This window comes from Oikopleura dioica, chromosome PAR, assembly GCF_907165135.1.
Source record: "Oikopleura dioica chromosome PAR, OKI2018_I68_1.0, whole genome shotgun sequence".
Lineage (NCBI taxonomy): Eukaryota > Metazoa > Chordata > Appendicularia > Copelata > Oikopleuridae > Oikopleura > Oikopleura dioica.
The window spans coordinates 4035463-4157358 of NC_137293.1; the positions used below are offsets into that span (position 1 = coordinate 4035463).

General features: G+C 40.3%; 30 protein-coding genes, 1 long non-coding RNA gene and 2 other non-coding genes across 35 annotated transcripts; 20 read left to right on the forward strand and 13 right to left on the reverse strand.

The window, feature by feature from the left end:
• Positions 1-11115: 11115 nt before the first annotated feature.
• Positions 11116-11704, reverse strand: LOC145704310 (uncharacterized). Its single transcript, XR_014134443.1, has 2 exons — positions 11485-11704; positions 11116-11434 (listed from the first exon to the last, which is right to left on the reverse strand). It is a non-coding gene; the product is annotated as an uncharacterized LOC145704310 (long non-coding RNA).
• A 119-nt stretch (positions 11705-11823) lies between these two features.
• On the reverse strand, positions 11824-41703 carry LOC145701320 (uncharacterized). The gene is made up of 9 exons (XM_081778541.1): positions 41665-41703; positions 41399-41558; positions 40575-41332; positions 40265-40535; positions 39933-40222; positions 39622-39893; positions 12217-12457; positions 12073-12175; positions 11824-12029 (listed from the first exon to the last, which is right to left on the reverse strand). The coding sequence occupies exons 1-9, from the start codon at positions 41701-41703 to the stop codon at positions 11941-11943; spliced, it is 2223 nt and encodes a 740-aa protein (XP_081634667.1). The 3' UTR covers positions 11824-11940.
• On the forward strand, positions 14865-16011 carry LOC145705003 (isoaspartyl peptidase/L-asparaginase-like). Its single transcript, XM_081782455.1, has 5 exons — positions 14865-15043; positions 15082-15208; positions 15251-15471; positions 15519-15797; positions 15839-16011. Exons 1-5 carry the CDS (start codon positions 14884-14886, stop codon positions 16009-16011), a joined length of 960 nt encoding a protein of 319 aa, XP_081638581.1. The 5' UTR covers positions 14865-14883.
• On the forward strand, positions 18754-19807 carry LOC145705013 (uncharacterized). Its single transcript, XM_081782464.1, has 6 exons — positions 18754-18835; positions 18895-19045; positions 19193-19308; positions 19356-19490; positions 19553-19652; positions 19693-19807. Exons 2-6 carry the CDS (start codon positions 18982-18984, stop codon positions 19779-19781), a joined length of 504 nt encoding a protein of 167 aa, XP_081638590.1. The 5' UTR covers positions 18754-18835; positions 18895-18981; the 3' UTR covers positions 19782-19807.
• Positions 20413-21380, forward strand: LOC145705007 (neuronal acetylcholine receptor subunit alpha-7-like). The gene is made up of 2 exons (XM_081782460.1): positions 20413-20842; positions 20887-21380. Exons 1-2 carry the CDS (start codon positions 20497-20499, stop codon positions 21378-21380), a joined length of 840 nt encoding a protein of 279 aa, XP_081638586.1. The 5' UTR covers positions 20413-20496.
• LOC145705008 (arylsulfatase I-like) lies at positions 21406-26696 on the forward strand. The gene is made up of 9 exons (XM_081782461.1): positions 21406-21602; positions 24744-24974; positions 25018-25061; positions 25108-25298; positions 25340-25690; positions 25756-26059; positions 26102-26426; positions 26469-26586; positions 26643-26696. The coding sequence occupies exons 1-9, from the start codon at positions 21406-21408 to the stop codon at positions 26694-26696; spliced, it is 1815 nt and encodes a 604-aa protein (XP_081638587.1).
• On the forward strand, positions 26935-28855 carry LOC145703129 (uncharacterized). The gene is made up of 6 exons (XM_081780443.1): positions 26935-27228; positions 27275-27488; positions 27530-27783; positions 27825-28164; positions 28211-28524; positions 28568-28855. The coding sequence occupies exons 1-6, from the start codon at positions 27148-27150 to the stop codon at positions 28847-28849; spliced, it is 1485 nt and encodes a 494-aa protein (XP_081636569.1). The 5' UTR covers positions 26935-27147; the 3' UTR covers positions 28850-28855.
• LOC145703639 (uncharacterized) lies at positions 31961-33734 on the reverse strand. 2 transcript variants are annotated; one of them, XM_081781024.1, is made up of 3 exons: positions 33672-33734; positions 32458-33468; positions 31961-32411 (listed from the first exon to the last, which is right to left on the reverse strand). In XM_081781024.1, exon 2 carries the CDS (start codon positions 33458-33460, stop codon positions 32471-32473), a length of 990 nt encoding a protein of 329 aa, XP_081637150.1. In that variant the 5' UTR covers positions 33461-33468; positions 33672-33734; the 3' UTR covers positions 31961-32411; positions 32458-32470. The 2 variants fall into 2 exon arrangements, with proteins under 2 accessions (XP_081637150.1, XP_081637151.1); XM_081781025.1 differs by having other exon boundaries at positions 32454-33468.
• LOC145702583 (E3 ubiquitin-protein ligase RFWD3-like) lies at positions 34260-37264 on the reverse strand. 2 transcript variants are annotated; one of them, XM_081779815.1, is made up of 10 exons: positions 37125-37264; positions 36429-37049; positions 36057-36306; positions 35547-36012; positions 35184-35502; positions 35121-35144; positions 34790-34974; positions 34629-34699; positions 34516-34588; positions 34260-34469 (listed from the first exon to the last, which is right to left on the reverse strand). In XM_081779815.1, exons 1-10 carry the CDS (start codon positions 37216-37218, stop codon positions 34392-34394), a joined length of 2181 nt encoding a protein of 726 aa, XP_081635941.1. In that variant the 5' UTR covers positions 37219-37264; the 3' UTR covers positions 34260-34391. The 2 variants fall into 2 exon arrangements, with proteins under 2 accessions (XP_081635941.1, XP_081635942.1); XM_081779816.1 differs by lacking the exon at positions 35121-35144.
• On the reverse strand, positions 37289-39162 carry LOC145705010 (serine/arginine-rich splicing factor 4-like). Its single transcript, XM_081782462.1, has 7 exons — positions 38980-39162; positions 38844-38907; positions 38667-38800; positions 38105-38231; positions 38053-38059; positions 37923-37981; positions 37289-37874 (listed from the first exon to the last, which is right to left on the reverse strand). The coding sequence occupies exons 1-7, from the start codon at positions 39135-39137 to the stop codon at positions 37620-37622; spliced, it is 804 nt and encodes a 267-aa protein (XP_081638588.1). The 5' UTR covers positions 39138-39162; the 3' UTR covers positions 37289-37619.
• A 6488-nt stretch (positions 41704-48191) lies between the features above and the next one.
• Positions 48192-60944, forward strand: LOC145704051 (uncharacterized). Its single transcript, XM_081781475.1, has 11 exons — positions 48192-48326; positions 56727-56906; positions 56950-57133; positions 58953-59165; positions 59216-59382; positions 59591-59901; positions 59974-60033; positions 60079-60221; positions 60511-60594; positions 60637-60752; positions 60815-60944. The coding sequence occupies exons 2-11, from the start codon at positions 56790-56792 to the stop codon at positions 60875-60877; spliced, it is 1458 nt and encodes a 485-aa protein (XP_081637601.1). The 5' UTR covers positions 48192-48326; positions 56727-56789; the 3' UTR covers positions 60878-60944.
• A 739-nt stretch (positions 60945-61683) lies between these two features.
• LOC145702642 (phospholipid-transporting ATPase ABCA3-like) lies at positions 61684-69262 on the forward strand. The gene is made up of 3 exons (XM_081779892.1): positions 61684-61725; positions 65144-65320; positions 65704-69262. Exon 3 carries the CDS (start codon positions 65805-65807, stop codon positions 69183-69185), a length of 3381 nt encoding a protein of 1126 aa, XP_081636018.1. The 5' UTR covers positions 61684-61725; positions 65144-65320; positions 65704-65804; the 3' UTR covers positions 69186-69262.
• On the forward strand, positions 69203-70965 carry LOC145701321 (phospholipid-transporting ATPase ABCA3-like). The gene is made up of 4 exons (XM_081778542.1): positions 69203-70207; positions 70252-70550; positions 70617-70764; positions 70807-70965. Exons 1-4 carry the CDS (start codon positions 69293-69295, stop codon positions 70963-70965), a joined length of 1521 nt encoding a protein of 506 aa, XP_081634668.1. The 5' UTR covers positions 69203-69292.
• Positions 70966-71085: 120 nt separating this feature from the next.
• Positions 71086-71158, reverse strand: TRNAF-GAA (transfer RNA phenylalanine (anticodon GAA)). The gene has a single exon. It is a non-coding gene; the product is annotated as a tRNA-Phe (tRNA).
• A 211-nt stretch (positions 71159-71369) lies between these two features.
• On the forward strand, positions 71370-72511 carry LOC145703902 (uncharacterized). Its single transcript, XM_081781300.1, has 6 exons — positions 71370-71580; positions 71624-71910; positions 71955-72076; positions 72124-72220; positions 72263-72362; positions 72406-72511. The coding sequence occupies exons 1-6, from the start codon at positions 71578-71580 to the stop codon at positions 72457-72459; spliced, it is 663 nt and encodes a 220-aa protein (XP_081637426.1). The 5' UTR covers positions 71370-71577; the 3' UTR covers positions 72460-72511.
• Positions 72512-72711: 200 nt separating this feature from the next.
• LOC145701322 (LIM domain-binding protein 1-like) lies at positions 72712-74288 on the forward strand. Its single transcript, XM_081778543.1, has 6 exons — positions 72712-73047; positions 73098-73195; positions 73578-73743; positions 73783-73952; positions 73994-74130; positions 74212-74288. Exons 1-6 carry the CDS (start codon positions 72742-72744, stop codon positions 74286-74288), a joined length of 954 nt encoding a protein of 317 aa, XP_081634669.1. The 5' UTR covers positions 72712-72741.
• Positions 74289-74590: 302 nt separating this feature from the next.
• On the forward strand, positions 74591-77374 carry LOC145702588 (dynein regulatory complex protein 9-like). The gene is made up of 8 exons (XM_081779821.1): positions 74591-74617; positions 75209-75229; positions 75612-76041; positions 76408-76532; positions 76576-76797; positions 76849-76980; positions 77025-77117; positions 77164-77374. Exons 1-8 carry the CDS (start codon positions 74606-74608, stop codon positions 77278-77280), a joined length of 1152 nt encoding a protein of 383 aa, XP_081635947.1. The 5' UTR covers positions 74591-74605; the 3' UTR covers positions 77281-77374.
• An 87-nt stretch (positions 77375-77461) lies between these two features.
• LOC145701323 (uncharacterized) lies at positions 77462-77876 on the forward strand. The gene is made up of 2 exons (XM_081778544.1): positions 77462-77663; positions 77713-77876. The coding sequence occupies exons 1-2, from the start codon at positions 77462-77464 to the stop codon at positions 77874-77876; spliced, it is 366 nt and encodes a 121-aa protein (XP_081634670.1).
• Positions 77877-78176: 300 nt separating this feature from the next.
• LOC145703210 (uncharacterized) lies at positions 78177-79711 on the forward strand. Its single transcript, XM_081780536.1, has 3 exons — positions 78177-78534; positions 78580-78929; positions 78976-79711. The coding sequence occupies exons 1-3, from the start codon at positions 78506-78508 to the stop codon at positions 79527-79529; spliced, it is 933 nt and encodes a 310-aa protein (XP_081636662.1). The 5' UTR covers positions 78177-78505; the 3' UTR covers positions 79530-79711.
• Positions 79712-79922: 211 nt separating this feature from the next.
• On the reverse strand, positions 79923-81489 carry LOC145701324 (uncharacterized). The gene is made up of 4 exons (XM_081778545.1): positions 81447-81489; positions 81121-81357; positions 80248-80970; positions 79923-80204 (listed from the first exon to the last, which is right to left on the reverse strand). Exons 1-3 carry the CDS (start codon positions 81487-81489, stop codon positions 80570-80572), a joined length of 681 nt encoding a protein of 226 aa, XP_081634671.1. The 3' UTR covers positions 79923-80204; positions 80248-80569.
• Positions 81490-81686: 197 nt separating this feature from the next.
• Positions 81687-84658, forward strand: LOC145703544 (PCI domain-containing protein 2-like). Its single transcript, XM_081780914.1, has 9 exons — positions 81687-81822; positions 82350-82499; positions 82732-82894; positions 82943-82997; positions 83443-83617; positions 83661-83936; positions 84097-84219; positions 84265-84347; positions 84391-84658. The coding sequence occupies exons 1-9, from the start codon at positions 81751-81753 to the stop codon at positions 84494-84496; spliced, it is 1203 nt and encodes a 400-aa protein (XP_081637040.1). The 5' UTR covers positions 81687-81750; the 3' UTR covers positions 84497-84658.
• Positions 84659-84827: 169 nt separating this feature from the next.
• Positions 84828-86983, forward strand: LOC145701326 (uncharacterized). Its single transcript, XM_081778546.1, has 8 exons — positions 84828-85011; positions 85052-85280; positions 85439-85578; positions 85629-85869; positions 85913-86113; positions 86158-86297; positions 86340-86591; positions 86639-86983. The coding sequence occupies exons 1-8, from the start codon at positions 84874-84876 to the stop codon at positions 86882-86884; spliced, it is 1587 nt and encodes a 528-aa protein (XP_081634672.1). The 5' UTR covers positions 84828-84873; the 3' UTR covers positions 86885-86983.
• A 35-nt stretch (positions 86984-87018) lies between these two features.
• Positions 87019-88883, forward strand: LOC145702585 (spliceosome-associated protein CWC27 homolog). The gene is made up of 6 exons (XM_081779818.1): positions 87019-87334; positions 87383-87650; positions 87726-88059; positions 88104-88183; positions 88304-88597; positions 88642-88883. The coding sequence occupies exons 1-6, from the start codon at positions 87065-87067 to the stop codon at positions 88818-88820; spliced, it is 1425 nt and encodes a 474-aa protein (XP_081635944.1). The 5' UTR covers positions 87019-87064; the 3' UTR covers positions 88821-88883.
• Positions 88884-88915: 32 nt separating this feature from the next.
• On the forward strand, positions 88916-90461 carry LOC145702587 (casein kinase I-like). The gene is made up of 5 exons (XM_081779820.1): positions 88916-89112; positions 89210-89558; positions 89606-89781; positions 89834-90160; positions 90209-90461. The coding sequence occupies exons 1-5, from the start codon at positions 88939-88941 to the stop codon at positions 90359-90361; spliced, it is 1179 nt and encodes a 392-aa protein (XP_081635946.1). The 5' UTR covers positions 88916-88938; the 3' UTR covers positions 90362-90461.
• A 1164-nt stretch (positions 90462-91625) lies between these two features.
• On the reverse strand, positions 91626-97071 carry LOC145701327 (uncharacterized). Its single transcript, XM_081778547.1, has 10 exons — positions 97045-97071; positions 94226-94427; positions 93657-93728; positions 93400-93557; positions 93216-93357; positions 93021-93166; positions 92530-92802; positions 92325-92451; positions 92224-92282; positions 91626-91937 (listed from the first exon to the last, which is right to left on the reverse strand). The coding sequence occupies exons 1-10, from the start codon at positions 97069-97071 to the stop codon at positions 91791-91793; spliced, it is 1353 nt and encodes a 450-aa protein (XP_081634673.1). The 3' UTR covers positions 91626-91790.
• Positions 97072-97359: 288 nt separating this feature from the next.
• On the forward strand, positions 97360-98412 carry LOC145704503 (uncharacterized). The gene is made up of 3 exons (XM_081781956.1): positions 97360-97438; positions 97479-97900; positions 97945-98412. The coding sequence occupies exons 2-3, from the start codon at positions 97628-97630 to the stop codon at positions 98020-98022; spliced, it is 351 nt and encodes a 116-aa protein (XP_081638082.1). The 5' UTR covers positions 97360-97438; positions 97479-97627; the 3' UTR covers positions 98023-98412.
• A 130-nt stretch (positions 98413-98542) lies between these two features.
• On the reverse strand, positions 98543-100470 carry LOC145704196 (tolloid-like protein 1). The gene is made up of 7 exons (XM_081781636.1): positions 100193-100470; positions 99854-100019; positions 99725-99806; positions 99451-99614; positions 99246-99400; positions 99025-99203; positions 98543-98695 (listed from the first exon to the last, which is right to left on the reverse strand). Exons 1-7 carry the CDS (start codon positions 100311-100313, stop codon positions 98591-98593), a joined length of 972 nt encoding a protein of 323 aa, XP_081637762.1. The 5' UTR covers positions 100314-100470; the 3' UTR covers positions 98543-98590.
• TRNAT-AGU (transfer RNA threonine (anticodon AGU)) lies at positions 100070-100143 on the reverse strand. The gene has a single exon. It is a non-coding gene; the product is annotated as a tRNA-Thr (tRNA).
• A 90-nt stretch (positions 100471-100560) lies between the features above and the next one.
• LOC145701328 (tryptase-2-like) lies at positions 100561-104989 on the reverse strand. The gene is made up of 8 exons (XM_081778548.1): positions 104835-104989; positions 104502-104581; positions 102852-103041; positions 102581-102644; positions 102431-102473; positions 102287-102378; positions 101094-101353; positions 100561-100887 (listed from the first exon to the last, which is right to left on the reverse strand). The coding sequence occupies exons 1-8, from the start codon at positions 104925-104927 to the stop codon at positions 100561-100563; spliced, it is 1149 nt and encodes a 382-aa protein (XP_081634674.1). The 5' UTR covers positions 104928-104989.
• A 5973-nt stretch (positions 104990-110962) lies between these two features.
• On the reverse strand, positions 110963-113374 carry LOC145702288 (sodium-independent sulfate anion transporter-like). The gene is made up of 7 exons (XM_081779507.1): positions 112869-113374; positions 112606-112716; positions 111911-112501; positions 111576-111819; positions 111383-111534; positions 111215-111339; positions 110963-111171 (listed from the first exon to the last, which is right to left on the reverse strand). Exons 1-7 carry the CDS (start codon positions 113023-113025, stop codon positions 110977-110979), a joined length of 1575 nt encoding a protein of 524 aa, XP_081635633.1. The 5' UTR covers positions 113026-113374; the 3' UTR covers positions 110963-110976.
• A 2673-nt stretch (positions 113375-116047) lies between these two features.
• LOC145704324 (putative ammonium transporter 1) lies at positions 116048-118338 on the forward strand. The gene is made up of 6 exons (XM_081781772.1): positions 116048-116226; positions 116272-116659; positions 116731-117135; positions 117177-117541; positions 117584-117848; positions 117890-118338. Exons 1-6 carry the CDS (start codon positions 116110-116112, stop codon positions 118258-118260), a joined length of 1911 nt encoding a protein of 636 aa, XP_081637898.1. The 5' UTR covers positions 116048-116109; the 3' UTR covers positions 118261-118338.
• A 576-nt stretch (positions 118339-118914) lies between these two features.
• Positions 118915-119895, reverse strand: LOC145704783 (uncharacterized). The gene is made up of 5 exons (XM_081782252.1): positions 119780-119895; positions 119627-119739; positions 119498-119580; positions 119172-119457; positions 118915-119135 (listed from the first exon to the last, which is right to left on the reverse strand). The coding sequence occupies exons 1-5, from the start codon at positions 119851-119853 to the stop codon at positions 119023-119025; spliced, it is 669 nt and encodes a 222-aa protein (XP_081638378.1). The 5' UTR covers positions 119854-119895; the 3' UTR covers positions 118915-119022.
• A 214-nt stretch (positions 119896-120109) lies between these two features.
• LOC145702591 (uncharacterized) lies at positions 120110-121051 on the forward strand. The gene is made up of 5 exons (XM_081779823.1): positions 120110-120284; positions 120345-120461; positions 120505-120698; positions 120781-120860; positions 120903-121051. The coding sequence occupies exons 1-5, from the start codon at positions 120188-120190 to the stop codon at positions 120982-120984; spliced, it is 570 nt and encodes a 189-aa protein (XP_081635949.1). The 5' UTR covers positions 120110-120187; the 3' UTR covers positions 120985-121051.
• Positions 121052-121896: the final 845 nt, after the last annotated feature.

Consider the following 121896-nt stretch of genomic DNA (forward strand, 5'->3'; position numbering starts at 1 on the left):
TGATACTGTTTTAACTGGTTGAAGAAAGTACTGGGCGATGAGAAAGAAAAGAGATGAGTGATCATGTGACTCTTTCTTTTAGAAAAAGAGAGGGAGAGGATTACTATGTTTTTGGCTTCAAGCTGTTTTTGAAGCTTTTCTGATGCTTATCAAAAAGAAGAAGACAAATTTGTCTGCTAGACGCGATCGCAGACCTTGAATGATGTTTTTTTCAATATTATTTTGATAATTTTTTTTATTCTTGGCATTTTATTTTTGAAAAATCATCGGCGAAGAGCCTTCCCCAGACTCCCGATTGGAAAAAACAGTGATAATTTTCGGACATCATGTCACGACTAGGATGCGATAAGACCAGTTGGAGATTTCCCATTTATTGCCAGATTTTTCTTGTAATGTGATTTCGAAACGGCTTTGTTGAGTCAAACCGTTCTTTAATGCTCATGGCCCATGGTTCATCCTCTGAAGGAGCCAAGGTAAGACCGTGACGAAGCAGCGTCATAATTACGAATTTCATCAAAACAAGGCTTCGCCTCGATTTCCCAACCTTGAAAACATGTTATCGTCGGTTGAGACGGTATTTTCGAGCATCGGAAAATCGCAACTCAGCTGAATACGAGACTTTCCAATCGATTCAAAAACGCCTCGTACCGTTTTCTTTCAACATTATTTTCAAGTCTCAATTTCCCAATTTTAAAAAACAAGTCAAAATGTTTTCGAAATAAAAATTTGAAATTGCATAATTGCTAACTTGCTATTTTATCTTGTGCTAGAGTACCGCTTAATAAATCGCTTGATCGTCAAAAAAAAATGGTGTATCTGGGCTGAGCAGCTTTGGATTTATTGCCGAAAAGCTTGATTTTGTACGGCTGACCTGGTTATTTTTTATTCTCACTTTACGATGTTGCCATACATCTTTTTTTCACTCATTAGCGTTTCTTTCAACATCTGACTTTTTCATTCCTAATTTGATTTGAATTAAAATCTTTGTTTTCAAAGTGACTGTAAAATTTTTTTTTACATTTTTATATTTTTGATTAATTTATAGCATCATTCAGTAAAAGGCGTGATAATTGAAAATTAAAAAAAAATCAATTAATTATTAATTTATTGAAAATTGTTGAGATCAATTTAAAGCAAATAATAAAGTCATTTATAATCAAATAAGAAAAAACAGGGAATTATAACATTTCCATTAAATAAACCCTAACCCTAAAATGACTCCGCTAGAAAGTTCATCTGACGTCACGGATCTAATTTGGCACCCGTCCGTGAAGTGGTCACATGACCTAACGAGGCTAAACTGAAACCGAAAAAAGTGCGCAAAAATCAGCGCGCGCGGGCCTCAAAAATATTTTCGAGGTGACTTGCCAAAAATCTATCACGTGGCCTGGCCGCTCTAGCTCTCCAGCGCCACCGCCATAGTGGATATTTTTTTTCAATAACGGAAAAGCGCGCAAAAATTTTTGCGGGAAAACGGACACACGTGGATCAACGAAAAAATTTTCTACGCTTGGCTGAAGTAAAAACTCGAACAGATCAAAAAAAATATTTAAGGTGATCGCGGTTAGAATTATAAACATATCATTTTCAAAATAATCTTCTGTTTTGTTGCTTTTTTCTTACCGAAAATTGTAAGAAGAATTTTTCTAAAAAAAAGCCATAAAAATAATTTATTAAAAAATTATTTATTTCAGTTATTTTTAAATTTTTTATTTTATATTTTCATTATTTTTTTATTTTATTAAAAAATTATTTTTTTTTATGGAAGTTTTTTTGATATTTATTGATTTTATAAAAAAAATGATTATTCGAGAAGAAAAATTTTCATAATTAGCAAAAAAATGTGAAAATAAATACTTTGAATCAAAGTTTTCAAGAAGCTCCAAAAAGCCCTTGTCAAGTGCAATCTCAACAAAGAAAAAACGACCACAATAGCACCGTTTATTGAAATTTTAGAAGTGTTAAGAGATTTTCAAGAGGTTAGTGTTCCATCTTCCCCTCTATTCATCTCCCACACATCTTCGCCATAGCAACAGGCGTTGGCTCTTTTTTCGATTGAACTTCTGAACTTCCGCTGTAAATAAAGTTCAAAGCATTCATTTTTAATGGCGTCGGGGAAGAATGCTTTTGTTACTAACAAGCAGTCATTTGGCTTTTTGACCGCGGGAAACGCGAGATTTATAGACCAAAAAAATCGAGCAATAAAAATGCTTCACTTTTCTAGCGACGTTAAGAGGAAAATTTCCTCAGGAAATTATGGCTGTTAAATATCTAGTCATACATTCATTTTCTGACCTTTTAATGCTCAAATTATCATATTTTGTTTGGTTTCTTTAGGTGATCTCGGAGATATTCGTGGTTGAAATTACGAGTTACATCTCCTAGACATCCTCAAAAGGTGCACTAGCTTGCTAACCCTTTCGTTGCCCTCGACCAACTCTCCAACTAAACGCACACGCAAAAATCTTACAACTATCTTAAGGGGATCAACTCGAAATCCATGTTTTCACCAGCCAGAGGTGCCCTTAAATTGAATTGAAGTGAGTTATTCTGGCCTGAATGTAGGAATCAAAAGTTCCTGTGAATGTTTTGACTCGTAACTTATGAGAAAGTCGTAATTACTTTATTTTTCTGGCGATGAATCTGCTTCACATTCATATTTTTACGATTTATGGAGGAAATCCGCCTCATCAGATCAATTACTATAAATGACTTATTTCTACATTCTCATCTTCCTACAGTAGCTGACAGCGTCTACACGGACTTTGCCTAATCGCTGCTAATTATTATCGGAAATCTGCCATTTACCTTCGATCATTCTTTTCATTTAAACTGAAAAGATCTATAATTAACAAGTCTGTTATTTCAAACAATTTTTAATAGAAAGCTTTTTGACAGTCAGTCTTAGAGATTAATGCCTCGTATCAATATGAATGTAGGTTGAATCTTTACCCGGACAAAACGCCTTCTTTTTTTGCTCCCAAGAGACTTATAAGAAGGATCCCCTTATTTGAAAGGGGCGAAAAGGGAACGTTTTTCATTTGCACTCGGCCGAAGATGGAATTTATTCGAGCAAACAGGAGCCAAAATTTACCCAGTCCTCCGCGCATATTTGACGTGGCGATACTACCGTATCTATTGACACAGTACGAGCAGCGTGACATTTTCCCACTGGCGATTGCTTTTTCTTTAGAAGAATTGCATACTTCATAAATGCGCCTTTTGTCAATCGCCTCAATAAAAAAGTGTAAAAAAGCCGCTTTTGGATCATTTTTTTCCCACGAAAAAGCGATTTTTTTTCATTCCAGAATTCGCCGGAAATATAAACTTTTGTCAGAAAAATGGTCTTTTTTCATGATGATTTTTTATGTCAATATTAAAATAAAATGAAAAAGCACCTTTAATTTTTATCAGTAAATGCATTTGCCCGCGGGAGGTTTCGGAGATTTGACATGAAATAGACCCGCTCAGCCGGATTAAATGATCCTTATCACGTGAATGGATAATGGCTGTGGATAATTCTGCGAGCTGGATTAACTTGTACTGCATTTTCTTTCTTTTTAAACATTCTTGGGGCCGAAAAAACGGTACGATTTCGTGGTATTTTGAAAAGTCTTTTTTAAAATTCCCGGATATGTCACGTGATTATGGAGGATATCGTAAAAAGGACGCCAAACAGGTTCGGTCAAAAATATTTTCGGATTTTCTTTTACAGTTTTTAGCATTTGAAATACGGAAATTGCGTAATTTTCTCAAACAAAGCTCTTGCCTAATTCTACATCAGCTGGAATCAAGCTGGAAGTAAATATTTTTTCTTCAACAACTTCTTGCCAAATTCGTCTTTTACAAAAGCCAAAAATCAACAGTGTTCATGATTGACGTCTTTTCGGTCTTTTGTTCGGTAAAGTTTGAATTCTATTCGAATTTCAAGAATCTTCTATTCTTTTCAAATTGTCTGTCTTCAAATTCGCTCAAATTATTTACTGTAGTTATATTTCTAGTGCAAGTGCGAAGATGATAAAGACTCTTCATTGAAGCGGATTTTCGATGGATATTCTTCCACTTGCATTTTTCGCCCTTTCACTACAAAATTGTCTAGCCGCCAAATTGTCGCGTAGACAGAGTCAAAGAATATATTTTCAAGAGCGAAGGAAGCATGTGGACATCAGTCTCAGCGGCAATTTGGAGCAAAGACATCATGCGAGAAATCATGCGGTAGAACTGGATGAGGAACAAAATCCTTCGAACAAAAAATTCCGAGAATTCTCAAGTTACGGGATCACCGTAAATTATGATAGATGAAAGAGTGCATGACTAGATAAATTCCAGCGCGAGAGGCGACTCACACGCTGGGCATGTTTGAAAAGCGCGATCTCGGGGACACGTGATCACGTCGCTAAATAAGGAGAGAGCTCCCATTCTTTTCGCCAAACAAAGGAGAAAACGGTCGTCCCGCGCGTTCAAACTTTCGAACTTTGGCCACATGGAAAGCTACCTGACATGAGCGACGATCAAATAGGAGTGTAGGAAAACTCTTGAAAGAAAAGAATGGAGCGCCCGCGCCAAATTTAAAAATTTGAAAGCATATTCCAACTTGACTTTATGAATTTAAAAATATCAAATCTACCCGAAAAGTATTCGAATTTATTAATTGGGGTTAGGGTTACCCTTATGATATTGGTCCCTTATCTTTACTAGAATATTTTTTTTGGTCAAATATCGATTAAAAAACTGGGTTTACGATGATCAAGAAACACATCGTTATTCAAAGAATGGGAGCAGCTGACCTGAAAACATCACGTTCTCAGGTAACGAACCTAATGGCCCGAATGGACCGAGATCACCCGGTTCTGAATTGCGAATTCCTTGTTCATCCCGCGTCGCGCCGTGATCACGCGACAACTCTCGGAACATCACTTTGACTTATCTACAAATCTTGAGATCTTTCTTCAATAAAAAAGGCTCTTTCCCGCAGATCATGAGGAAATAGAAAAGAGTATTTCAAAATTGAGAGAGCAGGCGCACCCTTTTTCAATAAAAAGGCGCTTTTCTATCAGTCAAGTCTGGTTCCGATACGCTTCTCATGATCGTCATCCACTTGTTCTCAGTTGACTTCACTGATTTGGAAATTGAATCAAAAAAAGAATATTTTCCAATCGAAAAAGAGAAGCTTCTATCCACCGAAATTTCCAACAAAGAGCGCAAATTTGAGCTTCGAAAATATTTTTGAGCCAAAATTATTAAAATGCCCGTTTCCATGATCGTTTTTAATAAAGCAATGATTCTGAATTGAAAAGCAGCGGCTTCGATTTGAATTATTATCATTCGAATTCAAAGTCAAATCGAAAATATTGATTCGTAATTTACGAACTTCGAACTTCGGAAAGAAAAAATCGCTTATTTAAATGTTTTAAAAGTTTGTTGGCAGGATCGCCCGCGCTATTTTTTGCGCACTTTTCGGTTGAGTCGCCCAGCGACCACGTGACTCCGCCGACTGAGTGGAGCGGGCTGACTGCGCGCCAGCTGCCAAGCCAGTGGATGCCCAACTCATGACTAAAAAATGAGGCACAATTAACCGATACTACGAGCCTTTTTTTACAAAAAAAAAATTTTAAAAGCTCGAAATTCTTACTAAATTTAAATAAAAGATTTTTTGGAATCTTGTTGAAAGAACCTTTTTGATAGAATTTATTCATTTTTACCGAAGAAAGATCGTCCATTCAGGCAATTCTTGAATCAATGGGATCTTACCACACTGCTTGCTTGGTGCGTCGATGCAGCTTCTCGCTGGTGGTGAATGGAATGCTGCTTGCAAGGATGGAGGAGAGGCTACTAGCCAAAGGCAGCGCGTAGGAGTGAAAGGAATCGAAGGGAAGATACTACACCGACGTGCTCAGCACAATCACGTGACTGATTCTCACAATTTTCGAAGAGTAATGCTTAGGAAACTTCAAGGAAGCGTGGCCTTACTCATGTAGATTCTAGGCCACGAGGCAACGAAATTTAAATGATGACGAAGCTGAGAATTAAGGAGACCACTGATAATCATTTCTCCTTTTTCGATGTTGAATTAAGGGTATCATCGTCTTAATTCTTGGTTTAATATAGCAGAAAAGTACAGTCTTTGGCATTAATCAATTCTTATTTTTATCTAAATCGACTTCCGAAATCAACAATGATATTAGCCCCTAATAATTAGGGCCTAATTAAGATAAACAGCTTTGCATTTCATTTTAAACCAGAGTTGCTCATCGATAAAATCTTGGCTGAAATGTTGAAGTTCAACAATTTTTCGTTCTTTGCCAAATATAGAAAGAACTTTTTCGCGCTCTCACGTGTTTATGGGTTGATAAATGTGCCAATAGTTGATGAGCAATCTTTAACTTTTGAAGCAGAAGATAAAACACCTTTTATGGCTGCGAAAGGTTACCGAGAACTCGACACACTTGCTAATTCATCTATCACATGAACATACCACTTTTTTCATCTCGTCAACTACTTTTTTTTTATTAGTCACGTACAATTGTGAATTGTATCCAACAATTTTGAGCGAACTTTGAGAAAAGAAAAAGGTGGATTAGGTCGGTGCAAAGTTTCCTCGCTAGACTTTTGCTTGAAACACCGGCCGTTAAGGTTTCAGGGGATTATGGAAAGACAACTTAAATCTTCCTTTTTGGAAATTTTTCAAGAAAGTTTTGGGTCACTAACGACTGGTATCAACATCAATGCTCAAGTTTCTTTCAAGCTAAAAAACTGTGAAGCCGTGGAGAATTCAGATCGAACTATTGAAGAACTATCAGAATCTCACCAAAACCTGAAAGAGCGTTGAACGTCGATAGACACCTTCTTATCGTCAGTCTGAGCTTAGCTGGATCACCAACGAGCCTGTGAACGAAATTGTTGGCCCTGAGAGAATCTAAAAGCAAAATGACGTGGCCAAATCAAACTCTGACTTTGAAAAAAAAGCAGCCAAAAAATACCAAAAAAAATTGAAAATTCTGAAAACTAGTAAATGGGGGGGGGGTATCCTTCGAGCTCCCCCCTCAGGCCTAAAAGGGGGGGGCCCTTTTCTTTTATCACAAAGATACCATTACACTTGTAAATATGATAAATTTACATCCTGAATATATTTGCTTATTTGAGCGGAAACTTCTTCAAAACAAAAAGAGGTTGAAGAAATAGACTCAACCCTCCTCACCCTGTATCGTAATTTATGATCACATTATTGCATAACAAATCGAATTCTCGACGCGTTTTTTTATCCAAAGAAAGACGGATTAATTCCGAACTGGAGCTGTTTTTGCAAACTTTGGGCCTTCTTGATTTTGTTTATGTTTATTTTGTTAATTTGTTGATGACAAATTCAGCGAGCGGTTGAATGCGGTAACCTTTTCTGGCCGCGTTAGTTTGTCCGACGGGCTGGAATCTCTAAATCAGAAATTGAACGAGAAAAACGAACTGGGCGACGCAGGTTCGTCAAAAGTTCAGCTCGCGCCACAACCGCCGTTAAATTGCATTTATGCGCCTAGGATTATTCCACCACCATAGCGCAAGAATCGGCAGGGAACGGGGCAAGGAACCAGGCGCAGAAGTTCAGATGATTTCAAAAAACTTTTTGTCGGGCCGGAAATCGTAAAAAATCTGTAAGTGCAGTTTTCTTCAGCTCGTCGAGACGAGTCGAATGATGGGTCTAACTCCTGATAACTATCAGGATTTACCGGTTTACCGGAAAATACGTTGTCACCGGCCGTTTTTGTTCTAGAAGTGGTAAACAGATGATCGACCCAGGTAATTGCTCCTTATAGTCGGTTCTACTCTAGGCTCAAAGATGAGGCTCGTATCAATACTCTGAAGAGAGTTATCACTAAAACAGTACATTTTACATGCATTTTGTTGTTGCTGCACGTTCCTGATTTTTGTCCCATTTCTGCCATAAATAGTATTTTAGTGATAACTCTCTTCAGAGTATTGATACGAGCCTCATCTTTGAGCCTAGAGTAGAACCGATTATAAGGAGCAATTACCTGGGTCGATCATCTGTTTACCACTTCTAGAACAAAAACGGCCGGTGACAACGTATTTTCCGGTAACCAGCCGGTAAACCGGTAAATCCTGATAGTTATCAGGAGTTAGACCCATCATTCGACTCGTCTCGACGAGCTGAAGAAAACTGCACTTACAGATTTTTACGATTTCCGGCCCCACAAAAAGTTTTTTGAAATCATCTTCATCGTTACGAGTTTTTCTAGAGCTACTTAAAGAACAAATACTTAGTTGACTTTCGAGTCGTCCTAACAAATGATTTTCTTGAAACAGCAAGACCAGGGGACTCTGGCCAAAAAAATTCTGAATGTCATCATTTAAAATTTTCAAGAGTCTTGATTCTAGAATCTTGACTCAAGAAAAAGCAATGAGAAACCATAATCTGACATTTTCGGTATTCAATATGAGTTTTTTATGTTTGCGATAATTGAAATCCTTTACACTAGCACCCCTTTAGTTGCAGTTCGCAGGTCAGCGACTACGCGGCTTGAAATAAAGACTTTAAAATCATCAATCTTCTACTTCTACTCATCTTGGTGCCGACTGCATTTATTGACTGACGAATTAAGAAGTGCTAGATGACAACCTAACATTTCACCTCTAGCGACTAGCAGACAAACGAAGAGTCTGTGCCCCATCTCTCATACAAATTGATATCGCTGATATTGATCATGGATTCATGGCAGGTACAGCAAGACATAATGTTTTAAATCAAAGGTTTAAATTAGCTTGTCAAACCAAGCTGTCGAGCTCCGATCATTCTCATTTACTCGCGGATTCGATACAACAAAATATCTTACCTTTTTGCTTTTTCGCCAAATCTGCTAATTCTTTAATAATTTACGAAAAAATGAGCAAAGATTGTACTTCGATGAAGAGAAAATCAACAGGGACGGGTTTTGCGAGAACCATTTTGCAAGAAGAGAGCATTTTGGTAGCAAATGAGAAGGGTGAGAAAGAAGATTGCCAAGAAGTATGAAATACTACCGGTTTTGCCGGCGGATAATGAGTCGCAAAACTCGGGCAAAGTTGAGACTTTAATGGAGGTTCTAGCGGAAGTCAATATTTCAGAAGGTATAAAATGTCGACAAATTTTGAGTGGGCGGCTACTCGGCTGCTGATTGGCTGGTCGGCCGAATCAAGGCTTCTGATTGGTCGAAAATTTCCACGCAAAATTTGTCCCGACCCTAACCCTAACCCAAATTGAAACGCTATAAAAGGGATAATATAGGTAGGGGAAACCTAACCCTAGCCATCTGCCCTTGGATAATCCTCAATCCCTAACCCTAAACTCATGCCCAAATTCAACGGTTGCTGGAAGGCTCGAAAGGAAAAATATTGCTTAGAGTAACTTCCCTTTTCCTCTCTTGACGTCAAAAATCTTGCTGTCTAAATTTCCCCACTCTCACATGATTTATTAGCTATTATTTAAAATAGACTAGTCCTACTTTAATAACCTGGCTTCAAGTCACGTCTATTTTTTAATTCCCCATAAATACGCGTTTTTACAACTCATTTGTATCAAAAACATCTGCTTCGATTTAATGACAAAAATCATTAAGCGAAATATTTGCGGTTTGGAACAATCTGGAGGGAAATTGCAGCGCGTGATAAATTGGCTTCGTGTAGGAAAGTTGATCAGGATAGGTTTCTTGGACTTTCGAAAACACAATCATTAAATTGGATCACAATTAAAATTAAACGACTCAGTGGTTTCAACATGAGAGCATCCCGTAAAAGATAAGTTGATTCTTTAAGAATTACATGTTGAATCTGAAGATATTTCAAAAGTTGGCTGAAAATCGTTGTTGACACCCTTAAAGAAGCTTTTTATTGAAAACCTGAATCAGTTCATTTTCTACTCGGATTTATATGATTTCGTCATCAGACTTGATCGCTCGTGGAAGGTATATAAAATTTATATTGACTGGAAATTCGTTCAATTCAATGATGATTCAGATGGGCGAGACGAAAATTGAAGACGTCTATAACTGGGATTTTCCAGTGATGGGACTGACCACGGGACTCAAAGTTCACAGAATGGACTTTACGCTCGCCTGTATTAGGGAAACTGGTTCGATCGAATTTACGACACAGGAGGATATAGCGATTCGGGAGGGGTAGGAAGAATGGGATGCAGATGATTTTATGGAAAAGAATTGACGAAAAAATAACCTTTTCCGTGAGCCTTTTTCATCATCATTTTTCGCGTAAAAGCATGAACGTGATGCAGATCTCATGGGAAGACCTGTATTTGCCCTGAGTAAGCAGTGAGAATGCACCACCTTGATCAAAGTGCGACTTGTCTATTCGAAAATGCTACTATAGTATGGGCAGGTCACCATCTCGCAAGAAAATAAACAAAGACATCATCAGATTCTTTCTCAAAGTTCGACCTTGTATCACGAGTGCACTTCGAAACCGCCTCAAAAAAGGACGTTCACCTTTAGTCCAAGTGCATGTTTTCGTGTTTTACAAGTACAAAATGAGTGTCAATTCGTATCAGGGCAGAAGAGTTCATTTTTTGAGTTCATATTTATTGAATTTGAGTTCATGAATCTCGAATCGTTATCAGTCATTTACTCCAGAAATCGACAGATCTTGGCGATCAAAGCAGAAGAAACTACATCAAACGAGTTCAGGATAGTAATTTAAACATTTTCAAATACTTATTTTATTGAAAATAATCTACATTGCCGGCTAAATACTAAATTTGATTGATTTGAAAATTGCTGAAAGAAACATCTTTTCGACCGTTTTCCGACTCGAGCTTGTATGGAATGCTACATTGTTGGGTAAGTTGACCATCACATGCTTATTTGAACGCGCGGATAAATTTTACAGTGCGAAGTTTATATGCATGTGACAAGTTTGAAGAGTTCAGAGATGAGTTGAAATGTGACAACTTCTATTTTTAGCTCATCTCGTGAGTTTAACAATCAATCCGAGCGTGGAAACTATGCCAAGCTCCTGGAGCTTCCAGAAGTTTGACTACTGAAATCAACGAAGAGAACATTTCATAATTTCTTATTCTATCATAAATGTTATGAAAAACATATGAATAAATGCACATATACGACACAGGTTTATTATTGAATATATCACAGATCTTGAATTTCAGAAAGAAAAAATAATGTTAATTAATTAGTGCAACTAGCAATAGAATTTAGCAGGGGTAGATTTCTGCAAATCGGCAAGCAACTCGCAATTTATGTTTGCATCTGCGTTCTATCCAGCCAGTCTTATTCAAAGAAATGCAACTGTAGGGGTGTTTTCGCGAGAAATTTTTCGAATTTATGCGTGGAAATCTTCGATTCGGAAATCGTCCTTTTACGCGGACTCCAAGCCAGACATCGTGTTGTAACGATGGCATAAACTGATCGTAATCTTCCTAGGATAAGAGGTTTTTAAAATAACTGTTCAAATGCTTTATACACTTACCGTGTTTGTAAAAAACGGAAGAGTTCCGCCCATTAGTTCGCAGATTTTGCGAGCAGATCGCCAATCCGTTCGAACATAATCATCCAATTTCATGTACCAGTACTCCGAACAAGACCCTGAAGCTACGATGACAGGTACAAAAACGAAAATCATCAAAGAAAGCTTCATTTTCTGCCGTGGAATAGTTCTCTTTGCCGGGTTCGAGTGGAAAAATGGGGGAAGATCGGGGGGAATGAAATTTTTTATCAGATCTCCAACGGAATCGCATTTTTATCCCGGATTGTATCGCAAAGTTTGTGCTATAAAACGACATTCTATGTAATAAATTTATTAGTTGATATTCAGTAGAACGCAGTCATAAAATGCTGAGACAAATAAAACACCACAACTAGGATTCAAAATAAGTCAATCACGGAAAGTCCAATTTCTTCATCAAACGGAAGAAGAATCGGTTTTTTATGCAGTCAAGTCCTTGGCAGCAGCAAATTTGAGCAAGTCAACGACTCGTTGAGAGTAGCCCCACTCGTTATCGTACCAGATAACCACTAAAATGAGAGCTTGAAGTCATTTTCAAGAGCTTTTTCTTACATTTGTAAAAGGTAGAATTGAGCTCAATTCCAGCTGCAGCATCTACGGATGAGCTGAAAGGAGTTGTGTTGAAGTCAGAGCTGACCAAAGGCTCCTCGGTCACCTTAAACCTTGATGAGTCATTGTCGAAGAGGTTTGGCCTACCTGAATGACTTTGGCGAGGTCGCCTTGAGCAGCAGCCTTGATGCTGTCCATAATCTCCTGGTAGCTAGTTTCTTTTTGAACTTTGACAGTCAAATCAACAACGGAGACATTTGGAGTTGGAACTCGGAATGCCATGCCGGTTATTTTACCCTTCAGCTCGGGAATGACCTTTGTGCAAGCTTTTGCAGCGCCGGTAGAGGCAGGAATGATGTTGACAGCGCCACCTCTTGCATCTCGCCAGCTCTAGAAAAGAAGAGGAGAAAGGGAGAAACAGAGAAGGGTCCTACCTTTTTGCCCTTGGAAGAGCCATCGACAAGCATTTGACTGGCGGTATAAGAGTGGATAGTTGTCATGAGAGCTTCTTGAATTCCAAATTTGTCGTGGAGGATTTTGACGACGGGCGCAAGGCAGTTTGTGGTGCAGGAAGCGTTAGAGATGATCTTCATGTCTAGAAGGAGATGAAATAAAATTGTGAGATAATGAGAGTTTCTACCTGGTGAATATTGCTCATGATTGACGCCATAGACAAACATAGGAGCATCTGGAGAGGGAGCCGTGATGATGACTTTTTTCGCGCCGTTGTCGATGTGAGGTTGACACTTGTCGAGATTATTGAAGATTCCGGTAGAATCGATGACGTAGTCGACTCCAACAGACTTCCAGTCGAGTTCATTTACGTCTCTAGAAATATCATTAAATTTATTGAAAAAATAATCGATTGAATGGTTACCTGGTTGAGAAAATATGGACCTTGTTCCCATTTAGCATCAAATTCCCATCTTCAGCCGGAGTGGCGGTCCCTTTGAACGTTCCATGGGTCGAATCATATTTCAACTTGTAGCACATGTATTCAATCGCGCCACAGTGATTGATCGCAACGAGCTCGACATTCTCCTCTTCAGCCAGAATTCTCGTCACGCAGCGGCCGATTCTTCCGAATCCGTTCAGTCCGACCTTGATTTTTGTCATTTTTGGTGGTGAGGTTTACTTTCTCTGAGAAACAAAGAATAGGCGGTGTCTTCTGAGCGTAATGATAAGAACGCGGCCCTCGGGCGGTATCAATATCTCAGACGTTTCCTAGAGGCATACAATTGTCGACAGAGGGAAAGCTTTAGCAAGTTGGTAATATAAGAAAGGCATGTTTTCATACAGTATGAACTTAGTCTTAGTTCAGGTCTATTCGACCTTGAATACAGTTAATTTTGGCAATTCCAAATTGGCATAGTTGACCACTTTCACCTAAAATTTAGCCAATTTTTTGTTGAACAATTTAAAAACTGTTCTAGCAGATTAAAGATCTAAGATAAATCTACTAAGAAAGCCCATGGGCCATATGATTTCCCCTATCATTAACAATTTCCGAGTTATTCAATGGTCAAGTTGCAGAAGTCGATGTTAGTACCCCTAAAAATAAGAACAATTTGCCGGCACTAAATATTAAAATAATATATATATAACTGATTTTTTTGCAAGTAAAATGGTTTTTGCTTATTATAAAATACTAGAAATACTAGATAATAGATAAGATGATTAAGGGCCTAAATTTATGGATAAAAATCTTTACTAAATACCCTTAAAATGATTGACAAGCTCAGTTCTACGAAGAAAATAGCAGAACAAGAGAACTTGTTAATCTTTATCCACGATGTCTTTCCCAAAAAAGGTCTAAAAATCAATTTAATCCAGCAATAAGATTGTTATAGCTGCACGCAAGCGTCTGTCCTTCAAAAAAGGATGAGATGTGCACGTATATAAGGATCAATGTTGACATCATTGATACGCAGAATTAAAAATTAAACGGTTTTTGCTCAAATGTAGCCAAATTATCACCAAAGAATGCTTTTGCACATTGGCCGTCGATTTACTGAGCAGAAATGATGAAAAGAAAAGATTTCCGAAAGAGACTTTTGAGAAAAGACACGCCAAGGCGACTTTTTCAGGACGAAACAGGTGAGCCTTTTTTTCCTTTTTGAAATTCTAGAGAAAAAAAACGATTTAGGGACAAGAACATTCCAACGATCATCAATATTTGTTATGAGTTATTAATAGATAAGGAAGGCTAGAAGACTAGGCGCTGTCCATTCAATATGAATTTGATTTGACAAAAATACAGTAGCCCGTTAATTTATAATAAAGATCTCTAACAATCAAAGACCCGACAAAAAAGGAGGAAAAACAGATGATGAAGGAAGTCCACCGAGCTTCGATCAAAAAGAAACGGTTGGAAAAAGACTGTAATCATCTGTCTTATTTTTTCATTTTCTAGAGGCCGTGCTAGAGATTCGAATGTCACGGAAGAAAGCAACACATCAACTGCTAGTTTTTGTTACCTCGGCCATATTCAAGGAAAATGACAGAGACGATGCTACTTGGTATTTTAGATCAAAAGAGTAGAAAAAATCATCATCGAAAAAGAAACGAATGAATATTTTATCGGCGTACCAATCTACTGGCTGCTTGCGATCTATAGCTTCTTGGTGTTTCTGGTATTGCCGCTACTTGTGCAGACGTTTCTTGTCCCATTTTTTGTTCAAAGCAAATAAATTATTTTAACGCTGATATTGTCATTTCAATGAGTCATAAAACCAACGGAGACCGCACCATTTTTGAAATAGTTTTCTTCTTGATCAAACCGTTCCACGCCCAGATTTTGAGTTCACTGAAAAGATGGTGAAGCTGAAAATAATTTGCCACGGCGGAGCTTGGAGTATCCCAGACGATGCAAAAGAGAAATCACTCGAAGGAATTCAACGAGCCGCTAGAGCTGGAATCGAAGCTCTCAAAAAAGGAGACAAGTCGGAAGACGCTGTTGTTTCAGCCGTTACAGGTATGATAAAATGATTAAGACGGAGAGTGAATTTTAAGTGATGGAGAACGATCCGATTTTCAACGCTGGACATGGCGGTTCTTTGACCAGGGATGGGACTGTCGAGCTTGATGCTATGGTCATGCGCGGGAGGGACTCTTCTATTGGTGCTGTTGCGGCTCTCAGGTAAGAGAGATCAAGAAATCAAAAAAAAAGATAGATCTTCAGAAATGTTAAAAATGCTTGCCAAGTCGCTCGAAAAGTAATGGATTCTGAGCACACCCTGATTGTTGGCCCTGGAGCCACTGAATTCGCCAAAGAAAAGGGATTCGAAATCATTGATGATTCAACTCTGGTCACTCCCTATGAAAAAGCTGCGTTGGAGAAGATTCGTCATTACGGAACTGGAGTAGAGTCGATTTTCAAAGCTGGTGAAGCTCATGATACAGGTAAAGAAAACAATCTTGGTTGTATCTTACTATATTTTTTTCTGTAGTTGGCGCTGTCGGTTTTGACGGAGAAGGGTTCTCCTGTTGCACAAGTACTGGTGGCGTCACATTTAAACGACCCGGACGAGTCGGCGACTCTCCACTCGCCGGAAGCGGTGGCTGGGCTGACGGAGGAGCTGCTTGTTCAACCACTGGCCACGGGGAAGGAATAACCAAGGCACTTCTTGCTCATCGCGTCGTCTGGGGCTGCGGTGCTGATCAAAGTAGAGCTTCGGCTGCAGTCGACGATGCACTTGATTTTATGAAGACGCAGATTGGATCACAAGGTAAAGAGAAGCATACCAGCTCATAGGAAGAGTATTTTTAGGCGGTGCAATTTGCCTGACTCGAGCTAGTTTTGGCGTCGGATTTAATACGAAAAGAATGCCCTGGTGCTACATCAGCTTTGATACAGAAACTCGAGAAGAAGAATGCATCTTTGGAATCGAACCTGCGAGTCTTGATCAACGAGAAATGCCTGAAATTATAGTTTGCCAATAATAATACCAAACATGACCGTTTTTTGTCCTATGGGTGGGGTTGCGCCAGTGGGAAAATGGACTTTTTTTGCACTTAACCTGGAGGGATGAAATTTTGTGGATATATTTCTGAGGTCCTAATCAAGAAAAAAATCAAAAAAAATTTTCGAAAAATTAAGGGTATAGGGGTTGAAAAATCGATTTTTTCATTTTTGCAAAATTAAGCCTGAGAAAACCTAGACTATCATTTAAAAAGCTCAAAAATGATTTTTTCGAGTCGAAAAAAAGTCGAAGCGAGATAATAAATCCGCAAATAAAGAAATTTAAATTATAAAAAATTTGGATAGAAACCATAAAAAAAGGAAAAACTTGAATAATTTGTATTTTCACCTCGAATGGGTGTGGGTGGGGTTGGGGACATAACTGAGATTGATCACCTCAGAGTCCAACGCCGATCTAAAGCCCCTAAAATTTAAAAATCAAGGAACGGGGCTGAGACGGCCCGAAGGGCCGTCAAGCCCTTAAATTTAAAAATCAAGGAACGGAGCTGAGACGGCCCGAAGGGCCGTCAAGCCCTTAAATTTAAAAATCAAGGAACGGAGCTGAGACGGCCCGAAGGGCCGTCAAGCCCCTTAAATTTAAAAATCAAGGAACGGGGCTGAGACGGCCCGAAGGGCCGTCAAGCCCCTTAAATTTAAAAATCAAGGAACGGGGCTGAGACGGCCCGAAGGGCCGTCAAGCCCTTAAATTTAAAAATCAAGGAACGGGGCTGAGACGGACCGAAGGGCCGTCAAGCCCTTAAATTTAAAAATCAAGGAACGGGGCTGAGACGGCCCGAAGGGCCGTCAAGCCCCTTAAATTTAAAAATCAAGGAACGGGGCTGAGACGGCCCGAAGGGCCGTCAAGCCCTTTAAATTTAAAAATCAAGGAACGGGGCTGAGACGGCCCGAAGGGCCGTCAAGCCCCTTAAATTTAAAAATCAAGGAACGGGGCTGAGACGGCCCCTTCTATTCATTTTTAACATTATTTATTATATTTTTCAAAATTTTCGGCCAAAACGGAAATTTTCAAATCGCCCGCATTTTCGTTGCCGGGCGTTGCCGGACGAGATTTGACTTGATATGTAGACAGCATCGTCTGAGCTTTCTTTTGGTGGTGTCAGTTTGGTTGGCCAAGCTTGGCCACGTGAGAAAATCGGCAAAACGTGCGAAAAACCCGGTATTTTTTGAAAAAAATCCCAATTGACCGTCAAAAATTCAAAAATTTATAATTTTTACCATTTTTTATGAAATTTTCGCCAATTTTCACACATAGTCCCGTAGTTTCAGCCATTTTGAAAAACAAACCGTTTTCGGCCGAAATCCCACCAGCGCAACCCCACCTATGGGCCATAGGCTATGGCTTTCCTAAGTTCAAAAAATATATGCTCAAATCGGGGAAAGCCGAAGGCTCATCAAAAGAAAGACAAAAAGATGGGGGAATTGGATTTGTCAGCTGATCGGACACGTCCGTCACTACGTGCAAATGTAGTTTGTCTTTTGCCATGAATAATTTATCGGAGAAACGATTCCGTGCCGTTTGCGAAAGTCAAATTAGCCTGATGTTGACCTGTTTGACCATGAAATGAGAAAAGAGACGAGAATAGAAGAAAAAAAAATGCTTCAAGACAAAAATATCAAGTCTTAGTTGATTTTCATAAAAAATTGTTTTGGTTTTTTTTTTGCTGTTTTAGGCGAATCACAAATTTCCTCCAAATTTGATATTAAAGCTTCCTGTATTAAGGATATACCCCATAAAATTGAACTTTTATAGCGCCGAAATGCGACGTAATCTCGAGTAAATAAAAATTTAAGTTATTTCTTCGCTGATAAGAACTAGTTTTAGGGTGCTAGAATCATTTGTTTGTGACTAGCAATATCTTTCCATATCACTGTAGCGGATAGCAAATGAGGTCTATTGAGCAAGATCAAAAACTAATTTTCGAAAATTTTCGTTTTTTTTCTTGCTTTTTAGAAAATTTTTCGCTTCGCTTTCGCTTCGCTTTCGCTTCGCTTTTGCTCTAAATTTTTGAAAAATTTTCGCTTTCGCTTTTCATTTTTGGCCAATATCGAGACCCCTGGAGCCGTTGAAAGTCGACACTTTGGATTTCACTTGTTAAAAGTACTTCTGATCGTACATTGTTGACCGAAGAACTAATTCGATAAATTTAAATTGATAATAAACGTCTTTGTGAAGCTGAATAATTAGCGTTAGTCGGGAGAAAATGTTTTTCCTTCTGGTCTCTCGAAGGTGACGTCCATCCTGCATCGAATGAATTTTTCAGCGCTTTGGATCGAAGTGGATAAATCTTTTAATGGATTTTAGATTGCGCACTATGGAAAGATATGATCGACTTTTCCCGAAGCTGAAACTTTGAGATTTCTTTTTTACGAAGAATTTTTCTGCCGAGAAAGAATGATTTTTAAGAAGTTCGCTTTGAAAGAATATTTCGAGCTTTTTTGCCAATTTTTTGTATTTTATCGATAACTCAATAATTTTCGATGTAAAATTTTCTGAACGAAAATTCATTTGACACCCTTATCGCTTGAAAAAAGTAGCTTTTAATATGATTTTTCTATTAAAAAGAAGTTTTAATCAAAATCAATTTAGCATTGTCAGTCCCCTTAAATTTGACCCTGCCTCGGCATCATTTTTGAGCATATCTGTCAGGACTATCTAATTCAGCGAATATCTGTAGTGCGAACTAATTTATTCATTCCCAACCAAGGGCGAGAACAAATCCAGACTTCCAAAAGTAGGAGAATTATCGGAGAAAAGAAGGGAATAGACAAACTAATTGGTTTCAGGTAATTCTCTGAATTTATGGCCTCTAAATTGGCCCGCACGCCTCCAAAATGCTTTTCAGAGGTCAAAACTGGTCCGTTTTCATCTCAGAAGGTTCACCATTTTTCAACGAAGAGAGAGATAGAATTTAAGATTGAGAGAGAAGAGTATGAACAAGTCAATGAATCTTCCGGGCAATAATGTTAGTACGTCCGAAAGTCTTCAATTCAAAGGTAAAACCATAAGAGGCCTGTTTTTCCGTTCAATAAGCCATATTTTATTGATGAAAAGATGAAATTTAAAGAATAAGTACAACATCATCGTGCTTGAAATTAATCAAAAACCGAGGTTATGATAATTTGGAATCTGATAATTTTTAGTTCTTGTGAAAAAACGAAGCCAAAAACCAAGGCGAAAAATTTATGTTATAATGACGATTGGCTCAATTTTAATGACCATTGGGTTGGTGCTTACTGTAATGCATTTCACTAAGGAGGTAGGCCCAGGGCTCGTCTTTACTGATTAGCATAATTTGGTCGGCAGGATATTTTGGGACTAGAAGAAGCGAAAAGACTGTTCAATTCTATGCCTACTGAGCCGCCGATTACATACAAGTCGGAATCGATTAATATTTCTGAAATTATGGACAATCCAGAAGAATTGACAAAATACACAGCAGTAAGTGCTCTCCCCTTAATTGAAGGGGGAAAATAATGAAATCTTTTATATGAAATTTTTAGCTGAAAGTTGAAGAAAGCAAAATCGCAGCCTACCCAGCTGAACTGCCGACAAAAACGATCAATCCATTGTCGCTGCCGTTCTTTATGGCTTCGACTATTAGTAAGATTTCATTTCTTCAACCCTTTCTTGACAACTTTAGTTGTTTCATTTGGAATCGTCTTCATTCTCGTCGGAACAACTTGGTGGAAAATCGTCGTCGACAAAGAAAATGCAAAGAACAAAGGCTAGTTTTCTTCTGTTATGTAAATTTGCTCGAATAAAAATTTTGAATAAACTGTACGATTCATCAACAAAACGGGCAAAATCAAATTCGCGCCCGTCTGATCCGTAGAAGATTAAAAGCGGACGCGCTAATAAAGTTTTGTCCAAAAAAGATTGAATTTTAATTTGCATCTGGTCGACCCTCGATCAATACGCACCCTTCTTTCCAACCTTTTTTTCCATAAATCAAGCAAAAAATGCGCTTTTGGTACGTTTTTCCCTTTTTAACATTTGGGTTTTATGAAGAAAATGTGCTGATTGAGAGGCTTTTTAATGGATACAGGCTGGATATAAAGAACAACAGTTACTGTCAGAGAAAATATCAAGGAGTCGAGGTTGAAGATGTTCCTGATTCTTGCGTTGAATACGTCAAGAAATGAGTTTCGCAGAAATTTTCTTTTTTGTCAGTTAAATCAAAAGAATCTCTCGTCTTTTCCAAGGAAAAACTCGTCAAAAGGACAAAATCGCGGCATACAACAAGTTTTCCCGGCCAGTTTTCAACATCAAGGACTCCGTCAATGTCACCATGTCCGTAACCCTCCTTCAACTTGTCGAATTGAACGAAAGAAAGCAATTTTTAACAACGTCCGTCATGTTTAACATTCGTTGGAAAGACCAGTATCTTTCCTGGCGTCCAAGTTTGAACTCGAATATTACCTCGATAGTCGTCCCGGCGGGGAAGATGTGGAAGCCGGACATTTTGCTCTATCAGAGCATCAAGGAGCAATTTGACCAAAAACAGGACCAAGAGGGGAGCGACTACGACAACATCGTCGTCCACCATTCCGGAAACTGCACATGGCTCCCTCCTGATAAATTGAAGAGTTCCTGCTCTCTCGACATGAAATACTTTCCATACGACACGCAGGTCTGCGAGATGAAATTCGGATCGTGGAGCTACAGGAAGCACCTGCTCAGGTTGAACATGGAAACGACTACAAGCAAACACACAGGGGAAGTCATGGCGATTCATATTGATGAGAATCAATTCATCAACTCGACCGCCTGGGAGATTTTAAAGACAGAAGGTGACGAAGATGACACTTGAGCTGATTTTAAAGAAATATTTTAGGGACTCTGAATGATACCTCCTATGACTGCTGCGAAGGAATCTATCAAGACATCACGTACAAAATCTATCTCAAGAGATTCACTTACTTTCCATCAATGACCCTAGGTACTTATGATCCCATCCTTCTTCGAGCAATTTTAGTCCTCCCCTGTATTCTCTGCGCCCTGCTCATCCTCTGCACTTTCTTTCTCCCAGCTCAAAGCGGTGAAAAAATCGTCCTCTCGATAACGATTCTCCTCGCGATGGTATTTTTCATGGCTCAATTGAGTTCTAAGACTCCTCGAATGCCAAATACGCTTCCAGTGATTGGCCAATTCTTCGTCTCTTCCTGCTGTCTGATCAGTATATCGATGGCGTTTACTGTTATTAGTCTGAAATTCTACCACAATAAGGGACGAAGAGGAATGGGGAGGATTTTCCGGTTCATTTTTCTTCAGGAAATTGGTCAAAAACACCAATTTTTTGCCCAAAAAGCTCAAATTACAACCAAATAATGAGTTTCTGCCGGCATGTTACAACATGGAACCCTTGCCAAAGGCTGACGAAGTTGTTTTCCCATCCGTTCGTGATTCTGACCCCCTTCCTATTGGAATGAAAAACGGGCCGGCAGCCCATCTTTACCGAGAAATCCGTTTCATCGCCAATAAAATCAGAAAACGAGACATGGCGCTCAAGTACGAGAGCGAATGGAAATATGCATCCGCCGTTATGGACCGGTAACAGCCAAGAAAAGAATCTCAAGAATTTCTATTTAGCCTTTCCGCGACTGTTATTGCTTCTGGACTTGTCCTTGCCTTCTTCTTAACTATCTTTTCTGCTTCTCAAAGATCAGATTATTGATGAAAAAAATATACGGTATATCGGGCTTTATTTGATCGAATACTTTTATAAAAACTTATGTACAGAAAAATTCGTCAACAGGAAAAACTATCGGCCGCTCAAATTTTCCAAATATATGAGTAATGTTGATAACTTTTGCTGATGATATTTTTTCTCCATCCCATTCAAGTTTCTCCACATTATAACTAAGTTCAATAATTAAGGCATATTTTTGAGAAAACATACCCGCTGACAAGAAAGATCGTATTTCCGATTCGCTTTGGGGAAGAGTATTTATGCTTACATTTAATTGAATGATGGCTGTATAAGGAAAATTCTTACATATTCATTAAGCTGCCCAACGACGGTCCATTCTGAGTCGCGAAACAGATATATATCCTTTGAAGCGGCATTTTCGTTGCCACCTCCCATCACCATTAACCCATCATAAATTCCGATGCAGGAATGGACGTAAATTTTTCTACAAATCATCAAATTAAAAAATATGAAAATCGATAAACTTCGGAAAATCAGACAGTTCTGTCCAAAAAGCGCCGTCAAATTTCTCCACTTTTTTGTAGCCATCAGAAAGTGCGGAGCCGACAGCAATTTTTTCGTCCTTGTAGAGCGCCAAACATGAGGCTTGGTGTGAGTATTTTGTCGCCGGTTTTATTGAAACAGAATAGCCATCAAATTCTTCGCATTATTTGTATTCTTCGGCGGGAAAGCAAATCAATGCTGAAAAGAAGAAACATGCAAGATAAAAGCGACTTTATTATTTCTTCTTATTCTACTTATTCTATTATTATTCTACTTGTCCTTTACCTGATTGTTGATCCGCAGCCGTTACTGCAGCAGAGTTGAAGAAATAATCATTCCTGAGTTTCACATTTAATTCCTGGATTTCACAGTCGTTTATCATCGCAATCTATTTTCACAAGAAATAAAATTATTTGTAAGCTCTGTTTTACACGAAATTCATATTCTTCGTATCCACCAAAAATGTATACTTTTCCGCGAATCAAAGCAGAAATCGAAGCGTAAAGGTAGTGACCTTCATGATTTGAAGGAGGCATTTCGATTTTGCGAGAATTCTCGCTTCCGTCTGGTTTGAGAACGTAGCTCAGGAACTCAGTTTGAGAGTTGTAACCAGAAATAACCATCAAGGAATTTTTTTCGCGTCCGAAACAGTTTTCGTTTTCGACTTGCAGCTCTTCGATCTCTGTTTTATAAACTGACAATTTTCCTTCGAGTATTACTTTTTCACTTTCTTCTTGCTGGAGATCATTTTTCAAGTCCTAGCGATTTTTATTTATAATATGCTTTAATTTTCAATGAAACCGTTGTAGCTCTTTGGCATCGCGCCGTCTCTTCCTTGATTTCATTCCTTAAATTTTCCATGTCACTTTTGCATTGGTCGATTTCGCTTTGAAGATCAGAATTTCTTAATAAACAAATCAAATCAAGCCAAATCAAAAAACGACTATTTACCTGATTCTTTCGATATCCAAATTTTCCTGAATCGAGCTTTTCTCCCTTTTTGCTATTTCTAAATCTCCTTTCATTTCCGTCAAAGCAGCCTGTTCTTCATCTGTTTTCGATCTTATGAGCTCCTCGTTCTCAGCGATCAAGTCGGCATTCTCAGTTTTCAGCCTAACAATTTCCGCCTCTAATTTTTTATGACTTTTTTATGATTTTTCTCCAAAGAACCTTTTTCAGTTTGACCTTGAAGCCTTTTCCATATACTGTAATTTCTCGATTTGAGTCTGAATCAACAATTTGTCGTTGAAATTTGAATGAACTCTGTCTTACCGCATTTTCTCGTTGGAAAGCTTTTCATTCTCATTTTTCAAACTCGCCAAATTTTCAGAGAGACTCTTCGATTTTCGATGAAGATCTTCAATTTCAGCTTTCAAATGCTGGTTTTCGCGTTTATAACCATTTGCGTGCTCCTTAAGATCCTCAACCATTATTCTTTTATCGAGTTCCGAAAGCAAATAATATAAACAAAACATCTGTTTTGGAACCTTCCCGATATTGCTCAAGATCGAGGACCGTTGTTTTTGTGCAACCGCTTTTGGATTCTTCGTTCTGCCAGCAAGGACATGTTTCTAGCTCACGCCGAAGCTCATACTGGCACTCCTCCATGCATTCATAAAAATGGCAATCTCGTGAGCAGCGCTCGAATTCCTCCTCAGCCGCTTTCTTGCATTTTGCGGCCCTGTTTCTGGCAATTTTGCTGTGCCTTTGCTGCTTTTGCAAAAGGCTGGGCAAGAAAAATCAAGGCTGCAGATCTTTTTCAAGGTTTATGACTCAACGCATAAAATATTATGTCATATGATGTTTAAAACAGAAAATTTTAACCTGTTCATTTGTTGCTGAAATCAGCTCCACAAAAAGAAGAAGAAATACAATCATTTCTCTCTTGAAAAAAATCTGAGGCTGGTTGCTAAGGCTATTAACGCAGTGAGTCATCTTCTGAGTACAGGTTCGCTTTAACCCACTGAGAATTTGTTGCTGCTTGATTTCAGACAGCATCGTGGACGAATTTGGAAGAAGAGGTTTTGAGGACTTCTTTGAGCTCTTTTTGCATTTGCTCTTTTTTATGAAGTCTTTCAAGTCTTCTGACTTCTTAGTATCATGTTCGTATAATTGGTAGTGCCGTGAAGGTCAGTTTTAATGGTGCATTTCTTTTATTGTCGCAATTTTTGGATGGTGTCACAAGCGAGAACGAGAGAATGATATTACGGAGCCTCCTGCTTATAAAATGTATTCAAGTTGAAGCGCAGGTACCAGAGAACCAACCGAATATTATCTTTGTGATCACGGATGATTTGGGATGGTCCGACGTGAGTTGGAACAATAAGCAGCTGAAATCGACACCTTTTATGGCGGATTTGATTGAAACGGGCCGAGCATCGTCGTTAAGGAACTCTTATGTAACGCACAGGATCGGCTCAAATATTTCTATCACCAGAAATGGGCCATTACTAATGGCCGGTTCTTCCAGTATGAGTTCCAGTACAAGCCTCAGAAAGATGCAGTCCGTCGCGGGCTCAATTTTTAACAGGCCGGTATGCCTTTCGATACGGACTTGGATCTGACCCGATTTCTCCTGTTAATCCGATCGGTCTAAGTACAAACGAAAAGATTCTGCCTGAGTTTTTAAAGGAAATTGGATACAGTACTCATGCTGTTGGAAAGTGGCATCTTGGATATTGCAATGATTCCTATGTGCCCCATAATCGAGGATTCGACTCTTTTCTTGGGTTCGTAGTTCAATTACTTCACTCAAAAAATTTCGTATTTTAGCCATTACCGAGGAGGTGTCGATTATTTCACCCACTCTAATGAAGGTGAAATTTCCATATTTTTTTTGCTTCCTTCGAATAAAAATTTAAGCACCAGGAACATACCTCAATCACTTTCTCAACGGAGAGCCACACATCCCTGAAGGAGGTTTCGACTATGCCACCTATGCCTGGAGCAATAGAACAAACAAGATCTTGAGAGAAAGCTTGGGTCAGCCGAATTTTGTCTATTTGGCGTTCAATGCTCCTCATGAACAAGTTGCTGCTCCCCAAAATTTAGTGGTAAGAAGCAGAAAGAAAGCTTATTGGATGAATTAAAATAGGATGAGATGAATGCTCTGTATCCCGACATGCCAGCTACTCGGCAAGTCCACCTTGCTGCCGTTAAATCCATTGATATCGCGATGCAAAGCGTCATTGAAGAAGCATCCAAACTCGATCGCGAAACCATCATTATCTTCCATTCTGACAACGGCGGCTCTATCCAAGCGTATGGGGGCGACGCTGAAGGTCCTCGAGCTTGTAACTTTCCGTACAAGGGTTACAAGAGCGTCTTGACTGAGGGAGGAACTTTGAGTCCGACTTGGGTCTACTCGACAAAAAGGGAGTTTCACTCGCGATACATTGATGGAATGATCCATATCATGGATTTTTTCCCGACAATTCTCCATTGGGCAGGAAAAGGGCTTCAATCACTATCTGATTTTTTTCTCAAATTTTCGATAAAAGTGTAAAAAAGCCAAGAAAAGGCTTCGACAAGCAGATGCCAAGAAATCTCGATGGAATTGATCAATATGATCTATTCGAAAATGCTTCAGTCACCAAAATTCGAGATCGATTCATTTACGGACTCCTCCACAATTGGGATAATAATAATCTTCAATGGAAAACGAGCTATGCCGTCCGATACGGAGATTACAAGTTTATGAATTATCAAACTGAGCTGATCGGAAACACTCAGTGTCCAGAAGGCTGGTCTAATAATCGACATGAGAAGTATCTTTTTCCGTATAAGAAAAAAAGAACCACAATGATGAACAAAGGTCAGTTTTCTCATCAAAATCATGTTGGTCATTTAATTTTAGTTTGGGAAATTTCTGATGCTGAGCCAAACAAGGAAACTGGCGAGATCAAACCCGATCCTGGCTTCTCCTTATACAACCTCAAAAACGACCCTTTTGAGACGAGAAATTTGGGCACAGGAGAAGATAGCAAAAAATACAAAAAGATCTACATGGATCTCATGAACGATATCCAATCATATGTCGTCGAAGAAATTCAAAAAGGGGTTGAATATCCAGTCACTGGAAAGATGAACGGAAACCTCCTCTCAAAAATTTTCAAGAAAATACCTGTTGACGAGAGATCGGAGCATTATTTCGAGACCGGTCGAATTATTCCTTTTGACAGGTAAAGATGAAGAAGCCAATTTTTCTTCATATTTAATGCTAGCGCAACCCAAGAGTCGACTGGCCTTGATGGTTATCTTGGAACCAACTGGTGCCTGAACAACCTTGATGATGCTCTATTAACTCAAATGTACCATGATGCTGTTTTGAACGATCAAGAGGTAGTCGGCGACTACTAGTCGCTAAGAATTTTATGTCTATATTTTTTATTTTCTAGAGACTCGCTGACATGATCAACTTATATTTATGGGATGGTTACGGTCCAGAATGAGCTACTCGATTTTCTATGCAAGAAACAACCTTATGAAATAAATTAATAAAATTTTTTTCTCTTGATATTCGCTCATTCTCAAATTTAATTTTTGAATGACAAGGGTAAGTCTCTGCCCTTTTCGTCTATTCATTTGAAATGCTGCTGATGCTCGTAAAAAGCTCGAGCGGTCCCAATTAGTCGATTGGTAGCTGGGATCAATCTTCCATGAAATGGGCCTGTTCATGGCCGCCAGCTCATTACCTTATTCATAAACAAGCTACCAACTAGTTTCTCCAAAACTTGAGAGAAAACCTAAATCCTTGAAAGCAGGAAAACCGCCGGAGTCATCGGATTTGCCCCTGGGCTGAGAGACCTGCTTATTTGAAGATGATTGATTGAACAGAGCCGAGGATAAGATAACACAAATATCTTCTCAGCCAGTGCAATTTGAATAAGATTAAGAGAAAAAATGGATCCAGCAGGGTTTATTTCAGCATTGGGAGATGAAAGCTCGAAGAATCAACATACAGTTGTTGTTGAATTTACAGAGGTAAGATGATTGACTGTTGAAGTTTACAATTGTATATAATTTTAAGGATACAGTGATACATTTTGTCGGCTGTTACGGCTTCCTTCTTATTGGCTTGATTCTTCAATTATCAGGAAGCATTACAGAACAGATCAACTGTATAAACTCCCAGAGTCCAGTCGACAATGGCCTTTCTCGCGAAACAGTTGCTTACGTAAATAATTTTTGCTGGATGGCGGAAAACGAAAATGGACAGAACTTTGTCGAGTTTGAAAACCCAGGTCAGTGATTGAAAAATGAGGCTCAAGTCAAGTTTTTCTAGAGCTCGATGCGCGATGGTATGTCGACCACCTATCAAAAATCTTCTTCTTGATTTCCATTTGCTTCCACATTCCGAAAATTGCCTGGAGCTTGAGCGTCGGGGGCATCCTTAATTCGTACATGGGATACACCAGGTTGTTACTGGATATCGTCAAGCAGAAGCTGGAGTCAATTCCAAAAGATGGTATTTGGGGCGGAACTCAAAAATATCACCCCGGACGGGCTTTTGATCCTGATTCCAAGCTTTTTAGCCAGGTAAAATTTTATTTTCAATTCTTGTTTACAATTTTTTCTAGCGCCAAAAATATGAGCCTTTGAGAATGTCAAGTTTTCTTCAAAATGTTGGGGAAGGAGCAGCATCCTTAGAAGATATGCTCGAAGGATCAGACACAAGCTCCGTCAAAGAAACTCAAACGAGCTGTTTATGCAGCAGTTCGAAAAAGAAGACTGCAAAGAGTGACGTAGAAGACCCTCTCATGGATCAATCCGAGTCATTTTGCTGCCTGGGAAATAGATGCAAAAACGTCTGCAAGATGAACGATCGCGCGCTTGTTGGGAAACTCATGTATCGAAACTTCAGTCACATGAATGTCGTCCCGCTTATTGTCTCCATTCACAAAGTTACATACATACAAGGTACTCAATTCTTCTTCCGGCAAAAAAGTCTCAATTCTTCTTTCAGACGCAGCAACATCCCATCATCAAGTCCTCTACGACGGTAAAAACGACCCTCATCCGAACATCAATCCCTATCGCCACGGAGTTCTCTGGTGCATTTTAAAAATGTGGGCTTGCCAAGGAAATTTCAACGGGAGCGTCTTGTACAAAAAATATCTCATTCGAACACTTTCAAATTTCGTCCTGAGTGTTGGTCTATTAGTGCCAGCAATTATTTGCGGAAAACCATTTATACTGGGATGGAATGATATTCCGGAAGAAATGGATTGCATTATCCCGACAAAGGGGCAGCAGATTCAAGCGACTTGTATTTTACCCGTTTGTTTCACCATCCATTTTACCGCTAAATAAACATTTTCAGACGGTTGGCGATGTCTACATCCCTCTCATCATCGCAATTCTCTTCCTTGCTATCAATACCGCTATCTCCTTTTGGGTCATTGTCACTGTTTTTATTCGCCCAAACACTTCATCAATTGGTTACAACTTTTTATCGTACATTTTCGACGATGCTCTTGGCTACTCGCTTCTTTGGCAACGGCCAAATAAAAACCCGCTGCAGAAAGAAATGATGAAGGCGTCAGTTGATCAGAGCCTTCCTGTTACTATTGAGTGTCTGTTGAAAGACAAAAAAGATAAATAAAGCCTAAATATGATTGCTTACAGTTTTATTTCTTTTTGTTTGACGAGCAAGTAAATGAGTTTTTCACATTTTTTTTCGGCAGTTATATATCCGTTCCATGGAGTTACCTTAGTGCTCTTTGAGTAAAGATCTGAACATCGTTTAAATGATTAGAGGACAAAGTAAGCTAACAATCAACACACTCTTCAAAGATCATGTTCAGGTCAAACATAGACAAGGCCTGGGTCGAAGCGAAGATAATGAAGAAAAAATTCATCGCTTTTCTTTTTTTAATCTCTTCTGTATGCTTTCTTATCGCGGGTCTTTTATAAGCTACACTTTATCTAAATTTTTAACAAGTAATTATCAACGATGCTGCAACTGAGAATAATTAAATCTAGCCCACTGACAATATGGCATCATGGAAATGTTCTCATATTAGCGGACTAATGTGGCACTGAATTGAGAAAAATCGATATCGGACTCTTTTTTATGTCATTTGTAGAACAAGAATGTTCAACTGATCACTTTCATTCGAAAGGTTTTTTATATAGGCGAATTTGTTTTTAATTATAAACAAGCAATAATTGTCAAGGGTGCGGAAACAAAAACGAGAATTATTTAATTTGAGCATTGGCAATCAGACATCATCCTTTAGGATCATCTACTTGGTCGAGACTGTCAGCCAAGCCTTATTCAATGCATATTGTATGATTTTCGTATGAATGATCATTTTTATTACCAAATAAGAATAGTCGACTAACAAGGAAGCAGGTTTGCAGTGAAAACATGATGGCATAATGAGCTCTAAAAGTGTGTTACACACTGATTTTCTTGAAGCTAACAAGTAGGTTGATCATCTCATCACATTTTTCTTCAGCAGATTCGTACCCATTCCAAGGGGTTTCCTCGGAACCTTTTGTATACATGCCTGAAATCATCAATTTAATTGAAATCAAACACTTATAACTGGCTCTTTACGTTCAAATAGGGAGTAGAAATTTACCTTCAAGGCATTCCCTGTAGATTTTATTCAAATCATACATCGACAAAGCTTGGCTAAAAGCAAAAAGGAAACAGAAAAAATTCATTATTTTGTTTTAGCTCTTATTCGAATCTAGATGATGATGTCGAGTAAGATCTGTGCGATGACTTTTATAGAAAGATTGGCTTTAAATTATCCACGAACAATTATCGAGGAAGGAGCAACTATTGACCAGCAGGTACCGATAGATATCCACCGTGAAATAATTAATCTGATACTGTACTTGATACGTGTCAATGAGACTCAATCATTCATCAGCAATCGTCCGAATCTGCACTCTTTGGAACGACGGTTTTTATTCAACACACAGTGGTATAAAAGCTTTTTGAAAATATCATCAGGCGGATATTTTTGATTTATCGATGTACATTTGCAGGAGGTTTTCGCATTCGCGGTCGACGTCTTGTAGGAATCGGAAGTAATTGTCTCCATTTTCGCTCAAGTATTTTGCATACATTCCTAAAATAAATTTAAAAAAAAAATCCGAAAAAATCAAGTGTTATTCTCTTACCATCGATACAATCTTCATAAATCGAATTCAATTCATAAAACGACATTGCCTTGGAACCAAGAACAAATAAAATTGCACAGCTTGTGACTTTCATTTCTACCTTGAAACGTTTCTTGTCAAGAGACACTTATAAGACGCACTCTTGAATAAGAGACGAATGATTGTCCGCAAATCGGTGCAAATTTAATTGATCTGAATCAGGTTCCTGGTACTCTGACAATTCAAAATTTATCTGGTTTTCTTATTGTCACCGCTTGGACCGGGAAATTGTTGTAATTTAATTTGACATTGTTATCAAGATCATAAAATTTAAGTTCAAGAGCTGAAGGTCGTTCTGGAATAAAGAAAAAGTAGACAACGAAAGACGAAATCTAAAAATGTTTACAATCCAGGGCAACAGAATTGGGTCAAGATTGTCAGAAAAAATAGACAGGGACAAAGAGCGACAAGAATGATAGTCAGTATACTCAGACCAATTTTACTTCAGAGAGTCGTCTTTTTTCTTGTTTAGCAAATCAAAAAAGGTGAGTATCACCTTCGTTTTAATTTTTGTTTGAAATGGGATTAATTACATAATAACTTCCGTTTTTGTCTAACTTTTTCTGGTCTCGTTTGACGTAACAGCTTTTTAATAATTTTCATTTTTTCCTTCTTTTTTACTTAATTTTTGAAAGAATAGAAGCAAATGAACCTACAGGAACCCTTGCGAAAAGAAAACATATTTCGGACACCTCAAGTGCCAAGAAGAATCATCCCGAGTCAATTAAAGTTTCGGCCATATTTTATGGATCAAGGTGAATTCCGCTGAAATCAAGGAAGAAAGCCATTGTGAAATATTCAGATTGGACCAGATCCAGTTCAAAAGGAAAAACAACAGAAAGAGTGCCCGAGAAAAATACGCAGCTTCCATCAACCATTACAATTCATGAGATCCAGACTCAGTCCATCAGGTAAGATTTCCACAAAAAGTCAATAATGACGACCTCAAATCAGCTCTTTTTTTAGACAGTTGCTCTAGTTTTTTTTTGGCTAAATAGAAAGAAATTCTGGGGTAAACCAAAATAAGTAAGTCTTAAGCTAGGACGTGACAGCGAAGGAGCGAACAAGAAAGTATCATACACAAAAGGATCAAATAAGAAAGTATCATACACGAAAGGATCAAATAAGAAAGTATCATACACCAAAGGATCAAATTATAATGTAAGATCCAAGCCAGTAACGTGCAAGATTGGATCGGGCATACATTTGAAAATGATTGAGGATGGGTTTCTTATAGGCCGGTAGGCCTTATACGGCAATCTTATTGGTTCCAAAAAAATTTGATCCTTTAATGCTTGATCCTATTTAATTTGGTACTTTCATGTATGATACTTTCTTATTTGATCGTTTCGTGTATGATACTTTCTTATTTGATACTTTAATGTATGATACTTTTTTATTTGATCCTTTCGTGTATGATACTTTCTTGTTCGCTCCTTCGCTGTCACGTCCTATCTTATTACTTCCTTATTTTAGTTTGTGCCGAAATTCTTCATTAACCCAAATACTACCAGTCTTGAAGAAATTCACAATAGAATATTTTTTTCAAACACTTTATTTCGTGCAACTCAAGAATCAATTCAAAAACAGTTGAGGCGGGAGTGAGACAGAATGCAGTTAATGATTCGTTAACTGTTTCAAATTTCATCGTTGAGCATTATGCTTTCCATGTGTGTTGGCTTTAACTACCTTGTCTGACAAATAAGAAGTATACAGAGGGAGAGCCTTCTCTTTTGAAAATAATCTGGGCGAGAAAAAGGTGGATTAGGCTTAATCCGCTCCAGCTGATTTCGAGGAAGGCATCAAGTTTGTTCCAAAGATGGTTTAGGAACTCGAATTCAGCGGCGAGATGGTGAAGGGGTTTCTTGTTGTGTTGATAAAAGTAGCACAAGTAGTGGGAGAGTAGAAGTGTATGATTTGGTGGTGGTGAAAAGTGAATGACTTCTGGTGTGTTTGTTGTTGTAGCTTGTGTTTGAATGGAAAGAGATCTAAAATTAAGATAAGATAATTTATGTTTGGGAGACTGTTACTTACGGTAATGTTCCATTTATTTGCCGCCGGCTCGGACATCGAAGTGATCAAGAGTCTCTTTGGAGAGGAGATCGGCTTGCTCCAAGAGAGCTGTGCTGTCATCGTCCTTGAGTCGGAGTCGTTTCTGTTCGGTGACAGAGTTTCGACCTTCGACGGGCATTGGGTATTTGGCGACGGCAGCGCCAGAAGAATCGAGACCATTGAGCGCCGTCTTCATGAAAGCGGCGAGCGTCTGGTACTGGTACTTTGCTTTGGCGAGTGTCTGAAGGGAACCGGCTGGTTCCAGACCAGCGCAAGCGTCAGCAGCAGCTGATGGATTTGCTCCACCGTTTGAGCATCCGAAAGACAATGGAGTCCCTGCTGCTCGGTTACAGAGATCAGTACCAGTAGTACTGATGCCAGCAACGCAACATGTTCGGCAGACGGATTCCCACTGAGAACGGTGGGTCTCGAATTTTTGCTGATCGAGCGCTGAGTTAATTCGGCACTCATCATCGATGTATTGTGGCGTTGTGCTGCTGTCGGTGTGCTTGCCAAAGAGCATGAATGGAAGAGTGTATCGCTCGTTGCGTCTCCAGTTTGCGACGCAGGCATCGGGAGATTTGCAACCGGTGTGGACAGCGTAAATTCGGTCGTATCGGGCACGAGTCTCGGTGAAGCAAACTCGCTCTTCACCTTTGCAATCCTGGACGACTCCATTGGCCAAGCAATCAAAGAAGACGTTCTTGCCAGCTGTTTTGCCAATGTCTACGTCAGCGGAGATACGAGCGTCACATTTCCAGCAGTGGAGACCATTTTTGTAGTCATTAAGGTCTGAGTCCAGATAGGTCTTTCCGTCGTAGCCGTACCCGCTTGGAGCAGCGTACTGGTACTGGTTCTTGTTCTTGTTCTTCTTGTTGCCGTACTGATCGTATTCGTACGCGCTGTACTGGGCGTACCCGTATGCTCCGTAGTCAGCGTATTGCCCGAAGGCTGTGCCGAGCAAAACACTGCAGAGAAGCTTCATCCTTCTACCTAAAGCAATGAATTGATTACATGTATCTTAACATCTACATGTAGTGAGCGAAAACTAATGCCAAAAAATTGGACCATGATTGTCGATTCTTGGACTAATAAGTAAAATTGAGGTCACAATTCAACCCATAAAATCGACAATCTTGGACCCACAAATCAAAATTATATCGAAAATCTTGTAAAATAAAGTCTCTTGTACTTACTCTGCACTACTCGCCTAACGATCCCGATTCCACTTTCGCTTTTATCAAAACTCCAGTGCTTCAAATCAGTTATGATTTGTTTCCAAACAACTCGCCAAGCACGTTGAAACGAGCACGCGTATGAGTTTATAAAAGATTTATTTGCGATTTAGAAATATTTACGGCTTTGAAAAAAAATGAGCCATCAGCGATTCATCAATAAACGTTCTGCTTTTAGCGGGCGAGTGACGAAAAGAAGGGTCGCGTTTTCAAGACGATTTAAGAGAAAGGACTTGGATCCAAATTTTGTGAATTCGAAGTTCTTCGAAGCAATTCGAGCGTCAAGACAAATGACAGATGGAGAAAACGTACTTACTCCGATTCCCAACAAGCCATTAGTAAGTCAATCGTAAGAGAACAGTTACTGTCAACATCTAGGATCCCTGCGTGTACGACAACTCAATACAGTACCCCGAAAGCTCAAGTCAAAATCCTGAAACTTCCTGTACAAAGCCCAGCGTTCAAACTGACCTCCTAACGTGCCATAAAACAAATCCAACCCAGGACGACAGAAAAAATATACAGTAGAAACAGATCTTTCTTTTATATTTCATTTTATTTGTGATTTGCTAAGTGGCAGTAGTGGAGAAAAAATAGTTAAAATGATTATTTTCATATCCGTGTCTGTACATGGGTAGCCTGGCATTTTCTGGAGTCGTGGTAGTTTTTTTTATTGCTTTTTTACATTTTCTGTTGCTCGTGGAATCGGACTGCTCGACCGTCAAGCTCAGCGATGTAGTTTGTTGTACCAAGTCGATACTGAAAAAAAATGATTGCAGAGGATGACCTTTGAAAAAGGGATTACCTGGACACAGTCGAGAATGGTATTCTGAGCGCGCTCAAATCGCTGAAGAAGGTCACCGGAATGCGCATCATGGCTTAAAAAGGGTTATTTTGGGGTCGGAAAAGCTAACTCACAGTTGCAAACTTCCGGTCTGTTGATTGGTACAAGCAGCCACAAGATGGTCGTCCAAGTTTAAAAGCTTATCCTGAAAGAAATCATCAACAAAATGCCTGAAATTCAAAATAACGTAGACGGGAAAAGGCAATTGAGCTAATCTCCATGAGCTTGAACTTACCCTGAGCATTTTATCATGCTGATGCGAGACACTAAACGTATTCACAACATCATTGGTAAGTCTTCTAGCGCCCTCCTGAGAATTCTGCGAAGTAAAACTGAGCTTTGATAATTTAGTTTGAGGTGGCTTGTTGCGGAATGTAGCGAGTAAGTTGTCCCCTAGCACGTGGAAAGGCATCCCATTTCCTGAATAAATGATTAATAATCTCCCAAAACTTGACTCTGGAACGAAAATCGTGTGGAAAAAGCATGCGAAAAAGAACATAAAAGCGAGGCAAAGCTAATATTGTGCGAAATGGATTTCAAATAGCCACCTAGAAGCAGTTTCTTACCAGGCATAAAGCTTGATGGACTTTCTTAAAAGTGGATAAAATGGGAGAAAAGCATTTACATACCTTCTTCTTGAGAAAGAACAGACACGGAATTCGTATTTTCGAGTCCAATCCATTGATACATCTTGTACTGGCCGCAAAGAAGCCCGTTGTTCTTGAAGTAAAGCGAATGGACTTGTTGGTAGTCGCCCCCGGGGACTTTGATGGTTCTGGTGGGCTTGCTGGTCTTGACCCGGACGTCGAACTCGAGGACGGATGCTTTGATGCCGCCGTAGACCAGTTGCTTTCCCCGGTTCCATGTTACAGACCAGACTGGAACCTGAGTTTCGAAACTGCGGGTGATTCTTGAAGCTTCGAGGTCGATGACTTTCATCGACTTATCCTGAAAGAAATCGTTTTTGGGGTTCGAAAATCTATTTTGCTTACCAAGCTTCCAGTGAGCAAGTAGCCACTGTTGAACTCAATGTCCTTTATCGATTGCTTATGCGTGGCCACATATTTCTTCCTGGCCATCGTTTGAATATCCAACACGCAGATTCCATGCGAAAAGTTTGAAAACGTCGTCGTATTCTGATTCGAAATTGAAGTCGCGCAGAGCACAGTGGACCGAAAAGGATCGTCAACAGCAAGTAATCTACATGCTTCTTTCTGCCCAGGCTGGTTGGTTTCTTTGATAAGTTTTTCTTCCTTTCGAAGAATGAATTTCGGGAAATGCCTTGGCCGTCTTTCGTCCTTGCTCTGATCATTACTCGTGCGGCGGTTCATTCGCAAATGGTGGATGATGGCTTCGTTTGCTTTCAAACTTTCTTTGGTGATTTTCAGCTCCGTCTCTGAGACGTTAAGTTTGTCCCGCAGAGTTTTGTTTGCTGCTGACATTTCTTCAACTTGTTTTCTGAACGAAGACAAGGTGAAAATCAAGCAAGAGAATAAACATACCTGAGTCCTTCGATTTCGCTGGTATCTTCTGCCACAAGCGGCATCGAGCTCGGATAGATCTTCTTTATCTGCCCCTTGGTCGTCTTTTTCTTACAGTTCGGGCATTCCTTCTTCATTTTCACCCATTTCGTTATACATTCTCGGCCGAAAAGATGGCCGCAAGAACTCAACGCGCATATTTCATGCGCTCCGTCCGTTTTCATATTCTCGAAGCAAATGTGGCACTGGGCAATTTCGTTGTCGACACTTTCTGAAAACAAGTTCAGAAAAGAAAAACAGGTTTTTATACTGACGCAAATTGGTGGAGCGTTTTTGAATACCTTCCTCTTAGCTACATTGTGCAAGTTACAAGAGATAGAGGAAGAGGCTTACCGTTGAGGGAAGGAGGTGCTTTGACGGGTGACTTTTTCTTGGGAGAAGGTTTTGGTTGAAGCGGCAGATTTTGAACTGGCTCTGGTGCCGCTGGTTCATCTTCGATAAGAATAACGCTATCATCTGCGATGATTGTTGGATTCTCAACGACGGGCTGAGTCGGATCTGGCACGTCCGAATCCTCGCGATCGTCTTGGGTTCCATTTTCATCGTCTACGTCATCTTCGTCCCCAAGTCCCAGATCGTATGGTGTATCTGGACGGATTCCCGGCGGTAGGCCTTCATCCATGCCTGGTTGTAACATAAAGTCGTCAAGGTTCAGTTCCGCGTCTGTCGCATCACTATCCGCCTCTGCATCTGTTTCGTCACTATCGGGGACGATTACTCCTCCATTTTCCGTGACTTGTGACGGTAGATATTCAGCATCGCCCTCGACGTCAGTTTCATCCGAGTCGGGGCCGAAAAGAGCGGAGTCTCCTGGATCTTCTTCGGAATCGCTGGCAAGAGCTTCATTGTCTTGCTCTCTATTTTCAGCAGCATCGCTCCTACTACTGGTGCTGCTGCTGGCGACGCTTCGGCTTCGTGCGGCCCAGTGGATAGTTGGTTGGATGTCTTGCAAACCTGAAAATAGGTTAATTAAAGGTCTTTGGGACAAAAAATGACGACAACGAGGAACCACTCTGAGTTGAAATTAACCTGTTTCACGATTTGAGTTGTGCCGCCTAGCAGGAGAATATGGCTGGGATCGATCCCTGTGGGTTAAAACCCGACTTCGAGTGGCTCTTGGCATAAATGATGCTTCTGTTATTTACATTCTGAAGAAGATGCGCTCGCTGATTGTCAAATAAGCAATGAAAAGCTCTAGCTGGAATATTTTATTTCATTTCCTAGCACAAGAAAAGGGGCAATTGCAAGATTGCAAATTTTTGATTTTTACCAATGTTGGATGTGGACGCAAATTTTTCCTAGGGGCGGCTCTAAGCCAGTAAACGATGATGACGATGAGAAAACAAGTTGGATTGTTGCGAACAAGTGGCAACCTGAGAAATAAGTGTGGCAGAGATTGAAAGTGGAGGGAAAACAACGGTGGAAGATAGATTACTTTTCATATTTTTGGAGCAATTTGTATTTGACTAAAATTTGCATGATTTTTTCCAAGAGAGGTTTGCAAAAATTCCAGAGTTTTCTTTCTTATCGAGATCTGGAGCGGGATCGCGATCGAGAGCCACCTCGTCGGCCAGTGTCTCTACCTCTATCGCGAGAGTCTGAGCGGGATCGTCGTCGCGCCGCGGGTGATCGCGATCGGGAGCGCTTGGCGCTGCGGGAACGCGATCTTCGTCCACGAGATCGGGAGCGCGATCGTTTGGGAGCACTTCGTGATCGCGATCTACGTCCTCGAGAGCGAGAGCGCGATCGAGAGCGGGATCGGCTCTGGGAGCCATCTTCCTAAAGCGAGGAGGTCAGAGCGGAATTGGCGAGGATAAAAATACTTACAGTGATCTTCAAGCGAAGTCGTCGACCGTTGACATCTTCGCCGTCGAATTTTTTGAAAGCTTTTTAGAAGTTTTAAACTGTGAGCAAAATTAAACATGAAAAAGACCAAAAAGATACGACGAAAAGAAACTCGAAGGCTTTTAATCTACTTTTATCTAGTATCAGTTGGGATGATGTAAAACCGTTCCTGCGTGAAGATCATCAGATGTAGCGAAGCAGACTTCTCCTCTGTTCTTACCCATTCTCTGATGGGCGTCGGTGTAGGTGACCTCGCCGGCCTTGCGCATCATGTCCTTGAGATCGGCCCAACTAAATTCCAAAAGGTGTGACCAGAGAGTTCAGAATCAGTAGTGAGAAGAAGAGTCCGAAATCACGGATAGGTTTTTAATCACGGATTGGGGGCAACCAAGAATCGGCACAAGCGACTTTGAACCAACGGACAAAACTGGATAGTTCCATAGTTTTGGGATTTGGATTTTCAAAAAGGGAACGAAACGGGCCACTGGCACCACGGGTGAATGTGTCCAACGGGGAAAACAAACACAACGGACCCAGAGGAGCAGACTCAGTCGCGACCAAAGCGCAAAAGAACGGAACACGGATTATCCACCCTGATTGAGAAATTAACATTTGAAGCGAAATTTAGGTAGTCAAACCCGTCACAAGGCGTTAGAATTTTATAGCTGAATGGATGAAATTTTGGTGAAGAAGCTAGCTAGTTTCCTAAGCTAATATGGTGGGTACCTGATTCGGCTGGACAAGTTCTCGACTTCGAGAGTGTATCGAGTTCGGTGGGGGCGATTGGAGCCCCGTCGATCGTCACGGCCACCTCGGTAGCCGCCTCGGTCACGTGAGCCAGATCGTCGAGATCGAGAGCGCTAGAAGTTTTGATAGAACAGGGAGAGGAATAAGCGGACTTACGTTGGCAAGCTCAAGTCGAACTCGCTCGCCACAGAGGGAGCTTCCATCAAGATCCTTGATTGCGTCCTTTTTTATGGTTCTTTCTATGTTTTAGAAACGAAATTGTGCAAGCGATTTTCGATATATTTAGAACCGTTCCTCGGCGTCTCGTCGATCATCAAAATCAACGAATCCGTATCGATCCCGGAGACGGATCTGCGTGACCTTTCCGTACTTGTAGAAGAAGTCTTCAATGTCTCGATCACGTGCTCGGTCGCTCAGACCTCCGATGAACACTGTTGTTCCGTCACTCATTCTCTAAACACTTGTTTTTCGCCTTTTAAAAACGGTTTTCCATATGTTGAATGTCGAGTGTGAAGGTATTTGAAGAGAGACAGTGATCAAGTGTGCGTTTTTTTGAGTTGCTTGAACTTGAGGATAATTAAATAGATAAAATAATGATTAAATTCTAGTAGCTTCGGCCAGGCGCCATTCCGATGAACGCGCCGTAGTTATCTTCGGCAGTGCGCATTCCCGTGACCTGATGCTGTGGGACGGACATGGGGTTGTTCAACGCTCGGTCTAGCGTTTCCAGGTTGTCTGGGTGGGTCATTTCTGCTCGTCCTCGGAGGATTGAAGGACCAAGAAGCTTTGATAAAGAGGCTAGGCACTCTTCCGCAGCGGCTAAAAATTTTTTTAAGAAGAAGAAAGTGTGAAATTCAAACCTTTCGTTAATAAAACCGGCGAGTTCGCAGCGTAGAAGAGAATGTCGAAAGATCCAACGAGGCAGTTTTTAAACGTCTTTTTGCCAACAGCTTCTGCAAACAAACTGATTTGCTTGGAAAACGTCTCGTGGAGCTGCTGATGCGCGTCAAAGTGCCTGTTCGAGCGGATCTGATCGCAGCCGAGGGCAAATAATCGACAAATTTCGTCGGCTTGGTTTGGTTTCGAGACCTTTGCGCATTCGACGAGGAGGATGAGGGAGCCATCAGCGCGTTCCCACGGCTCTTCTTTGCGAGTAAAGCTTGTGCAGGAAGAGCAGCCGCCACCAGTGGGCTGTTTTGCTTTCATCTAAAGAATGGTAGCTTTTTTCATCGTCGTTTTCAATACCTTTGGAGCCAAAGACCCGCAAGAATACATCGTGCCGTTCTCCTGCTTATCCTCATCTTGCTGAATTCTTCGAACAACTCCGAACTGGCCGGGTCCCGGCTCAAGTCGACCAAACTTCGAGTTATTTTCCGACTGATCTTTCAAGCCCTTGAAGCTTTCTTCTAGAAACGCGACGACTTTTGGAAAGACTTCGCCGTTGACTGACAGTAGTTTCGCGACAGCTACCGCACCTCCTTGACGGACTGATGCGATCGGGTCGATGACGTTCTCCATGAATTTCTCGTAAAGAACTAAAAGAAGTTTTAATGCATTTGAAATCAATAACGACTAACCTTGATGCTTGGAAAAGGTCTGTTCGGGCAGAGCAGAGACAAAGTTCCCCGCAGCAATGCAACATGCATCTCTAACAGGCCAGGAGTCGTCGCCAAATGTCTTGATCAAACTGTCAAGCAAGACTTCCCATTGACCCTCCAAGGATGCTGGCGAGCATTTTGAAGCAAGTTCAGCAATACAAGCACAAGCTGCTTCCCTCACAGCGTGGTTGTCAGCTGCGATTTGAGCGCTGTAGAAAGATGTGAAGGAAGCGATGTTGGATTCAACAACCTGAATAAATGAATGATGGATATTTGACCCAGAGTCTACCTGAACACCCTTTTCCGGAAAGAGAAGGCGCCATGTTTCTTGATTATGAATTCTAACTCCAGCGGCAATGTAATATCGATTGATACAAATTGGCGGGAGAAGCAAAGAGTAATATTTTGCTCGTTCTTCTTCGTTGAGCGCTTTAAGAAAAGCTCTTGCGGCTGTAGAAGAGGCCATTCGAACTTGTGACCAGTTGTCCGAGATTCCTTTGTGGATCAACGAAGCGAAAGAGGGAACGAGATCGGAGTTTTCAAGCGTCACGGAGAGGATCGCAGAGGCGATGTAGAACGCGCTCTCGCGGATGAAACGGTTCGAGTGGCAGGTGCATTCGTTGAGCAAGTCGAAGAGCTCCTGCGAAACGACTTTTGAAGGATCGTTCTTTTCGAAGAGCAACTTCATTCCGTTCATCGACGTTTCCAAATGTCTCCATCCCGCGGACTCGTGAAAGATCTCCTGCGACGAGAGACCACGTGACTTTTGACCTTCCAAAATCTTTTGCCGGACGACTTCATTTTGCGGCAAATCGGCGGCTCCGGGATCTCGCGCTAAATCACGACGGATCAGTTCCAAAATTCGACCAAAAGCGACGAAGAACTGGGCTTCGCCGAGTTTTTTGACCAAATCCGCGAGAAGAGCCGCGGATGATGATCGGACGCGGCTTTCTTTGTGATCAATGTGGTCGAGAGTCAAGACGAAGACTTTTTTCAACTCGGCATCGGAGAAAACTGACAGGAGGTTGGAACACGCGGAGAGAAGCCCTTAAGATTCATAAATACAAAAACAGTTAATATTCCTGCAAATTCAATTGAATTAAAGTTTATTACCTGCAACTGCTTCCCAAGAAATTTCCTCTTGGGCAAATTTTTCAAAAATCAATTTTTTGAATTCATCTTTGTTCTCCAACTTCTTCACTTGCAAAATGGCCCTTTCTCGTTGTAATCTCTGGCTGCTACATAGACGAGTCACGCTAACTTCCCCAAGACGCTAACTTCCCCAGACGCTGACTTCCCCAGACGCTAACTTGCACAACCTTGGGGAAGTTAGCGTTTTGGGGAAGTTAGCGTCTTGGGCAAGTTAGCGTCTTAAATGCGTGGGCGATCCGTTGAGCGTTGAATGGCTCTTTCAGCATGTCTTAGTCTGGTAGACAGTCAGTCGTCTCTTAGAATCTAACCTCAACCTCTCCTCGTGAATAGCGGTCATATTTTCAATTTCTTTTGAGCAAATTTAATTTAACGTTTTGAAATAAAATTTTGTACTCCGGGAGTACACTTATTTTGACAGTCAATGTCAAAATTTCTGAGCTCTTATTATATAAAATAAGATAACTTTGATTATTTCGAAGCGTTATTATTAGAACATTAATCCCAAAAAATGCCTGAATTCTCAAAGCTCTGTCTAAATGACTTAGAAATAATCGCTCCTACTATTACTTTCTGAATACTGTATTCAGTGTTCCGAAAATTGAGGCTTCAAAAAATTTCGAGAAAAAAATATTAATAATATAAATTAGAAGAAAATAATTTTCTCTAACAGGAAACTTTGACGCTAACTTGCCCAAGACACTAACTTCCCCAGACGCTAATTTGCACAACCTTGGGGAAGTTAGCGTTTTGGGGAAGTTAGCGTCTGGGGAAGTTAGCGTCTTGGGCAAGTTAGCGTGACTCTACATAGACCGGTGATTATCTCAGCCGCCATTTCTCCCCTCGATTTGGAAAAAAAGTGAAATTGCGAATTTGAAGAAAAGAAATCGAAGTGGCGCGGCCAATCGGAACAAGCGAGAGCTCTTTAGTGAGTCATTCTCGAAACTCGGAATTTCAATTTCTCGATGAAATCGATTTTACGCTCGAATGAATTAGCAAACAACTTTATATTTTGCAAAGCGTAGAAATGATTTTTGCATTAAAATTATCATAAAATGATTAAGACGAAATCTCAATCGAAAAAACATCGGTCGCGCTTCGTTCTTCAGATCTTGTTACTGTAAGAATTACTGTAAGCTACAGAATAAGAATGATCAGATCCGAAACTTGATGAATATCTGTCATCCTTTATCTTTTATTTTTGGTGTTTTATCTAATTAATTATCTTTAATCTCGTGCGAAAAGATTCAGTGACAGGCTGTCACTGACAGCTTGAAAATGCTTCAGCCTCAAGCCTTTAGGGTCCTTGATGCTTACAGTATTTCATACAACGACAATGTCCAAGATCGACGTTTTTGTTAACATCATTTGAGTAGATTTTCAAAGGAAATATCACTTTGAAAATACAAAAATTAGTGTCACTTTCATTTCCACTTTGAAAATTTCAAAGGGGTCATTTCAAATTTCAAGCATTGGCGAGCCCTGTCGCCTGCTGACAGTTTTGTGGATTCGGAACCTATTTAGACTTTGGGAGTCAAATCCGGTTCTCTTTTCATCTTGCCGCACTCTTCGTCGATTTTTCCCACGTAGTAAAGGATCATAAAAGGGTTTTTTATGTATTGGAAATCAACAAAGAAAAGAACTCATTTTTCTTCTGTTTATTGGTGTTCTCATAAGTTGCAGTATCTGCATATTTTCCTTTCCATTAACCTTTCCCAACAGCATCCTGAATCTGCCGAGTCTGACAATATGTCTCCTGTCTGTTAGACAACTGGGAGCCCCCTGTCCCTGCTCCGGAACAGTGCTACTTCCAGCTGCAGATTCTCCTCGCTCCTCAAGCTGCACAAGTTTTGTATTTTTGTTTTCCATAGCAACTTCGTGAGATTCAGACTGAGATATTGTTTGACTTGGAAATGGAAAAAATTTCGATATCGTCAGTTGAGAGGGCACTATCGTTGCGTGAAGAGGACGCAAGCTTGAAAGCAAGGAGGAAATACAAAAGTGGAAAGAGAAACGCTTTCTAGGGACTTTCTCAGGAACCAAAAGAGGAAATATTTCGGACAAAAAGCTCGTTTGTTATTTTATAAAAAAAGATTTTCCAAAAGATTCGTCGCTTTTTTAGGCTTCAGAATCGAATATACCAAAGTTTTCTTCGAATTTTTTGTTCTGTAAACATTTATTCTTGTATAAAGAAAAAACTTATCAATCAGTATATCTGACAGTATGAAATCGAAATTACCCAAAAGGTTCAATTTTTATGACATCGCCCTAATTTCCTTCCCCCAAAGCGTAACAGGTCCCCAATTTGTCGCAAGCAATAATTTGCATCTCGAAAACCTGCAGCAAATGATTGGATCGGTACGCGGTTCAACCGGTTTTCTGCTCGACCTGAGTTGGATAAACACAGGCCCGTGACCTGAAATGGCTTAGAGGTCCTAAAATACAAATTGTAGAGCTTGAGAAGTGGGATGGAGCGGGAGGATCAGAGGGATCCGTGGGAGAGCGCGTGGAAACTGATCTGAAGGAGTTTCATTTCCACAAATTTCATGCTCTTTAGTTGAAGAAAAATACACTCAGTTCGGGATCAAAAAGGAAGAATTTCAATCAACGGGAATTGATTATTGATGAGAGTCTCATCTTGTATCTTTACAATTTTAGGATGTTCGCCGACAATCCTCATCCTTCCTCTCATATTTCTCAGGGTCTTCTGCTTACCACGAAATCTTCTTGAAATATACACAGTCAGCACTATCGTCCTTTTAGAATCCTTCAATAAATATTTCATTATGAAGAATCTCCTATTTTTGTAAGGCAATGAATATTTAAAATGTACAAACAAAATTAAAACCTCAAAGGCCGGAAATATTAAGCTCAATTTTCGCTCCCCTCAATTTGGAGAGAATTTTATTAGAGCAAGGAAGTGAAAATGACAAATTGAGGCGCAATTGGCGTCAAGGGTTTCCTAGTCGACGGAAGTTGACGATTTTCATTTTTGAAACAGATTGATTTGGCCCTATTTGGCGTTTATTTTCGCGCTATGAAGTGGCCTTGTACAGTAGCGATGGCTGTAAAAAGGGATGAAAAGGAGTATTTACGCTTCTTAGTTCCGAAATTTGCATTGTTTTCTGGCTTTTGCACTTCCGAGTGAGTATCTCCTTAGATCGCCCGCACTTCCTTTTGGCGGGCTATTTAAATTTCTCAATAATGCGCAAATTTCAAAAACATTCGAAAGCGCAAACAATAAGGCTCTAAGGTTGTACCTGCATGAATTTTTCTATTTGATGATTTAAATGCTACTTCCTCTGGCTCAAAAGAGGTCACGTGCATTTCCTTGAATGAGAAATTTTCAAAAAAGAACAAAGTTATTTGAACAAAAGAGCGAAAATGTTAACCGGAAAGGAAAATTTCCGAAATTTGGCGGTGAATTCGCAAGCTTTACAAATTTCAACAAATGCTAATGGTCAGGAAATGGGGCATCTTATGGGGGTCACGTGATCGATAAATAAATTTTCCTTGATAAAAAAGTCTTTCTCTTTTGCTTCATTTCGTTGCCATAATCCCGAAATGACCCGGATGCACTTACTCTAAAGAGCGAAAACTCGGAAAAACTCCTTCGAGAAAAACTGATTACCAGTGGTGCCGATGTCCATCATGCTCTATAATTTGGTCTCGGTTACCGACCGCTTTTGGTTTCTCACGGTCACGTGCTCCTTCCGGAACCGCCAGAGCCGGAAATTCGCTTCCGCCTTTCGATTTTCAGCCCGTCGTCTTTTTGGCTCTAGAAAATTGTGTTTTTGACCGCTTAGATAGGCAGATAAGATGATCGGATAAATTTCACAGAAAAAAAAAGAAGATTTCAAAAACCATATTTATATTTTTTGAGTTAGCCATTCGGTTTTTCAAAGATTTCAGTAAGATGATAAAAATATTTTAGAAATATAAATATTTCCATTGATGAATTTATGGGCATAAAATAACTAAGAATCAATTATATCTAAAAAAGCCAAGTTAGCTGATTCAGGTTCAGTGGGTTAAGTTAGGTGCTTGTCAACATTAGTTGAAGTGTACTTTTGAAAGAGGCTTTCTTTCCCAGGGCTGCTCAGGTGATCGGACCGTGTATCGAGCGAGAAGGGTACTCAGTCTTACGCCTCGAGTTCAAGTATCAGCCGATTGTTTCGAGCACCTCTTGTCCGTTTCCGCTTTCCAACACTCTTTTGCTTTCCCGCGTTTTTTTTTCCGAACAATTAACATGTGTCTTTCACCATCAGCTTGATCATTTTGTGTCTCAATGTTTTTTAATTCTGTTTTTTATTTTATCATTTTTTTAATCGTCTTAAAAAAATTTTTTTTAAGAAGAAAAAAGACGTTTCGGAAAAGGTTTGTTGTTTGATTTTGATAATTTGGGGCAATTTCCGCTTCAGAAATATTTCCAAATTATCCAAAAGTGTGCTTCGCTGTGTGGTGCCGCGTCATTTTCAAATACCCCACGTGATCATCAATCAAACTTCCTAGATTTTTGTCGACGAGAAAAAGAAGGTCGGTATCGATCTACTTTCATACCAACTTTGTTCAAATTTTTGACTGGCAATCAACAATCTTCGGTTCATTTTCCGATGTTTTCTGGACAATCTTGGTCACGTGAGAAGATTTCTAGCCGACAATCTGAGCAAAACCGTCGTCTGAGAAGCAGGAAGAGTTCGGAAATGCTTACAAATCCATTAACAGTTATAAAAAGTGCTATCACTGGCGAGAAAGTCAAACCCAGGCGTCTTCTTGACGCCGCCAAGACTGGTTGATAAAGAAAAAACTAGCTGAAAACAATGCTCTACAAAAGCTATTTATAATTTAACACCGGCTGAGTTTTCCCCCTCGGATTTGTATTTTTTTACCTTTAGCAATTTGCGTCACGCGTTCCGGCTCTGCCCTGTCGAGTATGAAAAATTGTAGCGGAAATTGATAACTTTATATTTTTTCTTACTTTTGGGAGAATCACTTTAATAACTAATAGTTATATCCGGCTGCGGAGCGGAAAATTAACGCCAAGAAGAATTTCAGTTTCAAAATACAGAAAATTGAATTTGAGATTGTCTATCTCAGATCGTGCATCTGACCACTGACTAAGGGTATCCAAGGGTTACCCTTAGGCGGCCTAAGATTGGCCTTTTTGTAAAGGGTTACCCTTAAGTTCGAGTTAAGAATCGGATTTGCAGCTTGTTTTTTATTGATTTTGACCCTGACTCAGGCTTTCTACACAGGTTTCTACACAGGTAGTTTGTATATGGAAAAGTATTAAGCCAAGAACAACAAATCAACTTAATGGGCGTACGCTTAATCGTCCATAAAATAAAGCAAATAATTAATAAGGGCGGTGAGTGTCGGAAATTACGAGCTGCTCAATATTTTGAGCAAACTGGTGCAAGTGCCATAAGAGGCGCGGAAATCAAGCGCGCATTATTTTTTTAAAAACGCCCTTTATAGGACCGCTAAATGAGTATGTATCTTACTTATCGTCTTTTTCTTGGCAAGAATGAGGATAGAATTATGGAGCAAAATATATTTACACTGCGTTTTCGGAACTTCCGAGTGGCCGCGCTTTGAAGCAGGAGAAAATAAGGGTACTCTCTCACGTTCCTTTACTTTCTTTAGCAGGATTTGCATTTTCCAAAATTCCTGAAAATTTACCGTTTTGTTAGTTTATTTTTCCTGCGATCATTTTGTTGAGAATTACCGGACTCGGACGCCCTTCAATTAGAATGAGTTTGGACGCATCCGCTTGCGCTTCCGATGAATTGATCAATCAACTTGACGAGTGAAAATTTATACAAATTTCGAGCAACCAATCTCCGCTTTAAATTTGCTTGATTTAGGGGGCGTCGCTTATTCAGTAGCCTTTATATTGCTATTCTCTCGTTGATTGTCATTGAGAATATTCGAGATTATATCATGGTCTATTTTCGGATAATTACCAATGTCTCCATTTCTTGAAAATAACATTCTTTTTAAGATAAATTATTTAGATAAATGTGGCGTGATAAATTTAGTAAAACAAATTCTCATCTTCTTTTCAATGAAGTAGACAATTTGATAGAAATCGGTAAGGCGGGTTCTTTTTCCGTCAAAACTACAAAATTGCCGCTTTTTGTCGCTCGAATAATCACCAGAATGGTCTTCTCGGTCCTTAACTCGAAAGAAATCAGTGTACTAAACCTGTGTCAGGGTTCTGAAAATGATTTGATAAAAGCCGCTCTTTCCTTCGTTCAAATCCATTCCAGTATCCTGAATCAGGTTTTCTACAAAGGCACCTGCCGAGCTCAGGTCCTGAGTAAGGATTCCTGAGTCAGGATTCCCGACTGTATTTGTTACCTCTCAATAATTCGGGGTTTTTGATTAAAAAAAACCAAAATAAAATTAAAAAATAAATCATGAATCGAAATTCCCTTTGAGAAATATAATTGGCAATTATTAATTGCTCTTCATCCTCCTAATCCTTCCTCACGCTCAGAACAAGCCGTTAATTCTGTTTCTATCCCAAAGTCAAAAACGACGCAGAAGAGACGCGCGCGAGGAAGTAATGCCGTTCAGGTGCGTTTCTTTCCGCTTTGTATTCAAAAACTTCCGGCGTCGCATCCGGCTTCGAGCGAGCGCGCGCGCTCATTGGCTCCTGCGCTCGGGGTGCGGCGCGCCATCGTGCGGCGGCGCTGAAGGGAGACTCGACGGCCGCCGCGGCCAACGGGAAGAATGAATTGAAAAAATAAAGGCTACAAAACCAAAATCTACAGAGTTTTTTTAATAACATTAAAAACGAACAAAAAGAAAAGTTTTCCATAGAAAAGCGAGTTTTTCAGAGAGTACCCCCTTCAGCAAATTGACCAGAACAAGCGTCAAGATAAAGGTAAGCCAATAAAGTAATCAAATAATTTACGATCAGGGCCATATAATCGTAATATAGGATATCCGGTTTGAAAAATTTGCTATCATTTTATTACTCGAGGAATCGTTCTTGATAATTATGAGTCAGATTTTTGGGAAATATTTGGCAAGCTGCGGGAAAGATTGTGTTAAAAAGAGCGTTATCGGGAGATTATAAATTTGTGAATGGGGTGATTTGTGATTGGGAAAAGATGAATAAGGAAAAAGATGAGTGAAGACAACATTCCTTAGATTCGAATCTGTGTAGTAATGAGAATTTTTGCTGACGGCGTTGAAAAATGAGTGTTCTTTTATCACTGCTGATGAAAATAAGTTTTTTCTTTTGAGGAATGAATTTTTCATCTGATTTGATAAGGGTGTCTCAATAATAAATTCTTAGAGAAAAAAGCCTGAAAAACGGCTCTTCTCCTTAAAAAATCTCAAAATAAAAAGTAAATTGAAGAAAAAAACTTTAAATGGAGCCCCTCAGGGCCTCAAAATCGAATAGGAGGATCAGCTTATCATTATAAACTTGTTTGATTATTTCCCTCGACCCCGGGCGCTGATCTATTCCGGAACTTTCACTTGTCCCCTGGGAGGCTTAGCTTGTCTTTTTTTAAAGATCCAAAGTTAATGTAAAAGTTTATTCAATGAGCTTATTCTGTATTCAGCATTAAAAAGAGCCCGCCAATCTGTCGAGGTCAATTTTCCGCAAAATCATTCGGCTGAGGCGAAATTTCTCGGTCTTTTGCTCCAAAATGGGGGCACCAAATTTGTCAATCTGAAATTAGAACATACGAGTTTTGTAAACAGTTGACATGAAGGAAGGGCGGTAGATATTTTCTAGAGCGCAAAATCGGGTTTTGCCTGTTGTCCAGGGCTCGGCACACTGAGTCAGGGTCCTGAGACAGGGTCTCGAAATAATTTGATGAAAAGCCGCGTGGCGGCTTTTTTATGAATAAAGCCGCAAAGCGGCTTGGCAGGTTTTGAAAAAAATATATGAATAAAATTTCTTTTTGAATATTCAAATATAATCTCGCTTATAAGCCCAAATTCTAGCGTGAAAGCATTCGGAAATACCAGTTTAGAAAACAAAAAGCACAAATTCCCAAATGTGTATGTCTAGACAAACTTATCCGCATTCCATTCTACCCCAAGAACGAAAATACACACACTCATGCGTGTGTATAAAAAACAAGCACGTGATAACCATCGGCGCGCGTACAGTGACCCCCAAACCGGAAGCGAATCCCTTAATCGCTCCTGAAATCGCAAATCCCCTTTCGAAAGAACTCCACTAGATTTTTGGGCGGTGAGAGAATTGGATAATTGCCCACAATAAATGTTAAACTACGTGTACCCTTAATCCGAGCTTGGTTAAAAATTGTGTACTCGCAGCTTTCCGCTGGGCCCACGAGAGCCGGAAGTAGAAGAGCCCCAAGGCGCGTGCCAGCCGAAGGCTAGACATGCCAAATGTGTCTGCGGGATTAAAAGATCATTCTATACGTACGTAAATGAATCTTCGAAAAGATCACCTCGGTAAAAAGTGCAAATAATGTTGCACCCTTAGAGTAACATGAAAATTTCATAAAATTTCCAAAGATCAACTGAAATTCTTGAATTTTTTTACGATGAAACTTGAGAAACTGCTTGCGGCTTCGAGCTGAATTGAAAAAAAAGCCGCGGGAGGCGCGGCTATTTTTATAATCTTAATCGAAATCATTTGTTTTTAAAAAATGATACCCTTATTTTTTTAAGGAGTTTTCTTAGATAAAATACTTTTCTCTGAATAATAATTCTCTAAAAATGATTTTGTGATGTTTCTTTTACTAACAAAAAAGCGTGAAAACAGCAAAGACGTGATTTGCCTTTGCTTTTTCAAAATCAAACAGGCCACTTCCGGCACGTCCATGCTATTAAGTGGCCAGAAAGGCCAGCGATAGCGCCAAGGCCACCGGAAGTCGTCATTATTCGTAAAATTTTTGATTTGACTCATTCACTCGCCAAAAATTTCATTTTACTTGCATACAAAATTTTGATTTTTATAATTTCAAAAAGAGAAAATAAGAAAAGAGAGTCAGAAAATCGAGAAATCTTTGAAGAAATATATTTAAGATGAATGAATAAAGTAAGTTTATATTTAAAGGGGTACACCTCTCTATTATCAAAAACTTATTTACTGTTTATCTGCCCTAAATGTTAATCTTATATCAATACAGTTGTAAAACTTTTAATCCCCCGTGTGTTTCGTGCCCAATCTCACCGGCAAAATCGTCAGGTCCCTTCACCCCCCGCGGGGCAAGCCGACCTCGATTTGATCACCCCCTGCGGCTATTATGGCGACTTGTATACCCTTACCCGGAAACACTGCCCCAGGGTGCCCGCGTAAACAATCCCTCAACCCCTCTTCTGTCCCACATACTGAGACACACAGCTTCAATGTACTGTATGAGTACGACCGTCAATCGCCCCAGGGTGAGTTTTTAATTAATGAAAACAGGTCGAGTTGATGAATGGTGATTTTTCTTGACGTTCTGACAAATTTGACTCGGCAGGGGGCGGAAGCGATTTACATTATATTATTGTTAACCCGTCGACGCACTGAATGTCAAATCTGACACATTCATCAAGGGTACACTTCCCCCTGAAGAAAATAAGCGGCGATTTCTGAGCTAGGCGTAGTCAAAGATGCGTAAAAATAGAAAGGATAGAAAAGGATGCATTCTATTTTGAAGTTGTTTCGAGTATTCTTCTCTGAGAAAGTGCACCTGAAAATGAGGAGTACCGTTGCTGCGCAAAGTCAATCGAGCATGTCGGATCGATGAGACAGTTCCATCGTTCTGCTCCGCGAACGAAACTGACATCGACATTTGTCAAAATTTATTTATCTCCGCAAATAGTAGTTCACTTATTTTGGCGGTAAAATAACTTTCGCACCTTGTAACGAAATTTCAGAAAAAAAGGACAGTAAACTTGCCAATAAACAAAACTTCCTTTTTTTATTGCCTCTGGTCCTCGATTGAAGTTCGAAGGGACACTCCTTCTCGCGCGCATCTTTTTTTTTGATCATCAAAGGTACCTTCCGATCAATATTGAACATTCTCCCAGACACGGAAAAGTGAAAGAGCCCTCAGCGCAATTTCTTCCGTAAATAGCCGGGAAGATGTCTACAATGACTAGTAGTCGGGTCCATCGATCACAAGTAGTAATGCCCTTGTCCGACGCATTTATGAGCACATATGGCAGTCGGGGGTTAATTTCCGTGCTCGTTTCCTGATATAAAATTCAAAATCCGCAGTAAATTCTACTCAACTAGGTTTTAAAATAAATTCGTCACTCAAATTTCGTGATTCAATCTTATCAGAAAGATTGATCAGTTTTCTTATCACCGTCTTTTCATTGAGTTATAGCGTCTTTTTTTCTTGAAAAAGCAAATAAAGATTTTCGCCTTCTTCAAGGAGCGAAAATTTGATCCCTTCGATCATGTACCGGTTGATTATTTCTTCTATTTTTTCACGCATGATTTCGCGAACAAAAGAGCCCGACTTTAGGTGGCTCTGGGGTTGCATAAATTTGCGAACCTGTTTGGGAATTTTTGGAAAAATAATCCGACCTGCGTGGCCGCTGAACCGGTCCCAGAATTTCGTCACGTGAGCTCGACTTTCACTCGGCACTTGAGCAAGAAACCATACAGGCCATAAAAGAGGGTGTCCGCATTCTTGGCTTGGGGATAAATTTCGGAAATATGCCGAGAAAGCCGCCATCTTGTGGGGGATTATGATTGTGTAATTTAAATATTTGCGCCTTTTATAATAATAGCTGGGTTGGTCCGACCCACCGGGTGGACGCCCTTAAACTTTGGACAAAGAAAAAATAGATAGATATTATTTGATTATTTGTGGATTATTTAGCCAGGTGGGGGCGTGAAGGTTACATTCGATAGGAGAATTCGCGATCTGGTTGGGCAAAGATGACAGGAAAACGAATCATTTTCTTGTTTATAAAACATAATTAATACTCGTGTGTACATGAATTAAGGGCTGGTCTTAGCTAAAATAAAACTGGCATGAAGAAATTGCACTTGTCAATGTTCCGGACATGGCCCTCGCCATCGGACATGAAGTGGACAAATGAGTGCCCGTGAGGTACTCAATGTCAGTTTCAATAAATAAACTCGAATTAACTCCACTCGAGCCAATAACAAAATCCTGAAGGCACTTGAATGGGCTTCCAGGGGATTAAGCCACGCGAGTCACGTGTTCTAAAAAGTGAAGGATTGTTTCTTCGATTCCTAATCTCTTCCGACGAGAAAAGATGGAATCATGACCGTGATTTTGTTTTTATTCAAGGGATAAGCGCCCTTTTGGAAAATCAATGGATCTTGTCTACCAGACATTTTGTCTGCAAGACAGTTTTGCCAGAATTGTCAAAAAGAAATCGTCTCTATTTGCCAATAATTGTCGATCAAACTCCGAAAATGGAGCCCAACATAGTCGACTCGATGATTTTCGAGTCGAAAATACCGATACTCTATTATCAAAGTTTAATCGACAAGCTTTGGGCCACCAAAGACGATTTCTAGTCAGCAATCTTGGAAAAACCACTAATACTAGAAATGAGTAGACGAACTTCCTCTCAATAATGCTCTTCTCGCCCCGAAAACGAGCCCATAAAGTCTGCCGCTCGCGTTGACGATTTTCTTGAAAGCCGTTTTTTGACATTTGAAATGGTTTCAATCAGATAGTATTTCCTTTCAAATGTCAGAGATAGGAAGTCCTTCGCGGTGTGGTTCCGCCGCCCGTTTTACGGCCTTTTCCTTCCTCTTTAAAAATTAGCCATATCTTCGTTCTTACGATTTTCGGCCCACGTCAGAGCCAGTGATCATAACTTTCTCGAGACAAAAATATTATTTTATGAATGTAAATGCTTCCTGCAGGAAACGTAAAAGGGACAAAAATAAACTTGGACAGAAGAAAAATTGGCAAAATGCTAACTTTTTGGTACGATAAAAAACTTTTGGCCAGGTTGAATTAAGGGTATCTCCATGATAAAAATAAGGGATCCCCTTCTTTTTCGAGTGATGATAAATTGGAAGGGTAAAAAGTAGATTTACATATTTTTTGGTTGAATTTCGAACCGGAAGAACGCGCAAAAATTCATCGAGCGTTGCTGGGGCAGAAATGTTTTGCCGAGCGCGGCTTCCGGAAAAATAATTTCCTTTTTGCGGTTTCCCTGCGTGTTCCTCCTTTTGATTTTCTCAAACAATATTTCGGAAAACAGTACTAGTAAAACAAGAAAGGGACCACCAGTGAACCTGTGCTTCGAAATTCCTTACTTTTTTTTTGAAAGAGGAAAATATGGGAAGTGCAAATTTGGCTTCAAATTTTCGAGGCGGGAAAGTGATCTTGTAAAACTTTTTGATCAAAAATGTCTAGCAGACATTGTCTGACAGACAATATTCATTTCCCGGGTGTCGAAAAATCTTACTTCTGTTTTTTTCAAAAATTAACCTCTTTGGTCAAGAAAGGTCATTTTATGACCCGCTCTAGAATAAAATTGATGGAACTAGAATTTCCATCAATTTTCTGGGAATCCATTTCTCCTATCTCGATTTCCCCCTTCCAAAACATCACCGACCTGCATCCGAAATTTATCACTTCCGCTCATCATCACTTGACCCTGAAATTTCCAATGATTATCGTTTTCTTGATCGGAAATTCTTGAGATTTTCCTTTCCAAAATCTTTTCGGCTATCATAGGTTAAACTTCTTTCTGATTATTTGGGGGTAGGAGAATGGCGTTCCTAAAATTAGGAACGGTTCCTAAATTAAGGAACGGTTCCTAAAATTAGGAACGCCATTCTCCGAAAATTTCTTTATCTCATAAATGAAAAAAAGCTGAAAATTAGGAACCGTTCCTAAAAAAATTTTCTAGAGCCACAATTTTCTTGTCCATTTTTCATATTTTTTTGCCTCAGAAATCAGCAAAAAACGATTTGGGTTGTCGAAAAGTCAAAAATCTGTGTTTCTCTAACCCTTTTTTCACAAAAATCATATTAACACTGCTTTGAGAATCATAAAACTATTAAACTCTAACATTTCTTAAAGAGAATTCAAGTTTCTTTAAGGTTTTTTTGCATAGAGTCAATTTGCTTGCCGCCAAAGACAAAATAAGCTCTTCGCGCCCGTCTTTTAGCAAATTCAAGAAATAATTTGCTTGTTTTATGAGAAAAAAAGAGACAATTGCTTCCCCCAACCCTAACCTAAATCCTAACCCCAGCCCAAATTTTAGGAACGGTTCCTAATTTTAGGAACGCCATTCTCCACTTTTTTGTTTAAGATTTTCAGCAACGGTTCTTAAAAAATTAGGAACGGTTCCTAAAATTTAGGAACGGTTCCTAAAAAAAAATTTTAGGAATGCCATTCTCTCATCCCCGATTATTTCCACCTGTGTAAATACATTTCCCTGCGGCTTGAAATCGGAAATGACTCAAGTTAAGGGCTTGCAAGTTGAGTATTTGAGTTGTGCACGGATCTCATAATTCACGATCTCGCGCGCTCAAAGGAAACAGGAAACCATGTTTTATGCAGCGTTCGATATAACCGGAAACAGTCATATTTGCCCTGTGCTATTTGCTCCCGCGTTTAAATAAATTCCAACTCGGGAATTTATTTTTTTTTTTTCACCAAAAATACGAAATTTAAAGATATTTTCAAATTTAGTCAAAAATTTTGGTCAAAACTACACACTGGTCAAAACGCACAATTCCGGAACTTTTTTTTCAGCGAAAATGGCAAAATCTCCGGAATTGTGCGGATTTTCGATAAAAAAATTTTTTCCTCTCAAACAAAAAAAATCTGTTTTTATGGGGTCAAGCTCAAAATGGCCTTTTTCGACGAGCTCTAAAAATTTTAGACTAATATCGACGAATTATAACAATTACGAATGTTAATAATTAATGAAGACTCCTTTATTTTTTTTTTGTCGAAATTCTCCGGAATCCGATTCAAAATTTTTTCGGCTCACCCCGAAATCTCCGGAATTGTGCGTTCCGGAATTGTGCGTTTTGACTGTATATTCATTTTTGGCTAAAAAATGAGCTTTCCAACCTCGATCAAGCCATCTCCTGTGCCAAAAAAGCGCGAACAAAAAAAAACTCGCAATCTAAACCAAAAATTCGCAGGTCTACTATTCTTCCCGGGCGTCAATTCCTCCCGAGGTCATAAAGTCCTCCAGTTAGGGTCTCAACATTTTAGGGGAGGAAGTCGCAGAGCGGGGCGATCAAAGACAGACCAATAAAGCTTTACTTTCAATTCCAGTTTGAATATTTCTCGCGAGATGGCGCATCGTGTCGCGGCGCTGTCTACCCGACGCGGGAGCAAGAAGAAGCAGCTCCCGCTGAGGGTCGCCACTAGGGGCTAACCCTCTTTGAACCCAATTTCCGAATTACTCGATCGAGAAATACACTTACTTTTAAAAAGAAAAATTCGTACAGACATCTGACTGTAAGGATTAGCACCAAGAGCCAAAACGGAAGCAGTCAGCAGGCCACTTCCGATAACATACTTTTTCATCCTCCCGAGAGGATTAGTCGACTCAAAAAGAGATTAAAGCTTTTAAAAATAAAGAAGAATTTGTGACTCAGAGAAATATCACCAAGGTAAAATAAGGAGTTCGCCATTTTATCCATGAAATCAGCCTAAGTCCCTTTCACAATTAAAAAATCAATTTTTACCCAAATTTTTGAGTTTGACCAAAAATAGTAATATGACATTTCAATTCCTAAAGTTTACCCTAACAGTACGTACCTTTCTTTTTTTAACCTAACCCTACCCCTAACCGAGGGCTTTGGGAGTTTACTGAGCCATTTTTGAACTCTGATTTGTTTTCAAATTTTTGGTCAAATTTTACTTTTCTGGCCAAAAACGGGTGGACTAAAATTTATCATTTTTTCACAAGAAAATAAGAGGATTTATTGAGCGACAGGTGCAAGCGTGGTTGATTCAATCGCCACGTGTATTCATTGTATTTTACAACTTTCGGAAATGGTCATAAATCCACCTACTTTAACCCGTCCATGTAAAACTACCTGAGGAGAGGGAATAAACAAAACAGGCTATAAGTTACTTCCTCTTCTTTGTGGAGGAGATATTTTTACCCTTTTTATTGGGCTTTGTTTGAACGAGGGCTATTTCCGACTCTGAAAAGCTCAAGAATAAATTTATTTATTCCTTTTTTATCCAAAATTAGCATTTAACATCAATGAAACGAGCTTTTCTTAGCTTTAAATTGAAAAAAAAAATTTTTTCAAACCGGATATTTAAAAAGTTTCTTTCTTTTCACTTATTCACTTGAAATTGCATATTCTAACATTCAGTTCTAGCGCGAATCGGAATCCGACGAGCTCGAGCGGATCCAGCTTCACGGGAGCGAGACGGACGCGCCAATGTTGGCTGACCACCAAGTCGTCCCTGGATCCGAATCGCGACTCTCTGACCTGCTCGTTGGCCTGCCCGGGCAAGCAGTTCCCCTTGATCTTGGCAAAAGGCGTTCAAGGTACCTCCTTGTCTTTAATTCTCCTATCTCATTGCGATATTTAGAGCGACAAACTGGATAAATTACCGCGCGGCGTGGCTGGCGAAGGTGCCGCAACGGCCAAAGCCAAAGAACATGTCGAATTCAGCACGCTAGCCGAATCCTTTCCATGGAACGATTTTGGGATGGGCGCCTATGCTACTGGAAACAAATCGAATGATGATAATGAACAGTCTGTTCCAGAAGTCGACCCAGGTAAAAATTTGACTTTCAGGGCCGTTTTCGTGTGTTTTTGTCAGTTTTTTCTTTTACATTTTTGAAGAATTAATCTTTGGAACTTTCATTTTCGAGTCAGATTGCTCATTTTCCGAGCGAAAATGTCAACCGCCCGTAGAATCATTTTAACAGTCTGATAACTGGTTACCAAGTTATTGCCATTGCGGTTTTTCCACACCCCGACTCGGTGCCATATGAAACTTTTGCTAACACGCTTTATCGGCAGCCGCGGCAGCCGCCGGGGTGGCACTCGTTGAATGAGCTTCGAATCCATAAATTGGGCTTGTAAAAATTCCGAGACATTGAGGGGATATTGATATGCTTATCAGAGAAGAGGGCGACATCCTCTTTTCTTCTCTTCAAATTCGTCTGACAGGATATTGCCTGGACATATCAGAAGGTGATACAAGCAGACGAGGGAAGCAGGTGTATTTGATTTTTTCACAAGACGAAATAGAGATAGAGACGCGAGTAAACAACGAAACATGTATAAGCTGGAAAAGATTGTCTCGAATAGGGATGGGTTTTCAAGCGACGTTCCCTTAATTTTCGAGGTTTTTTTTTCGAAGGTAGTCTTCGTTGATTTCTGTGTTGAAAATCGCTGAATTTTCGGGTAATAAATTCCTCGAAAGTTCAGAAAATCCCGTTCTCTAGTCATATCCGCTTTCGAAAGTGGAAACCCATCACAAAGTCTTTCTTTGCTTGAAGCTCGCCGTAAGTCGCTTCCCATGGGCCGCGCTATGTTGCCCGGAAAAAAAGGTCACATGTCGCCTGTGACATGAAGAGGAAGGAAATCATAAAAAGCGCCATTTCCGGCCGCCGCGCAGTATTTTTCGTACCTTGTTAAAGAGTAAAAAGATCGAAAGAGGGGCATCGCGGTGAAATCTCTGATCTTTAGGGTTATAAAAGCCGCGCTATGGGGCAAGATAATTGAATTATTATCTGAGAAAAATTTTTATTCTCAGATCTTTTCTACAAAACTAATGATTTTTAAATTTTAATCCATTGGTTTTCGCAATGTACTGTTTTGCCAATACAATGATCTTGAAGACATCTATTTCTTGAACCACAATATTCTGAAATCTCTGATATTTCGGTAGCTATTCTGACTCGGCTTTTCAAGATAACTTAGACCTAACCCTAACCTAAAGCTGAACCCTTCTTGATGAAAATAAGAAGATATTTTTAATAATGGAAAGAATACCATTCATATTTCTTGAAGTCATAAAAAACTCCTTGAAAGTAGCTTTCGGGAAGTCATAAAATAGTTCCCCACTTCCGCCGCGGCACACGCACTTTGATCCATCTTCTTCCGCAATTATCGCGTCTTCTTTCTCAAATTACCGTTTTTGATTCTTATGATTTTATTGGACCCTGATTTCTTGTAATAAATCCGGTTATTCTTCCCCTAATACGAGGAGTGAGAATTTCCTCCCTACTGCGCCATAAAGATTTTTCTGTAAAAACAATGATTTAAAAAACGACTAGGAAAGCTTCATTCTTTTAAAATACGGCGCTCTTGAAGCTCTTTTCTATCTCAAATTGTCCATGGAAGTAGTAACCCGGATCGGAAGTCTCGGAGAATTGTGCTCCGCAGTGTTTCCTTTCGCCAATAGTGCTCAATTTTTTTATCTCTTCTCATAGCATTCTTCTGAGGGCCTCGTGGCAGGCGCGGGTTAAAATTTTATAAATCACGTAGCACCACTAGTCTGCTAACAAACTGACATTGACACACGGGGAACAACGGCACTTGAACATTTTTGCGGCGAGAGACAACAGCGACAAAACGATTTTTCAGGAATTCTCGAAGGACAGAGCGCCTCAGTAACCGACCTGTACAAGAGCGGAAGCACACCTGCCCTTAATTTAGCGAAAGCAGATGCCGATCAAGGGTCAGTCGCAAAGACGGAATCAAGCAAAGCACGGCCACCAAGTATCCCGCCATACATGAGCAACCCACTGGGAAATATGCCCTACGGGGCGTTGTCTGGAAACTTATGGAATGCTTATGGTAAGTCCGGAACCAAGCGAATATTCAATTTTTTAAAATCCTTTTTACAGGTCAAAAACAGCGGAAAACCTCTGAACGCTTCGAGCCGTACTCGCCCAAGCCCCGCGACATTCAGAACCTGGACACGCCACTCCACGCCCTTAGCCAACTCACCAACAACCTCAACCGCACTGCCGGCTCCCTGCGCAAATCCGAGCCCAATTCCGAAGTCAAGACCGTAAGTCCCCTTCTTTCTCTTCCTATCTTCACTTTGGACATCATCACTTTTTTCCTCGTTGTCTTATTATTTGCCAACAGCGCCACCACTTCAACGCGCGCTCGACCAATCACAGCGCTCAATTTCGGTCTCATAATTGTTCCAGATGTTGAAGATACCGTAGCTCAAGCTCAAGTTTAAGTTTCAAAGTCATAATAGATAAATTAAGGAGCCAATGCCCTTGGACTTGACAGACGCTTCAAAAGACCGGTCCAAAACGCCAGGCACAAGCGGCCAATCCGGACCTTCCGCAAGCGCGGCACCGAGAAATGCATCGACGGGTTCAGCCCCGCGATCTGGCGAGGGCAATGAAGAGAAAAAAGACGATCCAGTTCCGGCGCACAAAAGAGGAGGAGTCCAACTCTGGCAGTTTTTGAGACAACTTCTCGACAATCCGGAAAAGCGGAATATCATCACTTGGACGAGACAGGGACACGATGGGGAATTTAAACTTCTTGACCCAGAAGAAGTTGCAAGACTGTAAGTACCAGAGAACTCCATTTTCAAATGCTTGAAATACAGGAAGGCAGAGATTTCAACTTTAAATTTTAGCTGGGGTTGTGAGAAAAAACGTCCAGCGATGAACTACGACAAATTGAGCCGGTCTATTCGGTAAGCAAAGTTCGCCATATCCAATTTTTTAACATAACTCTTCAGTTATTATTACGAAAAAGGGATCATGTCAAAAGTCCCCGGCGAGCGCTACGTCTACAAATTCCTCCCCGAAGCCATGAGCAGTCCAAATCCCCTCGTCGGATTCAACCACCCTGGTTTCCCCGATCCCAGCGGTCTTAACCCAAGTACGTCTCACTTCCCTCCTCTGACCTTGGGAGAATTAACGATCAAAAAACCTGCCCGGCCCGGCGGCCCCTAATCCGGCTGATAAAAAAATAGAGTCAGGCAGTTTTTAAGCCGGAGGAGGCCACTTCCTATTTCAATATTTGCGCGGAAAGAGAAAGTCCGCATCCCATCACTTATAGTTTCCACATGCCGACTCATTATTCACAATTCTAATCCGCCACTTCCTATTTTTTTACGATTACGTCACCACTAATTTACAACAAGACGATTTAGTGTATCTCTTTCTAGTGTGGCCCCTACCTCATCCAGCAGCAGCTGCTTCAGGCTTCAATCCAGGCTACGGCTTCCTCAACCCAACAGACTCTTTTTACGGTAAGGAGAAGCCCTCTATGCCTTTGTTCATCAAAGTTCTAGCCCAACAAATGAACCAGTACACGCACCTAGCGATGCAAAATCCTGACCACTTCAACCAAGCACTTCAACAAGTCCAGCAAATGGCCGGTTTTCCTCCCTCAAGCGCCCTCCAACAGGTAAAAACTCGGAAAATCAGACCTTCTCCGCCGAAATTTCTTTTACTAAATTTCATTTCTAGCTGCCGACATCGACCTACATGCCAAACTACAACCCCTCAGGGCACCCACCCTTCGACGGATAATTCAATATCGTAAAACCCTTATTGCGACGTAGTACGAGAAGAATTCTAGTACGAAATCAACGAAAAACAAACATCCAAAGAAAAAATCTGCACAAAACAAAAACTATTTTTCCGAAATTTCGTTTTCTTGTCAATATTATTAATAACTTATTCTTGTGAATTATAAAATATGAAATTGTCAAAAACTTGTATAAAACGTAGAAAACCCGTTTTTCGCGCTGCAAAAAGTTCAAATATTTTTAATTTCTAATATCAGCAGAAGGTCTCGTTCCGTTAAAAACAAATTATCTTTATCGAATTCTTTCTACTGCTTATTTCTCTCTCTTTTCTCGCCGATTAAAAACAACGAGGAGAAGTCTTCAAATTTGGCGAGATCCAAAAAAGTGCAAAATTTACTTTTGTGTGAGAAACTACCTCCTAATAAATTATGACAATAAATTTAATATTAAATTCTTGCTATATTCTTGATCAATTTTGAGCAGAAATCACTGCATCCATTCACTAATTCATTGAGCATAAATTATGTTGCATAATTACGAAATATCGTAACAAATTCTAGAATATGTTTTTGTATAAATTATACAGTATAATACAAAATCGTAAAAATAAATATAAGTTTCAATTTCGATAATCGAAGGTTAGTCGACAAAAATTAAAAGTTCTTCTGGATTTGGTGGTTTGGAGTTTCGCCAGGCTTTTCCCAACGATCTAGAGAATCTTTTCGAATGGCAAACTAAACCTAACTCTCTAGATTCCTCATAACGCCGGCCTTTTTCTCACTTTCGAAACGTCGTTTTTTCCCGAGAGAAATCCTTGCCGTTTTAGATTTGATTTTTCGGCGATCCACTGTAAGTAACTGAATAAATTTTTTAATCATCGGGATTGAACTCAAAAATATTTCCCGAAACTGCCTTGATATGCAAAGATCGAAAGTAATCGACTTATAGGTAGGCTCCACGCTTAAAAAACGCTCCATTTTTTAACACATGATATTCAGGGTTTTAACCTTGTAGACTGGTTAAATATGCTCCAAGGAACAAAAATTGTATTATGACAAAATTGTCAGGTCAGGTGATGACCAAGAAAAATCGCCCCAAAGTGTCGAAAATCGGCCAGTTTAAGTTTTTGGTCACATGACCCCTCCACACCCCACTTTTTCCAGGTTATTATATTTTCTGAAAGAGCTTTAAATGCTCTTTCAATTGATATTGGTCTCGACCCTGCCAATTGATATCTTAACCCTTTTTCCAAGGGTTGAAAGTATTAAAACACTGTTTTTTGTGAATTTCTTTTGAAAAAAAGTAAAATTTATCATAATAACATAAAACCCGGTTAAACATTCAATAATGCCCGGTTATGGTCGGATTCGGCCGGAGGACCCTTGGAGGACCCATGTGGTTGAAAACAAATTGGTGGAAGACTAATTTTTATAACCGAAGGGCCGTCTCAGCCCCGTCCCTTGATTTTTGAATTTAAGGGGCTTGACGGCCCTTCGGGCCGTCTCAGCCCCGTCCCTTGATTTTTGAATTTAAGGGGCTTGACGGCCCTTCGGGCCGTCTCAGCCCCGTCCCTTGATTTTTGAATTTAAGGGGCTTGACGGCCCTTCGGGCCGTCTCAGCCCCGTCCCTTGATTTTTGAATTTAAGGGGCTTGACGGCCCTTCGGGCCGTCTCAGCCCCGTCCCTTGATTTTTGAATTTAAGGAGCTTGACGGCCCTTCGGGCCGTCTCAGCCCCGTCCCTTGATTTTGAATTTAAGGGGCTTGACGGCCCTTCGGGCCGTCTCAGCCCCGTCCCTTGATTTTTGAATTTAAGGGGCTTGACGGCCCTTCGGGCCGTCTCAGCCCCGTCCCTTGATTTTTGAATTTAAGGGGCTTGACGGCCCTTCGGGCCGTCTCAGCCCCGTCCCTTGATTTTTGAATTTAAGGGGCTTGACGGCCCTTCGGGCCGTCTCAGCCCCGTCCCTTGATTTTTGAATTTAAGGGGCTTGACGGCCCTTCGGGCCGTCTCAGCCCCGTCCCTTGATTTTTGAATTTAAGGGCTTGACGGCCCTTCGGGCCGTCTCAGCCCCGTCCCTTGATTTTTGAATTTAAGGGGCTTGACGGCCCTTCGGGCCGTCTCAGCCCCGTCCCTTGATTTTTGAATTTAAGGGGCTTGACGGCCCTTCGGGCCGTCTCAGCCCCGTCCCTTGATTTTTGAATTTAAGGGGCTTGACGGCCCTTCGGGCCGTCTCAGCCCCGTCCCTTGATTTTTGAATTTAAGGGGCTTGACGGCCCTTCGGGCCGTCTCAGCCCCGTCCCTTGATTTTTGAATTTAAGGGGCTTGACGGCCCTTCGGGCCGTCTCAGCCCCGTCCCTTGATTTTTGAATTTAAGGGGCTTGACGGCCCTTCGGGCCGTCTCAGCCCCGTCCCTTGATTTTTGAATTTAAGGGGCTTGACGGCCCTTCGGGCCGTCTCAGCCCCGTCCCTTGATTTTTGAATTTAAGGGGCTTGACGGCCCTTCGGGCCGTCTCAGCCCCGTCCCTTGATTTTGAATTTAAGGGGCTTGACGGCCCTTCGGGCCGTCTCAGCCCCGTCCCTTGATTTTTGAATTTAAGGGCTTGACGGCCCTTCGGGCCGTCTCAGCCCCGTCCCTTGATTTTTGAATTTAAGGGGCTTGACGGCCCTTCGGGCCGTCTCAGCCCCGTCCCTTGATTTTTGAATTTAAGGGGCTTGACGGCCCTTCGGGCCGTCTCAGCCCCGTCCCTTGATTTTTGAATTTAAGGGGCTTGACGGCCCTTCGGGCCGTCTCAGCCCCGTCCCTTGATTTTTGAATTTAAGGGGCTTGACGGCCCTTCGGGCCGTCTCAGCCCCGTCCCTTGATTTTTGAATTTAAGGGGCTTGACGGCCCTTCGGGCCGTCTCAGCCCCGTCCCTTGATTTTTGAATTTAAGGGGCTTGACGGCCCTTCGGGCCGTCTCAGCCCCGTCCCTTGATTTTTGAATTTAAGGGGCTTGACGGCCCTTCGGGCCGTCTCAGCCCCGTCCCTTGATTTTTGAATTTAAGGGGCTTGACGGCCCTTCGGGCCGTCTCAGCCCCGTCCCTTGATTTTTGAATTTAAGGGGCTTGACGGCCCTTCGGGCCGTCTCAGCCCCGTCCCTTGATTTTGAATTTAAGGGGCTTGACGGCCCTTCGGGCCGTCTCAGCCCCGTCCCTTGATTTTTGAATTTAAGGGGCTTGACGGCCCTTCGGGCCGTCTCAGCCCCGTCCCTTGATTTTTGAATTTAAGGGGCTTGACGGCCCTTCGGGCCGTCTCAGCCCCGTCCCTTGATTTTTGAATTTAAGGGGCTTGACGGCCCTTCGGGCCGTCTCAGCCCCGTCCCTTGATTTTTGAATTTAAGGGGCTTGACGGCCCTTCGGGCCGTCTCAGCCCCGTCCCTTGATTTTTGAATTTAAGGGGCTTGACGAAGGCTAGGAAAAGCCTGAGTTGATCATTCTCAGTTGCGTCCCCAACCCCACCCACCTCCATCTGATGTTAAAATTTATATTGTCCCTATTCTGAGTTTTTTTATGGTTTTTATTTTATTTTTTTAAGTTTAGTTTACAGTCGTCAAATTATCTCAGGGCCCTGACGAAAGCTTCTTCTTAGGTCAAGACCCATAAAAATTAATTTTTTTCTGTTTTTTAATATCATTTTTATAACTTCAGAAAGCTTTTTAAAGAAAATGAAAATTTTCGATTTTCTTCTTCCAGCAGATTGTCTTCCATCAATGAGGTCCTCCAAGGGGTCCTCCAAGAGGTCCTCCGGCCATAACCGACCAAAAGTGGTTTATTTACAAAAAATATTCATAATTTTATGAAAATAGCCCCAATATTGTCCTTCATTAAAATTGTCACCAAAAACGCTGTTTTAAAACTTTCAACCCTTCAAAAAGGGTTGAGATATCAATTGGCAGGGTCGCGACCAATATCAATCGAAAGAACATTAAAAGCGCTTTCAGAAAATATTATAACCTGGAAAAAGTGGGGTGTGGAGGGGGTCATGTGACCAAAAACTAAAAATAGCCGATTTTTGACACTTTAGGGCCAATTTTCACCCAATTCCCATCGAGATGAGATGTTCACGTAATGGAACTAAATGTTCCTTATAGTCATATAATTAATAATTTAGGGTCAAAACACGTGATATCACGTGTTTTTCGACCCGATTTTTTAGCGTGGAGCCTACTTATAGGACTCATAGCTTTTTGCGAATTAAAAGAGGACGTTCTTTTAATAAGGTTATTATTAGGCGACTCATCTCAGGTCCATCTGATCTTGGCCAAGTTCTAGAGAAGAACGGCCAAATCATGGGGAGGATAAGGAGAAAAACCAAGCAGATTTCGGCACTTGGCGATTCTGTTGAAGAAATCATTGCTGGTTCAAGTTAGACATCCATGGGCTTTATTCTTCGAGATATTCTTACCAGGTTAGATATTTAAATACCCGCTGAGTCTAAAATCCGTGATTAAGGACCCCCCCGTCAGCTTTTTCTTCGAAAAATGGAAATTTTTAAAAACTCCATATTTTTGGTTCTTAATGCGTCCTTAGGTTAAACTTGCTTCAAAAAACATGATAAGAGAAATATTTGACCAAGAAAAATCAATTTTTATGCCAAAATTGAGGCAAATTCGTCAATTTTCGACGAAAAGTCCAATTTATAAATGCGATTTTGAAGGTGTTAGAGTCGAGATAGACCCCCAAAAAATGAAGCCTCAAAATCGTTTTTTGACCCGTAGAATCAATTTCCGGGGTCAAATTTTTAAAATTCCGAAATTTGATTTTTCGAAAAAGCTGACGGGGGTCCTTAAGTATTCTTCGGCTCTCTTTTTATTCTTGGTCGATATTTTGGCGAGGCCGAAGTTAAGGCGCCTACAACCTGGGAAACCTTTGCTCCTCGTCAGCTTAATCCTATGAATATGATGAATCTCTGTCGATACCATGACTATGGACTCCTCAACGAGGAACCAATGGAACTCGCCTACTCACCAGACTCACTGGCCGCAAAACAGGTCATGGATGAGGTCTTCAACGATCTTATATATACCAACTGGAATTTCAGTAATCCGGCAACGTTCCTTAACCCCATTGTTACTCCGTTAATTTTGTGCCCTCCAACCGACATCTTTTTCAATTTCACAAATAAGACAGAACAGCAGATTAGTGATTACACATCAACTTTCGTCGAAGTATCATGGTCTCTTCGGCCCTTCCTAAGTGAAGACGACCTAACGGAATTCATCAAAACCTCCGAATCGGCAGATCAAATCTTCATGGCAGTTTCTTTTAATGAATCAACTTGGAATACCGATACTATTCCTGATTCTCTTGACTACAAAATCCGGCCACAAGCAGTTCCACGCAGCGAGTTGGCGCAAGAAGGGATCAAAGCTGCTCTAGGCTGGAGAACACATACTCTTTATCCGATCATGAAAGAATTCGCTGGACCAAGAGATGGATCTGATCCTTCCGGTGGATCGCCTTATTACCACGCTGAAGGGTTTATCTACTTACAGTACTTGGTCAACAACGCATTCAGCCGAGAGAAGACCTCTTCAGATTTCGGCCCAGTTGAAATGAAGCGATTCCCTTATCACGAATACACTCAAGATCCGCTGGCAAATGGCCTCCAGAATGACATCTCATTCATTGTTCTCATCACAACATTGTACCTGGCTTCTGGGACGGCAAAAACACTCGTCGTTGAAAAAGAAACTCGACTCAAGGAATACATGCTGATGATGGGATTGAGCCGGAACACACTCTGGCTTTCGACATGGATCTTTTCATTGGCGAAATTCGTCATTACGGCCAGCACTTACACAGTTATTATGTTCTATCCTTTTACCGATAATGGCGCAGTCTATTTGATTTCGAATTGGTATGTCTTCTTCGTCTTTCTTCTTTCATATGGAACAGCTCTCATCTCCTTTGGATTCTTCATGGCTTCTTTGTTCAGCAGCTCAACTTCTGCATCCATGGCCGCTGGTGGAATAACTTACTTGATGATGATCCCGAAAGATTTTTTGAAAATTCAACAGGCGGGGTACACTGCAAAGGTTCTTTTCTCAATCTTTCCACCTATCGCCATGTCCCTTGGTCTGGAAGCCGTGGCAAATTGGGAGATCGCAGGCGAAGGAGCATCTTTCTCGAATTTCTTCACTCCACTTTCAACCACGAACGAAATCAATGTCGGTACTCAAATGCTTATTCTTCTTTTTGACAGCGTCCTCTACTTCTTGCTGGGTCTCTACTTCGATACTATTCGCCCTGGACAGTGGGGAATTCCAAAACCTTGGAACTTTTTCTGCCTCCCTTCATACTGGAGTCCACCGAAGAAAAATCAAATAAATGCTGACCAAGCCGAAACCACTAATCCCCTGGTCCAAAAACTACCTGCTGGAGAAATAAAAGAATCAGGATTCAGGCTACGAAATCTCGTCAAAGAATTTGAAGATAAAGGAAAGCCAGAACCGTTCAGAGCTGTTGACAATCTATCAATCGACGCGTACCAGAATGAAGTCACTGTCTTACTCGGACCAAATGGCGCAGGAAAATCAACGACAATTAATATGATGTCGGGAATGCTCGTTGCTGATTCTGGTTCATGCGAAGTTGGAGGATACAATATCAAAACGAATCCTTGGGCCGCCAGATCTAGTCTTGGTCTTTGTCCTCAGCATGACATCCTTATCGCTGAGCTTACTATTCGTGAGCATCTTATTTTCTTCGCTGAAATCAAAGGCTTCACGAATGCGCAAGCAAAGCTCGAAGCAAGTTCGCTAGTGCATGACATTCAGCTTGGCTTAAAGCAAGATGTTTATTCGACAAAGCTCTCCGGTGGTATGAAACGAAAGCTCTCAATCGGTATCGCCCTCTGTGGTGGGTCCAAACATTTGATTCTCGACGAACCAAGCTCTGGAATCGACGTACGAGCGAGAAGAGAGCTCTGGAAGATCCTTGACAAATATCGACGAACGCATACAATGCTCTTATCAACTCATTACATGGACGAAGCAGAACAATTGGCTGATCGAATTATCATTATGGCTAGAGGAAGCGTTCAATGCTCAGGAACCGTTCTTTTCCTAAAGCAGAAACTCGGCTCGGGGTATCATCTTACGATGAGTATGTCAGAATCTACCGATTTCCCTTCTTTGGAAAGCACAATCCGAAATGTTTGCTCCGGTGCGTATGTCGAGAAAGTCTACGGGCAAGAATGCGACTTTATTTTGCCCTTCGAAGATGCAGAAAAATTTCCAGAGTTGTTTGAAATCCTCGAAAAGTCACGCGAAAGTCTTGGAGTCTCCAGTTTTGGCGTCTCTGTAACAACAATGAACGAAATTTTCCTGAAAATGACGAAGACCAAGGCAGATCTTGAAGCAAAGAGATCTGTTACATCTGCCATTGAAAACGACGAAATTCTTCAACAAATGACTGAAAAGATTGAGCTTCTGACTGGTCCCGCTCTTCGTTTCCAACAATTCAGAGGTTCTTTCATCAAGTGCATGTATCATTCTCTTCGAAATATCAAGACTATGCTTACTTCTCTCTTCTTCCCTGCTTTGTTCGTTTCTTTGGCGGTCTTCACCATTGGCTTTATTCCTGTCATTGGCGAGCAGGACCCGATGGATCTTTCGCTGACTCCTTACGAGGGTTCCATCAAAACTGATAATGGCCTATCAAACATTCTGATTGACAATGCTGGCTTCCAAGATGGAATTGACCGTACTTTTGGCAACGTAGACAAGATCGCCAATGTAATTGATATCAATCTTCATGATGAATACGGAAACTTCTCCGAATGGGATGACCACATTTTGCAACTTCAAGACGAAGAGAAATCTAAATTCAACAACGAGTACATAATGTCCTTCCAGCTCAACAGTACTGGCGAAAAACTCGCCCTCTTCAACAATGAAGCTTTCCACACTCCAGCTACGGCGATGCATTACATGAGTCTCATTCTTCTCAAGCAGCAGGACGAGAACTTGAACATCAATGCTCAAAACCACCCGCTTCCGCCTGATTCTGGAACCTCTGTTTCCAGCAACGTCAGTACCGCTATTCAAGGAATCATTGTCACCTTCGATCTTATTATTGGAATGATGCTCATGTACGCGCAGTTCTCGCTGCTTCCTGTTAAAGAGCGAGAACAGGGTGTTAAAATAATGCAAAAATGCTCTGGTGCACCTCTTTGGATTACCTGGTTAGCAAATTATTGCTGGGATGTTCTGAATGCTCTTCTACCAAACATCTTAGGAATGGTTCAAAATAATATTTTTTCTTCTTGAACCTATATCGCTGAACCAAAAAAGTCATCGTCATTCTTCTCATTGGTGCCCAAAACTACGAAAGCCTCGAAATCTTTGGCGAAGAAGCTTTCGCAGTCTCCCTTGCCATGTTTGTCACGTCATTGGCCATCATCCCTTGCGTCTACTGCTTCAGCTTCTTATTCAAAAATCCCGCCAACGCGTCCAACTACATCGGATTCCTCAACTTCGCACTTGGTCTTATTTTATTCATTGTCAACATGATCATCTTTGCGTTGGACATTGAAGAGGATACAAAAGATTTGTATGACAAGATATTCTCTTTCGCTCCTCAATTTTGCTTCGCGCAAATGATCTTCATCACCTTCTACAATGGTAACATCCGAAAGTCTTGCGAAAAGAACGAGATCACGAAAGCAACTTGCGAGCAAATGGAGTTTAACTATGTTGATAATATTCTAACGACAGAGGATGGCGGAATCGGAAAATATCTCTTGTTTTCAGTTTACATGATTTTCTTTTATTTCGCGATTCTTTCATTGATTGAATGGGAAAGCGGCACTGGAGTTATCAGAGCGTTCTTCGGCTGTAAAGGAGGAAGTAACAAACCTAAAGATCCAGAGGCAGAAATTGAATTCGAAGACGATAGTGACGTCATCGCGATGGCTAAAAAAGTCAATGCAGGTGCCAAAGACTTGACAAAGAACCACTCTCTCGTCGTCGACAATTTGGAGAAGAACTACGATGGTTTCCGCGCAGTAAAGGGTGTCAGTTTCACTGTCAAGCCAAACAGCTGCTTCGGTCTCCTTGGTCCAAATGGCGCCGGAAAAACTTCGACTTTTAAGATGCTCACTGGTGAAGAGTCTGTCTCAAGAGGATTCGCGTATATCAATGGCCTGGAAATACAGAAAGATCGATTCGGAAGTCTGAGAGAATTCGGCTACTGCCCGCAATTTGACGCTCTTCTTCAGCAACTGACTGGTCGAGAGACTCTTTATTTGTATGCGAGATTACGAGGCGTTCCAGAGAAGATTCTTCCTAAGGTAAAAATTTTTCAAAAAACACCAAAAATCAAAATTTTCTACAGATGGTTCAAAATCTAATCGAACTCGTTGGAATCAAGCAATACGCCGAGCGTCCATCTTCAACGTACTCTGGTGGTAACAAGCGAAAACTCTCCGTCGCCATCGCCCTCACTGGTTATCCCCGGGTAACAATCATGGACGAGCCTTCTTGCGGCTTAGATCCTGGCGCTAGACGACAGCTGTGGAGTGTCATTTTGAGCGTCATGAAAACAGGTGCTTCTGTTCTCCTTACTTCGCATTCTATGGAAGAAACCGCCGCTTTATGCGATGAACTGGCAATAATGGTCAATGGGCGACTCAGGTAAGCTTGAATGAAACAGTATTATTCATCAAAAATGCCTTTTCGGGAGAATTAATTGATTTTCAGGTGCATCGGTGGGCAACAACATCTCAAATCAAAGTTCGGAAAAGGCGTAGAAATCGAGGTTCAACTTCCAGAAGGCGGAAGATCCTCTGACGTAACCAGCGAAATCATCAGAAGAATGCCCTTCCTTCAAGTAAAGGAAGTCAATCAGGTAAGATTCGAAAATCTCGCCTTTTTATGAGGAACATTTTAGTCGTTTGTTTCCTTCCACGCTGAAACTGGAGCACAGCTTTCAACTTTATTCAAAGAACTTCAAGCTACGAAGAATTCTGGTGTAATCGCTGGCTACACCGTCGATCAGCCGACATTGGAACAAATCTTCATCGATTTAACGGGAATCGAACAGAAGTAGATTTGCTGAATTCTCTCAAGTTCAAGATCTATTAATAAATAAACAATGCTTTATAAAAAATTTCAATCTTGTTGTCGATTCGTCTTCATCCCCTTTCCAACACCCAAAGGAAAAAAGGTGTGCCTTGACTGTGGATCGAACACAGGACCTTCAGATCTTCAGTCTGACGCTCTCCCAACTGAGCTATCAAGGCAGCTGGAGGGTGTTCCATATTTGAGTGTGTGTACTTTGAGCTCCTCAAAACGTAAAATATTGCTGTCAGAAAATGTAAATGACAGGAGCAATGCGAGATCAAATATTGTGACGGTGATTCTTCAAAGTTCTTTCTTCGGCATTTTTAGTTAGAATTTGTGTGTTTCTGAAATCAAGGAAGAGAATTTACAGATCCCAATTTGAAATAATACGACTATGGTTACATAAGATCCTCTATTCAGAATAGTGCCAGTCCCGTTCTTTGTACCTGATTGAAGAAAGAGAACGAATTTTAAAATGGCATAAAGCTTTGTGGCCAAATACGCACTGCTAACATCGAAACTTTGACTCGCTTTACTTGACAATACTTTCTCGATCTTTTTTTTTGAGATTTCGAAAGAAGCTCAAGAGATCGAAGTAATGGTAAGAGGATTTTAATGAATTGAATTTTTGATAGAAGATTAAGACAAAAGAAAATAAAACGATGGATAAGGGAGCAATTGGATTTGCTATTGCGGGACTTCTTTTAGTCATTGCGGGAATGGCATCACCAAATTGGCTGCGATACACCGGCCTTGTTGAGAATGGGTTTATCAAGGATCAAGCTTTTGTTGGCCTGTGGAAAGCAGAATTTATTCAGCCGGGCCCGCCTAATGAACTTTTTGATTACTTCACTGAACTTAAATTTTCCGATGGAAAGGCTGAGGACCCCAATTACGATTGGTATTTTGGTTCTTGGATGAACGCTTGCAGGTAAGAAAAGTAATAAAAGTCTGCTTGCTATACCGATTCGATAGAGCACTGGCGATTCTGACGATCTTATGGGGAGCTGGAACTATTGCCCTTCATTTTTGGAAAAGCTTCAAAACTCAGAATTACTTCTGGTCAAAAATTGTCTTTTTCAACTACATAATTACCTGTTAGTAAATCATTAGTATTCGGATGATACTTACCCGTATTTTTAAGCTCTTTTTGGAACATGCGCTGCCGGAACATGGGTAGGATCAATCGCTGCGCAGGAGCTTGTTCAAAATGCTGATGGAGTCGAGGAATACATCTGGAGGTAAAGAATGAAATAAAAGAATCGTCGAGGACGTTTTTTCAGGGGCGATTACGGAGCAGGGCTTTGGATTTTTTGGATTGGAACTGGTTTTTTTCTTCCCGCAGCAGCTCTTGCTTTTGAAGGGGGCTTTGTTAATCACAAGGTAACGGTTTTAGAAAATGACACCCTTATTTAACCCTTTTCAGAGCGAACAATACAAAAAACTCGAAGAAGAATTCAACAAGAAGATTCAGCAATAAACCATTTTTAATTATAAGCTCTCCGAATGAATAAAATTTTCTTTGAAAAAAAGCTACTGACTTTCGTGATCCAAAAGCATGACCTTTTGAATACAATGAAAAGTCTACGCAGCGCAAATGGAGTAAAAAAAGGTCCATTTGTGAATCGATTCTTCCAGCCAATTTGTCAACCCGTCGATAGAAATCGCGAAAAGTTCGATTTTCTGAAGCCCACGCGCCGCTCCTTCTTCTTTTTTTTTACTAAGATTTTCTTTGTACATTTTTCAATCGAGTCAGAAAAATATGAGAATTCAAGAGCTAAACAAGCGGTTAATGAACAGACCCCAAGAAGCGGATAATTTATGGTGGGAAAGTTTTGCCACGGAGTTTTTTGACGACGACGCGAGATTGACCATCACGGCTTATTTTGACGAAGGCTTGAAGAGCTTCTCTATCGGGAGACGGCTCATCCCGAGATACTTCAGAACCTGGTTCGAAGATGGAGTCACCGACTGTTACATGGTCCCGAGAATGGCGAAAGAGACGTTTATGGGAAATGTGATCATGATAGAATGCGATATGGCCAGCCAAATTGCGACGCATACGAAGGTTTTTAATCGAATATTGTATGTGGAAATATTGATATTGAAATTTATTAGCCGACATATTGTGTGATACAGTCAGATGGCAGATTGACGGTCGAGTTTAACTTGGAAGACAATATGAGGATCAAAAGCTGGAACTTTTACATTCGAGCGTAAGTGTCTTTCGAAAAAGAAATGAAAATAATAAACTTTCGGATTTCATCATTTTATTACATAGGATATGCCTTTGACGAGAAATAAAAAAGATAATGATTCATTTAAATAGATATTTTTCATTACATTAACATTTGTCGCGCTATACTTATTTGGCTGTCTTAGTGCTTCATTTTCAAGTGATAATGTAAAAGCGCAAATCAGCTGATTAAATTCACGAGCTCTTCCGAAAGAGGGCGTCAAGGAGTCGTTTTTCTCAGCAGGATACCACTCCAGTAAGATCAGATTTCGAGGACGGCGTTAGTTAGATTTCTTGGATCGACCCAGTTTTGCCAGTTTTTCTCTCTTCATTCGTATTATGCAATGAAAACTTTCCTGTAGTGCTCACGAACTGGTTCCAAAAGGATACAACCCGATGGATGGTCAGCAGCAAATGCAAGAATTTGGTCGACCCGTATCTCGTGGCGGAATTTCTTCGGCGACCTTAAATTTTCTCAAACTCTGTTCGATCATGGAGCCAATGCAGGAACTCTTCTCCTTCCACAAGGTACCCAAGAAATAAGACCTTTGCTAAACCAGAATCAAGACATTTCGAATGGAGCCAAGAGAGTGTCTGAAAAACTGCCTCTTTCAAAAGTGGTCGCGGATCATGCAGCCGACAGATGGAGGACCTCGAGAAGGAGCAAGACCAAGGGGTAAAAAACGATCGAGAAAACCGGGTGCAAACAGTCGCAGCAAGCCAAGAACTCCAGCAAGGTTTTCTTTATCATCATAAGATCTTTTCAAGCGCTTTCTAGTGAGATTCTGGTGGCTGGGGAACCAACGATAATGGGCGGAGAAACTCAGGAAGATGAAAGACCGATTACGAGGATAGAAAATGGAGAGTCTGACCAAATTGATTCAAAAGGAATGGCTCGAAAAATATCTACAGAGGGTACTCTAGATAACGAATCGGCTTGGCTCCACAACCTGTGCGAAAAACTCAGTAGAAAGTTTATTTTGAGCCAAAACTTAGTCGAAATACCGCCAGTTTCTGACGGAATGGACCTCAATCTTCAAATTGGAACAATAAAATCCGAAATAGAAAACTGAAAATTTCAACTTTTTCTTTCTCAAAAATGCCCGAGACCTGTCTATAATATCTGTTTTTTATTCTTTCTTCCAAAGAAGCTTGAGAACTTTTCTTTCAATAAACTTCAACTTCAAAAACCTTGATTTTGAATCATTCAAATTTCCGCCAATTGGCGCCGCGAGCAACTTTTGAAGGGAGAAAAATAAGAATTCGGAAAATAAGAAAATTCAGAGAAAAATGGTTTCTATGGCGACTCAGTGTCGAATTCGCCATTTTCGGAAGGAGAGAAATTCTCTAGAATACGCAAAAGAGAAACTTGTTTTTCAGAAGAAAGAAAATGGAGGAATCAGTTTGATACTTGAAAATGACTTTTGCGGAGCAAAATTCTAGCCCCTATATTTCTTATGCTCATTCGAAAGAACAACACCTGAGGATTCGAATGGTATAGTTTTGAGGGTCTGAGTCATCACATATGACGTCATAAAGGCCTCCCTTTTATAAATGGTCATGAAGCCCTGTATCTCCGAAAATTTTCAGAATTATATGGAGATTTTGATATCGTTGAAAAGCTTAGCTCAAACTGGTTATGGGCACCCACTGCGCAAGAGAAAATTCCAAGTGAAAAAATATTTTTTGAGACAAATAATTTTCACTCAAAATTTTTTTTCAGAATTATTTCCTGCGCACCAGGTGCCCATACACAGTTTCAGCTGGGCTTTCGAATGATACCCATATATCCATACTTTTTTCGAAAATTTGTGGAGATACAGGGCTTCATGACCTGTCATTTTCAGGTACTTTAGGCGCTAGAATTTGACATTCTTCGTGGCTTGGACACATAAAAATTGTACCATTCGACTCCTTAGATTCTGCGCTACAAACTAAGCACTAAAAATATTGAGGTCAGGATTTTGCTCCGCAGAAGTCATTTTCATCTATCGTTTTGAAGGAAAATTCGACGGTAAAAGACCAAAAATCTTTATTTTCTACTAAAGTATTTGGTCGCTTTTACTGATAATAGACTCTGTTTTATCATGGAAATTAAATAGTTTCAAATATAACATTAAATTACTTAAGATTGGGAAAGAAATTACTCAATTTTTCTTCCGTAGCGGCTTTTTTTCGCCGTAGCCGCAAAGCGGCTTTACAAAATACACATTCAAATCTATTTTTAAAGTTTGAAGAAGCCGCTCCGCGGCTTTGGTTTTCAAATAGCCGCTACGCGGCTTTTCATTTAATATTTTTGGACCCTAACTCAGGTCTTCTTCACAGGTTGAGGAGCTAATCAATCATAGTCTATGATTCATAGAACACTCAAAATTTCAATCATTTTTGTATTTCAGGAAATGGCAAAATTGCCGGAGAACTGGGCGGTTTGCGTCGGAACCGTCTTCGAAGACGCACTCAACCAGTTGCAGATTCTCGGCTGTATTCTTCCCGTGCAAAAGAACAAGACCTCTGTCGCCTACCAAAACATCGCCGATGAAATAATCGAGTCTCTTTCCGAAAAACGCGACCTAGAAGCAGAAATCGACGGCTTCGACGACACACAAAGAATGATCAAGCAGCTGACGCAAGAAATCGTCTCTCAGAAGTCGGGCGTTTCTGCGAGAGGCCTGGATGGACAAGACAACTTGATGAAAATTAACCGCGATCGGCAGTTTGCTTACGAAGCGCTCAAGCCGTGTCTTGATGAAATTGTTGCCAGTGGCAGTTTTAACTCTCTCTCCAAATCGGTAGAAGAGGAGAGTGTTCGCAAATGCAGATTCAGAGGTAAGAGAAAACAAGGAAGCAGAATTTTGATTACTTTATTGCAGTAGTAAGAGTAGCGAACACTTGCTAATCATAATTTCCCCGGACCCCTCATCTTTTCTCTTTTTATTTTGTCTTCATTTTAGTCGCTCAGCTTTAAAATTGACAAGGTTGGGTTAGGCAAGAAATCTGTCCGTTTCATTTTTCGCCCTCAAGTTGAGGGAGATGATAAAGCAAGCGTTAAATGATAACGACGATGTCTGTTTTTTGCTCTTCCTACATCATCTACTCTAGCTACTGTAGCTATCGACTCTTCGCCATATTCAATTTCCACATCATTTAATCAAGCCTATTTCGGTAGGGAAAACTATTAACATTCGATTTTAGTTGCGCAGGAAAAAGAAACAAACGCAAAACGCGAGCTAAAAGATCGAAACCGGCGACTCGCTGCGACGAAAAAAGAAACGGAAACTGAAGTCCACGAGTTGACCGAAATGATCGCCCATATCAAGGTACTCTTTCTCCCTCTCTCTCATTCTCACTCCCTTTTTTCAGGATCAAATTCAAGAGCTCAAGTCACAAACCGCGATCGAAGGTCGTTACGTCAAAAAATCCGCCGAAACTGGCATCGAAATGAATCAATCTTTCCGGGCGCAGGAAGAAGGCGAATTACAGGAGGTCCTGGACACGCTAAAACGAGATATCGAAAGCGAAAATAGAGCGCATACTGATGTCAAGAATTTCCTGCTCAAGAAACGACGCCAGCTCGAAGATAAAGTAAGCTAAAGCCTCATGGAGGAATTTTCCATTATAACAACTGATTATTAGATTGAATACTGGATGGAAAAGTACGAAAACGACACGGAATCACGCACAAACGAGCTTGCAAATCTCAAATCCGACAAAGACAAAGATCTTCGAACGCTCCAAGAGCTTGCTCGAACATACGACGATTATGAGGTACCCACCCTTAAGATTATCCCCCTTCTCTACTCTTTTTCTAGCGCGTTGTTACAGAAGACCGAGCAGAAAAGAAACGAATCAAGGAGAAAAAGGAGCGGGACGAGCTCGAACGCGTCACTTCCATCAAAATCCAGGTAAAAAACACAAAAAGAGAACTAGAATAAATCGTGTATTCTTCAGGCTTGGTGGAGAGGTACTATGGTCCGAAAAGGCCTCGGCGAGTTCAAAAAAGACAAAGGCAAGAAAGGCAAAAAGGGCAAAAAAGGCGGCAAGAAGGGCAAGGGCAAGAAGAAGTAAGCTTATTGAGCGCCAATTCTGTACATTTCCGATCTCGATTCTTCTATTATCTAATCTTGTTTTGTAAAAGAGAATAAATGCATCTATTTTTGTACACTTGTGTCCTTTCTCGCTAATTTTCTAGAGTTATTTTGCACAAAGAAAGCATGCAGCTTGCTCAAAAGCTCAATATTGCTTAAAAATGTTCAAAAAAGATAGAAAAATAGATCTTGAAAAGCAGCAAAAATCGCTGCCGGTAGAGATCTCAAAGGAGGATTTGGTTCAGTGGGAGAAAGAAGACCGGCAATGCCGGATTATCTGGCTCTCTGTCGCGTTGATTTATACGATTTGGATGTGCTACAGTTTAGGACCTCAATCCGTCCCCGAGAAGTGCATTTCTATCAGTAAGTTCTATTCTTGTTTTTCCTTTCTTTCCTCTCAATGATCCTTCAGATGGACAACAAAGCATCGAAATCGACTTCCCAAGAACCGATTATATCACTTCGAATATGTACTGCCGCCAGAGCTGCCGATACGACTGGAAAGCCAACTGTTTGAGCGGCAGGACCGTTACTGAAGATCAATTTGAACAGTACAGAAATCAGGAAAGCTTTTAACCTTTAAAAAAGCGCTCAAGAATCTACGAATTCCGTGTTAAAAGCTTTGAAAGACCATCGAAATCATGGTCAACTTCCCTAACTACCAAAACTATTGGCTCTTCGCGAACGGGACTCATATTCGCGTCCTTGAAGTGTAAGAAACCTTGCACATCGACACTAATTTGGCTGGAAATTTTAAGGACCTGGCCGAAGACTGTCAATAATACTGTACAAACGAAGATCAGAAGTGGCGATCCAAACGAGGAACGGTTTCGTTTTTAAAGACCTTCTTAGAGAATACTCTCTCATCTTTCCTTTTTTTCTGAAACTAATGATAGTCGCACTCGACAATCTGCATTTACAACACGACCTGTGGCGCAGACTACTTTTGGCGTATTCCATCCCCTTTCAATTCCAACGCGTAATCATCCATGCCAAACTAAACAGCCAAAAACTACATCATTTATTTGTCAATCTCACTCGTACACTTGCCAAATCCACACATGTATTTCCACACAATAAAAGAATAGGCTGGATAATTTCCAAGCAAACAAACTTCATCACATAAAAACTATTCAAGATCTTTCATTTCAGAAATACAACTCTTCAACTATTGAAATCGGTCTTCGGAGAGAGAAGATTCCGTCATGAGTGGACGAAGTCTCAAAGCCAAGAGGTAAGATTTTGACCCTTTGAATTGAATGATAATCATTCTTTTCAGGAGATCGTTGACGCAAGACCAAGATATTCAAGATCTCCAACGAGCAGTAGACGAGTATGTCGCGAAGAACCCAACGCATCGCTGCTCCGTTGAAATCAAGCTCGAAGGCCGCATCATAAAGCGAATAAATTCGGAAGGAAAGAGATTTAAGGGCACCCTGAAGGAACAGGCGGCGAAGAAAAATCAACCAGACATGCGGACAGTGCTCAAACAAGTGCAAGAAAATGGTCACATTGTGCGGCCAAAACCAAAGAAGAGAGCAAAACGAGAGTTTGTCGAGCCCATTGATTACATCACGATAAAGAGCTCGCAAAGCCCGTCTACTGATTCTATGGGAAGTCAATCGCCAGGTGATTAGCTAATACACAAGGCAAGACTTTATAAAGCGTTTTTTAGATATAAAACGAGAACGGGAACTCCGTGGACCGTCCCCAGGAATCATCGATCTTTCGAGCGACGAAGATCAACCGGGTTTCGATTTTTCAGAAGGTCTCACTCAGCCTGGCGATGATCTTCCTTTGACCACCATTATCTCCGGAAACTTACCAAAAAACTCTGACAAAGATCTTTCGGACGAAAACTCGAGCTCACAAGACATGTTCGATCCTGACAAACCAAGTACCTCAACTCAGATCACCAAGAAATTGAATCGGTCGAAATCGTCCAAGTCTCTTAGACGTCAAGAATCAGTGACACGGATCTTCGATTCTGATGATTCTTCTTCCGAAGATGAGGCGAATACAACGATCAAAAATGAGCCTGAAGAAGGATCGTATTCTCCCCTTTCTCAAGAACTCTGTAAAAACGAAAATGACTCATCGGAAGAACCAGACGAACCTGAAGAAGAAGACGATTTGGATCGAACTCGGGCACACTCGCAGAATCTCTTCGAAACTTCAGATATTTGGTCTCATTTCAACGACGAGAATTACCCAACGAGATACCACTGACGATGGTGCTGAAGCTTTTTTATTCAAAAAATTATAGAAACCATTCTCTATCTCCTTTTTATTCACTCATTTTCCTGTACATCTCTTTGTACTCAGTTAAACAGTTTCAAACTTAGAACGTTCCTGAAAATAAGGCTGAAGTCAGCTGATCACATTCTCTTTTTTTAACGGATAAAGCCAATAAACACACGAAAATCAACTTATGCTCTTTTTCTACTTGCTTGACGATCAGGGATGGTTTTAATAAAACTTAATTCAGAAAGAGAATGAATATTCGAGTCGGGCTCTTTATGATTTGAAAAATATTGTCGTAACCTTTGATTTACATGATAAAATGCCTGCATATGAATTATCTACATCGTAATAAGGAAAATGTGATAGTAAAATTTTGTAAATGACATTTTTCTTTATTGCATAAATTCTCGATAAAATTAAATAAATATATGTATAATCAAACAGTTGGGAACGAATAAATTCCATTAAATAGCACATAATCGAGTTCATAAATTTCCTTTAGCTTTTGAATTTGATCCTCACGAAGTTCGGCCAAAAACTCGCTGTCGCTTTTTGACTTGCTCGTGAAATGACTATTTGAAAGGCCGCTTTTTTCGAACTTTATTTCTTCCAAATCGAGGGATTCTAGCACTGGGTCCAGATCCTCGGGGAATTTTTCAACTAAAAATTGTGAATTTTTGTTTTGAAAAGGGTTGGTTTTCACCTTGAGCTATTGCTCCAAATTTATTTTGGCAAAAAGGAACAGTATCCGTTTGCGGACACCAGTGACCATCACAATCGCCAGGTCTGAGCTCGAAAAAGCTCGGTAGTTTTCCCAACTTCCAATCAATCACGAAATCCACGAATTCGCCAAAGGTCGGAATCAGTCCTTGTGTTTTTGCTGTTCGTTCATTTGGCGTCACGGGTCTGTGCGTCCGATAATGGCGCGTGATGTGCCTACTGTATATATTCCAGAAGTACTGGCGACTTTGGTCGCTTAGTTTTGTCCTTCCTTATTTAGAGCTCTGAGAATATTTTGATAACGGTCATGATTTCGGGCGGATTCCGTTGAAAAAGGGAACGCTTTTCTTATACATTTGATAGATTCTAGAGCTCTTTCCTATTTTATCTTTGTAAGCCGAGATAAGCCGATTAATCGGGTCTCTTATCCCGGTATACATGAGCAACTCACTCTTATCACCCTCGAATTCATCCACTTTTTTGAGTCCATGTTTCGCAAATTGCACCGGCCAGATTGTATCCGGGTCTGTTTTCGAGATTTCGGGAAACTTCGAGGGCACGATGAAGCCAGAATCGGCCATTTCGATCAGTCGGAGACTCGTGGAGCCACATTTTGGCGGTAGGGCGAAGGCGATGTTGTTTTTTGGATTGTACCAAGAAGTTTTGTAGAGCCGCTGTTCGGAGTATTGAGGGTTTTGTTGAAGCTCTGCAACATGATTTAGGTGATATACCGCGGCTTCAAAAGGAAGAAAAGCGTAAAGCCGCTCGCGGCTTCTAATAGAGAAAAATACCGCGTCGGGCGCGGCTATAATGCTGGCTACTCTAAGCCGCAAGGGTAAGGGTTAACGTGACTTACTTTTGCAATTTTCTGTTATGATGTCGATAATATTTTGAGAAATAATCTCGGGAGTTGAAGTCGTTGATGTTTGCTTTTCAGTACTAGTTTCCTTCAGGATTTCTTCAGGATTTGGGGAATTTTCTAGTGTATTTCCTCTCGATACGGAGCTCACATTTATTTCTGTTTTTGACAGGCCGCGTTCTATCAAATGAACGGAGGTTGAATGAGCAGCGCCAGTTAAAACTTGAACGTAGACTGTTATCGTTTTTTTATTAATTCAATACTGCTTGTAATTCAAAATTTATGAAATTAAAACGTCCCTAATGTTCCTCCAAAAACGACGCCAAAGCTAAAAGCCAATGCCACCTTCATATCTTCTTTTTTCATTTTCGTGGTTCCTCTAAAAATTTTATTGCACTGAAAGTTTCTCCTCCTAATTCATAGCCTAACAGTGGGTTTTTACGAGCTCTTGAATTCTCCCCACCTTGCCCAAGGCAGAGGCAGGAGGGGTTGTTGTGCTTTTTAATCTCTAGGGCTCAAGTTTAGCAAGGATAGTTAATATCTTTGTCTTATTGCCGAGAATTTTCCTTTGTTATCATATATTAGTAGATTTTGGTGGATGATTTTTAAAAAACTTCGAATTTTAGAATGGCATCATCGGGTCTGAATGATTATGTGAACGAAGTCTGCAAAGCTCTCGATTATCGGGAGGGTATAAAGGTTTGCAAAAATGATGCTTTGGAATTTTTATTTCATTTACTTAAAATTGGACAAGAGTTTCTTGCGAACGTTTTCGGCTTACCTCTTGGAGTTTTTTGGAGAACTGAAGCTTAAACTTTAACCAGAAAACGTCATCCCTGGATCTAGAAAATTACCCAACCCTTAAATAAAAACAATCATTTTTGAGGCCCCTTCGTAGGAAAATTACTTATTAACTATAATTATCAATTATCGATATCGACTTGAAGGTTGGACCATGAATTTTCGTATATCTTCAATAACTTTAGCTAAGACTTCCCTCCCAATAGAGTCTCTGGCCAAAAATGTTTATGAGTAGTATAGTTTTAGGTCTTTGTTTATCTTGACCATCAATCAAAGGATGACATTGTTGACAGTAGAACTCGATACTATACTTTAGTAGAAGGAACTTTTGGCACATGTCACGTCCCATAGATTCAGTTCGACTTCGATTATCGAAGTATCGAGTTTTTTTATTAAAAAAGTCACTATTAACCGTCTTTATTCAGGCGTCAGAGTTGCTTAGTTTCTCGCACTCGCATATCGCCAATGCTCGACTACGAGTCGAAGCTCCAGAAGCAATTTGCTCAAGAATTCTCGCTCAACCGTTCGACGAAATGGTCGCTGCTCATATCAAGACTATTTGGTCCTCTTCAAAGGTAAAAACAAGAGCGCTCCTTCTCTGATTATGAAGGAGGCTTGGGGCGATCAGAGTTTGTTTTTCAGGTGCTTATCTTGAATTTAAAATTTCCTTGAGAAAACTGCTCTAATTTTAAGCTGTTTTAAAGTCATTTCTGGTTGATTTTGGTCTTCAAATGTCTGAAAATGGCTTTACTCAATTCTTAATTGAATTTATTAAGAAGCGTTATATTTTATTGATAAATTTTTAAGGGAAATCACGATGAAGCCTGGCAATACCAAAACATCACCGTTCAAGCCTTCATAAAAGGCTTCCAAGCGATGAAAGAAGAAAATTGGGCTTTACCTCTTATGCAGACGCTTATTCTCGACCTCAGAAATTTCGCCCGACGTGGGGACAAACGAGCGATAGGGGGTAACTCTAGCTTCGCCCATTCAAGCGTTACTAACATCATTAATTAAGGAAAGCCGGGCGAGCGCCAGGAAAAGGCCGCGGAAACAATTATGAGTGCATTCAGGTAGAATTTTCTATCTTATTTCATACCCTTACCGTTTTTTTTCTTTTGGTCTTCTCTTCAATTTGAATCTTAAAAATATCAGCTCGTTAAGGACATTTGACTTAAATAAATTTAAATCCCAGCGGTTATAAAGTTTCAGACGTAAAGATAAGATTAACTTTTGTTAGAAAAGATTCGCGGTTTCATGAATGAACACTTTCTTTACTTTTCTCCCATTTTTATATTGATTAAATTTGCTCATGAAGATTGAATTCTTCGTCTATTTGCCCCGATTCTCAGTCAAAGTACCTTCAGTCCGTAGCTTCCGGACACGTTTGTTGAATTTGTTACCCTTCTTCCGAATCTCTTGCGATTTCTAAGGGAAATGGCTTGGGAAAGAGTGAACATGTCAATTATATGCTAAATAAATATTTTCAATAGACATTTCAAAATAATTTTTTGTAAGGGCTTGCACCAGCGACACGCGAACGCGATTAGACGATTCCAAGCGATGGGGAATGCTTTTCGTAGTGAACCAGCTATTCAAGACTTATTTCGCTGTCGGAAAACTCCATCTTTTGAAGCCGTTGATTCGAGCAATTGATGCATGCGATATTCGGGATGAATTCTCACTCTCTCAGGTAATATTGAGATAGAAGATTTTCGATAAAAAGCGAATTCTAGCGCGTCACCTATCAATACTACGTCGGTCGAAAAGCGCTACTGGACTCAAACTTCTCCCTCGCCGACGAATACCTTTCCTTCGCGTACCGAAACTGCCACCCGAGCTCCTTCAGAAATCGAAAGCTCATTCTCGTAAATCTGATCGCTGTGAAAATGTTGATGGGACAGGTGCCCAAGCAAGAGCTTTTGCTCCAAAACGGATTGAGAGAGTACCGAGCGGTAGTTCACGCGATGAAGACTGGAAACATTGGATTGATGGATGATGCTCTTGCTAAGGTATATTACGGCTTGTTGGCTCAGAAACCTGTTTAAAAACCTGAGACAGGGTCCCAAAAAGGCTATTTTAAGCTCTTTCAGAACCCTGAGTCAGGTTTATACATAGGTTATCGAGTCCAGAACGCCCCATTTAGAATTCGAGCTATGATTCCATTTCTAGCACGAGTATTTCTTCGTCAGATCAGGAATCTACTTGATTATTGAAAAACTCAAGCTGGTTGTGATCAGACAACTGTTCAAGAAGGTGATGAAAATGGCTGGACATCATCAAATTCAACTACAGGTAATCCTTCTTCCTGTTTCGAAAAGAAGCTGATATTTCTGTCAGATCTTTTTGGACGCAATCAACTTCGCAGGAATGCCAGAATGCGACATGGAAGAGCTAGAATGTCTTATGGCCGGTCTTATCAGGTAAAAAGTCGTTTTTCCACTCGCCAATCATCAAATCTCTCAGCCACAACTTGATCCGAGGATACATTTCGCACCAGTACAAAAAGGTCGTCTTCTCCCGAAAAGAACCCTTCCCTGTCATCAAGAAATCGCCGCTGACCTTCCTCTAGAATTTTTATAAGAAAATTCTACTTTTCAAATCGTTCCATTTTCATCTTCATTTGACTCGAAGTTCACGAACTTTAGGAACTTTACTTTTCATTCTTTCCAGAACAACATTAGGAAAATTGACTGTTTGAATACTGCCTTCAATAAAAATTGAAAATAATGAACTCGTGAATATTCACCATGTGTTTCTGTTTAAATTTATTTTCTGAAAAAGCCGCGCTTCTTTTTTATTAATTCCGAGCCGCAAGTGGCTTCTCGATTTGTGCAGAAGAATTATCTTCAATCTGCCACGAAAAAAACCGTTAGGTTATCTTTTTTTCAATCGTGCTTTGGACCGTCCATTTCGTCATTTTTTTAAGTGAGAGAAATTTTTTGCAGAATGAGTTTTCCTGTTGCCAAATTAGAGGATGCGCGCGTTGACCAGTTCAGCTGGTATTTCGAGGATGAAGAGCTAGAGTTCATTCGATCGCACAAAGCATCGTTTTTTGAGAAGAAGGAAGCTGAGAGATTTTCAAAGGTACTCTATTATAACTCTGCCTTTTGTGACTTTTTCCAAGTATCTCGATGGAATTACAGCTTCCACGTGGTGGCTGAGAAAGCGCGAGCTCGATCGAATCGAGGACAAAGAAAATACTCCTGTAAAGAATGGGTATTTCAACGCGATGGGCATGCCCGCCCCAGCCCCCTGGCAGAACGAAAAGCGAATAAAGATCGAAGTCCCTGAACATGAGCGAATCCCTCCAGCAGTCGGGAGGGGGCAATTCAAGAGAATTTCACAAGGAAACGGTCAAAAAATGCTCGAATTTGAGCGCCAAATATTAACATGTAATTATAGACATTGGTAAAACACGTATAGGTTTTTAAATGGTTACTCTTCATTCGCTCAAAAAATTTGCCACAATAGATCATATTTGTCCAGTTATGGTTTTTTGACCGACAATAAGAAATTATTGGGCTACCGAAGAAGTTGGACGAAAAAGTGTCAATCTGCGTTCTGACGAGAACAGAGACGAACGTCCCTTCAAATATCATTTGCTCCTACTTTGATCACAATTTGAAAAAGCGCGTTATCAGCTCAGTCCAGGTTTTCTTTCTTGGTTCCAACCTTTCCTAATCGTGGTCTTCAATCTTTAGGTCTTCAATTACGGACACAATCACACTCTTGGTTTGGAGCTCCATGTTCCGAGCAAATTTTCAATCGATAGCGTACTCGAAGAGGCGTCACTGATGATCCAGGACGAGAACCCATCGCTTGACAGGCAGTACACCGCGATTTACTCACCAGTCGTCAAGACCGCAAGTGCTAAACTGAATCTCGATTGGACGATTTCACAAAATCATCAGGGCCCAGAACGCGACCCGGATATTTTATCTGGTAAGCAGTTTCTATCAAAATGAAGCGCGAATGTTACATTCAGGGCCTGACTTCGGCGATGAAAAATCATTCCAAGCATCGATAAAGATTCGACCAGAGTTGGGGCTCGATTTCCCCGACGAGTTCAAAGATTTAAGGGCGGACATTGACCAGCTTAAAATTTTCCTCGAAGCTATGAGCACAGAAATTCTTCCCCAATCGTCGAAATTGTCCGATGATTTGAATTCGATCATCCGTGGATCTTGTAAGATCATGTTTTTCGCTTCAGGAATGATAGGATAACTTAAGCTAATGTGGAAATAAGCGACTTGGTTTGGAGTTCTTGCAAGTATTCAAGCCTTCAAGAGATCACGAAGAATCTCACTACTTTAATTACTTTCGCCACGCAAGGGGATGCAACGAACATATCCGTCTTCTCCGACAATGATGTAAGCTCATTCTTTTTGTCAAAATTGATCAAGGAATTCTAGTCCGACTTTGCGATGAAATTCATCAAGGCCCGAAAGCGAGGCATCCCCTCGAAAATCCATGAAAGTTCTGCATTGGAAATGATCTTCGAATGTGGCGAACAAGCGATCTCTAGAAAACTTGATGAATGCATATCTTCTCGCGCTGGATTGGCTCAGCTTCTTGGCTCACCTAACGGAAGCCAACGGGTTCAAGAGCAGTTGCAGGAGCTTGTTAGACGACTGGAATCGATTTGCTTGCATCATGGACTGCAGGTATGTTTGAGATAAAGAAAAAAAAATAGAAGAACGGGATATTTAAGACTCTTGCTCTCCCTGAAGCCACAATTCGCAGCTTCATCTCCGACTGGGTCGCTCAAGGAGGCGGAGAAGTTACCCAAACAGTTTCCGGCTTTTCTGCTTACAAAATCGTCAAAGAGCATCGCCCAACCAGCTGGTCGATGAAGATGGATCAATACATGATCGACATCATCTGCAAAGAAGATCACGTTGACCAGAAGTCAGAATTCTTCGTATACGAGAAGACTACAAACTTTGCAGACATTTAATTTTTTAAAAACTTCACTCATTCTTACGAAAGTTCACTTATCACAATTTCCTCACTTTTACTTTTCACATTCCCGGGAAATAAAAAATCAACTGCCAAATCATATCATCCTCATCATATTTTGTGATATTTCTATCATATTGAACGATTTTCAAGCTATAGGAATCGGTAATCGAAGAGAATGTCGCAAAATTACATGATGGAGCCGGCGACAAACGGCAAGGTCGTCCTAAGGACTTCTGCCGGCGACATCGACATCGAGCTGTGGTCGAAAGAAACTCCACTTGCGTGCAGGAATTTTGTGCAGTTGTGCATGGAGAACTACTACGACGCGACGATTTTTCACAGACTTGTTCCAGGCTTCATAATTCAAGGCGGGGATCCTTCTGGAACTGGAATGGGAGGAGAAAGTATCTACGGAAAGCCCTTCAAAGATGAAATTCATTCTCGAGTAACCCTAACCCTGCTGGTTCCTCAATTTGACGCTTATTTATTCTAGCTCCGTTTCGTCCGAAGAGGTCTTGTAGCCATGGCGAACGGTGGAAAAGATGACAACGGTTCTCAATTCTTCATCACTCTTGGGCCAACAAACGACTTGAACAAAAAACACACGATCTTTGGCAAAATCACCGGCGACACGGTCTATAATCTGGTGAAAATGGCCGAAGGCGAGTGCGATCATAACGAGAAACCAATAAACCCGCATTATATTAAAACAACGCATGTTCTGAACAATCCTTTTGATGATATTGTGCCAAGGAATTTAGGTAAGAGAATGACAGATGTCTAGAGATGTTTCTGGACATAATTTGGTCGATAAAGTCTCTTACTTCGCATTTTAGAAGAGCAAAAAGAAAAGAAAATCCAAGAAGAAATCTCCAAAAAGCCCAAGAAAAAGAAATCGAAAGCAAAAGCTCACAAAAAGCTCACAGTTCTGAGCTTCGGCGACGAAGCAGCTGAAGCTGAAGAACTAGCAGAACAGGTGAATAAGGAGATCAAAGCTAAATCGGCCCACGATGTCGTTAAAGAAGACACATCGATGGTGAAGGAAGAGTTTAAACCTGAAGAAAAAACGGAAGAGGATGAAAAATGGATTTCGAAAAGAGTCGATGGAGAAGTCGACTTGGAAGATGTCGATGATCTTGCTAGTTGGATGAGGACGAAGATGCAAGAAAGGTAGGAATAGTTTAAAAGATGCTGAAGTAAAATGGCTTTTTTAGAAACGAGCAGATAGAAAGAGAAGACAAAGAAAAAATCGAGGCTGATATGAATGAGAGAAAAAGAAAAGTCATGTCCTATCAAGGAATGTTGAAAAACCTGTTTGAGAAAATTTTTATAGTTTCATTTTTTTCGGGAAATTTGCTTTTGATCATCAATCAGAGACTTTCAGATACTTCACAAAAGATATTTTCAACATGAAAAGATCAGCAAAAGATTCTGATGAAGGAACTTAACGAGCTAAGAAAAAAAGAAATAACGCGGACAGAAGAAGTCGCCGCGAAAAAGTCGAAAAAAGAAAAACGACTCGACGAGAATTCGCTTTTCGGCGAGTTCAAGGCTGAGCAAGAACTGTACAAGGAGAAAACGGCTGGGAATAAGTTTACAAAGGCGGATTATAACTCTGGAAAAGTCGTTAGGAAGAATAGAGAGGCGGATACGATGGCGATGCTGAAGGGATTTAGGAGCACTCTGTTCGAAGCAAAAGGCATTGAAGGTGAGAATGAATAGCATTTGACACTTTCTAGAACATTTTTTCAGTTCCAAAAGCACGCGATTGGTTAACACACACCCTCCAACGAGAAACAACAATGAGGGACGACAAGCTAAACATCCAAGATCTCGAGGCAAAAGACATGAACCGCCCTATCGATGAGAACCGCTACGACATTTCAGATCCGCGAAATCCACTCAACATGAGAAGAAGAGGAGCAAAATAGCTAATTTCCTCCATCATCTTTTGTAATTTCTAGTTCAAATTAAATTTTCAACTGCCAATTTAATCAACGTCTTCATTTTGCTGGTTTATAGATTTTGATTGGCCCCCTCCAACCCGGAATGGCTACTCGAGAGAACGAAAGACCCGCGAAAAAGAAAGATTCGATGAAATATCCGGTGATGCAGAAGATTGACAACCTCATTCCGAATCCGACCAAACCGGAGAACAGTTACAACATTCGTATATCCAACAAAATCAACGGTGGCTCTTTTGGTAGTATTCATAAAGTTAAGGTTAGTTCGAATTGATCAGATTCTTATATTATAGAGAAAATTCATACTTTTCCATTTTTAAAAACTATTATGGCCTCTTGCTCATTATTTTTTTCAGGCCATTGTCGAAGGAAAAAAGGTCGATGTAATGGTGAAAATCGAGGCTTCTGATCACCCCAATCCGCAGCTCCAGCAAGAGCACATTGTCTATTCTGTTCTGAGAGGGACGCTCGGATTCGGCTCGATTGTTGAAGGTCTTGGAACTCACCTTTCGAGGGATATTTGTTTGGAAACAGCCGATGGAGAGAAAGCCGAATTCAACATGTTGTTTCTAACGCGTCTCGGGATCGACCTGGCGACGATTCACAAGAGGATGAAGCTCATTAAGAATCCACCTGACGGGCTGCACAGAATGAACAAACATACTGTTCTCAACGCTGCATCTCAAATGTTCGATGTCATTCAATGTAAGTCAGAGATCGTCTCCGATCGATGTTCATTCAGTCAATTCTAGTGCTGCACAACGCCCATTTCATCCACAGAGACATAAAGCTTTCTAACTTCATGATGGGCATCGGAATCGACAGGCACAACGTCCATCTAATTGACTTCGGCTTGTCAAAGCAATACAAGGACCTTTCTGGGAACCATATGGAAACGGGCAAGAGAAACTTGCACATTGGTACAACGGTTAGTACGACGGTTATTCATGATTTGCAATTAAATACAACGATCATTTTAGGCATTCCAGTCTGCGTTTGTCCTCGCTCGCCATATCCCAACCCGTCGGGACGATTTGATCTCGACCATGTATTGCATTCTCCAACTGATCCTGGGCGCTCTTCCATGGGACATCGAATGGAAAGCGAAAAAGGAGAGCCTTCTCAAAAACAGCTCCTCTCCCCGTGATAAGATCTACGATGACTTCTGCTTCAAGATGAAGCGATTGCCGGGCAAAGATCTGTTCACGCGCTTTGGGATCTACGATGACTACAAGGAGTTTTCCGAGATCTACGAGTACTTCCAGTCGCTTGCGCCAGCGGAGGATCCGAACTGGGATTTCATCGACGTATGTTTTATTCAAAAAGTTTATCAGCTCTAAACGATGGCCCTTTAGGGAAAAGTCAGCGATTGCGGAAGGCGCCACTGGGGCTGGTTCGACTGGTTTGAGTGGCTAGAAGAAGGCAATCGAACTCCCGAGAATCCAAAGCACAATTACTACGAGGATCTCATCGACGAGTTCAACAAAAACTACGGCAGAGCGTCTTAAATTTCCGAATTTTCTTTCACCGCCTTATTCAATTTTCACTCATAGATTCCACACGCCCATTAAGCTCTCATATCTCTGCCTCACTATCATTTTTAATAATAAAAAAAGACATATTTAAATTATTCGGAAGCTCTTGATCAAAAAAAAGAGAAGCCTTGTCTTGTTTTTTCTGGTTTTTTCTGGCTTGCTGATATTTCGCTTTTTGTATATTTTTCATCTTCATTTGGCTCGATTCAAAATTAGATTCCCGTGCGTATATCTAATGTTAATCGTTCGAAGATGCGGTATAAATTGCCTGGTATATTGGGCAAAATGCAATTAAGCTAAGTCAGTATCTTTAGTCGCAAAAAAAGAGTAACGGAGGCACTTTAATTTATTACTCGCAAGTTAGAGAAAAAAAATGAGCAACGACTCCATTGAAAAAGTGGGCACAGTAGGTCCAAGATTCAAGGGCTGCAATATGGGACAGCTTGATAAAGAACTGGAAGGGCAGTATGCATCTTTGTTGGAGTCGTTTGATCAGATTTGCGATGATGGTTTTCAAATTGGTGGAAAATTGAAGACAGTAGTGTAAGTAAAGAGCAATAGCGTATTGCCAATAGGTTAATTCTTGAATGCACTCTAGAATGGTTGGTAAGAAGGTTAAAAATCGATGAAATTTGATGCATAAACCAGGCATCGAAATTTTTTCTCCGATCTTATTTATCCTGCTTTCTTCCTAATCAAAGGACTTTGACAGAAGGTCAGATTGAAGTTCAGAACCTGTTTCTCCGATGGAGCATTTCATCCTCCTCCGAGCATGTGTGAAATCAACGAGCGAAGTGGGGTTGACCTTGGTTATTTGAAAATAACTGCTCATGTGCGTGTTTTGATTACTGGGTTCATGCTCTCAGTCGGTGAGTATTTGAAAATAACTTGACCCTGTCTACCCTGTTTTTAATCTAGGGATAGTACTGATCATCGTTGGGATCATTTTTCGAATAATGATAATGAAGAAGCGATCGCATCGAAATCGCAGACCTTCCATTCCTCCAACAAGAAGACGAAACTTCCAACAGGAGCCAGTGGTCATTTCAAGAGGAAAGCTCAAAAGATCGCAGAGCTTTCAATATCCGGAAGTTACCAGGAAAGGATCGCAAGCATCTTATAGTTAGGGAGGGATTCCTCCACCCATCTTGCATCCCAAAGTAGCTCTTCTATCATTTCAAGTCTTCCGAAGGAAATTTAATCATTTGTCTTTTATTTAACAGCTCGTAGTTTTGAAAACAGCCTGAAAGAAAATATGTGTTTGTTTGACAAGTTCGAATAAATTAATGAACAGCTCAGTGGTTTTACCCCCAGGCGCGCCAATTCAATTATTTACAGGTGATTCGACAGTTTATACAGCTACTATCAGGGGTTTTCAATTATTAATAATTCGAAGAATCTGCTAAATAGTTGGAAGCATTTGATTTTGTGTAAGATCCGCTGAGCTGCGCTCGTGAGGCAAGTGATTCGAAACTGAGGCGCTTTGGAAGAAGTGCTCGACTGAGTTGGAGTTTCCGACGAATTGGAGATCTGCGTAGCCCATATGACTCTGAAGAAAAGCTGTTAGTTCGGAAAATCCTTATTCTATAAAGAAGATGAAACGAGACCGCGAATTGTCGGAAATAATCGAACAAAATGCGCCACACTTTGAAAACTCCATTGAGCATAAACAGTTATCGCGAATCGTAAATATATATCGCTATGTTGTGGTTAACTGCGCAACCGCGGGTTATAAATATTGATTTTTTCGAAAAATCGGGCGATGGCGAGTTTCAAACCGGAAGTTGAAATTTAGCGGAATAGACGCCGGAAAGAAACGGTAATGAATTGTTTACCTGATTGGAGTAGTAAGATGTTGGAATTGAAGAATAGTCGTGCAGATGATTTTGTTGAGCTGAACGAAGAACTAGTTTTTGAATGAAAAATATTTACTTACAGGTAGAAGGTTCTACGTGGGACGGATGGTGGATGAACATTTCTGAGTTGTCGGCTGAAATCGTCGAGTCTGGAGACTCATTGAAGGAAAGCGAGGTTTCGTAGTTTTGAGGAGATCTTTTTGAAAGCTGAAAAACATATAAGAATTCATACTTATTCTTTTCATTCGAGGCTCGAATTTCGAGCTTATGATTAATCGTTCTTACCTCTTCTTCCTGAGGAGTCATTTCAAGCGTTGAATTTAATGTCGGGTTTCCACCACCATTCATCGGGGAAAGCGTGTTTTCCACTATGACTGTCTGGAAGATCCCGGAAGAAGGAGTTGGCGTGGCAGACGGGTAGACAGTTTCATCGTATGTTAGCGTTGGTTGTTGTTGGGAAACTTGGTGTTGTGCCTGATGCTGGTGTTGTTGAGATACTTGGTGTTGATCTTGAATGTCACTGTAGCTTTGGGAGGTTCGCAGTGCTTCTTCGGACTCCTAGGAAGAAGGATTAACGATAAAATTCAAGATGTTCAAGAATTTCGATTCGAACAGTCAATGACGATCAAGCAGCTAGGACCTAGCTGCTAGGTCAATAAAATAGGACCATCAGGCCTGAAGAAACTGTATAAAACTACCACCGTTTCCATCTATTTCGGGAGAGAAATAACTCCCCAGATGAGATCCCGGATGTTCTATCCTCGCTTTTCTCTTACCGGATCGATGAGTCCATGAATGGCGGGTGTGTAAGGATGGTAAGGCACACTCATAGGAGCCTTAATACAGAGTCTAGACTGGCGATGTCGATTCAGCGACGTATTCGATCGAAGCCGTTTTCCACAATCGGGGCACTGGTATCGGCCTGAACGCGGAAAGATGATGAAATATGTATTTTAGAGGAACAAGCTTACCAAAGGCGGAGTGCACATTTAATTTATGACGGATAAGGTCGGACTTGCAAACGAAACCCTTTCCGCATTCGGGGCATTTTTCGTCTTTTTGGCCAAGATGTCGTTTGATGTGAATTTCTAAGTAGTCCGCTCTGCAGAATGTCTAAAAAGACGCTTGATAAAGGGTTGAAGTTGGATTTCCCACCTTTTCGCAATGTGGACATTTGAGATTTCCTTCCCTATGATCCCTGTGGACCTTCAGATGTCGTCTGAGCAAGTGTTCTGTTTTGTATTCCTTTGAACATTCTGGCTCTGGGCACTTGAAAAGCTGACCTTCGTGAGTTTTCTGATGATGATACAGTCCTGAAAACAAGGTTGAATGCCTGTAAATTGGTTTTGATGGAAAAAAAAGGTCACCGATTTTGAAATAAAAAGAGGGAAAAGAATGAGCACCAAAAGTACCTGAGAACGAGCGAAACGATAGCCCGCACTCATTGCAACGGGCGACTGGAGTGTTTCCCCGGTTATAATCAGCTAAATTGGCAATTATTTATCAATTAGCGAAAATATTATTATTAAAAAATTTTTAGCTCGAAAACTGTCAATTTTGATTCTCTATTCTGGAGTCTTTCCCGTTCCTAGAAAATCTTTCAGTTCTTTGAAAATTTAGTCGATCTCGACGCTCAATTTAACGCCGTGGTCGGAAAATACGCGTGCACACAATTCTTTCCGGCTCTTACTCTTTGAGTTGCTGACTCTGACTTTGATCGTCTTTTTGACAATGACTGGTTTTCCGTCCTCATTGGAAATTGGAACTAGATAAATGTTGTTCTGTTCGACAAGTCTCTCACTCATATCTATCTTTGGTTAAAAAATAATGCTGGAAATGCCGAAGAGATGGATCTATCGATCTTTATTTTTCTAAAAATGAGCCGGAAGATGGTGCTAGTGGGCGCCGGAAAATTCCATAATTTTTTAGAAACAGAAGTTGTCTTCTAGACACTCTCTCCTGTTATTAGAATAATGCTTACCTAGTCCGTCAATGTCGTTATCCGAGTCGTGTTCTCTTTGATTGTGATTTTCGTTTATCATGCCAAAGTCTTGGTTGTTTCCGAGCTGGAGCTCGAACTCCGAGTATGGTGGATTTTCGATCGGAACCGAGTACTGATCGACCTGGATGTAATCCGAAGGGTGGGTGAAATGGTCCTGTGGAGCATCTGTGTAGTAAGCATCCTTTCAAAGCGTATCAAAAAAGGGTAGCTCAAAGTAAAAAATAGAGTTAAAATTTCAAGCGTTATATCAACTAGTCATTGACAAAGAAGAAACCGTAAAATTTTAATAAATAAGTTAAGTATAAAGGTTTTTTTTGACGAATAGACGAAAATTTAATATCTTCTCTCATAGAGATCGTAGATTCAACAATCTTCTCTAGATGCGTAAGTTTCTTTTGAAATGTCGAAGAAAAATCAATCCATTTTAGAATTTTGAAACACTTTCCTGGTTCTCGAAGGCGACTCCAAGTTTAATTTCTTGACCTCTGTGTGAGTAAATAATCTGATCTTGTTCCGTGCTCTGAGCGGTTGTATTTTGTCTTCTGGTCTCGATCATGGTTGATCACTGGCTTGGGCGCTGGTTGAGACCAGTGTACCAGATGGTAGTTTATATTATCTAACGTTTATCTGATCAAGGCGTCGAAAAAAGCCCCTTTCCTTTCTGACCTGGCTTTTTTCAGCGCTGAACCTGCGATTAGAAACGGAAAAGAAAAACGAACGCGCCCCCGCGCGGCAGCGAAAATAGCGCCGCGCGCGGATCGAAAAGGGTTGAAGGTATTGTCGTATTGATAGACTCCTGCTGCGAAGTGTGGGGGTTATCAAAGCGAATATGGGATTAAGAAAGGTGGAGTTAAGTGTTTTGTGGCTTTTAAATTGATATTATTTCATTAATTTTAAATGATTTTACTCAATCCTTTTCTTATTTGAAGACCTGGGCTAATTTTCAGATGAAAATTTCGTTCTGAAATCTGTAAGTTACAGTTTTTTCATAAGCTTATTTTTGAAAGACGAAGAAAAAATATTTTAGTGAAGAAAAAAATTTCAAAAACCTTAAGGGAGTCAGCCCGAAATCAAATTTTGAAATTTTCATTTCCACTTGACGGGGGGATCCTTAATAATCGCCAACAATTCAGGTTCAAGAAAAACTTATCGATGGAAGACTCTTTAACAACCTGAATTATCCTGTTGATTTTGTAAAAAAAATCAACCTAATTTGGTGGCCTCGCGAATCAAATGACACCTGACGCGTGTACAGACAAATTGAAATGAAAACATTCTAGCGTAAACAATTCACACGATTCCATTCTCGCATCGAACTATTGCACCTGCGCAAATATACAGAATGAGAAAAAAACGCGTTGATTTTCTGTATTGTTAACGATTCTAAATAAATTAATTCAAAAGTCGATCGAGATTTCGAGCGTTGATTTATTCTGTATCCACTTTTTTTCGCTTTTTGTTGGCCGGGTGAATTTTATTCTTTCATAAGTACTAAAGTAACTAACGAGTTTGATTAGCAATTCAAATTCGAGGCTCATCGTTTCCTAGTCGAAGTTGGGAATTATCCGGGCTCCCTGGGGAGCAAAGATGCTGACAAATTACCATTATTATCCGACTTAGAGCGAATTTGATCGTATATGAAACTTTCGAAAAAAAATTTTGAAAAAATAAATTTAATAACTTCTTTTTATCCTTGTTTTAGCCAATCTTTTATGCAGTAAGAAATTAAGCTTATATTTCTCTAGAATAAAAGGTAAAAATTCAGAAGCCGAAAAATAATAAAAATTATGAGCTTTTCGCGGCTTTACTTTTCATTTACTCGAAGCCGCGAGCGGCTTCTCGACTTCTGACTTTAACTCATGAAAAAATCTGAATATAAGTTTTTGTCCTTGATGAGGTCTAATCAATTCGATCGTTAATTAACATGTTTACTAAAAGGCGATTTCCGCCGCGCGCAAGCTCCATTGATTTCAAATTCAAATCCGCTAAAAATCGACAAGTTAGGTGAGGCTCAAGCTCAAACTCCCCTGTTTGATTTTGCTGATCAAAGTGCTCCATGAAAATTCGAAGGTCCAAAAAGGTGACGGCGCTTGAATCGGATTCCGCCTTTGTTTGAGCCACTAATTTGCATGGCGATAATAATAATAAAGTGAAGAAAGAGGGAGACTAGAAACGAAGAAGTCTGGTGGAGTCGACTTTGTGTGTTTGGCTAGGGCCAGGGCTTCAATAAACAAAGATGCGGTTGAAGAAAGGGATCGTTGTTGGAGGGCGGATGATGATGAGGTTTCATGATCTGGGGCGAGAGAAAAATTCTTTCTTTTGAATTATGAAAGAAATTTTTTTTTGTTAAATATCTCAACAAAATATTGAAAATGCAGAAATACGAAATGAAAAGAGGATAATTATGGTAATTTGTCATCCTTTTCGAGCAGCGGGGTGCCCGAATTTTGACACGATTTACCACAAAGGATCATCCTGTATTTTGAACGATTTTGAACGATTATTTTTTTCTTAATAATTCACAAATGGAAATTAACAATTTCTTTATTGATAATATGATTCACTGTGTTATTTATTCTGCCTCAAATTTAATCAAATGGCACAGAATGTAGAACATGAATTGATCATTTATCGTCAAGTTGAGCAAGCTCGAAGCAAGAAATACTTTGGATAAAAATCTCTCGCGTTCCTGTGGCACCTGTCAAACATTGGCGACCCTGGCCCGTGCGGACGCGCGCTCGGGCTGCTTCTGTTTGTAAATTCGCGAAACCAAAGTTTTGATAAAGGCGATTGTTTACATCGCGATATCGAACGTCCATCGCCATTTTTGTAGAATCTCGGTGCTAAATTCTAGCGCTTTCGGGAGAAGAGAGGTCAAAGTTTTGTTTGACTTCCGGTCGAATCAACTTTTGGGCATCAGTTACAGTTTGAAACATGGTACAGTTTTGACAGAGTTTTCTTTGAAAAATATTTATCGATGTTGATTTTATTCCTGCTGTCTTAAGCATTCTCAAACCTGTCGCACAGAAAGGGTGGTATCTGACACTATCAGTGCGATTGTTAAGTATAATACAAACGGTATTGGTGAAAATATCTCACTCTCCAGAAAAATGAGTTCCGAAGTTGAGCAAAATTTTGTTCCTGTGAAATGGAACAAAAAGAGAGTTATTGGACTGTCTCTTTCTGGATTCGGTGAGATTAAGTTCTTCAATATTTCTAGTAAACCTAGAAGTGATCGTTTGCTGCCTTGTCGTTTCTGTGACGGTGCCTGTGGTAACAAATAATTCCAAAACTACTTCGTCTTCTACCACGTCACCTTCCTCGTCACAAACTTCCTTCACATCTTTAACATCTGTGCTACCATCCTCAACACAAACTTCAATGACTAATGGTCAAATCACAACCAAATCAGGAGTAACAACACTTACGTCTACTTCGCTGACAACAACAACGACAAAACAACCATCAGGAGAAATGACCACGTCAACAGGAAAAGAAACTTCAACAACAACAACAGCACCAACGACGAAATCATTATTAACAACAATAAGCGCACCTGCGACAACAAAAACTGACATAACAACTGAACCAATTTTTTATCCACGCCAAAAAGTTGGCACAATTTGTAGAGATGACAGTGGAACTTGTAATAATGTAAGTTTTGATTTTTCAATTTGTACACGTGAAAAAATTTTAAGCGATTTATGATGATCGTTAATGTGATTGACTCAGTTTTGTACCTGAAAGTATGGGTTTATCATTTCAGGAAATTATAGCCTGTTATTTTTCGTAAACTCGGGAAAAGTTGGCGATGTCGATAGTGAACAAGAAATACAGGACTTCGTCATGATTGAGATCGAAAAGGGGATCTTTCATCTGGCCTCGGATAGCTTTGGCGAGCGTTTATTTGCGACAAGATTAGATAGTGATTTGGTCGGAATGAAACAAGAACCTCATGAGGATGACTATTTTTTTGATGACTACAAATGGAAGATTTCAATGAATGAAGGTGCATTTATAATTGTGCATTCTGCCAATGATGTTGGACTTTATGATGATAATCAGGACTTCATTGATTATATTCTTCTTGCTGAACACCCCAGTCAATGGATATTCAAAAGCAAAACTGAATGGATCCCTTTATAATAAAACGTTTTGAACGTCTGTTTAAATATAACAAGGAAGTTTTTCTTATATATAAGTCGTGTTAGATTTATTATTATTGAAATAAGATAAATAGATTTATAATTTTGAGATCATTTTATTGTCAGTCAAAAATCATCTTTTTGATCGGGCAAGTGTTCAGCTATGTACAAGTATAAACAGTTCTTCGTATGAATAATTCTAAAGTTGCTGACTTTGAAGGCGACCCTTGAGAATTCCCAGTAGTTTCTCCATTCTAGCGACGAGTATTTCTGTACTGATGTTTTCATTTGTCAAGCTTCTTGTCTAAAAAACCATTAATTATAAATCTCCTCCATGATTTCATAACGATCCCTTATTTCTAATAAGTTATTAGGTATTATGAGAAAACAAGAAAGTTTCTTTTTGCTAAAAGCCCTGAGAAAATCAAAAGCTGCTCGAGAAAACACTATCTCGGTCAAAGCTACGAGTACTTTTCTCTCGTCCGGAGCGGCTGGGTTCCCTTAATTACCCCCCTGAAAGTGCCGAACATGTCCGTGACGTAATACTTAGACATTCAATATCCCCCTTATTGATAACCCAAAACAGCTTTCTCGCAATCAAAAAGTTCAAAAAACAAACTGAAAGAAACCAACCTCCTTGACTGAACCACTAGGGACGGCTCTGAGGCGAATTCTGAAGCCCCGTTTGACAGCGACAGTGCCAGATTTGAAGTCGATACTCATTCTTTGATTCGAAGATGTGTAGCTGTGATATTGAAGGGCATTCTCAGCGATTCTTCCGCAGATTTTTGCGAGTTCTTTTTCATCCGAATCTTCAAAGATTATGAGGATGCACTTTTCAACCGATTTTTTACCGTTGATGATAAGGTGAGATTTTGTGCACTCGTTCATGCTACTTCCTCCAATCCAGAAATCAACAACTTCGGCGAGAACCACATGACCCAGCGGAGCTTCGATGACCCAATCACACGCAGCGTTAGAATTGTACTTTGCTGGCCAGTTCATTGATCTGAAATAAGATTGGAAACTCGAGTCTCGGACAAATTAGGGGAGTCAAACGTGATGTGATGAACTTGATCGGGAAGAAGTTCCACAAATTTTTTGTCCCCACAGCGGCTTGGAATGTAGGGGATCGATTCGAAGCGCAGTTTGAAGCCTTGTTTTGAGTTTGACGATGATTTCGAAGAGTGCATGATGACAGAAGCTGATTTTCTCGCATAAACCTAAAATGATTACTTTTAAAATTTTGGAAACTGCTGATATGAAAACAGACTGAATCGACCTCTAGAAAACCTCGAAAAGGATCAACTAAAAGAATGGACCGGAAACAAACCTTGACAGGGGCTTTTCCGGAGGCTTTGCAAATGTTTGCCCTTATGACACGTTCATTTTCATCAAGCACAACCACGTAGTCGCTAGAAACAATATTCATTTTCAAAACTTGCCAAAACTCTTTCCCAACCTCGGGAGGGACACGCCATTGCCGAATCCTTTATCCTTGCAGTTTCCCATGCTGGCTCGTTTGAAGGTGATTTCGACGAATTGATTTTCAGAAGCGGGCTCGATGTTCCATCGACAAGTGACTCCGTTTGGATATTCAGCGCCAATTTTCGCGATTGAGAGTTGACCTTCAAAATTTCAAATTAATGAAATAAAGTCGAATTTTCTCGATGAAAAAAGGCCCGACCGAGATTTGAACTCGGGATCTCCTGATTACTAGTCAGGCGCTTTAACCAACTAAGCCATCGGGCCTGCCCCCCACAGTTTCTAGTGTTTGCTTCATCGTAAGCTTTTTCCTTACCCAAGAGTTTGTCGCTTCTTCCGCCGCAAGATTCAAAATCCTGAAGATCAAGTTCAACCTGTTTCTGGACATTCAAGGAGGTGATGAATTCTGTCGGTTTAGCAGCAACAGGCGCCGACATTGTCGTTGAAGTCTTTGCCAGCTGGGTTTGAGAAATTTTCGTGGGCGAAGGTTCAATTGGTTTTTCCTGATTATTGCTGGATTGGGAACAAGTAAGGCCCCAATCAGAGCCGAAAATGGAAGCTTCGACTCTAGAAACTTTTGTTATCCAATCAATGAGAGCTTTTCGCGGCTTATTTTCACTGTAAGTTTTCCTGTGAAAATCGACGCCAGCTGCCAAGTACAAGGCCGACAAGATCAAAAGATCATCAAAAGCAAGCCGATCCTGTAACTCGAGCATAAACACCCGGATGAAGTGGATCGCCACACCCGATTCCCCAAGAAGTGATTCCATACAGCATCCAAGGCCCATTCTCCTCAACTTGGCAAGCCAAAGGCCCCCCAGAATCGCCCAAACAAGCATCGCGGCCTCCTTCCTTGTAGCCCGCACAAACCATTTGCGCAGAGAGCTGATCGTGGTAATCCGAGTGCATGTTCCAGCACGTGTTGTTCTCGATGAGCAAAAAACATGGATACAGACAATTTCTGACATTCAAACTTGTGCAACCAAAAAACTTTTGAACCAAAATTTGGTGCTGTAAAAATTTCTGATAAGACTGAAAATTAAAGTGCTTCATACACGTTCTTAATTTTGAGTGCTAAAAAAGCAAATTTTCTCAACGTCAAATCCTTTTTTAGTCGGATAAGCTCAAGATCAAAATTTTAACGAAAAAACGAGACTTCCGAAAACACCAAAATTAAATAAAATGAGACTCTTTTTCAAAAATTTTTTTGAGCCAACTTTTGAAAATGAAGTTAAAAATGTTATCTGTATCCATTCCTTGAGTCCAACCTCATTAAGCGCGTTTGGTGGGGGCGAGATTCCTGTTTTATCAGTAACTCCCCAGCCGGTGGCGGCGCATTTCGTCCCCTCTGGTAGACAAGCTTGTGCATCTGGCAGGCAGATTGGTTGTATTCTATCAGAAAACCTCAGCGGCTCACTCAGCTCAATTAAAGCGATGTCGTTGTTGTCCATGATTGGCACGCCGTAATCTTCGTGCGCTAGAATTACATCGTGAATGAGAGTTGATAAATGTCATGTAAAACGAGCTTATATGGCTAGAAGACACGCTCAGGCGCAAACATTGAATGTATTAGATAAGTTTGACAAAAGAACTTGGAACACAGTCAAATCATTACATTATGTTAATTTGAGATCAAGAAATGTCAATATTCAAAATTAAGAAAACTCGAAATCTCAGATCGAGAAGCCGCTTGCGGCTTCGAGCATGTTATAAAAAAGCCGCGCTTTGCGCGGCTTAAATATATATGTCGGCTCAAAGCCGCATGCGGCTTCTCGATCTGATATATTTAGTCTTCTTGGCTAAAAAAAGATCAATTATTTTAGGGAGATGTCTGGAACAGACAAAAAAAATTTCGACAAAATTTGCGTGGAAATTTTCAACCAATCAGAAACCTTGATTCGGTAGCCCGGCCAATCAGTAGCCGAGTAGCCGCCCACGCAAGATTTGTCGAAATTTTTTTGTCGGTTCCAGACACCATCCCATTATTTTGGTCCTTTTTGGATGCTCATGAGTCCAATTCGTTTTTTTTTTCTTTTTTTCTTTCCGAAATTAACCTTGAGCTCTTGAGCCCTCGAATAAAAATTCCGCCAAGTTGATTCTGTCCCAAGTGTTGGCTCTTGGGCGCAAAATCAGCTTAGAAAAACACTTTCGTCAGAATGAAAATCACCCCCTTCTGGCTTCTTCTCTAAAAAGGCGAAATCCGGCGGATTATCCTTGAGATTGAGAAAAAATTTGACAGCGCGGAAAATTGCTGTTTTGCTCCCAAGTAGTGAGCTCACTCAAAATAATCGGATAATCGGGCCAGCTTATAGACCTTTTAGCGAGGCACATGTCACAATCATTTGGTAATAACCCAGAAACAAAATCGTTCAAAGAAATAAAGTTCAATCTTTATCGCTTTTTTACTTACTGATAACACGCTTGACTCTGTAGCGCCTGCTTCCAGTTGATGTTCTAACTTCATGAACTCCAGGGAGGACGTAGGAACGTGACGGAATGACTCTAGAATAGACGAGTTAGAGCTCCGTTCAAGTCGGCAATAAGTGGGATTTACCGATAAGGAACACAATGAGCGGCTGTGATGATCCACTTTGAGTCTTCACGCGGGCTGATGGATTAACGATGGCAAAGTTCAAAATTATTAACAAAAATATTTCGCGGAAAAATTAAATATTCCTAGAAAATTATTGTTAAAAAAGAAAGCCCGTTCCTATTATTGAACCGCCACAATCATAGGACTGAGTTTTGCCACTCAATTTTATGAAGACCTTTAAAGAGGTTACCAATTTAAGGGACCCTTTTAACGGCTTAGGGTTAAGTTAAGGGTTAAGTTAGGGCTTATTTTTTCTTACAATTATTATTAAAATAATTAATTATTATATTTTTTTCAATTTATTTTTTGTCATAATTTTCCGAGAAAAACTCTTTCTTATTTTTATCATTCTTCAATAAAAATAAGCTTTGATAACCTTAACCTGCCAGGGCCACGATCCAGGCACGGCTTCATGACCGCCAACCAACCGCTGCGAGTCCTTACTTGTAAGTGATTCTTCCGCTTTCTTGGCCTTGTTGAACCATTTTCGATCAAGTGACCCGTAAGATCGCTGACCGCTTGTTTCTGCTGAGGATTCTTCATTTGTAATTGGTGAGAACGATCGTCGTTTTCTAAAATATGAAAAATTCTAAGGCCTTTTTATCTTCTAAATTTTATTTTATCCACTTCAAAGAAGAAAATTCCAAGGTCATTTTTTCAAGAATTTAATAAGAAGGCTTTTAGGTGGTTTTAGTTCAAGAGCTCAAGCGTGGTTAATTTCAGGTTTCATTAATTCGTTTGAGCTTGACTTGAGCGCTAGAATTTCCGTTTTTTCAATATTTTTAAAATTAGCCACGTTTCCTTCCGTAAATTCCAGCCGCTAAAAATTCAGCGAAAATTCCGAAATGTCAATATCCACCTTTTTCTGTGTTTTCCGCCTGTCAGATAAATTGCGACTTGAAAGATAAAAATTGCAACATTTGAAATTCAAGATTGATAAAACTTCAAATTTGTAAACTAGGAATTGAAAGTCGACTCGTCATGTCCGCCTGATTTATGATTGCGAATGTCAAATTATGCGCAACTTCGTAACAAACTATCTAATGGTCCATTAGTAATGGATGTAAAAAAGATCAGATACAATAGTTCAGCCTTTAGTATCATAACCGTATAATTGGCCATACTTTTGTAATTGTTTTGTTTTCATCAAAATTGTTCTTTTGTTCTTAAAACGAACTGTTTAAAAACAAAGGGAATACATCCATTGTCAATTGTGCATGTTTTCTTCATTTGATCAAGGTCAATGTATTTACTTTTTGTAAATAATTTCTTTTTCACTTCCTTTTTCATTCTGTCTTTTCATTTTCCTAGGCAAATAATTCTAGTATATAAGAAAAGAAGCAGGCTTTGTTCAAGTTAGTTAATTGAAAAATAATGCTTTGCTACTATTGCAATTTTTCGTCCACCTCAAGGCATGAGTCGAGATGCTTGAACTGTACATCTGCGTTTCTTAATGCTCCTTTTGAGATACTTCAAAGCTTGTTGGACAACAATGTTGATGCGATCGATATTGATTCGATCCACAACGTGTCCAACATCATTGAAGACGATCACGATTCGGTGCAGGAAGGAATAACTACTTCTAACGGAGAAGTTGATGAACACTTTTCCGGTGGAGAGAATTCTTCCCAATCACGGAATGTCTCCCGGAAAATCTTCGGATTAAACGATCTCGTCTGGACCCACCGCTCAACTGTCGAAAACACTGTCTTTCGACGTGGACAGGCTCTCATGTCCGCCGAGGTCGAGGGACTCGTCATCGAGATCCGCTGTGCGACCGATGCACATCTTTCCTACATCCGACCAGTTCCCGGGACGCAGAAATTCGCGATCGCCATCAAGAAAAACTCACCCTGAGAACTCACAATTGATTGAATCTCCACATTCAAATTCGTTGAATAAGTTCTTGAGCCAAAAATACTTTTTAAAAATTTATTTCTTTATGTTTTGATTGTCTTCTTGTAAGAAACTTTGAAAATATGAAAGGTGAAGGGCATGCCGCATGCCTGATTCGGAAGTGAATGGGAATTACCTGCTTGGCAGCTCGAAGAAAAGGTTCCATTGGTGGTGAACTCGGGGTCGACCGCATCTGGGACTCGCCGATTGGAATTCCTTAATTATTCAAATTTAAATCTTCCCCAATTATTTGCATTTTTTCGAGCGTCTTTTAGCCTTGAATTTGACTATTCATCGATTTCAAAATTCATTTACCGCCTTAGTACAAACGTCTAGATAAATTCATATTTTTGGCTCGAAATTTTTGATAAAAATTTTTCATTTTGTTTATTTTGATTATTATAAAATTATTTTTTGAATAAAATACCTCGTTTTTCTGACTAGACTTTTATAACAGCCAAAAATTTACCTGGCTTGTTGGGCCACTTCTTATTGAAGCCATCCAATCTTGCCCAAAAACCGCATTTTCGGCAAAATATGACAGGAAAAGGCTTATTTTCATCGTCTTCTTAAAATTCTTTCCGGATTCTTTTCTCTTAGATTTATTTCGAAAACGATCAACCAAAAGAGATACTTTTAATTTCAAAGTGTATCTGTAAAATTCCGCGGCACCGCGAATCGTTCATGCGCGAGCGCTCGCGCGCGCCCTCGGAGAAGTCGCGAAAATAGACGATTTTTTTTCTTTTTTGAAGCTTTTATCTGGGGTTTTCTTGGCGAAAGTTTTACTTTGTTTATTATTTTTTCTGGCTAAAAATCATGAAAATAAATTTTAGACCGAAAAATCTTGAGTCTAAAAAAAGAACAATCACAAGTGTCAAAACGTGTTTCAAATAGCGAAATCATTGGGAAACACGGAAATGAGCGTAAACATGCTTGTTTTTCTCTCGCTTGCGATTTGGAGATTTCACATTTTACGAAATTTAAGGCTACCACGTTGCCTGGTACTTTGAGCTCCTTATCTAGGAAGAATGTAGGCCAAGATTAGCCAGTATCTAACCCTGAGCATGCCCTGTTCTATCATCATCATACCAGGCCGTTTAAACACGAATACTTCTTGATGAATAAATCGTCATTGAGCAAAGTGTCTGACTCAAAATTTCGAGAATCTGTAAGCTCCGATTAATCTGACTCCAAGGCTGTTGCAAATTCTTGAATCTGTTCCGCGGGAAATCGGCAGGAAGGATTATCCCGTTCATTGGTTAGCAATTCCTCTCCTTATCTCCTCTCTTATGCAACATGAGAGCACAATTTTCTAGCTTGGGCAAGATTCGGGCTATTCTTCTTGAAGAGCAAACTTCTTTGGTCCTCCGAAAATGGAGCGTTTCTAAATTTAGAATCGAAACTCGACTTTTTCGTGACGCAAATTTTTTCGAGATAGTCGGAGCTTTGCGAAAGCCATAAATCTATAAATGCTAAATTTTTATTTCAAGTTTTTAAGCGTTTTTGATTACGCTTATTAACATAAAAACACTTCAATTTTTGCCGCCTCGACTTCATACAAGGCAAATTTCAAAAGAAAAAAAAATAAAGGCCAGATCAATAGAACGATAGAGAGAAGGAATTTAGGTTTCAATGCCGAAGTAAGAAAAAAAATGCTGAGATCAACGTGTCCGTTAGCAGTTTGATTTGGTCAGATGGAATTTCGATTTGTTAAAAGAAGAAGAAGAAGCTGGTCTGCGAAGTGGTCCTGAGAGCCGAACAGCTCGAGGTATTCAGCTGCGGTTGATGCATGGCGACCCTTGTGCCGTCTCTGAGCTGATTGCTTGTGGTCGCCAAGAACCGTTTCTTTCCAGAAATAAGACTGCCATCTTGTTTTATTGAGGATAATTTACAGATTAAAAGAAAGTGCCAACTCTTTCTTCGACAAACTTTGCGCATTCGTCGCGGAATTCCAAGACAATAGAATTTCCACAAAGAGCAGCTGTTGAAGGACAGTTGACAACTCCAATGTTCGTATGCATCGGCCCTCTAGGAGAAATAAATTACAGAGAAAAAAAGAGATAAAACGAACAAAAACTCAAAAAATATCGACAAAACTTGATTCAATCTGCAAAGAATCGTATCCGTTTTCAGATCACTTCCAAGGATGTAATTGTTCAGCGAATCTTCGAATTGATGAAATACTTTGGTTTCTGAGATCAGAGTTGCAAATTTTGATTAATTTTTTTGAGCTGAGCTGAGCTGACCTGAGTAAAGATTTCTCTGTGCTGAGCTGAGCTGAGCTGTTTTTTACTGTTTTTTTGGTAGTAAAATTGTATTCAAATCATTGAGCCGAGCTGAGCTAAGTGATAATTTTCTGAGCTGAGCTAAGTGATAATTGTCTGAGCAGAGCTGAGCAGAACAGATCATGTTCGAAAATTATTGAGCTGAACTGAGCTGAACTGAGTGAAAATTGTCTGAGGTGAGCAGATCAGATCATTTTCCAAAATCACTGAGCTTAGCTGAGCTGAGCAGCTCAGCTCACTCAGCTCAGCAAATTTGCAACTCTGTCTGAGATCATGAATGTCAGATTCGCGAGGGGGTATTGATCCGAATCATAGGTAATAACTGATTTCGTCTCAGCTGGAACTCCCACAATTCCTTGGTTGACGAGCGGGACTTCTCCATTTTGATATGTCTGGCCCCAGTTCGAATTCAAGCTTAAAATTTAGCAAAAGATCATTGTTAAATAAAGAGCTTACCATTCTTTTCCTGGTACAGTTGTTATCTCTGCACTTGAAAATTTGGCTTCGAAAAAGCTCGCTATTTCGGGATCATATTTTTCGAATCCATATTGAACGCCGTATCCCAAAAAGTAGAAGGTATCGTAAAATAACATCTGGGCATCTTACTCTTAAAACTATCCGAATCATTAATGCTGACCTTGTTGATGGACTCGTAGAAATATTTCTCAGTACAGTCAGGGTAGCAGACATTCTCGATATTCGCCGTAAAATTGACTCGCTCAAATGTTCCATTTTGAAAAAAGCATCCCGTGTCTTTGGTTTGGAACATCTGAACGGGTTTTTCTGAAAAGTGGTCGTTGTTGGTCTCGTTTCTTTGCTGATTGCGGGGGTAATTGATGATGACGACGATGGGCGCTCTGTGAAAAAAAGTTCAAAATTTTGAAAGAAAAGCTCGGAATTCCGAAGCTACTTTTATTTGAGAACTTTTGATAACAACGGCGTAAAAAGTCAAACACCAAAAAATCAGAATCTTCTCTTCTTTTCGCATTTTATTTTAAATAACTAAAAAAATAATACGAATTTTGCCGATTTTTATGATCTTTTCTCTATTTTAGGAGCGAGATAGAACATAAATTTTTATTTCTGGCGCTGAAAAGAAATTATTTTAGATATGATCATGCTTTTATTTCTATTTTGAGATAATCAAAAATAGCCAACAACTCTTTTTGAATAGTAAATCGTCAGACAATTAGTTTACAAATACAAAGACAATTTTAAAATATAAACCGTTTTGATCATGACGTCTTTTTTCTTTTTTAGGAAAGAGATCATATGCATTGTTGTAACCGTTACAATGTAACGTTTCTTTTCAGAAATAAGTTTATTTAGTAGTATCAAGAGAAAGTGCCAAAGTTTTCATCAACGAATTTCAAGCATTCTTCGCGAAACTTGAAGACGATTGAGCTTCCGCAAAGAGCACTTCGTGATGGGCAGTAAATAACGCCGATGTCTGAACGTCCAGGTCCTCTGAAACATACTTTAAAAACAGTCCAACGGGCATTAAACGAACAAATATTCGAAAAAAGTCGTCATAATTTCATTCAATCGACATAGAATCGTGTCCACTTTCATTTCACTTCCAAGGCTATAATTTTTCAGAGACGCTTCAAATTGATGAAAGGCCTGGCTTTCTGAGACGGTAAGAGTCAAATTAGCGAGGGGAAATTCATCCGAAGAGTAGCTTATCACGTGGTTTGTCACCTCTGGAATTCCTTCTTCTCCTTCTTTTATGTGTGGGACTTTTCCGTTCAGGAAAGTTTGCCCCCAATTCGAATTCAAACTAAAGAAAGAGGACTTTTAGATGATCTAATATCAAAAAACTACCATTTTTTCCCAGGCACGTTTGTTTTCTCCGCGGTTTGAAATTGGACATCGAAGAAGGTTGCAATTTCTTTGTCATATTTCATAAATCCGTTTTGAATTCCGTGTCCGAAAAATTGAAATGTATCGTAAAACAACATCTAAAGAAAGCTTTCTTCGTACAAATAAGATTTGAAAATGGACCTGGTTGATAGACTCGTAGAAATAAGACTCAGTACAGTCAGGGTAACAGACATTTTCGAGATCCGCTGTAAAACTGACTCGCTCAAATGTTCCATTTTGAAAGAAGCATCCCGTGTCTTTGGTGATGAACATTCTGACCAGATTTGCAAATTTTGATTAATTTTTCTGAGCTGAGCTGGACATTTTCAGAGGTCATTGAGCGGAGCTGAGCTGAGCTAAGTGATAATTGTCTGAGCTAAGCTGAGCAGATCAGATCATTTTCCAAAATCACTGAGCTGAGCTGAGCTGAGCGACTGCTCAGCTCACTCAGCCAGCTCAGCTCAGCAAATTTGCAATTCTGATTCTGACTGGCTCTTCTGGAGATCCATCGTCCGCTATTTCGCTCGTTGGGGTCGAGAGCAAATGCGAAGGAACCTGGTTACAATTTATGATGATAACTATTGGCGTTCTTTCACAAAGTTCTGGCAAATTGGAAAAGCTAATAATTATTTTTTCCCTTTTTAAAAATAAGTTTTTAAATTAATTAATTTTAGAACTTTTCATGATAACCCCGTAAAAAATCAGGCACAAAATCGCCAACCTCTTCTCTTCATTCTTAATTTTCATTTTTGACAAAGAATGTAGAAAAATAAGGACGATCGAGCGGATGTGATGAAGATCAGTCAACGCTCGAATAGACGGAGTAATTGTGAAGGAGGACGTTATAGAGAGAAAATCTTGATAATTTTTTCTCTCAAGAAAAGTGTTCTCAGAATATTTCATCTCTTGTACTCTTCGTTAAAACGGTGAGTTGCTAATTTATCTTTGCTGAATTGAGAATTATCCACCTGGTACGATTATTTCTATTTTATAATGTTTTCCAGCTTAAAAAACAAAGCTTGATTGACGATTTCGAAAATATAACAAATTCAGAAAGAAACCATAACTTATGACGGTATTTATTTTATTCAATTTTTGAAGAATAACTAATTTTGCAGCATCATCATTAGCCCAGCAAAAAAAAGAGTCCGCAAGGCTGCGACTCCATTGCCAATGGCAGAACTTGGAGCAGAAAAGAGCTCTGCAAGTCGAGCTTTGACAGCATCCAGACCTCCTCGAACGTCGATTTCGTGTTGGAGAATTTCGTTATCAGTTGTTTCCAAAGTCTCGAGAAACTCATCTGCTCCTCCAACGACGTCTAAAGCTTGCTTGATCAAGGGTTTATTTAGATCCGCTTTTGAATAAAACATTACTTTCGCTAACCCTCTCCTGAGCCGTATCTGGGTGCGCTCCTTTCTCCATCACCCTTTGAAGGACTCCTACAATCACAGAATTGTCCTCTGCTTCAGCCAAGTTTGCTGAACCAAGAGCAAAAACGGCCAAAAACTTAAAAAGCTTCATTTTCTCTCAATCGTGCAGATCTGACGCTCTGATTCCTAGCTCCTGATTATCATCAAATACGATACATTTTATAGCAAGCCGTCCAAGGGAATAATAATAAAAATACTCGGATTTTGCAAAATCGGCGAAAATATTTATTTATCACGCCGATAAAATGATTGATGTTAGGTTTCAAACCAGAGTCACATTTAACCTTTGACGCTCGGTTTAATGAAGGGTACTCTTTGCCATTTCTTCTTATTAGGAAATTGGATAGGGTTTCTCAGGAAAATCAGAAAGAAATTCATGATAAGCAGTTTTTATAAATAATTTATTGGCTTATTTTTAGGGTGGGCAAAAAACGGAGGCCAAAAATTGGCCTGCTTTTTGAGTAAGAAATCAGAAATGGTACTTTTTTGCCAACCCTATATTATATAGGCTATATATCTATGTACAGATGACGTGAAAGGTCGAAGCTCTAGAATTCTGCAAAGGACTCATCTTTCTTCATTGACCCACTTGAGCTCAGGGAGCTATCATCACCATCACCTTCATATGCTTTGTTAACCATTTCGTTTTCATTTGATGGAAGTCCGCAGTGCTAGAATTATTAACAATAAACTCTTTGTTGTAATATTTGCTTACCTCCAGCATTTTGAGCTGTTTCTCCTTGATATTCTCCAACTCGAATCTGAAATCCGGATGCAGCGTTTTCGAAAAGCTTAGAGCCTCGCAAATTGACTCAGCAGCGGTTGAATCAATTGCTGGAACTCGCGCGAAATCGAGGATGACAGTTTTCTCTCCATTCGAGAATTTTGCGGCGATGGCGTTTATTGTCGTGAAAAGAGTGTCGGAAGATGGGAAAAGGAGTTTTCCCTCGAATTCGATGATGTTTTCGTTTTCTTGTTTTTGTTCAAAATGATTTTTTTGATACGAAAAAATGCGATTTTTAATTAAGAGTATTTATGAACAATTTCCTTCTTCATCGCTCTCTTCAATCTCAACCTTTCCTCCGAGCATGGGGGTCACGTGCCCCGAGAGCACCATGCAAAGATGAACGATCGTTCCCAAAATGATTCCAACAGAACTTGAGTGGAGGCAGACGATGAAAGTGACGACGAATGGAGCCATGTCCGTCCTTTTTGTTCCCCACAAATGCTAAAAAACGATGCTCAGCGGCATTAAAAAAGGAAGAAAATACCTTGATATCAGCCCACGAGAACAGATTCGCTGCAGAAACGATGATAACAGCTCCTAAAGCCGCGGAAGGGACATAAACAAACAAGTCGGACAAAAATGCAGTTGCTACGACCACAATGATCGCCGCTTGAATTAAGACATTTGATGAAAGAAAAAGAAGAAGGTTTACCGAACCAGCCGGAAATCTGAGTAGCGACGTTTGCAGAATAATTGACCGAAGATCGAGACATTCCAGCAGAAACGGGGAATGATTGGAAGAATGAATTGCCGATGTTGCTGATTCCCAGGGCGATGAACTCTTGAGTCGGGTCGATTGTGTACCTGAAAGCATCTATTTCTGATCTATTTATATCTTTTGTTACTTTTCTTTCTTAGCAAATGCTTTTCCGAGTGAAATCACTTCTAGATAATTGACGATTGGGACGACTATGAAACCGGTTCCGATCGCGGAGAAAATTGCCGATGTTGTCACTTCGTACTCGAAAGTCGATCCGTTGATTTCCGTGTAGTTATAGAAAAAGCCACCGAAAGAGGGAACCGCAGGGAAAGGGAGGGAAACGTCTTGGATCATCGTCATTGTGAACATGGTGCAAGTGTCGTTCGGATCTGAATCGAATAAGGGTCTGGAGAATTTTAGAGTCGATAAAATATCCGCTTTTTGAGCCAGTTAAAGACCCTAAAAAGCGAGAAAACTTACTTTTAGGGAATTGAGGGATGCATTCTTTCTCCAAAAATCTATCCACTTCTTCCGGCGTCGTCCAGATCGCCGTCACCCCCATCATCAAAATCGTAATAATCGCAGCTTTTGCCGTAGCTGTGAACCACAAGACCTTGTCCGTTATTCTTCCACAAAGGCTACTCATCAGTTTCGGATGCCCACCATATCTTGCTTTGAGTTCTTTCAACAAAACGAGAACGAAGATGGAAGAGGAGCCGATCGCAAAGTCGTACCAATTTGTATGGCCGGTAAAAACCAGCTCGCAAAGTCGGTAAATCTTCATCACGAAAAAGTCTTCCTTGACTTTTACCCCGAAAATCTTCGGCAGCTGATTGAGGGGAATCGTAAAAGCGGCGGAATTGATGAAGCCGGCCAAGACAGGACCACTGATGAAATTGACGATCGAGCCAAGATCGAGAAGACCAACGACGAAGAGAATGGAGCCAGACATGAAGGCAAGCACGTGAGCAAGCTCTGGAACACCGTCGGTAGCGTCTGGTCCAGGAACAGGCCAGTCATCGGGTCGTTTGAGAAACTGGGCGATTAGGGCAGCGGAAATGGCAGTGGGGCCTTTTTACGAATGAAAAATGATCTTTCCCCTGTTTTTTAACGAAGGATCTCTAGAAAATTCTGTTTGTATAATTATGAGCATTAATAATTGTTTGCACCCGTGCCGATAGCAGTGTGGAATGAAGTTCCCAGCAAAGTGTAAACAGAAACGGCGAAGAATGAAGAGTACAAACCAAAGTAAGCCGGCAATCCAGCCAGTTCAGAATACGCAAGAGCTAAAAATGATAACTTTTCTTCTCTAGAATTTTTTTTCAAAACAATAATTGATGTAAAAAAGGGCTTTTTATAGATTTTTATTGTCTAATTAACTTTTGAATTCTACTTTGAATCTCTGATTAAATCGGTGAAAGAGTCCTTAATTGATTACCTTGTGGAATAAGCATCAACCCAATCGTAAATCCCGCAATAACATCTCTTATAAAAAACTCTGGAAACTTGTAATCGAGCAACCATTTCGTGATCGGAAAAATTCTGTTGTAGTGAAATTTCCTCGCCAATTTCTTTTTCACTGACTCTTTCGCCATTCTTTTTCTCTGTTTTTCTCAGTTCAAATCACGGGCAAAAATCGATCTGTTTTTTTTTTCTTGTGAAATTGCGGTCAAGAAATCGCGTTTTGGATTGATCTTCTATTTGGAGATTTTGGCAAAGAGGGATTCTTATATAAGGTCAGTGTTGAATTTACGACGTTCCAGATCGAAATTCTGTATCTGTCAGAAAGCACTCCCCCGCGCCCTCTGCTACGCTCTCACAAGCTCTGTATGTTCTTCTGAGATACTTAAGTTTCAGAATGATAAAAAAAGAAAACAAGTGCGAACTGAAAAAATGAACAAACGCAAAACTGATCCGCGCAAATAAACTGTTTGTTTTGGCGCAATTAACTTGTCTAAAATCTTTCTTTTTCTTGTAAAATCATCATTCCTTCGGTAGACATACGAGTCTCCACCAGGGCTGGCAAATTAGGGTCCTAACAGCCGCACTACCGAAAAATTGTTAGGGTTCTAACTCAAAATTAGTGCGAATTAGTGCGGCATCCCCGTCCTACCCGTCCTATTTTTTTTCCTTGATATTTTTTCGTCTATTAGGACTGAATCGTCGCCCTAACCGTACTAATTTGGAGGCTCTTTTTCATCATCCAATCGGCGCGCGCTTCCCACGAGGCGCGGAGGACAAATTGGTGGAAGATTGAAAAAAGAATGGAGCTGAATGGATGAGAAAAACGAATGACCCGCCATGATTGGCGGACCAATAAGCGCGCGCCTCTTTTAGGACGATTTTAGTGCGGCTTTTTCCAACTCGTACTACTCGCACTAAAAAGTTATAAAATGAGAGTTAGGGTTCTAACAATAGGGTTCTAACTCAAATTAGTGCGGCTGGCGGGACCCTAATTTGCCAGCCCTGGTCTCCACCCTTAAATTTATCAAAAAGGCTCTATTCGGCAGAAAATGCGAGAAAAATTACAAATTTCTGGACATTTTTCAAGCCTGACGAACGCAAAATTTCGAATTTGACCAAAATTTTGGTCGTTATTTTATCAATTTTAAAAAATTGACGATTCTCAAAAGTTTGAACCTTAGTTTTATTTAAAGAACTTCGCCGAAAAACATTCAAATTTGAAGATACTTAAATTTTTTATAACACAAAACGGCCTTTTTATAGGAATTTAAAGAAATTACAGAGAGCGCTAGATCATTACTGTAACATCCAGCAGGTAAAAGCTTATGTAATTACTGACTCTTATTTTTAACTTTTCAAAATATTTGATTTTCTTGGCAAAATAAACCATGAGCAAAATATGGGAATCCAAAAACAATGATTGTTTTCTAGAAGAATCGAAATTCTCCTCGTTGATATCACCACCCGGAATATTTCTGCCATTTACACCTCGCTAGCCGGAAAGTGTTTTACGATAGAATCTGTTAGCCAGATTGCTAGAACGCCTCGTAAAACTGGCGGCGCTGTATTTGTTTATGCTGACCTCATTCAAGAGCCCTATCGGCCTCGTATATTTACTTACGTTGTGAAAATGTTCCAATTCAAGTTGCTGCACTTTCATCTTTGCTGCGATAGATTTGCTGCACCGGTGAAAAGGGAACAGAGGAAATTTGCTTGCTCTACATTTTCAAGTGATCCGAATTGCAAAAAATTTGGTGCAAAAGCAAATCTTTATTGAAATAAAAAGAAAAGAAGAAAGAAAAAAATCCGAAAAATCTCGGAGACATGAAAAATATGATCATTTTCAGGGCTGCAACCCTTCGTATTTCTGACATCGTTGTATTCGCGTTTCGTGTTTTTTTGGATGCTCGCGCGCAGCGATTGGTATTTTGAGCAGGATCCGTTGTCGTCATTTTTTGATTGGTCGTTTTGTTTGACCGTCGTTTTTGATTGGTTCTGGCTCTTTCTGGCTTTATTCGCCAGGCGTTTTTTTTTTGATTGGACCAAGCGGGTCGCGTCGGTTTTTGATTCGTCAAGGCGAATGTGATAAAATGTCGACCACTTTTATCACATTCTTGCGTTTAACATAATTTTATACAAGTAAATACGGTTTTTTGGCGTTTGTATGAATTTCGAATTGAAGGTTAAGTTTCACTGAATAATTCTAAAAAGAAAAGTTTTAACCATTTTCCGTTCTAGAGCAATTTTATGCCAAAAATATAGTTTGAGTACTATACCGGCTCAGGAAAGTCCTGAAAAGAGAAAAGTTGTTGTCCAAAAATCATCATCTTATCCAAAGCAGGGGTCCGTTATCCGTGTCGGTTCATCATTTTCCAACATGTCATTAGCAGCCGGGATAGCTCGAGTAGTAGCTGCAGAATAGAGTGAGGCGGATGGCGCGCTCGTGGACGGATCGGCGGTGCCGGACAAGCAAGTCCTCTCCCGACAGAAACTGAAAGAAATGAAATGAAAAGAATAGGTTGTTGACTTACCCGTTTTGAGCGCCGCAGCACTTGGGTATCTTCGTCAATGCTAGAATTTTGGATTTTCGAATCTTGTTTTTTGAGATTTATATATTATATAGCTTTTTATATATAATTTCAATTATATTCATATATTTCAACCTTGGTACATAAAAAGCGGCAGCTAAGACTGGCAAAAGAAGTGAACCCATCATGACCATCCTGAAATAAGAATTTTAGGGCAAGAAAAAATCTGTAAAAACCTGTATGAACGGAGAACCGGACGAATTCCAGCCTGCGAAATGGATAAAATCAAGGTTGAGAAGTGAAACAACGCGTTTTATAGTCAAATTATCGCGCGGGAGGTGACGTTGAGGAATATTAGACGGGAAGGAGGAGGAATTGAACGATTGATCAGATGAGTTCTGAAGAATCGGGCAGATATTTTGGGAAGCAAAACAACGACAGTTCCAAAAGAAAACTTTCTGGGGTAAACTTTACTTGGCACGCTTATCGGCTTACTTTATCCGTGTCTGAGAAATTGAGTACAAATCAGTCAAAACAATTGGCAGGTGCTTTTGAGAAATTTTTACGCGCGAGCGCCTTGCCAAGTCGATTGCTGATTTTGATAAAGAATCCGCGAAATCGGTGACTTATATAAATACGGGCAACTCCCACTATTTTTCATAAAGGAAAATTAGTGAAATCATAAATATGGAGAAGGATTCTTTTGGAGGAAACATGAAAGATTTACTGGATTTTGAAACGATTCAGAGATATTTGGCAGCGAAAGAAGAGGAAGAGAAAGATTGGAAAGAATATATTTATAATGTGAGTATTTAGACTATCCTTGCAAAATCAAATGTCCCTCTTTAGGTCTTTATTATTATCAACGGCTGCACAGTCCTCTTCATGCAGTGTGGTTTTGCCCTTCTCGAAGCCGGAGCAGTCAGATCAAAAAACGTCACCAATATTCTCCTGAAAAACTTCCTCGATCTTCTCATTGGAATCGTGATTTACTGGGCGTTCGGATTTGCATTTGCTTATGGAAAAGTGAAGGTCAAGGACGACTTTGGGAACTACACCGGATATTCGAAAGCGAATCGATTTCTTGGGCACAAGCACTTCTTTTTGATGGATGAAGAAGATTTTGGGACGGAGTTGCTAGAAGGATACCCGGAGAGGGTGATTCATATGGGCTCTTTTTACGGAGAGTTTTTTTATAATTTCGTTTTTGCGGCGACAGCTACTACAATTACCTCAGGTAAAGGAATCAATCTAATAACAATGCTAGAAACAATATGTATCTCATTTCTTCATTCAACTTTTTGATAGGCGCTTTGGCTGAGCGATGCAAAATGTCAGCATACTTCATCTACGGCATCATCCTGACCGGTTTCCTCCAGCCCGTAACTGTCCACTGGACCTGGTCCAACGGATTTCTTCTTTACCCGCAACAGTATCTCGATCTCCCTCCAGAAGTCTACTTCCGCGATTATGCAGGTGGAGTCAATGTTCATGCTGTCGGCGGCCTTGCTGGTCTTGTCGGTTGTATCTTCATGGGGCCAAGACTTGGAAGATTCGACACAACGAGAAAGTATCATATTCCAGGACATTCAACGCCGCTGACTGGCCTTGGCGCTTTTATCCTGATGACTGGTTTTCTCGGAATGGTGCTTGGTCATGGACAGAATATTGAACTTTCAGCTACGAATATTGTCCTTGGTGGTGCTACATCAGGTTCGGGTTTTTCCTCAATGGGCTTTTTATCAATAATTCAGGGCTAACTGCAATGATGATAAAGTGGATCAAACCTCGCCTCGCCGGCCACTCCCGACACAAACAATATTGGTCGTTCCTCATCCTCGTTGATTCCACCCTTTGCGGCATGGTCGCCTTATGTGGCGGGTGCAATATCGTACCCCCGTACGGTGCGGCTGTGATTGGCGTTCTTGCTTCCCTAGCGTTTCTTGGAATCGAACATCTGATGATCAAATTTCACATAGACGATCCTCTCGGTTCGTTTGCCACGCATTTTGGCGGGGGAGTCGTTGGTTGCCTCATGACGCCGTTTTTTATGGTCAAAGAACATGCCGGACTTGATGGCATTTTCTTCTGGGAAGGGTGCGATAAGGACTTTGCGAAGGTAAGAATTATTGATTCGAAAAGAAAGGGCAATTTTTTCTAGGGTCTTCCAGGTTGGGAAGACGGAGCTTGTCTTTACTCTCCATTCTACCAGCTTGCATGGCACATTGTCGGCCTACTCTGCATTTTCGTCTGGACGATTGTTCTATCTGTCATCGTATTCGGTCTTCTTTGGCGGTTCGGCCAGCTGCGCGTCAACTCAGACTTGGAAATTCGAGGCATCGATATTAAACTTCACGGAGAACCGGCTTATCCAAATGCTGCATATGGCCATGGATGGGATAATGAAGGCGATTTTGCTTTAGAAGGTAAGAGCTCTTCTTGAAACAATAAAACCAAATTTTTCTAGTTCTTGAAGTTCGAAATGGTCTTGATGGGCAAGCAGCTCCAACGGCTCCTACTGGCATTCATTCAAGAAGAACAGTCAAGGCCCTTATCAACCCGAATTTGCGAGAAAACTGGGTGAACGAAATCCGACCAGGAGGACTTATCGAAATGACGATCGCAGAGCAACAGAAAACGATGAAAGTCCTGAAGCATCTTTTAGAAGAAGACGTCGAAGGCGATGTTTCTCTTGGAATGCCCATGGATACATTCACTCCATTGTCTGTCATCGGCACAGGGCAGCTGCAGGAGCGACTGAAGCAGCGAGAAATGGTTGCATCGACTTTTTCAAAAGATGGAATTCCGAATCCTGCGTGCGACATGCGAGATGATTGAAGTCAATTTACTGTAAATAGCGCTTTTCACTGTACTGACTGAATAATTTCTGATTGAAACTAAAATATACTAATTGATAAATTTTCAATGTCGGGGCTCGAATTCGATACCGGGCACGCGAACGATTTCGGAGTTCGAAGTATTAGTTTTGACGTTAGTATTGAATTCGATTCGTTGAGCACTAGTAGATTAGAAATGAGAAAATTTTGGGAAGTTCAGAAACATCACTGACAGAAATGAAAATCTGCTTGAAAAAGAACAGGAATCCAATTTTGACCGTCATTTGAGCCAATAACTTCTGATCCCAAAAACTCGTCGTTTTCAATATGAACTCGCTCGACAGGATAAGTTCCATCAGCAGATTTAACATAGCCAGAGACAACAAAAACGTAATTCCCAATTTTTATAGCAGAAGCAGCATCATAATTCTTAATTTTTATGATTAACTCGTAATTAATTATAATTACTTACACTCAGAACTTGTCCAAGGATATTCCAGACATCGTCCTTTAGAATCCAAACATTCTTCGACACCTCTTCATCATCCTCTCCACCAATCAATAACAAAGACCCGGAATCAAGGCCAGTCAAAGTATGCCCATTTATTTTCCTGAAATCATCGATCTCTTTTTAAAATCCGTGAAAAATCTTGCCTTGGATGGTCGGGAAGAGAAGCCCATCCAGTTGAGTTGTAGGTCTCAACCTTTTGCGCACCACTTTTGTAGTAGCTTCCGACTGTAGTTGGCTGACCCTTGTAAAGCCCTAACTTGCCCCAGTCATGATTGTTCTGGGCCGAATGAGTGGAAGAGACACTTTCTCCGTCAAATATTTCACAGGCTTCATAAGGTCCGGGAAATCCGGAAAGCAAATAAGCGCTGAAAAGATTGATAAACAGCTAATCTTATTCTAACCTTTTGTTCCATATTCAATCGCAAGTGCTGCGGACCCATCATAAAATCGGTAGCTTAACCTCGCTGAAATCAAGCTAAAACTGCATCCGACGAGTTTTCCTATCTTCTGATTGTCCGCGTTTCCTCCAAAAATAAACAACTCATCCTGCAAAATAGCAAAAGGTGAACCAGCGACAAAGTCATTTGAAGGAGCGTCTAATTGGGGAGCAACAATGCTGATGCCATCACCAGAATTGATGTAAGAGGAGGTCAAATCATTCAGCAAGACGGCGAAATGCATGTTTGACTAAACTACTGTCCGAAAAGAAGAGCGGTAAAAAACTTACAAGATCGTCGGGGCAGATCGGGTTTTCACAGTCTTTGCATCCTTGAGGACAATTCTCTCCACAGGGACACGAATCCAGGCAGACTTTATAAAAAGAAAAAAATATAATTTCAAATTTCAAAGGACTGACTTTCGTATGATCTTTCGCAAGTTGTGAGGCAGAACTCATCCTCACAGGACAGCCGACATTGAGTGTAAACGATTCGACAGTTGCCATTGCATTCTTCTTGAAGTTCTTGATCTCTTGAATCATTTTAGTAATCAATTTAGGGCTCAATCTTACGGGCATTTGAGAAGACCTGCTCTAGAATCGATTATAGAGGCGTGAAAAGCCTGAAAAAGATTGAAAATAATCATTTTCTCTTGAAAATAGTGGAAAAAAATCGAGCTAAAGATACGAATTTTTCGCTAATAATTGATCAGATCATAAACGAGAAAAAACATTTGAAATTTTTACGGAAACACATTTTGTTTGAATAACCATAAAATTTTGAGTTCGAGAAAGTTCAGAGCCAAAACTGTAAAACCGGACTTACATGATCTCCGATTCTGTCTAAATTTCGCGAAAACATGCATCTGGCGCGAAATCAGCAAAGCCATTTTCGCATTTTTCTTGGCGACCCTCTCATTCCGTTTTATTTTAAGTTTTCTGAGTTTCAATTTATTTAAGTTTCAATTTTACGTTTTCAAAATGCCACCGCGAGGGAACGATACTGACGTTGAAGAGACGACTAGTTGTGATATCTACGAGATTATTTCGGAAATAAAAGGACTTCAGCTTGAAATAAGTACGAAAATTTTCATCTCAAAATTGAATTCTATGACCCTTAAATTCATCCCTTTTTTAGAAAAATGCGACGCGAAAATCGACTTGTTGCCAAATCTAGATCTGCCCAATTCGGACTACTTTGGCCCGCCGCTCCCACCTGATTATGAGAAAAATAATTTGGTCCAATACATCGAAGGTATGCCAAAAGAGACGGTTAAAGGCTGAAGTCAATTTTTCAGAGCCAAGCTCCAACACTTGCGAGCAGCGTGGATATGGTCGCTTCAAATGCGAGTGCGGCCGCTCCTGGGGCAGCAGTTTCAGTTACCTCGGCTACGCGCAAACCTGCTTCACCTGCGGAGAAGACGTTCAGCCCAGGGAGATAACGCAGATTTCATACGATAAGAAGCAAACCAAACGACGATTCAAGGAAATTGTAAAAAATAACCCCGTCATTTTAAATAACTCGTCATTTGAATTGAAATTTTCATCATTTTTTTACAATTTTCGAGCCGGAGTGGCGACGATTTTCGCACTCCTACCAGTTCTGCGAAGCATGCAAGCTCAACCAATGCGCCTGGCGGCCCGAAGAATTCAGGTTTGCTTTGAATAGAGATTCCTTTTCATTATCTTTCTGTAGGACCAACATTCGAACCTTCACTAACGTAACACCCGTCGGCGGCAAAAAACTAGAACCGAAGAGTTCTCGCCGAAAGGGCTAGCAAACCATCTTACTGCCAATCTATTAAATCCTAATTCTGTTTTTCGAATAAACCAATTTCTTTCAAACTTCGGATTTTTATTCATGATCTGGCAGACGATCTTGTGTCTGAATAGAGTGACTATTATCGCTTTCTGTCAGGCGCAATAATTTGCAGGAACTTCGTAAAGAATAGGGATGTAAGTATAATATGTAGGAGTTTGAATTACAAATGTATTGATCAATTGATTGTCTTCGAAATCAAGTCGTTCGATTCTGTGTGGATATGATTGGCCAGAAGCGATGAAAATCGAGTTTTTGATCATTATTGCGGACCCAAAAGAGAGTTCCTTAATCAGGGGTCTAAATATCAGCCAAAATTCTAGGGCGAAAGCGAGCATTTTTTTCCAATTTTGTGCGAAGCGAAAGCGAAGCGAAATATCATTGAAGATTGCGAAAAAAACGAAAATTTTTACGCTTGAATTGATATGCATTCTCTGGCAAGAATCTTTAGCGATTTCTAATTGCTAATTAGCCACTCAAAAGCGAAGATGATGTCAAAAACCTATTTTTGGGGCAGAAAATTGCAAAAAATCTGTTACTGTATTTTTTTTGGCCCGTCAATGTAAGCCGGTTGGTTGGTCTAACTGTTGATAATTCCAAGGTAGTAATAAACTCGACAGCAGGGGTGACCATTCGGGCATCGGGCAAAACGGACAATTTTCGGGCAAAATGTGTTCGGCCGGGCATTCGGACGGCTCAGCCCCTTAACTTTTACTGGGCAAAAGCGGGCATTTCGGGCATTCGGGCAAGTTGGGCACTACCGGAAAATTCCTAAATTACGCATTCTTTACAATTTTTTTTGCTCTCTTACTTCTCTAACTGAATCAAAAGCCCTCAAAACTTATTTTTCTAGCCCTGGCGGTCATCTTCG

Bases quoted from the DNA above. Each gene is read 5' to 3' on its own strand.
- LOC145702591 (XM_081779823.1), top strand. From the start codon at position 120,188: ATGCCACCGCGAGGGAACGATACTGACGTTGAAGAGACGACTAGTTGT. The intron at 120,285-120,344 runs GTACGAAAATTT...TCCCTTTTTTAG, and splicing joins AGGACTTCAGCTTGAAATAA to AAAAATGCGACGCGAAAATC. The intron at 120,699-120,780 runs GTAAAAAATAAC...TTCGAGCCGGAG, and splicing joins AACGACGATTCAAGGAAATT to TGGCGACGATTTTCGCACTC.
- LOC145702587 (XM_081779820.1), top strand. From the start codon at position 88,939: ATGGCTACTCGAGAGAACGAAAGACCCGCGAAAAAGAAAGATTCGATG. The intron at 89,113-89,209 runs GTTAGTTCGAAT...TATTTTTTTCAG, and splicing joins GTAGTATTCATAAAGTTAAG to GCCATTGTCGAAGGAAAAAA. The intron at 89,559-89,605 runs GTAAGTCAGAGA...AGTCAATTCTAG, and splicing joins AATGTTCGATGTCATTCAAT to TGCTGCACAACGCCCATTTC.
- LOC145705013 (XM_081782464.1), top strand. From the start codon at position 18,982: ATGAACAAGTCAATGAATCTTCCGGGCAATAATGTTAGTACGTCCGAA. The intron at 19,491-19,552 runs GTAAGTGCTCTC...TGAAATTTTTAG, and splicing joins AATTGACAAAATACACAGCA to CTGAAAGTTGAAGAAAGCAA. The intron at 19,653-19,692 runs GTAAGATTTCAT...TGACAACTTTAG, and splicing joins CTTTATGGCTTCGACTATTA to TTGTTTCATTTGGAATCGTC.
- LOC145702583 (XM_081779815.1), bottom strand. From the start codon at position 37,218: ATGCCAAGAGCCACTCGAAGTCGGGTTTTAACCCACAGGGATCGATCC. The intron at 36,307-36,428 runs GTAAGCCTCTTC...ACTTGTTTTCAG, and splicing joins AGCACCTCCTTCCCTCAACG to AAAGTGTCGACAACGAAATT. The intron at 35,145-35,183 runs GTATGTAAATGC...TCCACTTTTAAG, and splicing joins TGTTCTTTCTCAAGAAGAAG to AAAGTCCATCAAGCTTTATG.
- LOC145704324 (XM_081781772.1), top strand. From the start codon at position 116,110: ATGGAGAAGGATTCTTTTGGAGGAAACATGAAAGATTTACTGGATTTT. The intron at 116,660-116,730 runs GTAAAGGAATCA...ACTTTTTGATAG, and splicing joins AGCTACTACAATTACCTCAG to GCGCTTTGGCTGAGCGATGC. The intron at 117,136-117,176 runs GTTCGGGTTTTT...TCAATAATTCAG, and splicing joins CCTTGGTGGTGCTACATCAG to GGCTAACTGCAATGATGATA.
- LOC145702642 (XM_081779892.1), top strand. From the start codon at position 65,805: ATGAATATGATGAATCTCTGTCGATACCATGACTATGGACTCCTCAAC.
- LOC145703210 (XM_081780536.1), top strand. From the start codon at position 78,506: ATGAGTGGACGAAGTCTCAAAGCCAAGAG. The intron at 78,535-78,579 runs GTAAGATTTTGA...CATTCTTTTCAG, and splicing joins CGAAGTCTCAAAGCCAAGAG to GAGATCGTTGACGCAAGACC. The intron at 78,930-78,975 runs GTGATTAGCTAA...AGCGTTTTTTAG, and splicing joins TATGGGAAGTCAATCGCCAG to ATATAAAACGAGAACGGGAA.
- LOC145702288 (XM_081779507.1), bottom strand. From the start codon at position 113,025: ATGGCGAAAGAGTCAGTGAAAAAGAAATTGGCGAGGAAATTTCACTAC. The intron at 112,717-112,868 runs GTAATCAATTAA...TATCATTTTTAG, and splicing joins GTTGATGCTTATTCCACAAG to CTCTTGCGTATTCTGAACTG. The intron at 111,172-111,214 runs GTATTTTCTTCC...ATCGTTTTTTAG, and splicing joins TCTCGTGGGCTGATATCAAG to CATTTGTGGGGAACAAAAAG.
- LOC145705007 (XM_081782460.1), top strand. From the start codon at position 20,497: ATGTGGAAGCCGGACATTTTGCTCTATCAGAGCATCAAGGAGCAATTT. The intron at 20,843-20,886 runs GTGACGAAGATG...GAAATATTTTAG, and splicing joins GGAGATTTTAAAGACAGAAG to GGACTCTGAATGATACCTCC.
- LOC145701326 (XM_081778546.1), top strand. From the start codon at position 84,874: ATGAGTTTTCCTGTTGCCAAATTAGAGGATGCGCGCGTTGACCAGTTC. The intron at 85,870-85,912 runs GTAAGCAGTTTC...TGTTACATTCAG, and splicing joins CGACCCGGATATTTTATCTG to GGCCTGACTTCGGCGATGAA. The intron at 86,592-86,638 runs GTATGTTTGAGA...GGGATATTTAAG, and splicing joins GCTTGCATCATGGACTGCAG to ACTCTTGCTCTCCCTGAAGC.
- LOC145704503 (XM_081781956.1), top strand. From the start codon at position 97,628: ATGACTAATGGTCAAATCACAACCAAATCAGGAGTAACAACACTTACG. The intron at 97,901-97,944 runs GTAAGTTTTGAT...AAAAATTTTAAG, and splicing joins ACAGTGGAACTTGTAATAAT to CGATTTATGATGATCGTTAA.
- LOC145701327 (XM_081778547.1), bottom strand. From the start codon at position 97,071: ATGGCGATGGACGTTCGATATCGCGAT. The intron at 94,428-97,044 runs GTAAACAATCGC...ACGCTTTGAAAG, and splicing joins TGGACGTTCGATATCGCGAT to GATGCTTACTACACAGATGC. The intron at 93,729-94,225 runs GTAAGCATTATT...TTGCCAATTTAG, and splicing joins TAACGACATTGACGGACTAG to CTGATTATAACCGGGGAAAC.
- LOC145701324 (XM_081778545.1), bottom strand. From the start codon at position 81,489: ATGAAAAAAGAAGATATGAAGGTGGCATTGGCTTTTAGCTTTG. The intron at 81,358-81,446 runs GCGTCGTTTTTG...AAACGATAACAG, and splicing joins GGCATTGGCTTTTAGCTTTG to TCTACGTTCAAGTTTTAACT. The intron at 80,971-81,120 runs GTAAGTCACGTT...ATCATGTTGCAG, and splicing joins CATAACAGAAAATTGCAAAA to AGCTTCAACAAAACCCTCAA.
- LOC145704051 (XM_081781475.1), top strand. From the start codon at position 56,790: ATGTTGGCTGACCACCAAGTCGTCCCTGGATCCGAATCGCGACTCTCT. The intron at 59,902-59,973 runs GTAAGTACCAGA...TTTAAATTTTAG, and splicing joins CCAGAAGAAGTTGCAAGACT to CTGGGGTTGTGAGAAAAAAC. The intron at 60,034-60,078 runs GTAAGCAAAGTT...ATAACTCTTCAG, and splicing joins AAATTGAGCCGGTCTATTCG to TTATTATTACGAAAAAGGGA.
- LOC145704196 (XM_081781636.1), bottom strand. From the start codon at position 100,313: ATGTCGGCGCCTGTTGCTGCTAAACCGACAGAATTCATCACCTCCTTG. The intron at 99,204-99,245 runs GTAAAAAATCGG...TAATCTTTGAAG, and splicing joins ATCTCACCTTATCATCAACG to ATTCGGATGAAAAAGAACTC. The intron at 98,696-99,024 runs GTTGGTTTCTTT...ATGGTTTTTTAG, and splicing joins CTAGTGGTTCAGTCAAGGAG to ACAAGAAGCTTGACAAATGA.
- LOC145701323 (XM_081778544.1), top strand. From the start codon at position 77,462: ATGTTCAAAAAAGATAGAAAAATAGATCTTGAAAAGCAGCAAAAATCG. The intron at 77,664-77,712 runs GTAAGTTCTATT...ATGATCCTTCAG, and splicing joins CGAGAAGTGCATTTCTATCA to ATGGACAACAAAGCATCGAA.
- LOC145705008 (XM_081782461.1), top strand. From the start codon at position 21,406: ATGGAACCCTTGCCAAAGGCTGACGAAGTTGTTTTCCCATCCGTTCGT. The intron at 24,975-25,017 runs GTTCGTAGTTCA...TTCGTATTTTAG, and splicing joins GGATTCGACTCTTTTCTTGG to CCATTACCGAGGAGGTGTCG. The intron at 26,427-26,468 runs GTAAAGATGAAG...ATTTAATGCTAG, and splicing joins CGAATTATTCCTTTTGACAG to CGCAACCCAAGAGTCGACTG.
- LOC145703902 (XM_081781300.1), top strand. The intron at 71,911-71,954 runs GTAAGAAAAGTA...CCGATTCGATAG, and splicing joins TCTTGGATGAACGCTTGCAG to AGCACTGGCGATTCTGACGA. The intron at 72,363-72,405 runs GTAACGGTTTTA...AACCCTTTTCAG, and splicing joins GGGGCTTTGTTAATCACAAG to AGCGAACAATACAAAAAACT.
- LOC145701322 (XM_081778543.1), top strand. From the start codon at position 72,742: ATGAGAATTCAAGAGCTAAACAAGCGGTTAATGAACAGACCCCAAGAA. The intron at 73,048-73,097 runs GTTTTTAATCGA...GAAATTTATTAG, and splicing joins AAATTGCGACGCATACGAAG to CCGACATATTGTGTGATACA. The intron at 73,953-73,993 runs GTTTTCTTTATC...AGCGCTTTCTAG, and splicing joins AAGCCAAGAACTCCAGCAAG to TGAGATTCTGGTGGCTGGGG.
- LOC145705010 (XM_081782462.1), bottom strand. From the start codon at position 39,137: ATGAGTGACGGAACAACAGTGTTCATCGGAGGTCTGAGCGACCGAGCA. The intron at 38,232-38,666 runs GTACCCACCATA...TTTGGAATTTAG, and splicing joins AACTTGTCCAGCCGAATCAG to TTGGGCCGATCTCAAGGACA. The intron at 37,875-37,922 runs GTAAGTATTTTT...TCCTCGCTTTAG, and splicing joins GACTTCGCTTGAAGATCACT to GAAGATGGCTCCCAGAGCCG.
- LOC145702585 (XM_081779818.1), top strand. From the start codon at position 87,065: ATGTCGCAAAATTACATGATGGAGCCGGCGACAAACGGCAAGGTCGTC. The intron at 87,335-87,382 runs GTAACCCTAACC...TATTTATTCTAG, and splicing joins AAGATGAAATTCATTCTCGA to CTCCGTTTCGTCCGAAGAGG. The intron at 88,184-88,303 runs AAGGAATGTTGA...TTTCAACATGAA, and splicing joins AAGAAAAGTCATGTCCTATC to AAGATCAGCAAAAGATTCTG.
- LOC145701321 (XM_081778542.1), top strand. From the start codon at position 69,293: ATGTTTGTCACGTCATTGGCCATCATCCCTTGCGTCTACTGCTTCAGC. The intron at 70,208-70,251 runs GTAAAAATTTTT...AATTTTCTACAG, and splicing joins CAGAGAAGATTCTTCCTAAG to ATGGTTCAAAATCTAATCGA. The intron at 70,551-70,616 runs GTAAGCTTGAAT...ATTGATTTTCAG, and splicing joins ATGGTCAATGGGCGACTCAG to GTGCATCGGTGGGCAACAAC.
- LOC145703544 (XM_081780914.1), top strand. From the start codon at position 81,751: ATGGCATCATCGGGTCTGAATGATTATGTGAACGAAGTCTGCAAAGCT. The intron at 83,937-84,096 runs GTATATTACGGC...TTCCATTTCTAG, and splicing joins TGGATGATGCTCTTGCTAAG to CACGAGTATTTCTTCGTCAG. The intron at 84,220-84,264 runs GTAATCCTTCTT...TATTTCTGTCAG, and splicing joins ATCATCAAATTCAACTACAG to ATCTTTTTGGACGCAATCAA.
- LOC145703639 (XM_081781024.1), bottom strand. From the start codon at position 33,460: ATGAAGCTTCTCTGCAGTGTTTTGCTCGGCACAGCCTTCGGGCAATAC.
- LOC145703129 (XM_081780443.1), top strand. From the start codon at position 27,148: ATGGATCCAGCAGGGTTTATTTCAGCATTGGGAGATGAAAGCTCGAAG. The intron at 27,229-27,274 runs GTAAGATGATTG...TATAATTTTAAG, and splicing joins TTGTTGTTGAATTTACAGAG to GATACAGTGATACATTTTGT. The intron at 28,165-28,210 runs GTACTCAATTCT...TTCTTCTTTCAG, and splicing joins CAAAGTTACATACATACAAG to ACGCAGCAACATCCCATCAT.
- LOC145704783 (XM_081782252.1), bottom strand. From the start codon at position 119,853: ATGATTATTTTCAATCTTTTTCAGGCTTTTCACGCCTCTATAATCGAT. The intron at 119,458-119,497 runs GTAAGTTTTTTA...ACAGTAGTTTAG, and splicing joins CGATCTGCCCCGACGATCTT to TCAAACATGCATTTCGCCGT. The intron at 119,136-119,171 runs GTTAGAATAAGA...CAATCTTTTCAG, and splicing joins GATTGAATATGGAACAAAAG to CGCTTATTTGCTTTCCGGAT.
- LOC145705003 (XM_081782455.1), top strand. From the start codon at position 14,884: ATGGTGAAGCTGAAAATAATTTGCCACGGCGGAGCTTGGAGTATCCCA. The intron at 15,472-15,518 runs GTAAAGAAAACA...TTTTTTCTGTAG, and splicing joins TGGTGAAGCTCATGATACAG to TTGGCGCTGTCGGTTTTGAC. The intron at 15,798-15,838 runs GTAAAGAGAAGC...GAGTATTTTTAG, and splicing joins GACGCAGATTGGATCACAAG to GCGGTGCAATTTGCCTGACT.
- LOC145701328 (XM_081778548.1), bottom strand. From the start codon at position 104,927: ATGAAAATAAGCCTTTTCCTGTCATATTTTGCCGAAAATGCGGTTTTT. The intron at 102,645-102,851 runs GTTAAGGTTATC...ACCTCTTTAAAG, and splicing joins CTGGATCGTGGCCCTGGCAG to GTCTTCATAAAATTGAGTGG. The intron at 102,474-102,580 runs GCTTTCTTTTTT...GCCCGCGTGAAG, and splicing joins CGGTTCAATAATAGGAACGG to ACTCAAAGTGGATCATCACA.
- LOC145701320 (XM_081778541.1), bottom strand. From the start codon at position 41,703: ATGCTGAAAGAGCCATTCAACGCTCAACGGATCGCCCAC. The intron at 40,536-40,574 runs GTAGACTCTGGG...TCATTTATTCAG, and splicing joins TTCCGGAAAAGGGTGTTCAG to GTTGTTGAATCCAACATCGC. The intron at 12,030-12,072 runs GTAAGAAAAAGC...CTCTCATTTTAG, and splicing joins CAATTCTACCTTTTACAAAT to TGGTTATCTGGTACGATAAC.
- LOC145702588 (XM_081779821.1), top strand. The intron at 76,798-76,848 runs GTAAGCTAAAGC...ACTGATTATTAG, and splicing joins GACGCCAGCTCGAAGATAAA to ATTGAATACTGGATGGAAAA. The intron at 76,981-77,024 runs GTACCCACCCTT...CTCTTTTTCTAG, and splicing joins GAACATACGACGATTATGAG to CGCGTTGTTACAGAAGACCG.